Source organism: Dryas octopetala, chromosome 8, assembly GCF_963921425.1.
Source record: "Dryas octopetala chromosome 8, drDryOcto1.1, whole genome shotgun sequence".
Taxonomy (NCBI): Eukaryota; Viridiplantae; Streptophyta; class Magnoliopsida; order Rosales; family Rosaceae; genus Dryas; species Dryas octopetala.
In genome coordinates, this window is record NC_141373.1 from 5,059,607 (window position 1) to 5,195,785 (window position 136,179).

At 36.5% G+C, this 136,179-nt stretch overlaps 20 protein-coding genes, 1 non-coding gene and 1 pseudogene across 42 annotated transcripts in view; 14 read left to right on the plus strand and 8 right to left on the minus strand.

The window, feature by feature from the left end:
• The first annotated feature begins 5,257 nt into the window (after window positions 1–5,257).
• Window positions 5,258–13,600, plus strand: STY46 (ACT-like protein tyrosine kinase family protein). 3 transcript variants are annotated; one of them, XM_086253461.1, is made up of 16 exons: window positions 5,258–5,767; window positions 6,244–6,358; window positions 7,293–7,336; window positions 7,456–7,575; window positions 8,067–8,121; window positions 8,426–8,536; window positions 8,848–8,898; window positions 9,084–9,256; window positions 9,385–9,492; window positions 9,966–10,039; window positions 10,168–10,343; window positions 10,470–10,565; window positions 12,497–12,577; window positions 12,662–12,715; window positions 12,919–13,053; window positions 13,151–13,600. In XM_086253461.1, exons 1-16 carry the CDS (start codon window positions 5,568–5,570, stop codon window positions 13,223–13,225), a joined length of 1,668 nt encoding a protein of 555 aa, XP_086109587.1. In that variant the 5' UTR covers window positions 5,258–5,567; the 3' UTR covers window positions 13,226–13,600. The 3 variants fall into 3 exon arrangements, 2 of the variants coding, with proteins under 2 accessions (XP_086109587.1, XP_086109586.1); XM_086253460.1 differs by having other exon boundaries at window positions 5,259–5,767; window positions 7,239–7,336; XR_015123781.1 differs by lacking the exon at window positions 13,151–13,600 and having other exon boundaries at window positions 7,239–7,336; window positions 12,481–12,577; window positions 12,919–13,004.
• A 3,261-nt stretch (window positions 13,601–16,861) lies between these two features.
• Window positions 16,862–21,484, plus strand: LOC147276350 (mechanosensitive ion channel protein 6-like). The gene is made up of 5 exons (XM_086253849.1): window positions 16,862–19,061; window positions 19,591–19,714; window positions 20,092–20,385; window positions 20,475–20,677; window positions 20,771–21,484. The coding sequence occupies exons 1-5, from the start codon at window positions 17,155–17,157 to the stop codon at window positions 21,057–21,059; spliced, it is 2,817 nt and encodes a 938-aa protein (XP_086109975.1). The 5' UTR covers window positions 16,862–17,154; the 3' UTR covers window positions 21,060–21,484.
• Window positions 21,485–23,672: 2,188 nt separating this feature from the next.
• On the plus strand, window positions 23,673–37,044 carry ATR (Ataxia telangiectasia-mutated and RAD3-like protein). 3 transcript variants are annotated; one of them, XM_086253490.1, is made up of 16 exons: window positions 23,673–23,860; window positions 23,981–24,125; window positions 24,423–24,535; window positions 24,883–25,217; window positions 25,397–25,521; window positions 26,162–26,306; window positions 26,450–27,025; window positions 27,104–27,179; window positions 27,667–27,979; window positions 28,287–29,543; window positions 29,807–33,203; window positions 33,307–33,876; window positions 34,337–34,960; window positions 35,274–35,468; window positions 36,033–36,389; window positions 36,473–37,044. In XM_086253490.1, the coding sequence occupies exons 1-15, from the start codon at window positions 23,704–23,706 to the stop codon at window positions 36,198–36,200; spliced, it is 8,196 nt and encodes a 2,731-aa protein (XP_086109616.1). In that variant the 5' UTR covers window positions 23,673–23,703; the 3' UTR covers window positions 36,201–36,389; window positions 36,473–37,044. The 3 variants fall into 3 exon arrangements, with proteins under 3 accessions (XP_086109616.1, XP_086109617.1, XP_086109618.1); XM_086253491.1 differs by lacking the exon at window positions 24,423–24,535 and having other exon boundaries at window positions 23,719–23,860; XM_086253492.1 differs by lacking the exons at window positions 23,673–23,860; window positions 23,981–24,125; window positions 24,423–24,535; window positions 25,397–25,521 and having other exon boundaries at window positions 25,078–25,217.
• Window positions 37,045–37,182: 138 nt separating this feature from the next.
• Window positions 37,183–39,213, minus strand: LOC147276352 (pentatricopeptide (PPR) repeat-containing protein). Its single transcript, XM_086253493.1, has 2 exons — window positions 38,770–39,213; window positions 37,183–38,483 (listed from the first exon to the last, which is right to left on the minus strand). The coding sequence occupies exons 1-2, from the start codon at window positions 39,202–39,204 to the stop codon at window positions 37,422–37,424; spliced, it is 1,497 nt and encodes a 498-aa protein (XP_086109619.1). The 5' UTR covers window positions 39,205–39,213; the 3' UTR covers window positions 37,183–37,421.
• Window positions 39,214–39,936: 723 nt separating this feature from the next.
• Window positions 39,937–42,648, plus strand: MEF9 (mitochondrial editing factor 9). Its single transcript, XM_086255075.1, has one exon. The coding sequence runs from the start codon at window positions 39,937–39,939 to the stop codon at window positions 41,980–41,982; it is 2,046 nt and encodes a 681-aa protein (XP_086111201.1). The 3' UTR covers window positions 41,983–42,648.
• Window positions 42,649–46,188: 3,540 nt separating this feature from the next.
• LOC147276354 (Transducin/WD40 repeat-like superfamily protein) lies at window positions 46,189–50,562 on the plus strand. Of its 6 annotated transcripts, XM_086254083.1 has the most exons (7): window positions 46,189–46,498; window positions 47,136–47,387; window positions 47,832–47,975; window positions 48,380–49,132; window positions 49,817–49,903; window positions 49,940–50,041; window positions 50,214–50,562. In XM_086254083.1, the coding sequence occupies exons 1-7, from the start codon at window positions 46,385–46,387 to the stop codon at window positions 50,433–50,435; spliced, it is 1,674 nt and encodes a 557-aa protein (XP_086110209.1). In that variant the 5' UTR covers window positions 46,189–46,384; the 3' UTR covers window positions 50,436–50,562. The 6 variants fall into 6 exon arrangements, with proteins under 6 accessions (XP_086110209.1, XP_086110208.1, XP_086110210.1 ...); XM_086254082.1 differs by having other exon boundaries at window positions 49,817–50,041; XM_086254084.1 differs by having other exon boundaries at window positions 49,817–50,085; window positions 50,211–50,400.
• A 1,498-nt stretch (window positions 50,563–52,060) lies between these two features.
• On the plus strand, window positions 52,061–54,226 carry LOC147276355 (Zim17-type zinc finger protein). The gene is made up of 4 exons (XM_086253168.1): window positions 52,061–52,391; window positions 52,603–52,700; window positions 53,291–53,548; window positions 53,790–54,226. The coding sequence occupies exons 1-4, from the start codon at window positions 52,268–52,270 to the stop codon at window positions 53,952–53,954; spliced, it is 645 nt and encodes a 214-aa protein (XP_086109294.1). The 5' UTR covers window positions 52,061–52,267; the 3' UTR covers window positions 53,955–54,226.
• Window positions 54,227–54,882: 656 nt separating this feature from the next.
• Window positions 54,883–60,178, minus strand: LOC147276356 (uncharacterized). The gene is made up of 14 exons (XM_086253167.1): window positions 59,703–60,178; window positions 58,588–58,699; window positions 57,872–57,984; window positions 57,318–57,440; window positions 56,995–57,200; window positions 56,708–56,783; window positions 56,511–56,597; window positions 56,298–56,378; window positions 56,121–56,153; window positions 55,933–55,986; window positions 55,806–55,847; window positions 55,630–55,708; window positions 55,471–55,541; window positions 54,883–55,284 (listed from the first exon to the last, which is right to left on the minus strand). The coding sequence occupies exons 1-14, from the start codon at window positions 59,868–59,870 to the stop codon at window positions 55,210–55,212; spliced, it is 1,320 nt and encodes a 439-aa protein (XP_086109293.1). The 5' UTR covers window positions 59,871–60,178; the 3' UTR covers window positions 54,883–55,209.
• A 359-nt stretch (window positions 60,179–60,537) lies between these two features.
• TRNAA-UGC (transfer RNA alanine (anticodon UGC)) lies at window positions 60,538–60,610 on the plus strand. The gene has a single exon. It is a non-coding gene; the product is annotated as a tRNA-Ala (tRNA).
• Window positions 60,611–65,755: 5,145 nt separating this feature from the next.
• Window positions 65,756–66,542, plus strand: LOC147276358 (co-chaperone protein p23-1 pseudogene; annotated as a pseudogene).
• Window positions 66,543–74,651: 8,109 nt separating this feature from the next.
• Window positions 74,652–77,261, plus strand: LOC147276359 (Tetratricopeptide repeat (TPR)-like superfamily protein). The gene has a single exon (XM_086254978.1). It carries the CDS (start codon window positions 74,785–74,787, stop codon window positions 77,200–77,202), a length of 2,418 nt encoding a protein of 805 aa, XP_086111104.1. The 5' UTR covers window positions 74,652–74,784; the 3' UTR covers window positions 77,203–77,261.
• Window positions 77,262–78,957: 1,696 nt separating this feature from the next.
• Window positions 78,958–80,283, minus strand: LOC147276360 (uncharacterized). Its single transcript, XM_086255096.1, has one exon. It carries the CDS (start codon window positions 79,938–79,940, stop codon window positions 79,407–79,409), a length of 534 nt encoding a protein of 177 aa, XP_086111222.1. The 5' UTR covers window positions 79,941–80,283; the 3' UTR covers window positions 78,958–79,406.
• A 2,748-nt stretch (window positions 80,284–83,031) lies between these two features.
• On the plus strand, window positions 83,032–85,393 carry LOC147276361 (putative polyamine transporter At1g31830). Of its 2 annotated transcripts, none has more exons than XM_086254699.1 (2): window positions 83,032–83,154; window positions 83,945–85,393. In XM_086254699.1, exons 1-2 carry the CDS (start codon window positions 83,152–83,154, stop codon window positions 85,391–85,393), a joined length of 1,452 nt encoding a protein of 483 aa, XP_086110825.1. In that variant the 5' UTR covers window positions 83,032–83,151. The 2 variants fall into 2 exon arrangements, with proteins under 2 accessions (XP_086110825.1, XP_086110824.1); XM_086254698.1 differs by having other exon boundaries at window positions 83,033–83,154; window positions 83,931–85,393.
• A 1,170-nt stretch (window positions 85,394–86,563) lies between these two features.
• On the plus strand, window positions 86,564–88,742 carry LOC147276362 (serine/threonine protein phosphatase 2A 57 kDa regulatory subunit B' beta isoform-like). Its single transcript, XM_086254700.1, has 2 exons — window positions 86,564–87,654; window positions 88,159–88,742. The coding sequence occupies exons 1-2, from the start codon at window positions 86,581–86,583 to the stop codon at window positions 88,501–88,503; spliced, it is 1,419 nt and encodes a 472-aa protein (XP_086110826.1). The 5' UTR covers window positions 86,564–86,580; the 3' UTR covers window positions 88,504–88,742.
• Window positions 88,743–89,363: 621 nt separating this feature from the next.
• LOC147276363 (uncharacterized) lies at window positions 89,364–91,195 on the plus strand. The gene is made up of 6 exons (XM_086254933.1): window positions 89,364–89,463; window positions 90,000–90,037; window positions 90,141–90,244; window positions 90,334–90,482; window positions 90,632–90,713; window positions 90,874–91,195. Exons 2-6 carry the CDS (start codon window positions 90,001–90,003, stop codon window positions 90,985–90,987), a joined length of 486 nt encoding a protein of 161 aa, XP_086111059.1. The 5' UTR covers window positions 89,364–89,463; window position 90,000; the 3' UTR covers window positions 90,988–91,195.
• Window positions 91,196–92,014: 819 nt separating this feature from the next.
• Window positions 92,015–104,415, minus strand: LOC147276364 (transportin 1). 8 transcript variants are annotated; one of them, XM_086253570.1, is made up of 30 exons: window positions 104,093–104,415; window positions 103,319–103,606; window positions 103,136–103,225; window positions 102,854–102,931; window positions 102,679–102,759; window positions 102,024–102,074; window positions 101,721–101,806; window positions 101,193–101,259; window positions 101,041–101,097; window positions 100,917–100,946; window positions 100,758–100,817; window positions 100,480–100,593; window positions 99,701–99,814; window positions 98,959–99,057; window positions 98,250–98,375; window positions 98,089–98,169; window positions 97,865–97,936; window positions 97,612–97,722; window positions 96,993–97,076; window positions 95,926–96,033; window positions 95,399–95,500; window positions 95,132–95,194; window positions 94,984–95,058; window positions 94,300–94,371; window positions 94,096–94,220; window positions 93,256–93,307; window positions 93,096–93,164; window positions 92,947–93,006; window positions 92,627–92,732; window positions 92,015–92,481 (listed from the first exon to the last, which is right to left on the minus strand). In XM_086253570.1, exons 1-29 carry the CDS (start codon window positions 104,273–104,275, stop codon window positions 92,646–92,648), a joined length of 2,685 nt encoding a protein of 894 aa, XP_086109696.1. In that variant the 5' UTR covers window positions 104,276–104,415; the 3' UTR covers window positions 92,015–92,481; window positions 92,627–92,645. The 8 variants fall into 8 exon arrangements, with proteins under 8 accessions (XP_086109696.1, XP_086109694.1, XP_086109693.1 ...); XM_086253568.1 differs by having other exon boundaries at window positions 92,650–92,732; window positions 98,089–98,163; window positions 104,093–104,414; XM_086253567.1 differs by having other exon boundaries at window positions 92,650–92,729; window positions 104,093–104,414.
• A 6,781-nt stretch (window positions 104,416–111,196) lies between these two features.
• On the minus strand, window positions 111,197–113,917 carry LOC147276365 (DNAJ heat shock N-terminal domain-containing protein). 2 transcript variants are annotated; one of them, XM_086254576.1, is made up of 4 exons: window positions 113,738–113,917; window positions 112,204–112,883; window positions 111,926–112,108; window positions 111,197–111,447 (listed from the first exon to the last, which is right to left on the minus strand). In XM_086254576.1, the coding sequence occupies exons 2-4, from the start codon at window positions 112,873–112,875 to the stop codon at window positions 111,427–111,429; spliced, it is 876 nt and encodes a 291-aa protein (XP_086110702.1). In that variant the 5' UTR covers window positions 112,876–112,883; window positions 113,738–113,917; the 3' UTR covers window positions 111,197–111,426. The 2 variants fall into 2 exon arrangements, with proteins under 2 accessions (XP_086110702.1, XP_086110703.1); XM_086254577.1 differs by lacking the exon at window positions 111,197–111,447 and having other exon boundaries at window positions 111,936–112,124.
• A 159-nt stretch (window positions 113,918–114,076) lies between these two features.
• LOC147276366 (Sept9 (DUF616)) lies at window positions 114,077–117,980 on the plus strand. Of its 2 annotated transcripts, none has more exons than XM_086254543.1 (8): window positions 114,077–114,212; window positions 114,493–114,599; window positions 114,829–115,005; window positions 115,604–115,684; window positions 115,772–115,971; window positions 116,307–116,722; window positions 116,821–117,005; window positions 117,183–117,980. In XM_086254543.1, the coding sequence occupies exons 2-8, from the start codon at window positions 114,518–114,520 to the stop codon at window positions 117,602–117,604; spliced, it is 1,563 nt and encodes a 520-aa protein (XP_086110669.1). In that variant the 5' UTR covers window positions 114,077–114,212; window positions 114,493–114,517; the 3' UTR covers window positions 117,605–117,980. The 2 variants fall into 2 exon arrangements, with proteins under 2 accessions (XP_086110669.1, XP_086110670.1); XM_086254544.1 differs by having other exon boundaries at window positions 114,094–114,279.
• Window positions 117,981–118,646: 666 nt separating this feature from the next.
• On the minus strand, window positions 118,647–123,971 carry VAB2 (ATPase, V1 complex, subunit B protein). Of its 2 annotated transcripts, none has more exons than XM_086253468.1 (15): window positions 123,863–123,971; window positions 123,105–123,169; window positions 122,812–122,867; window positions 122,605–122,703; window positions 122,334–122,393; window positions 122,097–122,208; window positions 121,802–122,016; window positions 121,029–121,157; window positions 120,760–120,897; window positions 120,379–120,529; window positions 120,200–120,282; window positions 119,702–119,749; window positions 119,501–119,554; window positions 119,327–119,410; window positions 118,647–119,218 (listed from the first exon to the last, which is right to left on the minus strand). In XM_086253468.1, exons 2-15 carry the CDS (start codon window positions 123,160–123,162, stop codon window positions 119,033–119,035), a joined length of 1,473 nt encoding a protein of 490 aa, XP_086109594.1. In that variant the 5' UTR covers window positions 123,163–123,169; window positions 123,863–123,971; the 3' UTR covers window positions 118,647–119,032. The 2 variants fall into 2 exon arrangements, with proteins under 2 accessions (XP_086109594.1, XP_086109593.1); XM_086253467.1 differs by having other exon boundaries at window positions 123,842–123,966.
• An 811-nt stretch (window positions 123,972–124,782) lies between these two features.
• LOC147276368 (uncharacterized) lies at window positions 124,783–128,722 on the minus strand. Of its 2 annotated transcripts, none has more exons than XM_086254111.1 (13): window positions 128,394–128,722; window positions 128,230–128,296; window positions 127,983–128,089; window positions 127,813–127,881; window positions 127,669–127,723; window positions 127,399–127,446; window positions 127,146–127,300; window positions 126,693–126,931; window positions 126,291–126,381; window positions 125,872–126,000; window positions 125,617–125,770; window positions 125,264–125,358; window positions 124,783–125,174 (listed from the first exon to the last, which is right to left on the minus strand). In XM_086254111.1, the coding sequence occupies exons 1-13, from the start codon at window positions 128,622–128,624 to the stop codon at window positions 124,989–124,991; spliced, it is 1,626 nt and encodes a 541-aa protein (XP_086110237.1). In that variant the 5' UTR covers window positions 128,625–128,722; the 3' UTR covers window positions 124,783–124,988. The 2 variants fall into 2 exon arrangements, with proteins under 2 accessions (XP_086110237.1, XP_086110236.1); XM_086254110.1 differs by having other exon boundaries at window positions 124,783–125,177.
• A 1,143-nt stretch (window positions 128,723–129,865) lies between these two features.
• LOC147276369 (chaperone (DUF3353)) lies at window positions 129,866–131,985 on the plus strand. The gene is made up of 3 exons (XM_086254355.1): window positions 129,866–130,304; window positions 130,805–131,165; window positions 131,631–131,985. The coding sequence occupies exons 1-3, from the start codon at window positions 129,957–129,959 to the stop codon at window positions 131,804–131,806; spliced, it is 885 nt and encodes a 294-aa protein (XP_086110481.1). The 5' UTR covers window positions 129,866–129,956; the 3' UTR covers window positions 131,807–131,985.
• A 1,042-nt stretch (window positions 131,986–133,027) lies between these two features.
• Window positions 133,028–136,179, minus strand: part of LOC147276370 (protein ALTERED PHOSPHATE STARVATION RESPONSE 1-like) — a 3,434-nt gene continuing 282 nt past the window's right edge. The window contains exons 1-4 of the mRNA XM_086255314.1: window positions 135,588–136,179; window positions 134,356–134,582; window positions 133,961–134,184; window positions 133,028–133,868 (exon numbers count right to left, since the gene is read on the minus strand). The exon at window positions 135,588–136,179 is cut by the window's right edge and continues 282 nt beyond it. Coding sequence (XP_086111440.1) covers window positions 133,028–133,868; window positions 133,961–134,184; window positions 134,356–134,582; window positions 135,588–136,179 — 1,884 coding nt within the window. The remainder of the gene's footprint in view (window positions 133,869–133,960; window positions 134,185–134,355; window positions 134,583–135,587) is intronic.

Here is a 136,179-nt window from a genome sequence, read left to right on the forward strand (position 1 = left end):
CCCTTTAATTTTTGTAACTTTTTCATTAAGATTTAAGAAGCTCATTAACTAATCCGATATATGCTCTTTGTTTTGTTTTTTGTTTTTTCCTGGAGACAAGGCTTGGTGTTCGATATATACCATGATTATTTGGGAGATTATTTTGAAATGGAAACTAATTAATGTTCTTTTGATTATCGATTTATCGGAATGCAAGTACGTTGGCCATTAATCCACTAGAAAATTACTTCAAACAAAGTAAAATATCAGTCAAATGAAGAATATGAAGGACCCAAAACATATATTGAACACTACTAGTCTCACTCTCACTTTACTCCAAAATCAATGTATTATCACTTTTAAAACACTCACAAAAGAAGTGCAAAATGCCTATATATATCGAAGTGGGGGTAGAATTGCCCAAAACAAATTAATTCCCACTTGAAGCTTATAGGTACCAAGCATATATTTCCTCTCTTATTTTGTGGTATATATGTATATAGCTAATTCAAATACTTAATAATATGTAGTTGACCATCCTTGCATATAAAACATGCATCATGCATATATGGATGGTTGAGATGCACAATGAGTAGGATTGGCAAGATGCATGCATATCAACTGTCTCTTTATGTAATCTAATGACTAAAATTAAGTTATAAACATAAGTTTTCACTAGATGGTCTTGGCTTCAAGCACACGGGTTTAGAGACTTCTATTTATTTTATTATTTAAAATTGAACATTTAGCTCTATAGTATAAGACATGCAAAAAATATAAAAATGTAATTTCTAAATTGTGAAGGTTTTCGTGGTTGCAACCACAAAAGTATTAAACAAATTTAACCAATAAACATGACTAAACAGTCTTAGATTTTGTTGAATTTTTACAAAAACGATTCTTGTTGATAAATTGAAGAAATTAGAGTATCAAACAATCAATTAGTAATGTCCCTTATTTGTGGAGTAGAGATATGTATTGTATTTGGGCCTAACATGTGTATTACTTGCTTTGATATATATTATAATGAAATTAATTATAGTATTCAACTAAAAATTAATTGACAATAAGTATAAAATTCAAGACCTTATAATTAATTATGCAAGAGTTCACATTTTTTATATAAAATGCTCTCAACATAAAATGAATAGTTCAAATTATAGATTAAATTACAACAAAGGCGCCACAATGTTGTCATTACATTAGTTTCTTCAAATGAAGATATCCTCTTCTTAGAAGAATTATTCTCTATATGCATGTCAGCATGTCTATTATATATTATTCTCAAAAAATAAAAATAAATAAAAAAGTATGTCGATTATATAGTACTTGAATATGATGATTCAATGGAGTCAGGCTGTCAGGTTTGTATTCTAACTATTTTAATCTTATGATTCTTATCTCTCCACCTTGATATGTTTACATTAGACGCCTACTCCCCAAAGAAATTTTGGACCTACCCCAACATTAATTTGTATGCTGCCTGCCTTCTCAGTCCTGACTCAGGTTTAGCATTCATCATTCATGAACTAAGCCTTTCTCTCTCCCTCACCCACCATGACCCACCTCCACATCCGGACCCACAAACCAAATTTCCCATTTTGACCTTTTGATGATCAACTAATTTAATTAAGGGTTAAGTATTAAGCTTTAGACTTTTCAATTGAAGTAATTCCGGCAATTTATTGTTTAATGATTTATGAAAAAATCAAAGCCCTTTACCAAATTTGAACTGATGACTTACGCCTTACACGTTACTCTACCACTGAGTTAAAAGAACTTGTTTGATTCAATTCTTGAATAAAGCCACTATAAGTTCAGTATATATACTTATTATAATATATGTACATAGATATATCTCATAGGCATAATTGTTCATTCAAGAATGATAAATTTGATTTATCCATAAAATTAAATATAGGTTTAAGGTATACTAGTGAATATTAAGTAAAATAAAACGGTTTATTAATATTGGATTTGAAAAAGATTGATATAAGTAATATGCATGTGACTTTTATTTTTTCCTCAATAAGAACCCTTGATGATGGACATTTGACTCTGTATAAATGAAATTTTGGATAAAAAAGGAACAAATTGACGAAATTACCTAAATTGGTAAAATTAAAAAATCAAGTACCTTAATTTTTTAAATTAAAAATCTGATAAACAAACTAATATAATACAAGTGGAGGAAAAATTAATTATAGTCTTAATTAATTAATTAATAGACAAACACCAAACAGGATAATTAAAACCAGTAGAAAGTGCTCAGATTTGGATAAGATTTTATATTGTTTTCCTATAAACATGGGTTGGAGTGTTGGACTTTGGACTCGCTAGTCCCGCACAATTACTTGCTCACTCCTCCCTCTATTTCAGCGGCGACCACTCGCCGCTGAGCTGGCAGCGCCCGCTCAATGCTCATCCTTTCCATTCTTGCTGTGTGCCCCTTCATGTCTCCAAGGGTCACTTTGCCACCTCACCCAATCACCTCCCTCCACGTGGCTCCACGTCATCGTTTGAGATTAGCTTCCATGCCACCTATGGCGGTTTATTCCACTGTGGATGCGAATCCCCTGTTCGCTCCCCCAGGTCAACAGCTTCTTCTTGCCCCTCCCCGCGCGCCACGTGGTCGTACGAACGTTGCCGGGCTTCCTCATCCCGCCACGTGATTCTTAATTAATACAAATCTAATCTTCACTAGATCTTTTCTTAATCCTGATTGGGTAAGAATCGTAAGATAATGTTTTTAATTAACTATTTTCTTGTAACAGTTACTTAGAAAATGACTCTGAAATGATCAACATGATTGGTCTTTGAATAAGAGAAAAATAATCAAACACGTACGGACAACGAATTTTGTTGTTATTTATTGGAGTTGGTGTTTTATATTTCAAAACAAAGCCATGATTTGCATGATTTGCATGTTTAACTTATGGGCTGTGAATTATCAACTTGTATTATACAAGAACTAGGTTTTAAACTTTATCATCATGCATTCATGCTCTTTAACCTGGACGTACTTGTACTACAATGGCATTTTTGTCTTTTCATAAATAGTAGTACACTAAGCTTGAGCTAGCTGGTACTTTACATTCCTTTGGTTCACATTAATTAAAAAAAATTATTGTGTATGTTTGGTGCACTTCAACAGACTAGCTCTCACATTATCGTATATTGAACATATATATTGTTTAGGGTGAGTTTTACATATCACATGGTGAGAATTCAACGCAATAATATACAGCACACAAAATAGCTATATGTCCAAACTATATTGAGTTGGCTTTCACTTATATATGATAGTGTTTCACTTGTTAAAATCCAAGTGACATGCCTGCTAACATATCATTTCATGAGCAAATTTCATGAATCTAGCATCAATAATTATTTGGATAAATGATACTCCCATATACGAAGATGATCTGGTGGCCCATGTTAAGCCAAGTGGCAGAATGATCCCAAAAGCAATCATTGATGAGGGTGCCTCAGATTCTTACCATAAAGTATGTGATGCATGGTATCCAAGTATCCAAACATTATAAAAATCCCATCTAAGCTTCTTTACTTTTCATCTATAATCATATATGTAACAACAACAAATGACCCATAACTGAAGCGTCACAATTACCCTCTTATCACTCCTATACTTGTGTTCATTCTCCACCTCAAAAGCCTGCATCAACAACAAATGAGCAAACAAACAGAGAGATCTCTCAACTTCAAAGCCCCTTTTACCTTTATTCCTCTGCCCCTCACGTTTTTCTTATGAACCCAAACCAACTGCTTTCTCAGCAAAGCATCAAAATCGTCGCAATAAATCTTGCTACTTTTTTTTTTTCCTAGGTCATCAAGATACCCATTCAAGCAAAAATTACACTTATACCCTCACATGAATTGATGGTATGTGTCCGGTGGTCCACTCCTCCCAGCAATTAGGAGTCAAATGTTGGCCCTATCTTTGATGGGGTCGGAGGTCGGTGGTGGTGCCACATAGCTTGTAGATATGTAAGGGACCAACATGGAAATTAAATAATTGAAGGTGGGGTAGGATGGTCTTTTTGGTATGAGCTTATCCAAATCGGTGGGTGGCCAGAATATGCTACTTTGTGTCCGCTTTTGGTAATTGTGAGAATGTGAGTGGAGAGGGGATGAAATTCAGACGGTCTCATAAGCCAGGGGGAAGGTGCCTTTGGCGTCACGGATTCACAAGGATTTATTAACAAAAAAACATATGTTCCATAATTAATTAAGTGGATGTATTCAATTAGGATTTTTCATACAATTTATGGAAATTTAAGTGTATAGTTTTATGTTGTCTATAAATTATATTTGTAGAGGGTTGTGTATTTTTACCAAAGTTTGTTATTTTTATGAACCTTCTTATTAATGATTTCCGGCCTTACGTTTTATCTAAGCATTTTAAGTGTTATGTTTTTTATTTTTTTAAGAGTTCTAAGCGCTACGTTTTCCTTTTAAGGATTTCAAACATTATATTTCATTTTTAAGAGTTTAAAAGCGTTATGTGAGAAATCATTACATATTAAAACATTTGTCTCAAATATAAATTTTTAGATGTTTATTAGTGTAGATGCTTTAATTATATTACGAATATTATTTTATCAAATTATAATCACATAAGACTCAACATGAGATTAGATTAAAGGTATATCACTTAATTAGAGTCTTAGAGGTATTAAATGAGGGGCCAGCGCGAGCACAACACAGTCACAACACAATAGAAACATGTATGATATAGCACGAGCACGAAACATACAAGTAAACGACATGTAGGTCGGTCGGCTAGTTTAAGACATGGCATAAGCACGAATGGCATGTCGATAGTAGACCGGGCCTTGGTCTTAAATATATTGGCCGACATGAGCGCGACATAAAAACAAAATCATATTTGACACCTCTACACTTTTTTTTTTTTGGCGAGGACACCTCTACACTTAATTATGCAAAAGCATGCTACAAACTAACAAATTGTGTTTTATTTGTATAATACAATTATGACAAAGTATGTTTTTTTTTTGGTCTGATCAAAGTATGTTAATTGTGTTTTATTTCTATAAATAAAATAATAATTTATCACCAAAAGTAAAAGGGTGTGAAGGCTCCGCATAACCGATGGAGTGCCACAACACCGAATATGTCCTCATATCACAAAAAAAATAAAAAATAAAAAATAAAAAAAAGTGAAATTACAAGACTGGGACCAGCGTGGGTAGAGATGTAGAATCCACCTCGGCATGATTCAATGCCAATGGTGCGCACAACGCCGTTAAACATTCCGCGAACCCAGAGAATAGAGATTGAGCCTCTTCTCTTCTCTCACTGTCATATATAAAATTCTTATTTTCCCTTATTTTTTTTTTTTCCATTATTATATTTTTATTTTTCTCCAAGTTTGAACCCTCTGTCTCTCTCTCTCTCTCACTCTCCAATTCTCAAATCCACCGCGTCTCCATATAAACCCAGCTCTGCTCCTCGTTGTTTCACGTAAAAGCAAGACCACCAAACGATCCTCCTCACTTTCTCTCTCTCGCATTTTCTTTCTCCTCCGAACGTCGTCGTTTTCCTCAATGGTGATGGAGGACAACGAGAGCTGCGGGAGTAGGGTGCACGACATGTCGTCTACTCCGGCTCAGTCTCGGCAACAGCGGCAGAAGCTCGAGGTCTACAATGAGGTTCTTCGCCGCCTCAAGGATTCGAGCAACGACGAGTCTCTTCAACCTGGCTTCGACGATGAGCTCTGGTCTCACTTCAATCGCCTCCCCACTCGGTACCTTTACTTTTTTCATTTTTACTCGTTTTTTTTTTTTTTTTTTTTAATATATAGTGTATATATATGTGCATGTATGAGGTTTTGGTTGATCTTGAATCTGTTGTTTGAATATTAGTTTTTGAATCTATTGGATATGGAAATTCTTTTTTGTTTTCTTTGGATTTGTGCTTGTTGCGGTGTGTGTTTGTTTGGTAGTGATCTTGTGCTTCACGTTATGGCCGGCAGAATTAGTTTCTTTTGAGCCAAGCAGAGTAGAGTGGAGCAGATTTAACAATTCTCAAACACATTATTCTACTTTTATTTGAAATATAGAGTTCTAATTGGACTGGATCAGGTTTTTTGTGGCTCACTTTCTCACACAAGCAGACATGCACGCTTTAATTTTTTTATTGTTAAGTATTCGTGTTTATGTACTATTTTGTGGAATGATTTTCGATGAGTTGAGCCATTTTGTTGTCTGCGCGCATTTGCAGGTATGCATTGGATGTGAATGTGGAGAGGGCAGAAGATGTTCTTATGCACAAAAGATTACTGCATTTGGCTCACGATCCTGCTCATAGACCTGCAATTGAAGTCCGTCTTGTACAGGTTAGTTGATCTATTAGTTGATCTACTTCATATCGGACTAAGCGATGCTTCTGATATAGAAGATTTTTTGGTCATTACATTTTCTTGATGCATGTACTCTAGCTGTTTGCTCTTGTCATATTCTGTGGCTGGTGTATCGTTATTTTCACCGAGGATTTTGTGTAATCCTCTCTTGATTAAGTTTAGAAATTGGATTTAGATCAGGCCCCACATGCCATTACCTAACGTATTAGATCAAAATAGTTGCTCATCATGTCACATACAAAGATGTTAGAATTGTGTTAAGAACTCCTATGTGGTATAGCTTGTTCCATGACCTAATATATTTTAGTCAAAACCCATGAATCTTAGTTTCATAATTTGCCCTTGAATAAGATGAGATCTGTTAATCCTTTATGCCATTACAATCTGCATTGCACTCCCTTTAGCCCAATCATATTTTCAAGAGTCAAGACCGGTCAGATTAGCTATGCAAGTAGCTCCCATTTTCAACCAGGTTGGTGCTTGTGAAGTTTTTTTATATGAGCTCACAACTCTAGTAGCTCTATTTACCACACTGCACCCAGTAGGAGTTTCACCTTTTGTGATATGTGATCTTTTCATTTATCTTAGAATTACCTGCTTTCCTTACCTGGTGTGTGGAAAATTTGCCACCCCTGAAAGTATAGGATTTTAAGAATATGACCTCAGTGAATAGTTTTTAAGTCCCCATTTAAGTGAAGTCTTAAATCTCATCTTCTGCTGGACTTTTACCCTCATGAATTTTTCCCTTCTATTTAGTTCCTTGTATAATTAATTGTATAGTTTTTTACTCCCCATTTATCATTCCTAAACTTTGTCGCATGTCCTCATGCATCCTGGGAAACACAATATTATGTAGGTTCAGCCCATCTCAGATGGGAATTCAGCTGATTCTATCACTTCGGATTCTCAGGGTAAAGATGCTGCCCAAAGTTCAAACTTATCTAGCAGAAGAAGGTACTTTGATTTTGTTTCCTAAAATCTATCTAACTTTTCAAATACAACTGCCAAAGCGTCTGCGAACCAGGATTCTTGTTAAACATTACTCACAACTTTGGCTGGTTTTCAAATGTCAGTATACATCCACCTCCAGCATTTGGCTCATCTCCGAACCTTGAAGCCCTTGCACTTGAATCAAATAAAACTCATGATCAGGATGATGAACATTCTGTAAATGCCAGTACGCAGTTGACTTGGTAAATAGCTATTTCTATCTCTAGGAAATAGATTTTTACTGCATCTCTCTTTTTGAAAGAGTTTCAGTTTAGCTCATGGGTTTTGACTAAAATATTTAATCTATCCTATGTTTGAGTTAGTTTCAAGTGTATGAAAGGCTCTTGGAATGCATCTTAAGTTAAGTGTGATAATTATTGTGTATCCTTTATATCTGGTTGGCCATTTTGTTGTTGTCAGCCATGGACTTATTTTATATTGGGTTCCATAAATGAAGTTTTTGACATGCTTGATGTAGTGCATGATCACAAATCATCCAAATGCTAGCTCCGCTAAATTTACTTGTCTATGCTTAAAGCTTTAATTTTCATTTCTCAATAATTGAAACTTTAACTCAACCTAAACATTGGTAACTCAACTGTATATATATTGATGATTTCTAATGTCGTGAAGCAAAGTGACTACACTCGGAGATGAAATGTGATGTTTCTTAATTTGATTGACAATGATGTAGGCCCATGCATGAAATCACTTTCTCAACAGACGACAAGCCAAAACTACTCAGTCAGGTATTTGATTGGTCTTTATTTGAAAGCAAAACAATTAATCTTCATAAAATTATTTGCAATATGTGTATGTGTGGACAGATGTGTGCTAAGCTTCTGGCAGTAAAGACACTTTGAGTTTGCGAACTTTGCAAATTACTAATCTATACACATAAAATACTCAACTAATTTCATCTTGATGTCGCCTCTACATAAGATTAATAGTTAATACAAAATATACATAATTCATACGTAAAGATTATATATCTTTCATACATTACAGGTCTATGATCCTTCATGGTCATTTTTCTCATAATAAATTTTGCAGTTGACTTCCTTGCTTGCGGAGATTGGGCTGAACATTCAGGAAGCACATGCATTTTCCACGTTAGATGGTTACTCCTTGGATGTCTTTGTTGTTGAGGGCTGGCCTTACGAGGTACATAGATATGTTTTAGATTATTCAATTAAAATGACTGCTAAAAAGCCAACATCTTTTGTAAAGTGTGGAATTGAAAGAAAGCAAGCCACCTTCTCTGCTATTATTTTATATTTTTCAACTTGGCTTTCTTTCCTTTGCTTGGATTTTACCAAAACATTTGTTTGCTTAAGATGATAAACATGCTTTTGGTTCAATCCAGAGTTTTATTGAGGAAGTATTGTAACTTTGGGCTTTTCTAAACTGTCTACAAAAAGCACTTGTATTTATTTGCAACAAGAAACTGAGTGACAGACTTGGTGTTGAAGCAGGAAACAGAACAGCTTAAGACTGCATTGGAAAAGGAAGTTTTGAAGATTGAGGTGATTATCTGTTACTTTTCATTTTTTCTTTTCAGTTATTGAGTGGGGATGATAGTAAGCAATGTCCAATTTGTATAATGTTCTCCCCTCCCCCCCCCAAACAACCCACACACTTCATAACCTTTGCTTTGTTAAATTGAAAAGTTATGGGTCAATAGTCTTTGAAATTTGGGGTTTCTGTGCAGAGGCCATGGCCAAATCATCGATCATCATCTTCTGGTAGTGAGCCCGATCAAATAGGGATCAAATGTGAATCGAATTATCTGACAATACCCAATGATGGGACTGATGTATGGGAAATTGATCCTAGACAGTTGAAGTTTGGGAACAAAGTTGCATCTGGGTCCTGTGGAGATTTGTAAGTTGGAAGTATATAATACTCTTGTACTGCTTGGATCTATTTTGCTTTTTATTTTTTGTCACTCTCCTCCTGACTAAGCATGCACTGGTTGGGTGGCAGTTGACTGACATTTTGGATTTGATCAGATATAAAGGTACATACTGTACTCAAGAAGTGGCCATTAAAGTCCTCAAGCCTGAGTGTGTGAATTCAGATATGCAGAAAGATTTTGCCCAGGAAGTCTTTATTATGAGGTAATTGACCTCCATGCCCACTAATTTCATTTTGATTGACCTGGGCTATTGCCCTGGAAGTTAATAGCCGCAAGAGCAATCTAGGACTCAGTTTTGACTTGTTAGAGAGATATTAAACTCAAAATGATGCCAGAGTGAGTTTTCAAGAGCAATAATCTCTGTCGTTTCTTGTATGGCAGTTTCTAAAGAAAAACAAGTGAAGATAGTGTGGTTTAGGATGCAGTAGTGGAGGTCTCTACTTTTAGGAATCATGAGAAATGTACTCTCACTTAAAATATTAAAAAAACTTATAAGTTATTATATTTGATGCCTCTACTCAACATTCTTTTTTATGTTTGTGTTTGTTATGTTCCATAATGATTTTTAATTTGTCATACACTTCAAAGTTTTTCTTAATAAAAATCCATTGTAATTTCTTTCCAGAATACTATATTCCATCTCCTAGTTTAACGAGCTTTTTTTGAAACTTGTAGGAAAGTTCGACATAAGAATGTTGTACAATTCATTGGTGCATGTACCAAGCCTCCAAGCTTGTGTATTGTAACAGGTAAATTCCAATGATTTTATGATAATCTTTTGGTAATTTAAATAAATATCTTAGTTAATGCCTTGTTATATAAAATATTTACTTTTCCTTAGTATCCATTTTTAAGATTTATTTTTGTCTTACTACAGAATATATGTCTGGTGGAAGTGTGTATGACTACTTGCATAAACAAAAGGGTGTTTTTAAGCTCCCATCCTTGCTCAAGGTAGCCATTGATGTTTCCAAGGGAATGAACTACTTGCACCAGAATAACATAATCCACAGGGATTTGAAAGGTGCCAATCTCTTGATGGATGAAAATGAAGTAAGAGACTCCCTGATAGTTTTGTTATGTCAATAAAATAATTCTCTGTCTAATGTAGGTGCTAATACTTAGAGAAACCAATAATGTATCTTTCAAAACCTTCCTGATACATGCTTCACCTTACAGGTTGTTAAGGTTGCTGATTTTGGGGTTGCCAGAGTAAAATCTCAATCTGGAGTAATGACAGCAGAAACTGGGACATATCGTTGGATGGCTCCGGAGGTGTGTACTTCCAGCCTTAAAATTTGTCTGAAAATTATTTTCATGCATACCACCATTTAGTTTTATATTGCCTTTGTACTTGTATACATATACACATTATCTATAAGATAATGTTCTTTTACCATTTCTTATGCTGCTAGACTATTAATTAAGCCTGTCAAGCAGGTGGAATCATTTGAATGTTTGGTTCTGATCGACAGTCTAGCTACATAGCATGCTAGACTGTGTAGAAAGAGAACATTAGCACATGTGCGCGCGCGCAATATAGAGAGAGAGAGAGAGAGAGAGAGAGAGAGAGAGAGAGGCATATTATGATTTCTTAAATGTGATACAGTGATAGCTTCTTCATATTAACTTTTTGGATGCATGATATGTGCCTGATTCATCTGATTTATGATTGCTAACGTTGTTCTTTGCATCCCCAGATTGGCAGATTGTTTTCTTATAATTTATGTGTCATATGCGTAATGACAGAGCCATAATTGGCTTCTTGGAATGACATGACACTGACTTTCAAGGCTTTGACTTTTTACTTGTTTATACATAATTCAGTTTTCCTCTACTATAAAAATAATTAAATAAGTGCTCCACTGGCATCTGTGTTGGGTAAACCATCATCATCAATGAAATAATCAGCATTTAGTATATGACTGATTGATTATAGGCCTGGGAAATTTTCCCAATCCTGTTTGAGATTTGGTCTCTTCGTGCCTCATTTGCCTACTGCAAGTGGCAATGGGTCCCCAGATCAGCGAACTGTGCTGCAGATTTTGCGGCTTCACTTCCATGTAGGGAGAAGCACTGTTCTGTCTGGATTGATAGACCTCGTTCTTCCAAAGTTTTTGTGCTCTACAATGATGGTCTCCCTTGCCCTCCAGTTGGTGACTATTAATTTGGTTTTCAGACTCTCTCCTTCCTCGGAGCTTTTTCTCTGAGTTAGCTTGGTGGTGGTTCTGGAAGCTTCTGTGTACTGGTGGTTTTTATGCTTTTCCATCCTCTTGTCTAGTTTAATTTAGGCTCAATTACAAATACACCCACCAATTATAAAAGGTATTTCAGATTGGTCCATGAATAAAAAAATATTTCATATTAATACACTAACTAATAGAAATTTACAAAATAGCACATCTGTTACAAATTTTATTAATAAGTACGTTAAATGCCAGTGTAGATAGTGCTGATATGAATTTTTTGAATGATGTGGACACCTAATTTAAACCACATGGATTAATGATGTCATATTTAATTGTATTTTTAGAGGGTTTAAATTTTAAAAGTTTTGTTAGTTTTTATTTTTATTTTTTTAATCAATATGACATTATTAATCCATGTGAAGCAAATTTAGTGTCAACATCATTTAACTAATTTACGTCATTGTTGTCCAAAGTGGCATTTAACTATCTTTTTTGACGGAATTCATAATAGATGTGCTTTTTTGTAGCTTTCTATTAGTTAGTGGACCAATCTGAAACATTTTTTTGTTTATGGACCAATCTGAAATACTACCTATAGTTAATGGGTGTATTTTGTAATTGAGCCTTAATTTTATTTTGTTGTCTAGTCTGCTAGTTTTCCCTGCTCTCTTAGTTTGTCTTGGTTTGCCGTGCCTTTGGCTCTTTTTAATGAAGAGGTTTGACAAAAAAAAAAAAAATAATAGTATATGACTGATCTGGGTCATTTCGGATGTTAGAGGGTTTCCAAAGTCTACAGCTCTCTTTGTAGCTCCAAAAGACTTTTCCGTGTATGAATTTTTACTATAACATAACATTCTTGTTTCCTATTTTAAGAGATGTGATAGAAAGTGGCATATAAGAAATGAATTGTCAGCTACCTAATTTCCTGCCATGAATCTGTCTGTGTTTTCCTATCACATGAATACTGATAGGTTGCTTATCTTGTGATTTTCTTACAACAGTTCTTTTGCATTGAAGGTTATAGAACACAAGCCATATGATCATAAGGCTGATGTTTTTAGCTTTGGAGTTGTGTTATGGGAGTTACTGACCGGGAAGGTATTGCTTGTTGATGGCAATTATTTTATCATGGTTCTCTTATAAATAGCTCTTGCTTTAGATTGTATCTGTTTCAATTGGCAGCTTCCATATGAATACTTGACCCCATTGCAAGCGGCTGTTGGAGTTGTCCAAAAGGTACACATTCCACAGATTGTTAGTTACTGGCCAAAGACATATTCAACACGTGTTGAGTTAGAATTAGTTTTCTTGATAAATCCATTAATCATTGGGAGTTGAGCCACATATTCTACCTGCTGAGGGAGAAAAATGATGGATCATTGAAGTGGTACGTCTATAATGCAAATGATGAATTTCATACAAGTTACATGGTTTTCCAGGGCTTACGGCCGACCATCCCAAAGCACACTCATCCAAAGCTTGCTGAGCTACTTGGGAGGTGCTGGCAACAAGATCCTGCATTAAGACCTGACTTCTCGGAAATCATGGAGATGCTGCAGCCATTGGCCAAGGAGGTGAGTTCTGGTTGTGGTGACGTGGTATTGCAATCTTGTGTACTATTTGGCCATTGAGAAAACATGAGCAAAGGTAACACTAACGTGCGTTGAACAGGTTGGTGACGAAGGAGAAGAACGACGCAAATCATCAGGAGGATTTCTGTCCGTCCTTAGACGGGGTCATCACTAATCAAGGCACATAGATGTTTATAACATGAGCAAGGGAATTACCGTGTGGGGCATTCCCCATCTGTTTTTCTCATACCATGTACAGTATTACGTCCTCATGATCAACTCCTTCGTCTGATTTGCTAGGGCCCATTTTTTTTTACCGATCATTGCCTTTTTTTTATTTTTTTATTTTTTTTTTAGCGTTTTTATATGGTAGCACTTAACATGTAAAGGTGATGGTTTCGATGGCATATTTGTAACTTTGCAAATATCCTTCGGCTTTACAATGACAATGCTGTCAGTGAACTTTTCTTTGACCAATTTCCTGGCTTTGTACTTCGTTGGTTTCACTTTTTGATTACTTTTTGAGTGCTAAAAGGAAGAGTTTAAGTTATTCCATGATTTGTATTTTTGGACTGAATTGCATAATTTTTATAATGCTTCGTAAATTCTCAACTATGCTAAAGGTCTGTAAAGAACTGTCCATTGGCAAAGTATTCTCTGTGGAGTTGTAAAATGGGCTGGATCAAACTTGTAATGGGCCATGGTGCCCAACTCAGCCCAATTTACAGCTCAATCTCGAAGCAGCTCTCTCCCCTCCAATGTAATGGGGGTAAGTAATTAATTGGTAATTGGGCTTGCAAGACCGAAAGAGAAATTTTCTTAATTAAACATCTGAAAGAGACTTTTATATTTTTATTAAGTGCATGCTTTATATGAATACGTGACTAGTATAATCACACCTGCATTAAGATTAGTGGTGGAGTGGAAATTTTTGGCGTGTTTAGGTTGTCCATCTTGGTAACAACTCTTATGATACAAACTGTAACAACTCTAACAACTCTTAGACTCTTTAAAAATGTTCAATAAATTCACATACTGTATCATACAAATGAATCGACCATCATGCTGATGTCTATATGATACAAACGCATTTTTTTATTATTAAATCAATGAGTTTATTCTTTTCTATTATATAGATTTGTGAATTGTTTGATCTGTCTGCATTTTATACGGGCATTTACAAGTAACTAGTCCACTCTAATTTACTGATAAGTTGGAAATAATTCGTGGATGTAGTCATCCAGCCCATACGTGGTAACCTAAAGCACCATTGTGTCACATAAAGCATCATAAAGCTGTAGCTTGTAGATACGAGATAGATGAATCCTCTTCTCACTAAGATAGTGACACTCAACACTCAACAAACAAACAAACAAGTTCCGTTTCCTTTCTCCTCTTTTTGTGGGTTGACTTCAAATGATCACATCAATGCTTGCAAATTGCCAATGCACATCATACAGCATGCACACTGAGACAGTCCAATAACACGAGAAAACCCTTACCTCATTTCGCACATCAGTCAACATTCATTGTATCATATATTCTTCTGGCCCCTTGTTGTCCCTACTCATCTTAAATTTATTTTATCAAAATCCTATTTGTCTAGGAGTAGGGCGTGATGAAATATAGGCATCCATTTTAAAATTAATTGACAATAAAAAAAGTACCCCAATACCTTTATTAGCCTCTATAAAAAGTTATAATTTTTTAATGTGGAAGTGTGGAACAACATTCTACATTCTTACACATCTCCATACGTGTGACATTACTTAAGCCAAACACGTGAACAATTCATACCATCTACTCTGATACCATGAAGAAATTTAGGCATTCATCTCAAAACTAATTGACAATAAAAAACGTAGCCCAATATTCTTATAAACCACTAGATAAGGTTATACTTTAAAAATGTGTGACAATACTCCACATTTTCACAAGACTACCTAATTAATTGGTTGCATAATTGTTAATATAATTTTAGACTAATCAATCCGTATTCGTTTATAACTTATTTAGTTACAATTTAAGAATTAATTTTCAAATTTTGGGACTTGAATTCAAAAGCTAAATTAAGAATGTTAGTTCGTATTAGTAAGTCATGATCATATCATATCATTTTATTTATGGGATTCAAAAACTAATCAACTTTACCAACCTGTTTAATTAATCCCATTGAAAACAAAAAGAAGATCTACAACGGAGCCATTTTATAAAATGTGAACCTATTAGTTCTTTTTTTTTTTGTCGAAACCTATCAATGTGTTTTTTTGTGGTCAACCGAAATTTATTATTATATATTTGAAAAATTATTATATATAATCGATATATTGTCACATGATATAATTAACTTATATGTTATACTATAAGTAAATATTATTAATATTATACTTTACAAATATAAATATATCGTCTAATAATATTCTTATATATTAAATTTATTAGATTACATAACGGTATATCGGTTATATTTATAACAAATAATTTTTCAATATCTTCGATGTCACAATCATATCCTAGTTCAACTGCGTAGTTTAATAATAAGATCGATGGTCCAAACCATGACTTTCTCTCACATAGTCACACACGTAGCATGTACTAATAACGCCGTGATTATTGTAATGTTATTGCTCACTTGCTCTTGCACTGTGACATTCAGATGTTTGATTACAAAAGAACAGAGCCTCGGGTGCTTGCCACGTAGTGTTGTCGCGGCCCGTGTTGTGTTGTTGTGTGTATTTAATGCCTCACGGTGGGTAATCTGAACACTACTTTAAGTTCTTCTGGAACTTCAGTTGAAATGCGCCACGTAGTTTTCTCAAAAAGCACCGAGTTTGGCGCGCGAAGCTCGAGGCACTGCACCGCACATTCCCACCATACCCTTCTATTTAACTCCAAAATTTATTCCGTTGATTTTTGTTAGAAAAATGGTAACAAAATTACCGTTTCCTCCTAGTTCATTCATTTTTATGTAATTAAACTTCGATTTTAATTTTCTAATATTATAAATTTCATTTTTTAATTACCAACCAGCACACAACTATTATAATTATATTATCCCATTTTTATGGTGTAGAGAAAAAATTATAAAATTCTTATCTATCACGATTATATAAATATTACATATTTATCTTTCTTATCATATGCTAAATTATACCATATCACTATAAAAATGTAAAAACAATAAATATATACACTTGTTACATAAAATTTTTATAAAAGTACAAATACAAAAATTATATTCTCTTTCACCCAGCACTACTAACAACCATAACAATTCTAACAAAGTTTATGCACCAAGGAGAGTATTTTAACTTTAATAATTTTTTTTATCTAAGGATCAAATTAAATTAAAACAATTTCAAAAGAGAAAGAACTAATCAAAAAAATATAGATTTAAATTGAACTACTCTCACTTAAATTTATTTTCATCTTTGTAGATATTCAAAGTATTTTTAAGAAATAGGTCCGTCTAATAACGTTTTATAGAATGATTTTTGAAAAACATTTTTTCAAAATAAAAATTAGAAAACGAGAAATTGAACTTTGGCTTCTTCTCATCAACTATTTTATGGTTGATTAGTAATTTTTTTTTTTTTTTGGCCAATAGGGTTAATTAGTAACTTGATTATATTATAAGTATGGAAACAAATGGCCAAACGGTAATTAAACCAGAATCCGGGGCTCATATTCAGCGGGATTAAACAGTGCAAGTTTTAAAACATAAATCCCATGCAAAGCGGCCCAACCCATTTCTTTGCTTCACTATTTGCTGCCCATACGCCATACTCGCCGGCGCCGCACGTTCTCTCTCTCTCTCTCTCTCTCTCTGTGTCCGAAACTTCATTTTCTTTTTCATTTTTAGTTTTTTAATACCTTCCTAAGTACACGCGTCAACCTATTTTCCGCACAAATTTCCATTTTCCTCTGTGGAGATGAGACATTGAATTCAAAACCCGTCCTCGAATTTTCAAATAATTTGTTAGATTCCATTCCTGACGTTACGGTTGGCTGATTGGTTCCGTAAATATTAAAAAAAAATTAGGTAAATAGTATTTTATTCGCAGAAAATTGGGCTGAGCCTTGAGTGGTGTCCTCTCTCCGGTTATGGATTTCTCGCTAAGGAAATCGTTCACATCCCACGGCTCTAGCAAGCACTTGAGGAAGATCTCTGCTGGTCCACACGACAACGCCAGCCACGAAGAGCTCCCCATTCTCTTGGATCACGATCACACTCGTCATCACGATATGACCACCACCACCACCACCTCCGCCGTCGCCGCCGACGTTGATTTATCCGACCGCCGGGAGGTCATCGTCAAAATCGACGAGGGCGATTCGTCCTCCACTACCGGCGATGCAGTCCAACAATCCAGAAGACGCGGCGGGAGGATTTGGCGGGAATCGAGTATTGATTTCTGGGAAGGTGGGAATAACAATGCCAATGGCGGCGGCGAGGATTTCGATTTCGGGCAGCGCGGGCAGGCCGCGGCGCCGGAGGATCCTCCGTCGAGGCTGATTGGGCAGTTTTTGCACAAGCAGAGGGCCTCGGGCAACGCGTCGCTGGACATGGATTTGGAGATGGACGAGCTCCGCCTCGACCGGGACTTGCCGCCGGTGGCCGAGTCGCCGAGGGCGTCTCGTACGTCAAGGGAGATCAAGGTGTCGTTTCACTCGCCGTCGCCGGACTCCTCCGTCGAGTCTGTTCGGAGGCGGTACCGGGACTCGCCGGACGAGGAGCAACGACGTCGTAGCGGGCAGTTGGGTAACGGCGGAGCCGACGTGGTTAAGTGCACGTCAAACGCGTCGTTTCGGCGGGAGATTTCGTTTCAGAACAGGTCAGATTTGCTGAGGATAAAGACCAAGTCTAGGTTAATAGACCCGCCCGAGGAGCCGGATTTCCGGTCGGGTCGGATACCGAAGTCGGGTCCAATGAGGTCCGGGTTGTTGGGGAAGAGCGGTGGAGGCGGGGACGATGAGGACGAAGACCCGTTTTGGGAGGAGGATGTGCCTGATCATCTCAAGAGGGGCAAATTTAATTTTTGGGTTTTGCTTGAATGGTTGGGTCTGATTTTGATTGTTGGGGTCCTGATTTGCACGCTTACTACACCCAGTTTGAGGAAGGGGCATTTGTGGAAATTGAGTCTTTGGAAATGGGAGGTCTTGATTTTGGTTTTGATTTGTGGGAGGTTGGTGTCTGGTTGGGTGATAAGGATTTTGGTGTTCTTCTGTGAAAGGAATTTTCTTTTGCGGAAGAGGGTGTTGTATTTTGTTTATGGGGTGAGGAGGGCGGTTCAGAATTGCATTTGGCTCGGTCTTGTTCTCATTGCTTGGCATTCCATGTTTGATAAGAAGGTTGCTGAGGAAACCAATAACAGGGTACTTCTGAATGTGAGCAAGGTTTTGTTTTGTCTCTGGATTGCTGTTTTGCTTTGGTTGCTCAAGACCCTGGTTGTAAAAGTGCTTGCTTCGACTTTCCATCTTAGGTCCTACTTTGATCGGATTCAGGACTCGCTTTTTAATCAGTATGTGATTGAGACGCTTTCTGGACGGCCGTGGATAGAGATACTAAATGCAGAGGAGGAGGAGGAGAGGCTTACCGAGGAGGTTAGGAAGCTGCAGAACGCTGGGGCTACTATGCCTCCTGACCTCAAGGCAAGTGCATTTCCGTCCGCGAGAATTGGTAGGGTCATTGGGAGTGGTTCTATTAGAAGTGGGAGAGTGGAACGGTCTGGAGTGATAGGGAAGAGTAGCAAGTTTTCTCGGCCACTTTCCAAGAGGGTAGATGATGGGATCACAATTGATCACTTGCATATGCTCAATCATAAGAATATCTCTGCTTGGAATATGAAGAGGCTGATGAATATAGTTATAAATGGGCATCTTACTACACTCGACGAGCAGATTTTGGATTCCACTAATGAGGATGAGTCTGATAAACAGATCAAAAGTGAAGTTGAGGCAAAGGCTGCTGCTAAAAAGATATTTCAGAATGTGGCTAGGCATGGATCCAAGTAGGTTTCCATTGCTTCCCATTTTCATTATAATCTTGTCTGTGTGCGTTTATGGTCTGGACTCTTAACTTGGTTTAACTGTATTATGGTGTTTGTTTGGTTTGACTGTGTTTTGGTGTGTCTTCTAGTTATATCTTATAATATGATTGTTTCTCGTATTGAACCTTTTGTTCTAAACGTGAGTTGCTATTTGTGTATGCTGATTTCATGTATATATATCCATTGATCGCAATAATTGGTGAATGTGTGGGTTGAGTGGGATGTCTTTTGATTATGTGAGCAAATAGCGTATGGTAAACAGATTCATTGAGAATGGGAAAGGAGGAGATGCTCCTACTTTACGAGGAAAATAAGAGAGATAATAATAAACCAGGATACAACCAAGAGTGACAGAATAGTATATGCCAATGTTTTTTGCACTTTCTGTTTTGAAGTATACCAACAGAAACCCTTAAAAACATAAAGTATTCTTACTTTTCTTGAGCTTTTGTTTTCTTAATCAAATTCAATTTAAACATTTTTATGGCAGGTACATCTACCTGGAGGATTTGATGCGCTTCATGGAAGAAGACGAGGCTTTGAAGACCATGAGTCTCTTTGATGGGGCGTCTGAGACCAGGAAAATCAGCAAATCTTCCTTGAAAAATTGGGTGGTATGCTTCTGGTGCCAATGTGTTACTGGACTCACAAACAAATCCTGTTAGGTTTGGTTTTAGTTATTTTGGTTGCCTGGCTTACCAACATACAAGTTGAAATAATAAGACAAGAAAAAAGGAATACAATAAGTTGTTCAACCCATCATTGAGAAACCTGACAAGAATGTAATCTAGGCATTGAAAAATTTCATGTATGAACATTACTGCAAGTCTACATGGAAGAATTTCATGTTCTGATGTTCATAAACTCTATTTTCAAAACAAAGCCTAAACTCTTTTATGTGGATGGTTATAGTCCAGTTTTGACGTAGATATTCTTATTTTTACGCCTAGTGGTTATTAGCTTGATAATGTGATGTGCCTATTTGTTCCAGGTCAGTGCCTTCAGAGAACGAAGAGCACTTGCTTTGACACTGAATGACACCAAAACGGCTGTGAACACACTTCATCGTATGGTGAACATAATAGTTGGTATTGCTATAATAATAATATGGCTTCTTGTGCTGGGAATTATCAGCAACACAAAACTTGTGTTTGTGAGTTCTCAACTTGTGGTTGTGGCATTTGTTTTTGGCAACACATTGAAGACAATATTTGAAGCAGTCATATTTTTATTTGTGATGCACCCCTTTGACGTAGGAGATCGGTGTGAAATTGATGGAGTGCAGGTAACTTTCCATCCTTACATGTGACACATTGCATGCAATTTTGTTCATTTTTATGTCTGGGGCCTAATTTGTTTCTCAATGACTCTCAGATGGTTGTAGAAGAAATGAACATCTTGACTACGATTTTTCTAAGGTATGACAACACAAAATTGATGTTCCCAAACAGTGTCCTTGCAACTAAGCCCATCTTAAACTTCTATCGAAGTCCTGACACGGGAGATGCTGTTGAATTCTGTGTACATATATCTACTCCGACAGATAGGATTGCTTTAATGAGACAGAGAATAACAAGGTATGTGGAAAGATCTTTTGTTACATCCTACTTTATATTGGGATCTATTTTTAATGTCTGATTAATAATTATTTCCTGTGGTTTCGATTACAGTTATATTGAGAACAAGAAGGAGCACTGGTATCCTGCACCAATGATTATAATGAAGGACGTAGAAGAGTTAAATAGGATAAGGTTTGCAGTGTGGCCGCAACATAGATTGAACTACCAAAATATCGGAGAAAGGTGGGTAAGGAGAGGTGTTTTGGTTGAAGAGATGGCACGTATCTTCCAGGAGCTTGACATTCAGTACCGCCTACTGCCTATTGACATAAATGTCCGTGCCATGCCTCCCATGACCTCCGGTCTACCTCCCTCTAATTTCACAGCCACTACAAGTTGAACGAGGGAACAAGGGAACAAGGGAGTCCATGAACAACTAATCTGATCTCCCTGAGAAACATATATTATACCCTATTATACCCTTGGCAATTTGTAGAACCACAGGGTACTAAGTTCATACGGTAGGATCATGTAGAGAATTGAGAGGAGGATATCCGTCTGATATGGTTTGATGGGTTGATCTCAAGTTAGTACTTAGTAGCCTTCAATATTAAACTAGAGCATAATGGAGTAGATTGATTTCTTCTGTTTGATTTTGCAGATGGCAATGGCTTACTGTATCTTCATTTCTATATATCTGTATGCATATATGTAACTATATCTATTCATATGTTTAAACTTCTATCTCTACTCGGTGTTGTTTAGTTCAGTTGATTATGTGCATTGGATGTATATGTACGCATTGGATCTATCTCTACTTTTAATGACTGGTGAATGCTTTGTTGTCATGGTGGTTTTTGAAGAATTGAGAAGGTGATGAAAGATTTGCTCCTATTTCATTCTCTTAAGTTTACTACCATACTGTCTTTTCTTGACTGAAATGAGAGCTTTCTTAATCTTGTATGGTCTGGCTACTGAATATCAGCTGTGTAACCACTTTACCATATTACGAGCATGGAAGAAGCCATCTCAAACGTGCTTCAATAGTTATAGAACTAGAGGAACTAATTATTTTAACGTTTATGTGCTTCAGTCTTTTACTTGTTGTATGTTGTATATAACAAGTTCAGATTGAGCTTAAACATGAACAAAGGACCACACCGTTATATCCATTATTGAAGGGCATGCAAGTGTTGCCTATTTATGTTTGCTAGGGAATAGCTAACTTACTTTTTAGCATTCAAAAGTGGATGGTCCATACACACACTCACACATAAGGAGTGTTACCGTGTTACCTTTTAGCTGAATACCTTGTTTGGTACTTAAAAAATGACTTCACTTGCACACTCATTATAAGCAGCGTAGACAGTTGTTTTTAGAGTGTGAAAATAATATTTCCATCAAAAATACTAATATGTCAAATTTGGCACATACCATTTATAGTAAATTATTAAAATGTCTATTTTAGAATCTTTTGTACAAAAAAAATTATAGAAAATTAGAATTAAATACCAAATTCTAATAATTTTTTTGTATAGTATGAAGACCATATAATATTTCAATTGAACAACTAAATTTAAATGTAGTGTTTTAGATTAGGTCACAAACATGTTGGCCCCTTTGATTTGAGCATTTTTCATTTGACATTTTTGTCCTTTGGCCCACATATGATGGTTGTTAATTAAAATATATAAGGTTTTGACAAAACTGCCCTTGAGACTTTTATATTATCTTGAAAATTTACTAATGTAGTCTCAACTTCACATTTAGTTGTGACTGTACGACACTCACAACTTCAAGTTTAGTTATGACTGAACGACAATCACAACTTCAAGTTTAATTGTGACTGAACGACAGTTACATCTAAGTTGTGAGACAGTTACAGTTAAGTTGTGACTTAATTGAATTTTTTTTAGAAAAATTATACTACAATATAGTATAAATAAAGATCAAAATAATATATATTATAATGGTGTGAGTTGTCTTTTTCAATTTATCAAGATAGTTACAGTTAAGTTGTGACTGAATTGATATATTTTTTTAATACAATATAGTATAAATTAATGTAATATTTGTGATATAATATTATTTTTATTTTTTTATTATAATGACATATAATGTAATATTTGTAAATTTTAATACCTTTTACTTTATTATTTTGTTTAACTTTTCAACTAATACATAATCTAAAATACTATTTAATTTTGATACATAAACTAAAAAATTATTGAAATTTAATAATTAAAATTAATGGATCTAAAAAATTAATCAAAAAAGTTAAAATAATAAATAAGTTCATTTTGTACAAATAAAGTCCACATTTTGTACAAACAAATTTACCTTATATTTTTTTTCAAGCTTTTTATTTTATTTTTAAATTAAGCAAATTGCTATGTTGCACTGTTCGGCCACGTCGCCGGCAATGATTGCCCCGGTAGAGGCGGTCGTACTCGTGCATCAAGTTGTCCAAATCGTCGTCGTTGGTCACTGAGATCAAGGCATCGAGGTCCTCCCTGGGAAGCTGGTAGAACAACATTTTGTTTCCGTCGCAGAGGGACGAGAGCTTGGAGATGAGGGCGTCCTCTCCTGCAAGGCCTTGGCTTATCTCGAGGCGCTCAAGCTCAAATCCGGCAATCCCAACACTAGAGGATTGGCTTGGTACCAATTTTTTACACTCGGGCCGGGTTGTGCTGTGGGTTCTAGGTCTGGGTTTAAAAAAAAAAAAAAAAAACCAATTATGAAAAGATTAACATCAAAATTCGAGGATACATGCCGTCCTCCATTGGTACTGGTACATGCCCTTCTTGTGCCAAAATAAAACTAAAATAAAAAAAAAGAAAAGATAAGAAAGGCCGATTGTGAGCCCATATCCGAGTTAAATACGAACGTAGTGGGCCCAAGTACAAAGTGGGCCGAGCCCAATGGAGAGGGCGGCGGGTGACAGTGGCGCAGTGAGTCACAGTGTAGGTAATAGATTGTGAAGTTCACTTCGAAATTGGAGGGAAGAGAAAGAGAAAGGGAATGAGTTGAGTTGAGTTGAGGGAATGTCGAACCTGTCGAGCCTCGTGCACGAGCTCCGAGAACGCATAGCAGCTTCCTCATCCACTCCTCCTAACAATGCCAACGACGACGTTTTGGAGGTCCGATTCCGCGCCGTCCTTCCCAACCTCCTTCATGCCTACGTCGTCCCCTCTCCCTCTGGTACACTTCCCCTCTCTCTCTCTCTCTCTCTCTCTCTCTCTCTAAACCCATCTTTAAGCTAAACTTAGCAAGTGATCGAATTTCCTTATGAACATGAACGCAATTTTTCATTGTCTACAGCGAATGAGAGAGAAGTGATAGCTGTACTGAAGCTCATCGCTCACACTGCGAGGAATTTTCCCGGAGTCTTTTACCATGGAAAGGCCAGCGCGATTCTTCCTCTGCTTGGTCGCATATTGCCCTTCTTCGCAGAACCAGCGTTTCGGTGGGGGACTCAAAAAGTTAATCACTGTTAGGAAAATTATAAAACCTTGGAGAATTTCTTTGCTGGAATTTTATTTTATTTTCGATTCATATATGCACCGAACTTTGTAACTCCAAGAAATAAAAAGTATAAAGTAATAATTTTTTTCCCTCTTTTTACAACCCAATAAAACATGTTATATAATTGGCATCATTAGTGTCTGTAGGTGAAAACTGCTTTAAAATTATATAATGTGGTCATTGCTATTGTTTTTTTGTTATGATCGTATTTGCTCGAGCATAATGTATGCCATTTCAGTTCTGGGCATGGAGTAATCTTTGAAACTGTTGGATCACTTTTATCCTTACTTCGTACTGGAGCGCGGGATGCGTACTGTCAGTTTTTCATTGATTCTATGCTCGTTGTTGAAGGTAAGGACACAAAGTTCTTCAACAAGCTGAGTATGATCACCTGTTCAAATATTTACCAAGTTCATTTGTTTTTTCATACTGGTCCGTTTATGGGATAGTTTGGATTCACTTTTTTTTTTAACTATCTTTGTGTTGGATAGGCAAAGTTTGCTTTTTTTTTTTTTTTTAATAAATAATTTTCCCTTTTAACTTCTGGAGAAACTGTCCTCACCTACCAACCACAATACGAAGTAAATAATAGAAAGAAAAAGGAAACCTTTCCACTCTTTCATGATATTAATAGTAGCTTTGTCTCATTGAACTTTATAAGCATACCAGGAAGCTAATATGTCTCTATCTTCATTCAGATCTTTTACATGTGGCATCAGTCTGTGCAGACATTTCAAATATTACAGAATCAACTAAAGTGACTTTAAAGTGTTTTTGTGAATCCTTCAATGCAATTTTTGATGATCCTGCTCATCTTGGAGATCTCCCGGCAAGTAATAAACCTATCAATGGCACTGGGATCTTGATTAACCTTACGGGCAAAGCAAGGTGGCAACCTTTTGCAACTTGGATGATTAAACTTCTTGATAAATTCTTAACTGAAGCAACTCTGTATGTGGAAGGACTCATTAATGTGTCATTTGTCATGGCTGCATGTTCCCTCTTATGTTATGGGGATGCTGATTTGCATATGGTGAGTAGGAATTGCTTTATGTTGGCATTATTAGTATATAATTCAAATTGTATGCACGTCGATGCAACTTGAAAGAAATATATCAAAGCTGATGATGCTTTCAACTACTTCAGATTGATATAGTTTATGTTTAAGTAGTTTTGTTATACAAATTTCTAACTATTTGAATTTTATGTTAGGCATGTTTTGAATTTGCACGCATCGTTGGATCAGCGATAAATTTTGACATCATTCCTCATCAGAATATAATCCAGTCAATATCAACTATATTAAGTGAGGACAAAGAGGGGCTTCCTGTCTTTAGGTCTGTCTTTGCATGCTCAAAACTTGGTGTTCTTTGTTGTTAAAATTTTTATTTAAGAATGCGAAGTGAAAATCACCCACTTGGAATGAACATTTGAAGCAACTCTTTTCTTCCTGTAACATTTATAATGCTATTTTGGTGTTTAAATTTTATGCTTTATTATGTAGTTTTATCAGTGTCTTGTGGAGTTTCAGTGGAACTTTTTTCGTCACAAATTCACTGAGTGAAATGGACTTGTCTCAGAGATCGGTTTATACAAAATTTTGATGGATAGGTAGTGTGCGTGCTGCAGTGTTCAGAAGGTTTTTAAGTTCATGATTTGCATGAGACTGAACAGAAATGAATTAGGGCCATATAGATCTATGTTCGATTTAGAATTGTAATTGATGGTAATGTGCATGGTGTGCTTTGATAGATATCAAATATAGATAGGTCATGACGTTGCAAACTTGCAGGACATTTTTGTTGTCTGTTGGACTGTTTCTAAAAGTCATTGATGTTTTAGGCTTTGTGGCATTATACATTTTCTTTTCAGGGCATTTTATTTTGTTGTCTTTGGGGAATTTCAAATGAAATTCCTACATCAAGTATTGTTTGCAAATTATTACCTTGGTATGCTAACACTGGGCTTACACTGCAGAAACATGGTTTATGATTCGTCCATGGGTGGTTGCCTTGATGCGTTACACTCTTGTTGCCCTGAAGATGTTGTCAAGCTAACAGCTGCACATTTAGTCAATGTATTTCCTCATTCAATGAGGAGAACCAAAAGCCAGGAGCTTAAGGTTAGTATTAGTGTCCCATCTGTTGTCATTGAGCAAACTAAGTTTTTTCTTGTGAGCATTCCTGCCCTCTGGATTGCTATTTGAAGGATTGATTTGTCCTAGGGACCCAAAAATATATATATATATTATATTTTTTTTTTCAGGTTGCATTGTGTAATGCATACATACGGATTGCAAAAATGTGCCCCCCTCATATCTGGAGGCCAGAATCTCTCGTTTATGTACTTTCTTGTCCAGAACCCTGCTTCTCTTTGATAGATTGCTTACAAGAAGCTCTCTCTATACTTGGTCCTGATCTTGTTGGACAGAGAATTATAAATAATACTCATCAAAGTTTTTCAACATTAAGTGATAAATCAACTGAGAACTCGAGGGTTGGAGAAAAAAGGCCTATTCAGGATGTGGATACTTTCAAGATTAAACGCCAAAAGGTAGATGAAGAAATCAGGAGTTCTGATTCTAATTTTCAGGTGGAACACAAGCGTACTCATATAGTTGCTTGTGAAAGAGAAGACTCTGCAAATTATATGCATAAATCACTTCTTTCTTTTGTTGAGTTTTTAAAATCTCCTGGTGTCAATCCTGATTCTTTAAGACCAGATGTCGCATTAACAGCTCTTAGCATCCTTTGCATTGCCTTCTGTAGATATCCAGAGACCAATCTGTCATTAAGCATCTTTCATGAGATGTATGCATGGATACCCTGGATATGTCAGCAGGTATGTTGGCTAATATTGGTGAACTTATCATCAGCATACTCATTTTCACCTACTGCTAAATGAGAGTATATTATGTAGGCAAAACAAGGAAGTTCACTTGCACTTGATATTTCCGTCTACCTGGAAGGAATACACAGAATGTTGCTTCTACAAAGTAAGGAGATGGACCTAACTTCATTTAGAATTTTGAAAAATCTTGCTTTTGCAATTTTGATATGTTATCTTGGTTTTGGTTCTTAAATTTTATCAAGAAGATTGATAATCTTTCATGACGGTTTCAATGCTTATCCCAAATGAAGGAAATTCTTTTTTTTTTTTTTTTTTTTAATAAGTATGTTGGTGTCTGGTTCTATGCTCCTCTCTCCCTCCCTAGTCCGGCCCCACACACACACACCCCCCCACACACACACAAACATCTTCCCTTGTTAAAAAAGTGCGAGATGAAGTATCATTACTTAGATTTTCTTCCTGTAGGGTTCTGGAGAGTGGTATGCTATTTATTGCAGTAGATTTTCTTGAGTCTGCTCTTTCTTTTATTAATAGTTCATTCTCTGGAGGTTTGGTTATTGAGTATTGGAGTTCTGTGCATATGCTGCTATTCCATCAATACCAATGTAAAATAATTTTATATTCTTATTCAGGTCCCTTAATCATGGAGATGCAGTTTGAAAATAAATATGTTGATCCAGACCTTATACATGTCCTTCTAAAGCTTCCCTGGACTGATTCTCTTGTAGTTACTGACCCTCATCAGCTGTGGAAAACAAAATGTATCTCTGTCCAAGTTGCATGTAAACTTGGTCATAGCACAAGAACTGAAACACAGCTTGAAGTCTTGGATTTGAGCCTTAATGATGAACTCGAAGAAGTTATTATTGAAGCTATAATTTCGATGCCTGTGATCGTGATGTGGTCTGGTCTCAGTGTGCTATCACATATGTTCAGAAGGCTTAAGTAAGAGAACACTTCAAGTTATTTATTCTTTGTTATTCTAAGTAATATATGTGATTAGAAAAAGAGATCTTATAATGAAATATTACCATTTGGAGGCTTCATTAACTAAATAATAGAAAATTATGAAACTTCTGTTATTGCTTGAAGAATTGTATCACACAAATCCAAAAGAGTTATCATGGATGGCCACATGCAGGGAATCTTGCGTTTCTTATTGTCTTGCATAAATTGCATTTATAGATTGCACTTACAGATGAAATCATCAAAGCTTTAATCATTCAGTTACGTTTTTCTCTCATACTTGCAGATTCTTGGGGGGAGAGAGACATGAGAAGGTTAAGAATGTTATTCCCTTTTCTCTTGGTTTTTTGGCATGTCTTTATGGATCTTGTGATGATGGCGATGACATAAATAGAAGTCATTGTAAATTATTTTTAAATATGAGAAATGAGAAACATAGTCAAACAGTGGATTATTTACTGCAAGGATTCTGGTGTTCAAAGTGTGACAGAAGTGTTGAACACAATACTGAGTTATATCCAAAAATCATACATCCGCCTGATATGCACTGCAGAGAAATTAGTTTAGATTGTAATTTTGTGCATCTACAGTCTCTATTTTTTGAACTTCTTTACGATGAATCATCAGAAGAGATTCAAGTTGCTTGTGTGACAAATATTCGCCGTATACTTGTGCATGGGGGCGTAGAGTGTCTGATTGAGTCAAGATTTGAATGGATTAAGTGTGTTGAATATTTGCTCCTTAATGGTAAGAAGGCCATAAGAGATGCATTCTGCACTCAGATTGGTTCATTCCTTGACGATTCTATTTTGAGTTGCTTATTTCTCGATGAGGACATGTCAAATAAAAGTAAAGAACAAGAGTTTTTGAACATAATCAAGCATGCCTTGTCAGGAACTAAAGATCCCCAAATCTTTGAGACTCTTTTGGAATCTACAGCAGAAATAATGACTGTAGTTGACATTCAGAGTCAACTATTCTTGTTTTCTCTTCTTTTGTTGATTGATCAGCTTGATAATCCACACATGACAGTGAGAATGAATGCATCAAGGTTGATACAAAAATCTTGCTACTTTCATCTTAAAGGGGGATTTGAACTAATCCTTTCGAAAGTTGTTCATGTTCGAAATGAACTATTTGATTATCTGTCTGCAAGGCTCTCTAGTCGTCCAACTATGGTCAGAGAGTTTACAGAATCCGTTCTTGGTATTGAAACTGAAGAACTTGTCAAGAAAATGATTCCTGTTGTTCTTCCGAAGCTTGTAGTGTCTCAGCAGAATAATGATCAAGCAGTTGACACCTTGTACGAACTGGCTAAGTGTTTAAACACTGACTTGGTGCCTCTTATAGTTAATTGGCTGCCAAAAGTTTTAGCTTTTGCTCTCTATCGAGCAGATGCTCAAGAGTTCGTCGCTGCTTTGCAATTTTACCATACACAGACTGGTTCTGACAAACAAGAAATTTTCGCAGCTGCATTACCTGCACTTTTAGAGGAACTCATATGCTTTTTGGATGGAGGTGATTCAGATGAGATAAGCAGAAGGTATGAAGCTCTACTTTCCACCTGGGTTTGTGATACAGGTTTTTCATATGTTCCAGCTGCTTGCCTCTGTGGGTTATAATGTTCTTTTCACTCAGCTATTGCCTGCACAATTATTTTTGGTACTTATCTGTTTTGATTGCTTCAGGCCACTGACTAGTGAGATTATGAATATCTGTAGCTGGGATATTATGCATACAATTTTATTGTTCTACAACAGATACAAGAATTCTGCCAAGGTATTAACATTTTACATCTGCTGACAGGTTAGCAAGAGTACCTGAAATGATAAAAGAGGTTGCAAGAGTTCTGACCGGTGGTGAAGATCTTCCAAGCTTTTTGAGGAATCATTTTGTTGGCCTTCTTAACAGTATTGACAGAAAGATGCTCCATGCAGAAGACTTTTCACTTCAGAAACAAGCCTTGCAACGTATTGAGATGCTAATTAAAATGATGGGTTCTCACCTTAGTACTTATGTGCCTAAACTAATGGTTCTTCTCATGCATGTTATTGGTAAGGATCCTCTCCAGAGAGAGGGTCTCGCTGTATTGCATTTTTTCATTGTGCAGCTGGTGAAAGTATCACCAGCTAGCACTGAACATGTAATTTCTCAAGTTTTTGCTGCTCTTATTCCCTTTTTAGAGAGAGATGAAGAAAGTCCCATACATCTAGATAGAGTGGCAAAAATATTGGAAGAACTAGTGCTAAATAACAGGGTAATTCTAAAGCAGCATATTCGTGAATTCCCTCCATTGCCCAGTATTCCAGCTTTAATAGAAGTGAACAAAGCTATACAGGAAGCCCGAGGGTCAATGACATTGAAGGATCGGTTGCGAGATGTCGTTGATGGTTTGAATCATGAGAGCTTAAATGTGAGATATATGGTAGTGTGTGAGTTGAGGAAGCTGCTGAACCTGAAGCGGGAAGAGGTTACAGCTCTGATAACTGCTGAAGGTGGTACAGATATGGATATATTGAGTTCTTTAATCACATCTTTACTAAGAGGATGTGCAGAAGAATCAAGGACTGCAGTTGGACAGCGACTGAAGTTGGTCTGTGCTGATTGCCTTGGGGCTCTGGGGGCGGTTGACCCTGCCAAAGTGAAGGGATTTTCATGCCAACGCTTTAAAATTGAATGCTCTGATGATGACCTTATCTATGAGTTAATCCACAAGCACCTTGCAAGGGCTTTTAGAGCTGCACCTGACACAATAATTCAAGACTCAGCTGCATTGGCCATACAGGAACTGCTAAAGATTGCAGGTTGTGAGGCCTCGTTAGATGAGAATGCTGCTGCTTCTACGTTAGAGACTCCAAAGGACAAAAAGCCTATGAAGTTTGCTGCATCTGGGATTATGAGTACTGATGGTAGCAGTGAGATGAATAGAAGGGGTCAGAGATTATGGGACCGGTTCTCCAATTATGTTAAAGAGATAATTGCACCTTGCTTAACTTCTAGATTTCAACTTCCAACTGTTGCTGATTCTGCATTTTTTGGCCCAATTTATCGGCCATCTATGTCATTCAGAAGATGGATATTCTACTGGATAAAAAAGCTGACTGCACATGCTACTGGTTCTCGTGCGAGCATTTTCAATGCATGTCGAGGTATAGTGCGTCATGATATGCAAACAGCAATATATCTGCTGCCATATTTAGTTCTTAATGCTGTCTGTCATGGAACAGAGGAGGCACGCCATGGCATAACAGAAGAAATCCTATATGTTCTTGATGTTGCAGCATCTGATAACAGTGGGGATGCAGTTCATGGAGTTAATGGTGGGAAAAATGAAGTTTGCATTCAAGCCGTGTTCACTCTCCTTGATAATCTTGGTCAATGGGTGGATGACGTTAAACAAGAATTAGCTCTTTCCCAATCTTTTCAATCCTTGGCTTCTAAGCAACATGCATCCAAGACAAGGGATCAAACTCATAATTTTTTGACAGATCCGGACCAACTCCTTGTACAGTGTAAATATGTCTCAGAACTGTTGTCTGCAATTCCAAAGGTGACCCTTGCCAGGGCTTCCTTCAGATGTCAGGCTTATGCAAGGTCTTTAATGTACTTTGAGTCATACGTAAGGGGAAAGTCAGGTTCTTTCAACCCTGCATCTGAGAGAAGTGGCATCTTTGACGATGAAGATGTTTCATATCTAATGGAAATATACAGCTGCCTGGATGAGCCTGATGGTCTTCCTGGCTTCGCATGTTTACGTAAATCTTTGAGATTACAAGATCAGCTCTTAATAAACAAAAAAGCAGGAAACTGGGCAGAGGTTTTAACTTCTTGTGAACAAGCTTTGCAGATGGAACCAAAATCAGTTCAAAGGCATTCTGATGTACTTAACTGTTTATTAAACATGTGTCACCTTCAGGCCATGGTTACTCATGTGGATGGTTTAATTTCTAGGAATCCCAAATACAAGAAAACGTGGTGCATGCAAGGTGTCCAGGCAGCATGGAGGCTTGGCAGATGGGACTTGATGGATGAGTACCTTAGTGGAGCTGATGAAGAAGGTTTACTTTGTAGCAGTTCTGAAAGTAATGCCTTATTTGATATGAATGTTGCAAAGATTCTCCAGGCAATGATGAAGAAGGATCAGTTCTCAGTTTCTGAAAAAATTGCTCTCTCCAAGCAAGCTCTAATTGCTCCTCTCGCTGCTGCAGGCATGGATTCCTATGTGCGAGCTTACCCATTTATTGTAAAACTTCACCTGCTACGAGAGCTTGAGGACTTTCACACACTTCTTGTTGATGATTCTTTCTTGGAGAAATCATTTCAATTGGGCGATCATGGATTCTCCCAAGTGATGGAGAACTGGGAAAACCGTCTCAGGTTTACACAGCCATCACTTTGGGCAAGAGAGCCACTTTTGTCTTTCCGAAGACTGGTTTTTGCTGCCAGTGGTCTAGGTGCTCAAGTTGGGAACTGCTGGCTTCAGTATGCAAAGCTCTGTCGGATGGCTGGTCACTATGAGACAGCAAACCAGGCAATTCTAGAAGCCCAAGCTACAGCTGCACCCAATGTTCACATGGAGAAGGCTAAACTTCTGTGGAGCACCAGGCGATCTGATGGTGCCATTGCACAGTTGCAACAGTCTCTCCTGAACATGCCTGTAGAGATTGTAGGCTCCTCTGCAATTTCGTCAATTACTAGTCTTTCACTGGTTCCACTGAACCCGCAGCCTTTAGTTTGTGATACTCAAGCTTTGAATGAGAACCGAGATATTGCAAAGACCCTTCTCCTCTATTCTAGATGGATCCATTACACCGGGCAGAAGCAGAAAGAAGATGTAATAAATCTATATTCCAGGGTGAGGGAACTGCAGCCCAAGTGGGAGAAAGGATATTTCTATATGGCTAAGTATTGTGATGAAGTGCTTGCTGATGCAAGGAAACGTCAGGAAGAAAATTTTGAACTGGGTCCCAGGAAAATGCCACCAGATAGTGCTATTATTGGTTCTTCAAATTTAAAGACTGAGAAGTGTTGGTGGTCGTATGTGCCTGATGTACTGTTATTCTATGCAAAGGGGCTTCATAGGGGCCACAGGAATCTCTTTCAAGCACTTCCAAGGTTGCTAACCCTATGGTTTGACTTTGGGAGTATGTATCAAACTAGTGGCAGCTCATCCAATAAAGATTTAATAAGTGTTCATTCTAGGGTAACCTTCACAAGTCAAAAATGAACTTTATTTGTTTTAACTACATTTAACCTCTACTTTCTCCATTTTTATTCCATTGTGTGTTCCCTTCTTATTTTGGCAGGTAATGAGTATAATGCGAGGATGTTTGAAGGATTTGCCAACATATCAGTGGTTAACAGTACTGCCACAGTTGGTTTCCAGAATTTGCCACCAGAATGAGGAAGTTGTTCGCTTGGTCAAAAACATCATCACATCAGTTCTCCGGCAATACCCACAACAAGCCCTGTGGATTATGGCAGCAGTTTCAAAATCCACTGTTCCTTCAAGGCGGGAGGCAGCTGCAGAAATCCTACAGGCTGCACGGAAAGGGTTGCGCCAAGGAAATACTGGCAGCAATCTGTTTGTTCAGTTTGCTAACCTGATTGATCACTTAATTAAGTTGTGCTTCCATGCTGGTCAGCCAAGGGCAAAAGCAATTAATATCTCAACTGAATTTAGTGCCTTAAAGAGGATGATGCCACTGGGAATTATCATGCCAATTCAACAGTCTCTAACTGTTAGCCTGCCAACATACGATGGGAATCTCACCGACTCACTTAGATCTGATATCTTTTCTGCAACCGATCTTCCTACAATATCAGGAATAGGTGATGAGGCTGAGATTCTTTCATCCCTTCAGCGGCCTAAGAAAGTGAGTTCTTTTACTGGATTTGGAAAATGATTTCACATTTTTCTGAATTTATATCCTATCCTATCCTATCCTTTTTTTTTTAATGTGGTATGCCCCATAACAGGGTACATATGGAAAGGGGATCATATTACCAAATTACATATGTTGGTTTTTCCTCCTAAATGGTATGGAGTGAATGTTAAAGTCATGAGCTAGTGGGATTAAACCCCCCGTGTTTTGCAATTATCACTAAATCATTACCCAGAAATCATTTCTAAGTATATGTGACGGGTCTGTTATTTACTCGATAGATTTCCAAGAATAACTTTGGGCAAGGCAGGAAGTTTGGAGAATATTTTGAGGGAGTTATATGAGTGACTGCTGGCGTCTCTTGTACATGTCCTGTTATCTATATGATTAGCTATGGCTACATTGCACATCATCTTTGTAATATTTAATCCTTTCCTCTTTGGCATTCCAGATTGTTCTATTGGGAAGTGACGGCATTGAACGTCCATTCCTCTGCAAACCCAAGGATGATCTTAGGAAAGATGCTCGCATGATGGAGTTCACTGCGATGATAAACCGTTTGTTGTCTAAATACCCAGAAAGCCGTCGGAGGAAGCTATACATTCGCACCTTTGCAGTTATTCCTTTGACAGAGGACTGTGGCATGATAGAATGGGTGCCCCACACTCGTGGACTTCGGCAGATACTTCAAGACATATATATAAGCTGTGGAAAATTTGATAGGCAAAAGACAAATCCTCAGATCAAACGGATTTATGATCAATGCCTAGGTAAAATACCAGAAGATGAGATGCTGAAGGACAAGATTCTTCCAGTGTTCCCTCCAGTTTTCCATAAATGGTTCTTGACCACTTTTTCTGAGCCAGCTGCTTGGTTTAGGGCACGGATTGCCTATGCACACACTACTGCAGTTTGGTGCATGGTTGGGCATATAGTGGGGCTGGGTGACCGACACGGTGAAAATATTCTTTTTGATTCTACAACAGGTGACTGTGTTCATGTTGATTTCAGTTGCTTATTTGACAAAGGCTTGCAGTTGGAGAAGCCTGAGCTGGTGCCTTTTAGGTTGACTCAGGTGAGAGAAGCACATGGTTACATGTGGTTTCCAATTTGTGACACGTTTTCTTTACTTATTGAGAACCTTAAAATATGTTTTTTTTTTTGGAGAAAAATAAAGCATAACTAGATTATAGATATATAGAGAACAGATTATATGTGGATTTTCAAAATTATATAACATGCATGTCTTTTTAAGGGCTAGAGTATTCTAGTGTGAGTCCAATTAATACTTCATGATCTACTAATGATGGTTATAAAATATACCCAATTCAAAGTGTTTCTTACTACTTGGGATTTTATTTTCATGGAGACTGTTCTGAAACCTGCAGAATATAATTGATGGCTTGGGCATCACTGGTTATGAGGGAATCTTTTTGAGGGTCTGTGAAATCACACTTTCAGTACTGAGGATGCATAGGGAGACTTTGATGAGTGTTCTTGAAACTTTCATCCACGATCCTCTTGTGGAATGGACAAAATCTCAAAGGTCCAGTGGAGGAGAAGTTCAGAATCCACATGCGCAGGTTTGGATCTTTGGCTATCTCCTTTATCATTGTTGTGACAGGTTTACCTTTAGTATTGTTTTTTGACAGTAAAGGTAGTAATGACACTGGTTTATCACTTCATAATTGAACCAAGTAGAAATATCTTCAGGCCTACCATGTCGAACTTTTGCAACTTGACTAAAAAGCATTTCTTAGAGTAAATTGTCCCCTGAAAACAGAATATCTACATCATTATTGCATTGATATTCTAGTCCATTGTAGTATTTCTTGATCGTTCAAAAATTAAATTGCATGCATCTTTTGTGCGTAATATCCACCTGATAGAATAAGGTGTGTTGGGAGCAAGGGTTTCTTAGTTAGAAATTAGAACTTAGAAGTAGTGATGATGTTGCATTTTAACTTACTTATCTTGATAAGTTTTAATGGCCATTAATTTTGAGCTATGATCTCCAACTCCCTAGATGTAGTATAGGAAGGTTTTTGTAAGATTTCTCATTCTTCTGCAAAATGTAAACATGTTAAATGAGGTAAGGTTTTTGTTATGAATTAATCACTAAATTGGGTTCTACATGAAATTTGCAGCGAGCCATCAGTAATATTGAGGCAAGGTTGCAGGGAGTAGTTGTTGGTGTCAGAGCGGCACCATCTTTGCCTCTGGCTGTAGAAGGTCAGGCTCGCCGATTAATAGCTGAAGCAGTCTCCCACAAGAATCTCGGAAAGATGTATATCTGGTGGATGCCATGGTTTTGAAGTTAAATTGATCTAGGGTTTCTCCTGTTCTAGAGTTGAATCAACACAATATTCGCCTCTATCTATGGAGGGTCAGGCTCATCAAGTATTTTCTGAAGCGGCCTCACAAAAAATCTTAGGAACAACTATATTATGGTGGTTGGCTTTGTGGGTTCATTGTAAGTGAATCCTGTATTGAATTTTGTTCAGGTATGCTCTTTTATTTCTTCGTCTGTTATTATGGCATTTTTGCTATGATGACATTTTATAATGGGAATTAAGTTATTATATAGGATATTGAGGGACGGAACAGGCTTAAGGTGACAACCCTTGACTGATTCTGCGAGGTTGAGAGAGCTGTGCTGGGGAAATAAGCTTTGACATCCATTCTGCCGTGATGAAATTTCGTGATGAGAAATGTCATTCTGGTTCAAAAGAGGCCTCGAGTTGTCCACTTTTTCCTTCTACATCAGCAGCTGAATGCTCTTTGGATCACTCCCTCAATGTGACGGTGTGTGCTCAATAACCATTTTGGGTGATACTGGGGGTTAGGATTCAAAGAAATATAGGGCTCTCTGCATAAGTGATGTCTCTTTGGAGATATCAATGCTAATTTTGTATGCTTGTAACATATTCCATTGTACATTTACTTCAACATGACACTAGACCCTGTAGTACCACACCTCCTTAATGTTATTCTTGGATGAAGCTGGAAACCAGTTATCCAATTTTTGTAGCTGCAAATCATTGTAATTTCCACACATATTTCCTTTGCAATAGGGTTGAATTTATTACTACACCTGGAGAAAAATAGTGTCATTATATTTTCAAAAATGAAGCCACTATTTTTGGAATCATGAAAGAAATGCCATGGTAATTCCCATAATCATTCAATAGCCGAGTCAAATTTCACATTCTAAAGTTGAGAGATGATTTCTATACCCTGGATTTCGTCACCCGCTTATTAACAACATCCAAGCAACCCAAGTTCAGAGAAGATGTATATCACTGACTGATTATTTTAATCATAACTAAACTGCAATACATTGTTCAAGCTCAGGCAAAGATTTGATGTGGTGATGATCATCACATACTCATAAGCTTAGCAGCCATTTGTTCAAGCACAGGCAGACTTGATGTGGTGTCATCGCATAGTCCATAGGCTTAGCAGTCATTAGGGAAGCACATTTGGCTGATTTTCCCCAACAGATTGCATCACAGGAAGGCAGTCTCCTTCCTCAATCAACATAACCAGTCCTTCACAGTTCTCCCCTTGGCAACAAAACAACCAATGTTCTTCCTGTCGATTCTCATTGGACTTCCCATTCGAAGCATCATCTCTTTAACCAGACCTTTAACTGGGGACTCCCCTCTAACACTGCTATGCTTTCCCAACCCGCAAACGATGACAACCTCCGCTGGGATCACGTGTTTCCCACATTCGAACCTGCATTGCATTGCCTCAAACCACTCTAACATTATCAAGTAGGCGGAACCCAAATGCATGCCATGTAAATCCAACTTAGCCTCCAAAGAATCCCACGCCATCACCTCTTCCAAAACTGTTGATCCAACCAACTCTTTAACCAACAAACCCTCATCACCATCCAAAATCCCATTCAGCTCTTTAATCGAACACGGAACACCACTAGATTCTTGCAGCATTGCCATGATCGAAGGGCACGAATTCAAGACCGAATTGTAAGTCCTAATGGAGAAAGGAATGCTTGAGTTTTTCATTTTCCGAAGCCACACAACCATTGCAGCAAGCTCATTATGAGCTCCATATGTTGAAAGGACCATATTGGAACAAATCGTATCGATAGCAAACCCTTGGTTCTCCATTTGGTGCACAATTTTCAGCATATCTTCAAAAAGTCCTAATCTTCCATAGCTATAAACCACAGACCTGAACTCGAAAACTGATGGCTTGAGTCCTTTAACTTTCATCACCTCAATCAAATTGTCTGCTTCATGAGGTCGATCCATTGCGCATAAACCGCTAACCATTGACTCAAAGGCTCGGCGTTTTACATAAACAGAGGAAGAATTATGAAGAAGCTGACTAAGGTAAGCGTAGGAACTATCAAATCCATGCTTTGAGCTTAGCTTAGAGTGTGATTCAACCAATTGGCAATGGAAAAGGGCAAGCTCTCGTTCTCGGGAACCTAATTTAGAAATGGTTTCGGAGATTAGAGCTTGTGATTGGTCGTGTAGTCCTTGTTTATCTAGAAGGGCAACAAGAGCTGCTACCAACTTGGGGTTCCATTCAAACCAAGACGCTTCTGTGATTTTTGAATATAACTGCAAAAACCCGACTCAATCAATCACTTAGTTCAATTGAAGTAAATGTTCGCTTGATATCACCAAAAGAAAAAAAAAAAGTAATGTAAATGTTTGGTTGGTTGGTGAGAAAATGGTGGGAAAAAGCGAGAAAACGGAACTGGGACTAGAAAAAACCAAAAAAATACCCAAATGGGTGTCATTGAATTTTGTTGTAAAACCAAATTAAGACGTAGCATAATAATCCGAATTTTACTTGTCAATTTTCTTAGCAACCAAACATATACAGAGAGAGAGGTGTACTTACAGGGAGGGCGAGAGAAGAGAGGTGGTGGGGGTGGGTGGTGTGAGGGGAGAGAAGATAGGAGAGAGTGCTGAGAGCAATGGACTTGGGAGATTGTGTTAGGAACTTGGCAATCAACTTGTTCGTGATGGAGGGGTCTCTGCCATTGACTGCAAGCTTGGTGAGAAAGCGTTGGCCTTGCTTGGTCAGTGCGCATTGGATTGACGAAGCTAATAGTGGTGCTTGTGGTGGTGGTGGTTGGTGGCTCCATGGCAAGGCCAGTGAGAAAGGTAGTGATCCACTGCCAATGCCTCCCATTTGCCTACTGCAGATGCAGTCGCTGCCTAACACTGCAATTGATGTGAATTGGGGTAGAGGATCATTTGGGCTTGGCATTATACAATGGGCTTGACATGGGCTACTTCGGCTCATATATTCCAAGTTGTGAATTTTCAACATATTTTGGCATAAGATTCAAATACAGAAAGTGTGAGAGCATTCCAAAGCTCATCAGCATTGGGCATTCAAACACTCTCTCACATCTCGTATTAGTACCGCATTTTCCATCCCACATTAGATTAGAATTTTTGAATGCATCACAATTGTTTTATCAAGGTTCCACATACTTAATTGTATTAATTTTGTTTCTGTAGTTACCTAACTGTTATAATTCGAGACACATTCTCAATTATGTCCGTTTGTTCAACGAAATAGCGAGTGATGCTTGTATGTTTAAGATTTTTTGATGATTTAGCTTCATTATCACTATCTAAAATGTCTTTAGTCTTGCATATTACATTATTACATACTATTTTTTGTATGCATAAACATTTGTGTAACAAAAAAAAAGGTACTGTAATTTTGCAGTTCATGGGTAGTTCATGGGTACTATAGTATAGTAGGAAGCGCCGTTGAATTTGCCTCACTACACCCAAATTTCATTCCCCCTCCCCTGAATAAAAAAGAAATGTGCTGTAATTGTAGCTAAAGTTGATCCAAATTACAAGGAGCATAAACACAATTTGACCATATTTTCTAAGCACGCCTCATTTTCCATGTTGCATGGAATAGTTTGAAAAAATGTGGGATGGGAAAGAAACGTAAAATGAAAGCTTCCACCAATTTTCCAGTCCAAATGCCAAGCAATAGTTCACCTATGACTATCACTTTTGAAAGCTTCAGTGTCCGTCAATGACCAACTTTGTCATTTGCAGAATGATTCTGGGCAATGCAAATGGAGTCGTATTCAGACTCATTCGCTTTCGTCAAGGTCATCTTTGTCTTCGTTCTGTCACCATTCCTACTCCCACTCATGCGTCCGTACAGTCCTCTCGTTTCGCCTCAACTTCAAAACCCAAGAGTTTTAGTCCGGCTCGAGATGCAGACTTGTATTCGCTTAACAAAGAGATCTCCCATTTGATCCGAACTGGCCGGATAGCCCAGGCGAAGGAAGCGTTTGATAAGATGAAGCAGCGAAATGTGGTTACCTGGAATTCATTGATAACTGGGTATGTGAAAAATAGAGAGATGGCGAAGGCGCGTAAATTGTTCGATGAAATGCCCGAGAGAGATGTGGTTTCGTGGAATTTGATGATATCAGGCTATGTATCTTGTCGCGGAAATAGGTACATTGAGGAGGGGAGGAGTTTGTTTGATCAAATGCCAGAGAGGGATTGTGTTTCTTGGAACACAATGATCAGTGGGTATGCCAAGAATGGCAGGATGGGTGAGGCATTACAGCTTTTTAATAGTATGCCTGAGAGGAGTGTTGTTTCTTGGAATGCAATGATTACCGGGTTTTTACAGAACGGTGATGTTGCGCATGCAATTGAGTTCTTTGAGAGAATGCCACAACGGGATGGGGCTTCTCTTAGTGCGCTTGTGTCGGGGCTTATTCAGAATGGTGAATTGGATGAAGCTGAGAAGATTCTTCTTCAATTTGGGAGTAGGGATGGTGGAAGAGAAGATATGGTGCATGCTTATAATACATTAATTGCGGGTTATGGTCAGAGAGGAAGGGTTGAAGAAGCTCGGCACCTATTTGATCAAATCCCATTTTCTCATGAGAAGGGAAATGAGGGCAGTAGGAGGTTTGAGAGAAATTTGGTATCATGGAATTCCATGATTATGTGCTATGTGAAAACTGGAAATATTGCTTCTGCCAGGGAACTCTTTGACCAAATGATAGAACGAGATACTTTTTCTTGGAATACCATGATCAGTGGCTATGTTCATATGTCAAATATGGAAGAGGCCTCCAACCTCTTTTGTAAAATGCCAAATCCTGATACACTGTCGTGGAATACAATGATCTCGGGGTATGGCCAGGTTGGCTGTTTAGAACTGGCTCGTGATTTTTTCGAGAGGATGCCCGAAAAGAACCTGGTCTCTTGGAACTCCATGATAGAAGGGTATGAAAAAAATGAGGACTTTCTAGGAGCAGTTAAGCTCTTTTCTCAGATGCAACTTGAAGGAGAGAAACCTGATAGACACACTTTATCTTCAGTTCTTAGTGTGTGTACTGGGTTGGTGGATCTGCATCTTGGCATGCAGATTCATCAGCTGGTCACAAAGACAGTTATTGCAGATGTTCCAATAAACAACTCCCTTATAACCATGTATTCACGATGTGGTGCGATAAAAGAGGCAGAAACAATTTTTGATGAGATGAAACTGCATAAAGATGTAATCTCCTGGAATGCAATGATTGGAGGCTATGCATCTCACGGTTTTGCGGCAGAGGCTTTAGAACTTTTCACTTTGATGAAGAGGTTAAAGGTGTGGCCTACTTATATAACTTTTATTGCAGTGTTGAACGCATGTGCTCATGCAGGATTAGTTGAAGAGGGCCGGAGTCAATTTAAATCCATGATTAGTGAATTTGACATTGAGCCACGTGTTGAACACTATGCCTCCCTTGTGGACATCATCGGCCGGCATGGGCAGCTTGAGGAGGCCATGGCTTTGATCAATAGCATGCCCTTCGAACCAGATAAGGCTGTGTGGGGAGCATTATTAGGTGCTTGTAGAGTGCATCACAATGTAGACTTGGCCCGAGTTGCAGCTGAAGCATTAACGAGACTTGAACCCGAAAGCTCTGCTCCATATGTATTGTTATACAATATGTATGCTGATGTTGGACAATGGGATGATGCAACAGATGTGAGATTGATGATGGATAGAAATAATATAAGAAAGCAAGCAGGCTATAGTAGGGTAGATTCTTCACGTGGCTGAGGATATTTATGTGCTCATTGTATGAAGTAAGTGATTCAGTGCATTTAATTGGATATTCTTGCCTGTATTACCATGGAAAAGGACAAAGACACAATCGAGGAGAAAATGCAATGATTTAGACACTTAGGGAAAACGGTATATGCCCAGGACTGGGACAGCTGTGGGTACGCTGAGTGTAAACTGGGTTCTACAGACACGGTGTCAAGATAAGCTTCAATGAACAGTATGAACACTTTTTCAAGTGTCAATCTGGTGGAATGAGTCACACATGCTTCTGTTGGCATACTTAACTAGCCTGGAGACCTTGCATTTGTCCTTCTATTTGGTGCACCAGTCACAATAACTGATGAATATTAAGTTGGGTAATGCCAACAGACAGGTAAGTTGTTAATTTGACCTCTGGCCAAGCCCTGAGTTTTTAACTACTACCCAATAGGATAAATCTGCTTTGCTGCCTACAATTATTAGCTTGAGAAATTTTCGTGACCATGCACATTTGAACTCTTTTATATATACTTCTAGTGAAGGCTTGAATCACCAGGCATAATACTAGAATGACAGAAAGAGTGTGAAACCAGTCCATGTATGTATTAGAACTTCTAGACATTATTTGTATGTTTACAAATTGACTAACTATTTTATTAAATCTTGAATGTCTTTATTGTATACCTGCCTTTCCTATTTTATTTTGAAAACGATTCTATGTGTTCCCTCACCTCATCTATTTTCTCTCAAAACACTAAATACATTTTTAGATAGTTTTTAGTTTTGATTCTATTTATTTTCCCTCAATTTTTCCTTTCACCTCTCTCATCTCTTAGTCTCTCTCATTTCTCTCCTATGACCTATCTCTCTTTAGTTTATAAAAAGAACAGAAAAAAAAAAATCCTTATCAACTGGCCCCTAAGCTAGTCTAAAATCTCAATGATATGTTGTCTATCTACTCTACAACTTTGAAACTTGACAACTTGTACTTTCTAATCCTAATTTCTTCACATTCTAGTGAGATTACACTTCCAGTACTTTAGAATTAAGAAGTGTAGGAAAGTCATCGTTGAATATCAATGACAGATGTTTCATTTTTATTCTCTTTATTGCCCTCATTTCTACAATTCTGTCTCTGATTTTGATGAAGAATTCATGAGTGAACTTGCAGAGTGTTATAGTGGGCTCATTGCAAGAGGAAATACATTTCTTTCTTCCTCCCTTCTAATAGTATCTGAGAACTCATGAAAGAGCCTAAGTATGTCCAAGGATGTTCTTGGAAGTTGGAACTACCGTGCGAGATAGACAAGTCTCACAGTTCTATGGGGGATATTCTTTGGAATTTCCATGACAGGTGCAGAATTTTGTCACTTTCACATTGTTGAGACTAGTCTGGCTTTACAGTTGACTAGTCTGTTCATCAATTCATGACTAGATCAAATTAGTCTATGAATTGAATTATTTATTTGATCTGAACAATGAATCTTTGAGTTAAATAAGCAATCTAATGTTTTCACTGGTCAAAACAGCTGTGAATTTGCATTGTTTTGTCTTTCCAATGACATGTTACTTACATTTTGGAGGTGTTGAATGCAATCACCAATTTGTTTTGCATGAAATATGATATTAAGTTTCATTTGGCGTGGGAGAAAATTAGACCTTCAAAATGGCATCAGAAAAAACCTATTGATATTTGGATGCTTACTAGTGTCTAATTTAAGATGATCTAGACTTGCTCCTAGAACCTAGGTAGGAAAATCCAAGAAGAAACTACTGATATTCATTTGTATAAGCCAAGAACAAACCGTCGATATTCTAGGTACCAGAATTGGCATGTTGTGAATATTTATCTTTTGGTCCAAGCATGTTGTGAATCATAAGTGAATATCAAAGCTCCTGAAATACAGGCTATGTTTCTGAAGATCCTAGGTATCCATTTTCTAATGCATATGAGAGTGATAAGGTTTTGTCCTTTCACTATTGTCCATCTTGTGGATCATTATGAAATTCAACCTTGAACCATTACTTTAATCATGATTCATGAATCATTATGTGTATTTTAAAAAAAAGGATTTAACTATTTAAGTGGGTATTCTTTGAATTGAAACATTCCTTGCATAGATTGAACAGTCATGAAAAGACTTGCCCACTAAAGAAGTAGCCATCTGGATGGTTAATTGCTAAATTATGATAAACTTCCGTAGATGGTTCATAATCGTTGGATTATTAATGGTTGCAAGAAGAAAAAGACAAAATATGGTATTCAACTTGTGATTTATAGGGTAACGTGACTGTATGTTTAGTATAATATCAAATGACTTAAGGCATCTTCTACAAAAAAAAATGACCGGCCAAAAAAAATAACCCCTTCCGTTAAAAAAATTCAAATTAACATTATTTTTGCACACTAACGAAAATACTATTTTTTTTAAGGGTTGGGGGTCTTATGTTTGACAAAACATAGTATGGGGGTTAACTGTAAAAAATATTAGTTTGGGAGGCAAAGTGCGAACCCCCAATGCTTTTAGTTGAATATAGAATTATTACCCCATGTCTATTCTATATTTTCTCCCCATTGATGATAGTGGGCACAATTCAAATAATCTATGCAGTTTTAACATCTCCTGATCAACGAAATTTTAAAAAAAGAATATTCCTCTGTATCTCATATGAATTTTATAATTATAGGAATTAGTTCTATAAGCAATACAGGACTTAATGGAGCCGTTTTACAAATAAGTTCTCACAAATTTATTGGCGATGCACTAGTTTACGAGGACAAATTGTAATTAACCTTTTTAAAAGTTTTGATTGAAAGGTTATTTTAAGCAATCCGAATATTGATAAACCATTAGATAACTGCTATTTGAACACCTTTCCTTGTAACGCCCCCAATATAACTTTTCACATTTTATAATATCTCATTAAACACCCCCAACATTCTAAAATACCCTTATCTACACAAAAATAAGGGTGAGATTTTGAACTAAAAAAACGACCAAAATTATGTATGGTTTACGGTTTGCTCATGACAATAACTTTACACATTCGGAAGTTGAAGGAGATGCTCTTGATGTTATACTTGCAGTGAGGTGGGATGAAGAAGATCGTAGTCTGAAGGGTAAATTAATTGAAGAGGTGAAGAGGTGAAGAGGTGAAGAGGTGAAGAGGTGAAGGCTTTGTTAACATCTTTTGTTTCTGTGATGTGCAACTTCGTTCCTAAAGTTTGTAATTTGTTTGCTCATAGGCTAGCTAGGCATGTCATTTCTCTAGATGTTGTTATATATTATTGAATAAAACTTGCCTGCACCCCCTATTACACCAGCTGGCATCCCCATCCCTCTCTCTCTCTCTATCTCTCTCCTCTCTCTCTCTTTCTCTCTCTCTCTCTCTGTTTTTTTTCTCTCTTGTGACACCATCTGTCCCCCTAACACGGGGGCAGGCAAGTTCTTCTCTATATTATTTTATAGAGGAAGGTCCTTCATGGTTGGACCCATTACTTGTTGTTATATATTATTTTCATCACTTTCTAAGAATAACCTTTTTTACCCACAGCCACGCTACTATTCTATCGAACATTTTGAAGTTTTTTAAGAATAATCAAAGGATTACACTTGTAGAAGAATAATAAAACACAAGCTGGTGAGAGAATTAGTTGTGCGTGTTTTGCTCTCATAAGTCATAACAACCATTTAGGTCGCATATATACATTATTATTTGGTTCTTATATTTTTTTTAATTTTAGCTGCCCTACTTTTTAGTTTCCTCCAACATTTCTTATCATTTAACAATACAACCAAAACCATTAGCACGAACAAACATATTTTTACAAAATTGTTAGCATGTTGTGTCACATATATAAAGAGAACTTACATATGTATTGCATTTGTTTCGACACCAGGTGAGTGTGGCCTACAAAGTGACATGCTATATTGCTATATACATTCACAAGAAAAATGAAGAAGTTGTGAAAATGAGATAGTTTGATGTTGGACATAATTGCAAAGCTTCATGTGTTTTGTTTTTTAAAAATCAGCTACATGTGTCACCATGTTGTATGTTCCAATAGACTAAAGAGTTACGTGGTATTTTGTGGAGCCTTCTCACATCTTTGGCGTACGTGGAGCTTCTCCAATAGTCGTTTGAAGTGACAGAAAGTGAGACAAGAGGAGGTGCGGGCGTCTTTGTCCCATAAAACCAGGGACAGTGTGAGTTTGTTAATCACATTCCCAGCAAAACAAACTGCTTCCAATCAAATGCGATTAGCGATTAATCTCTCGTCCCAGATTGACTGAGTGCCGCCACCGCGACCCACCTCGTCGATTCCATAACCGAACTCGATCTTCAATCAACTGCTTGCTCCATCATCATCGATTTGATCAAAGTGATTTGGTTGCTGCTGTTCTGAGTTCTGAGGATGATGAATAAGAGGCCGCGAACAAGCACCGACAAGGCTGTGGTCAATGTCTGGCAGCGGGAGGTCGGCGAGCTCTCCACCAGGAATTTCGCTCACCGGCTCGCTGGCTCTGAGGTCTTATCCTGAGTAACCTTAACCCGGGCCAATTTCTTTTCGTTTTTTCATTATGATTTTTGGATAAAATTTTGGTTGAATGATTTCTCATTGTGTAACTGGGATAATAAGCTAATTCCTGTATTGGGTTTTGGAGCATTTGTGAAATTCATTCAGGTCATATTTCTGTGTTGCTAGATTAAAGTTCGATGCTTTTCTTTGTTCCTGGAGGTATTGTTTGTTCATCAATCAATAGGGAATTAATTAGTTTGTTCTGTTTGGTTCCCGCGAAAGTGACGGTAAGGAAGAGAAAAAATTTTGGAAAGTGGCTTCCTTTCTTCAGTGTCTTATGGAATATGCTTCCTGTCGTTCTAGCAACTTAACTGATGAATAGTGAAATGTGGCTGAGATACCTTGTTGGGAAACTCACTGAGAGTGCCAATAAAGAGTCCTATTGGGGGTTGGCGTATTGCGGTTTTAAGATTTTGAAAATTATATGATTGACTCTTGAGTAATGCTCATTTGGGAATGAATTTCATGCTCAAATTTCTCAGGAGAAGGTTTGGATGGGTGTGTTATATGTAGTTTGAAGTGGTACTTTTCCCATATTGTACAAAGCTCTAATTAAATATTTGTGTCTCCCTTTTCTTTGTTCCAGGATCTCGTGCTCCGACTTGATATCCATAGGAAGCTTGAAAAGCATAGAGGATGTGTGAATACTGTAAGCTTCAATGCAGATGGTGATATTCTGGTTTCAGGCTCTGATGACAAGCGGGTTATACTATGGAATTGGGAAACTGGTCAAGTTAGGCTTAGCTACCATTCAGGTCATAGTAACAATGTTTTTCAAGCAAAGATCATGCCTTATTCAGATGATCGAAGTATTGTCACCTGTGCTGCTGATGGGCAGGTACTTCCTTTGTTTAAAAGCAGTGGCAGCATTTCTTGAAATACCCCTCTTTGTCATTAAATTGACAATTAAAATCCCCTTTTTCATTAAAATGCCATACCAGCCTTGTGATGATAGTTTAAGATGCACAAGCCTCTTATTTTATTAACGGAGCAATCTTCATCAACCACAACTTCCTCCTATGTTTCTATTTATATTTTAAAGAGTGTCATGAATTGAAGAGGGGGACACGGGCCATTGGTTCACTAAACTATTGCACTAACAGGTCTTTTATGACAAGCTGCATTAACAACTGCTACTGTTATCTTATTTTCCACCTTCTTCAACTGTTCTTCCATTCAAAAATGTTTTTACCTGCTGATATTTTGATCAAAAGTCTGTCTATTTTGTTTTGTAGCATAAAGAATTTTTTTATTTCTAATGAGTACATTTGATCAATTTTAGGTGAGACATGGTCAAATTTCTGAACAAGGACAAGTGAGAACTTCATTTCTGGCCAAACATCAGGGACGCGCACATAAGTTGGCTATTGAGCCTGGGAGCCCTCATATTTTTTATACGTGTGGTGAAGATGGATTGGTGCAACATGTGAGTTCCCATTTCCCTTGCTATTGTAATCATTAATACTGTATTTTTTTTTCTGAGAAGTTGTGTACGCTTGGAGATGCTTAAAAATAGTCAATGTTCTTGAAAGTTGAAGATCCCTCCATCTAATGAACTTGCTTGGAGGCTTTACAGATTGAGATGTGAATCTTTGATCTGTTAATCCTTTCCTTGATTTTTCATGTTTTTGCATTGACCCCAAAATTTCCAAATCTAAACGCTGGTTGATTCTCAGCCTGGAGATGCCAATGGGCAATTGTAAATAGTAAGACCATGCAATTCTTAATGCATGTTGCTGTCGCCGGTCCTTTCCTTTCAAGGTTGATGTTTGGCTTTGTTTCTTGTACTGCTGGGTTGTACAGCCCTTTGACTTGGTTATTTCTTTACAGTTTGATCTGAGAACTGAGGCTGCTACAAAACTTTTCACATGTCAACCGCTTGGTGGTAGAAGGAATAACATGCGAGTCATCTATCTGAATGCAATTGCAATTGACCCAAGAAACTCAAATCTCTTTGCAGTAGCAGGTGCTGATGAGTATACTCGACTTTTTGATATCCGCAAGTATAAGTGGGGCGGATCATCTGATTTTGGTCAACCCGCAAACTTCTTTTGCCCACCACACTTGATTGGTGATGAGCAAGTTGGAATTACAGGCTTGGCCTTCTCAGAACAGAGTGAACTTCTTGTCTCATACAACAATGAGTACATCTATCTTTTTACACGAGATATGGGATTGGGACCTAATCCAATTCCAACCTCTCCGGTGTCCATGGGCAGTGATGCAAGTGAAATGGGTGGTGATCTTCAGTCTGAAGGATCTCCATCAACTATGGATACTGATGAAAAAGTTGCTCCGCAAGTTTACAAGGGCCACAGTAACTGTGAGACAGTAAAAGGTGTGAGCTTCTTTGGTCCTAAATGTGAGTATGTTGTGAGTGGATCTGACTGTGGGCGGATATTTATTTGGAAGAAAAAGGGTGGGGAGCTGATTCGTGTTATGGAAGCAGATAACCAGGTGGTAAACTGTATTGAGTCTCATCCTCACACCACGATGCTTGCAAGCAGCGGAATTGATAAGGACATCAAGATATGGACCCCAAAGTCCCTTGTGAGAGCTACTTTGCCCCAGATCATTGAACAGGTATGCTTTGTTATCATGAGCTATTTATTTATTTCAAAAATCTATGAGGTTCTAAATTTCGCGTCATGGACCCATGTGCATGACTTGGAAAAGGTTAATTTTGCTCATGCTTCTTTCCCATGGTGCCTACATCGCCCATTCCATTTGAGTTTTGGATGGTGATGCAAGGCACTGAAGATTAGGTCCCTTCTCTTCAGGGACAAGTGGAAAGAAAAAGTGGTGGGATGGGATGGGAGTGGAGTTGGGTGTTGTCAGGACAACTTTCTCACTTATGCCAAACGTTGACATGTTGGGTACTGTTGTGGTCCTAAATATTTTTGTGTCTGCTCTAAAGGCAGAAATTACATTTTAGATTGCTCATTAGTGCTTCAATGGTTTACTTTATGCATTGGCGACAACTCATTGATCCTCTCCATTCTTTCTAAAACCCCAACATTGCATAGAGATTCAGTTGGTTCTGGGACTTTGCAGGATGGAATAGAAAGCTGATTTGGTGCAGCTTGACTGGGTCGCTAACCCATCTAGGTAGTCCTAGAAGTGCCTGTATGTATGTCAATGTTAGTACTATGATGTTAATATATAAATGATTTAGATATGGATAGGGCTATAATAGTATAATACCAATGCCAGAAGCTATATGACAGCAGAGGAACTAATTTCTCTGCTGTGACTTGTTTGGTAAAGGTCTTGATACCTGGCCGAAGAGTTTGGTATGCTAGTGCTGATGATGATGATGATGATGAGGAGGATGAGGATGAGGATGAGGATGAGGATGAGGATGAGGATGAGGATGATGATGATGATGATGATGATGATGATGATGATGATGATGATGATGACTACGACAACAATGACGAGGACGACAATGATGATGAAGACGATGATGGTGGTGATAACAATGACATGAAGGTGGCAGCGAGTGAAGATGATGTTGATGATAACAATGATGATAGGTTTTTTTATGGTTATGATGATGCCATTGATGATTATGATGATGATGCTATTGATGATTATGATGATGATGCTATTGATGATTATGATGCTGTTGATGATTATGATTTTACACCTGTGTGTCCAGCAGAAACCCAAGGCTAGGGGCTGGATGTACCGCGTATCCTCTCCCCAGGAATTGATGTTGCAACTTTTTTCGCTACAAAGGCGAAGGGCAAGCCCAGAGCGCACGGGGGAAAACTCATCTGCTGGTCGGGAACTTCTAGAGCTGATAATGACCTTTGATGCTAACAGTGATGATGATTCTGAAGGTGGAGGAGACACCTCCAGTCAGGAGGATTTGTTTAGTTGAGTGTCACTGGAGCACTTCTGTTGATAGTAATTGTACATAACATACGATTAAGTTCCAACTTTTTCGAGGGAGACACTGCGAATTTTCATGTCTACTGGTTATCTTCTATTTCATGTTATTTGACTCATCTCCTCTTCATTCGTGGTATTCTTATTTCCTTTTTCACTTTGTGCATATATGATGGGGTTATTTTAAATTCGGGGGTATTTATGTGAAAAGAGAGGAAACATTGCAGCATGATGAAAAGATTCATGTGTTTTGTACAATCTGACATTATATTATCAAAGAGAAATGTGGCAGTGTTATCAAAAGTTTGAAATAGCTATTAACATGCAAGTCTGTGATAAGAGCAGTACTCATAAATTCGTAACAGAACATCAGACACTTCTAAGTTGGTCACTACTCAAAAAGGAAAAAAGAAAGAAAAATCATGTGTTATTGTTACACTATAACAATAAACAAAGGATGGAGAGAGGTTGGGGAAATGAGTTAAGATCGAGGGATTATTCTCAACCATATTTCTTTTTGCTGATTTTAAATGCATGGACGTACTTCATTTTATCTTTTGCTCACTCTTGGATTTATAATACACGAATAAGGTTAAAAAATAGAGGAAAAACAAGTAGCGGATCCAGAACTAGGATTGAGATAAGAGTTTTTTTTTAAAATAACCATGGAGATAAGAGTTTGACTTTGACCCCTTTCAATGTGACCAAAACAAAATAAGGGCAATGTTTTTGACTTTTTTCTTTGTGTGCTATTATTTGCACACTTTTTTTTTCTTTTTGCACACCTCTTTTACATTTTTTTTCTCATTTCACACCCCTACACTCCTCCCACTATTGAAATTTCTCATATACACACTCCTCCCAATTACCTAAATATCTCAATTTATTAATCTTAACAAATTTCTCTTACACACCCCACCCAATTCATTCAAACAATACACACTCACCATCTCTTTTTTCTCCCGTACACACCCTCTCCCCTTTTTTTTTCCTTCTTCTTCCCCCTACCCGAGGCACCACCACCACGGCACCACCAAAACAGCCACCACCACCCTCATTTCCTCTCTCCTCTCGCCCAAGTTGACAGCAAAAAAAAAAATTGGGTGCAGGTGGTTTGGTGGACCAGTGCCGAACCACTTGCGCCCAATTTTGTTGTTGTTGTTGTCTGCTTGGGCGAGAAAAGAGAGAGAGAGAGAGAGAGAGAGAGAGAGAGAGAGAGAGAGAGAGAGAGAGAGAGAGAGAGAGAGAGAGAGAGAGAGGAAAGTTGAAGGTGGTGGTGATGGCTGTTATGGTGGTGCCGTGGAGGTGGTGCATGCAGAGAGAGAGAGAAGGAAGAAAGTGGTGGCTTGGGTAAGGGGAAGAAGAAGAAAAAAAAAAGGGAGGGGGTGTGAACGAGAGAAAAAGAACAAGAGAGAAAGAGGGGAGGGGTTGTGTGGTCTTTTTTCTTGGATTTTTTTTTTTAAATAGGGATGTGCAAAAAAGAAAAAAAAAAAAAAGGTGTGCAAAATAGCAGCACTTTTTCCTTTTTTGTCTCATATAAAGTTATAGACATCTAATTTAAAAGACAACCAGACAGAGAAAAAAAATCCTAAAAGACAACGAAGGCCAGTTCGGCCTGGAAGCCCAAAAGATCCAATTCTAAGAGGATCAGCCCGACCCAAACCAATTTTGGTCCAGGAGGAGCTAATCCTCCAATTCACGGCACCTCCCGCGATATTTTTCTCGACTACTTTTATCAGGCTGACTGTGACTCACTGAGTCATCTCATCTCATTCACTTCCTTCCTTCCTTCCTTCCTTCCTCGCATCGATTCAGTTGCACGCCATGGAAACCCTAATGATGAGCTCGTCTTCTGCTACGATCATGTCGTCCTCTTCGCCCTTCTCGATCTTCTCTCCCAGAAGAACTCTCTCTCTCCGGCCTTTTCACCTCCCACAAGCCTCCAAAGGTAATCAACTTCTTTTCGTGTCCCTCTTTTGCTCCGTTCGGTTGCCAATCAAACATTACAATTTTCAAAAGTTTTGAAATTTGATGAAAGCGTGGGTCGAGGTTTGGAAGATTCCGATTTTTCCTAGCAGCCAAACAGAGCATTGTGTTTCGTTTTTGTTTTCATATTTTGTGGATTCTTTATCTGATGGGAGTGTAAATTTTGAATTCAGGAAATGAGAATGACTCCAATCGTCAATCGGATTCCAAAGACATCAATAGCCTTCCAATTCTCAGTAATCGCCACCTCTCTCTCTCCCCACTCTCCAAGGTTCTCTCTCCTTGCACTTTTCTTCCTAACCTTTGTTTGGTAACTTAGAAATTAAGCCAAAGATCAGAAACTAGAAATATTGAGTCAGATGTTTGATGCTGTTTTTTTTTTTTTCCAGAATTAAAAAAGATGCACAAAAGTTACTTAAGGAATCTAATGCTGCGTTTGGATTTTGAGATGTCAAAGTTAATAGATTTTGGTTAATCTTTATAGTTAAATTACTTGGATAAAATTTTAACAACTCAAATATTGGATTTATATATAAAGAAGGAGAAGAAAGATAATATTTTTTTCTCTATCAAATCCATTGATACATGGATTGCAAATGATAATATCCTTGGTGGTTTTTCTTATTGAAATCGAAATCCTTTCTCTTAAATCCTTGCATGCAGATGCAACCTAATTTTTATAAATTTACCTCATTTGCATAACATTTTTCAGCAACCTTACTGAATATAGCAATTTGCCAATAGATATGCTTTTGTTACAAAATTATGTATGTTCGTGTTAGGATTGGGCGGCCATGAACTGTTATTGTGTAACCTTTGATTGTGTTAATGAAATTTTATTCATTAAAAACATTATGTTAGGACACAGCAATGGGACTGGTGCTGAGTGCGGCCACAGGAAGAGGGTGGACTACAGGTTCTGGGATGGAAGGGCCTCCTGCTCCTGCTGGCATTCACACCCAATCTAGCACAGAAAATGTCTCCACTTTTCCCTGGTCTCTCTTCACAAAATCACCTCGACGGAGGATGCGCGTAGCTTTCACTTGTAACATTTGTGGGCAGCGGACAACCCGGGCAATTAACCCCCATGCATACACTGATGGCACTGTCTTTGTGCAGGTACATAGGATTTAATCTCAGGCCAAAAATAAAAGAACTTAGGATTTAATCATGGAGCTCAATATTGACTGCTATTCTTATTTTGGGTAGTTATCTGATTTCAAATGGGGAAAAGTTAAGCATGAAAATATGAGAAAAAGATAAATAATATTGTTATTAATATAAGCTTTGACTGCACTAAGAAAAAGATACAGTTGACAATTTCCTAACGATTATGCTTGTTTTATTTATGGTTCTGTAGTGTTGTGGATGCAATGCATTTCATAAGCTCGTGGATAATTTGAACCTGTTTCATGAGATGAAGTGCTATGTGAGCCCAAGTTTTAATTACAGAGGTAATGGATGGGATGATGTTGACTTCAAATATCTCGACGATGGCAATGATGACATATTTCCCATCCAATGAGGTGGATGGAGACTCACTTATGGAGAATGTATATTCTGCACTGGAGTATTGGAACCTTAACCTAGTTTTCATGTATATGTCACTATCTAGGTTTATCCATATGGTCGCTTATTCAAAATTCAGCATTGGATTGTCTGGATTGTTGTTTACAGCTTAGTAAGAGATGTTTGAATGGCAAAAAGCGGATTACAGATAAATATTATTTGGAGGTAATGTATAGTAATTGTTCTAACAATGTGCACATATGAATGCAATGCCTGAATTTTGAAGCTTGTTCGACATATTCAATGACTCTTCTTAAGCTGTTGAATGAGTTTTTATGTGTTCATTCGACATCTACTTCTGTGAAGGGGACAGATTTTTCTTGGTTGAGATTGCAGCGCTGAGGAATTTTTCAATAAATATAACAGATGGTCCTTTAAAAGCTTCTTCGTTGCTTCTTCCATTTGCAGGCTTTTCCTTTCTTTTCATCTCCTCTTCAGTCTCTTTTTTCACCATTACCATCTTGACCTCTCCCTTGCAATATGATTTCACTCATCGGTTACAACTTTTTTTTCCAAAGTTTTTTATTTTACCAATGAAAACAATAATAAAAAACTAAAACAATTAAAAAATGAAAAAAGAAAAGCAAGAGGCTGATATGGTGACATAGTTATTAACAACTCACACATCATTTCCTAAAATTAAACTTACAAAACCAATCCCCGGCCAAAAAAAAACTTACACAACCAACAACAGGAAATGAAGGCCATATTCTGGAAATGTTTGTCAAATACAAATTTTGTTTACATGCTATTCGACATGCTGGAAATGGAAAATGAAATTGTGAACGATACAAATGGAACTTTCAATGCTTGATGTGTTTATACTTTGGACTAAGCTGAACTGGAGCATATGTATGATTCCTCATAGGCTCGAAGATGATATATGAAACCCAAATTGTATTACTGTATGTTATACATAATTATGATGTAGCATTACAAATAGAAAAGGTATATACCAGAAGAGTGTATATATGATTCTTAGTAAACTAACCCATATGATTGCATTACTCTCATTTACATTGTATAGTTAAGGATCAAACCCACTATCATGGGACCTAGCTAGCTGGTTTTAACAGCTAAATAGCAACTCTGAATAGCTCTTGTTTTTAGGTCTTTTCTGTGAATTAGAGGGCTCCATAAGATCAAACTTTAGGCTGGAGAGAAGTATTGCTTTGTGTTAGAATAGACAATTTCAATTCTCACTATGAAGATTAGACACAGATGTTGCTGGTTTTGTGAATAGGAGGAAAAGGCCTTATCATTGTACTCTGAACGAAGGCAATCATCTGCACACAAAACGTGTCATATGTCAAGTAAAACATCTGATACATCAGAATATATAGGTCATGTTTTACTTTTACATATATTGTTCATGCTGTGTGGACTGCAAATCTTCAGTGTGTTTTATAATGTTAATCTTAAGAATAACACTCTAATCCATGCTATTAGTTGATAAAAGTACAAATTCTTACCGTTGCAAGCCCAATGCACATAATACTGAAGCCAGGGAAATAAAATGGTGCTCCTTCAGATAGGAATAAAGCTGGATAATAGGACAACTGGTTAGATTGGATTTCATTTATCGACTCAAAAGAAGAAAGAAGAAGAATAAAGATCCACATATGACATACCTGTCAAGGGACTAAAAATTAATGGAGAAATAATGTTGGCAAAGGAACTTAAGCCTGAAATGCATCCTTGAGCCTTTCCCTGATATGAGTTTCACTTGTTAAATAAGTTGTCAAAGAGTAGTCTAAATGTGGAGAACACTGAGCATAAAACGAAGGACCCTATTTGGTAGAACTACCTGTTCATTGGGTCCAACTTGTTTTGATGTAATGCTGCGTATCTGTGTCAGTCAGAAAATATCATTGTCATAGTTCTTCAACCAACAGCACATAGATTTGACCAAGATTAAAGTTAAAAAAACTTACACTTGGCTGCACTAAAACAACAAAAGCAGAAAACAGAGTAGCAGCATAAGGAACCTGCAGCAATATTTGAAAATGTCTTTTAACAACTTCATAAAGCAAAAGGTACTTAATATACATATTGAAGAAACATGTAATGAGACAGAGGTGTATAATATTTGATGCTAGTGGATTAGCCAGAGATGGATTACCCAAACTGACCAGGATATGCTGTAAAGAAATATCTGCATAAAATCAGAAAAGGGTCAGTCAACAATGTTTTTAAATGAATATGCTATGATCTCACCATCATCATTCAGATCATTCATTGACACAAGCAATCACAGGGTCATATGGAAAATATGGAAGAGTTGGAGCAAGGGGCGTACCTGCATAAAGGCCACAAAGAGCCCAATTGAAAGTAACTTTTCCTCTCCTATTACAGGTGCCAACATAGGCATGAAAAGCAGCTGCAGCATTCATAAATAGCAAAGGAGTACACTTAAAAGATGTGAAAAGGGGAAAAGGACATTAGGAATATGTGTGTGTGTGTGTGTGTGTGTATGCAGTAGAGTGTAACAGCACAAGGTTAGGTAGCTAGCCTGTGATATGGTCCCTGCTATCCCCACAATCAGCATTAGATCAGCAAACTGAGTTTTGTTGAAGTGAAAAAGAGCCTTAAAGAAGTACTGCATGGTATGGAAATTTCCCAAGTCAATATTAATAAGAGATTTCAAATGACATGTTTAACTGCACAAAAATGCACAAGGGCAGTGAAACATGTGAGTGTAAAATGTACCATTAATGAAGCTTGCATACCACCCTCTGCGAGACTCTGAAAGAAGGAAACAATTGCTGCTTGTGACAAGGTCTTACTGCAACACAGGGGTTTACAAGCTATAGTGTTAAATCAAGTCTATAAGACAATGAATATAATTTGTGGAAAAGAAAATGGCTCATTATCAGAAAATGGTCCAAATTTTGAAAAATGGTACTTGAACAAAGAATTCATCCAAACTTAACAGAACAGCTTAAACTTTTGGGACTAGTAATGGTAAAACTAATAATATCAATACAAACTCTTACCTACTCCTCAGTAAGCAAAACAAATCCCCTGCAGATGGAATCTTCCTAAATACTAGTGCCTTCTTCTCTGAGTAGTCATTATCTTCAATAACATCTTGTCCTCCCTTCAAGATTGGCTGTCTCAAACTATGATCCCCATCTGGCATGCTTTCCTTGAGAAAAATTCTCATGTAGATAACTGCCACCATTGATGCCAAGGCAGCAACCTAAATTAACCATACATGGATTAGAATCACAATTGGGTAGCCAAATTCGGAAGATCTAATTATAACTCTAATTAAAAGATTAATTCAAAGAAAGGCATTGCTAGAGGGTATGAAAACCTGAAATGTTGAAGCAGTGGAGAGGAAACGAGCTACTAAGGTTCCACATACAAATGAGGCAGATGCAAACCCAGAGAGAATTCCAAATGCAGATACTCGTTGCCTCTCTGATATGTTGTCAGCCTGAAACCATTTAAGGAAGTTGAATACATAGTTGATTTCAGCATGCAATTATATAAGAGCTCAAATTTCCCATTTCCAACTCCTCAAGTGTCACAACTAATGAAAAGTACACATCCAGAAAGATCACCATTTTTTTTTTTTGGCCAAGAAAGATCACCATTTGAACATTAATGTCAGGGGGAAAAAGGGTCATCATATATGGAAATTGGAAAGAAATTAAAAACTGAACCAAATTAAGTTACAATATATTTAAGATGCAAACACTAATTAATATTGCATTAGATCGACTAACTTGAAACATTTATAATATAAAAAATATAGTACATCTAGTATTACTTTTACCCGTACTAATATATACATATATAGACACTAATACTATCAAGTGGAAAGTGATATGGGTGGTGTGGGGCATGCATGCATGCACTACTTACCACATAAGCAAGAGCAAGGCAGTTGATGCTGCCTTCGGATACCATGGCAGTTATGGTCCTCAGCACGTAGTACGCATAAAAGAAGTTGGTCGCTTGGCTATACCCCAATATTACTATAAAATTAGAAAACAAATTAAGGCAGAAGATTAATTATTGCCACCCTTTTTCATCAAAATTAAAAAAAAAAAAAATCGAGGACAAAAAATGATAGACCACTTCACATCGATGTCAAATTGAAGTTCTTGCACACCCTTTTGTCACCACTAAACAGAACAATTCAAAAAGTAGCGGAATTAAAGTCTTTGATGTTAACATTTGACCAGTATTGCACGAAATATTGGGAAAGAAAAAACTACATGGGTCCGAAATCTCATAGACATTAGCTTTGGCAGAGGTGGAATCTGCTGAAATAGTGCCACGCTCTAAAAAGCTTAAATGGACATTGACGTATGGAAAGACGCATGCAGAAGAGCACTAAGGAAACACCAATCATTAAGTAAAAGGAATTTAATTAGAGGACGCAAAAGCACTACCACTGCAATACTCCAATATATGCCAACTGGGCATTTTGTGTAAAAAAAATTTAATAGATGTGAAACTCGTTTATGTGAATTTTGTATTTTATAAGTTGATTTCACCTCTATTAAACCCAGAAATTAAATAAAGATCATTTAAGATGTACAAAAATAATTATATTCATATTTCATACCCATTACCTAGTGGTATAATAGATAGTGTCATTGGCAGTGTGAGCAGAGACTTCCTCCCATACACGTCCGATAGATTCCCAATTAATGGGGTCATCACCAGCGTTCCCAATCCTATGATCTGCACCACACATCACATCATATATATATATATATATATAATGCATGGAAGAGACACCAATTAAAAGTTAATATTCCAATTAATTATTTGATACTTTGAAAAAGACTATCAGGGAAAGTGAAGTACTGAATTATTTTCTTAATTTAGACGAGAGATATTTAGTAGAGTTTGACATTTATATAAGCATGCATGGTGCCAGTAAGAAACTTCCCAATGAGGCCAACGAATGGAAAAAAACAAATAAATTAAATGGGTGTACACGTACAGTACATACGTGGAAAGAAACTGGCCATAATTCCAAGATGCAGGGCCTACCTTGTTAATTTGAACAAACTTTGAGAGTTTTGTTTGGTTGCTAGGAATGTGCAGGAAAATAAATTTGTTATTTTAAATGGATATAGAAGTAAGTTATTGAATGAACTGAAATGGGTAAGTGTCGTCCGAATGATAATATAAGCTTGAAGAGTTGAAGGTGTGGTTATGAATACCCAATTTGGTAGTTATGAAGACCATGAATACCCAATTTGGTAGTTATGAAGACCATGAATACCCAATTTGGTAGGTATGAAGTTTAGGTTTGGGAATGTATTCAGGGTTTGCAAGCTTCGATTTACGTACACACGTTTAATTAGGAGCTAGATGTTAGACGTACGTACTCAGTTAAGATAAAATCTAGCTAAGCTAGCAATCACAAAAATATACATATATATTACATTAACCCAAAAAAAGCAATAGAGTGGTAATTAAAATTAAGAACAAGTTATAACATATTCAGAAAATTAGTTTTTTTAATGATTTAGCAACATACCCAGAAAAAGTAATGAAGAAGTTCATATCACCGACATGCACATATGCATGTATGAAGGAGGGAAAGAGATAATATGTTCAAATGAATGTTATACATACTAAAATCAAATGTTAATTGGAGGGTCTTTTATACTTTTTAATAAAATCAAATGTTAATAAAATAAATAAATAAATAAATATTTTAATTTATGCATACCGCCTGTTGAAATCCAGAGAGGTAAATGGCCAGAGAGCACTGGTCTTGACCAGGGCAGAGTGCTGACATGGTGATATCGGTTATGGCCGGAATGACCATGAAGCTTGCAAACCCAGATAGGAACACTGTCACAAACAGATGCCTTAGTCCTCCAATACTCTCCTCCATCTCGATCACTACTCTTGCTCTTCAACCAACTGATCGATGCTATAACTAGCTAGCTACCTCTAGCTTTTAATCGATAATATATTAGTCAAACAAACATTTAAATTAAAGCTGGTTACGCTCAACTCGCTAGAGAAAGAAAAGGATGAGAGAGAGAGAGAGAGAGAGAGAGAGAGAGAGAGAGAGAGTAGTGGTAATGGTAGTGGTAATGGGAGTGTGGGCCGGGGTTACATGATGCAGGTGAAGGTGGAGATGTTTTTAACCGACCAATGACTAACAAAAGCCAAACTAAAGTGTGACAGGATACGTTGCTTCTAAATATGCTCTTCGATCTAAATTAAGATATAAAAATTGATCACTCAACTCATGAATTTATCAGAGTGCACTTTCTTCTTTTCTTTTTCTTACACTGAAAGAGATCGAATAGATGATTAACTTATTTTTTTTTAATATATGAGCTAAATTTAAATATTTCAATTCACTCATGTTAGACATAATTAAGCTTTGATTGGCCAAAGATCAGCCACTTCGAAAAAAATGGTATGTGGCATCAGAATTAAAGGTTTGGTAAGGCATCACAATTTCACAATTCAAAATTCAAGTGAGGTTATTATTCTAATGAATTTTTTTCAGTTAAAAATAAGAGATTAGAGAATGCATTGACAGCTGTGGGGATGTAGCTCAAATGGTAGAGCGCTCGCTTTGCATGCGAGAGGTACAGGGTTCGATCCCCTGCATCTCCACTCAAGTTGTTTTCTTATTTTGTTTCCAAGTCCGTTTTTAACTTTTTATAGAAATGAATATATTGACCATTCAACTAATGCGTCCCGTTTGAAGTCTGGGCAGACAAACAACACTACGGGCCGGCCTACTATACTGCTCCTAACGTGTAAACATTTGATTGAGAAGAAGAAGTCAAGAAACTCAACTGTTTAATCATTTTCGGGGATGCATATATGTTGATGTGACCACTTCCTTTACTCTTGTTTAATTTGATTTTTACTTTTAGTGTAGTTTCATGATTAGAATTGTTATTTTTATAAAAAAATTAATTAAATAAAAAATTATTTGATATTGTTGAGATAAATTTCATATTGAAAATGTGAGAGTCTTGCTAGTGGCTTATAAGGATTTAGACTATTTCTCTTATTGCCAATTAGTTTTAGGATGAATGTCTAGATTTCTTCATGGTATCAGAGCAGATTATCCACGTGATGCGCCTAATGGCCACACGTGCTTCCATGTCACCCAATATAAATTGTCCACGTGTTAGGCTTAAATGACCCCACACGTGCGGGGGTGTGTTGAGAGAAATCTCACATTGAAGATGTGAGGGTCTTGCTAGTGGCTTCTAAGAATTTGGGCTACTTCTCCCATTACCAATTGGTTTTAGGATGGATGACTAGATTCCTTCAGATCACTACAACAAATTTGACTTTTCATGACATTTAATTTATGGCGTTTTAAAAATCAATGTCATGAAAAGGCATTATTATGACGTTTTAAAATAAAACGCCATGGAATACAACATATAAGCTGTTAATCATGACAATCAAGCAAAAATGTCATTGAATAATGAAACAATGACATAAATATTGTGCCATAAAAATTAAAAAATGAGATGGCGTTTCTTCAACGTCATGGATACTTTGACTAAACCATGACAATGGAGAAATGTCATAAACTTGAATTCTAGGGCACTCTTTCAACGCCATGAAAAATCTGGTGAATTAAAAAAATTTTAGTCCAAAATATTTGCCTCCAACGGGCGGGATAAAAAATTTTCGCGGAAAAACGAGCCTCACCTACCACCAGACTCAGCCACACACTAAACCTCCACTCTCTCTGTCTGGGTTATCATTTCTATCTAAATCTTCACCCAGCATCGATCATTTCTGCGAGCTTGCTTCAGCCCCCCCCTCGGCTCTCTCCCCTCAACCCAGCCCCTCCCCGCCCCTCACCCAGCCCCTGCTCGCTTGTTGTCACACATGTTGAAGAAAGGGTTGGAACCCTATAGAGAATGAAGAGGAGCCAAGGTGTTTCTCAGACGATTTCATCTTCACTGTTTCTCTGAAACTCTCACAGTAAGCTCCCAAAACTTTGAATTGTGAATGGTGTTGGAATCCCTAAATTTGGGGTTTTTTTTTTTCTTGAACGTGTTTGATTTCTGAATGTTTTATGATTTCTGATTTCTAAATGTTTTCTGATTTCTGATTGTAAAACAATACCGTCATCGAAGCATTTCCTGATATTGCGTCCAGAAGTAGTGCAAGACGATCTACGACGACCTCGTTTAAGTCAAGGTTGGTTTGTTTGGTTGAGTTTTTGGCTTTATTTTTCTCTGGTCTTTGAGTTGTATTGGTTTTGGGAATCTAGGTTTTTGTTGTGATAAACCTTTTTGAAGGTTTTGATGATTTATGGGTTTTAATTGGGTTGGTGTATTAGGTGCCAAATCTCAATTTTAGTGCCCCATTTAGGTTCAGTTTCATCTTGAAGCTCTGGTTCTCATTATTGGCGAACCTCTGAGTGTAAAATAAGCTGTAAGTTATTTGAGTTAATGCTAATGCGTCTGCGGTTATACATTTCTCTTACAACTCTAATTTATTTCACAACAACAATGTTCTTTGCTTTGTGTTTGTCTTTCAATGCCGAGCAAGTAGATTAGCAGTCTATTGTTTGTCAAATTGTATATTCTTTGGACTAAAGAACTTGAGACAATTTGTTCTGCTATTGTGCTAAATATATATATACAAAGTTGTTGTACAAATTCATGTGTGTGATTGGAGGTTGTCTTATATCAATGTGTTATAATGGTTGGAATTACAGTCTATTCTAGGAGAAGATATATAAAGCAATAGCATTGATGAGAATTGTTATTGAGAGAAATGGGACTTAATATTCTGGATATTCATTTGTTAGCATAGGAGGGATACAAATTTCAATATTATAGGTTTGGTTTTAATTGTGATTGTCCAATAGGCAAGGCTTCCTTATTTTTCTGAAAAACATCATTCTGCAGCGAGTCTTACGTAAGTTTGGTATTTTATTTTTTCTCTTCCACCACCTTATTTTTCTGTAGAACATCTGAAGATTGGATGCCAACATGAAGCATTGAGACTTGTAGCACTCTATTGTCTCAGGAAATACAATATTTACAAGAATGCAATCATGGACAATTATTAGCAGTACATAAATCCAAGTAAGAGAATCTGTTGGCAATGTTTTAAATATTACACATGACTGAGATATGAATTTTAAACTATGACTCAGTTGAGCCGTCCTACATTAATCACCTGGAAAAATAGTTGATGGAGGAAAGAATGTAATAATTGTGGTAGGTTTAAATAGGAAACCCTTGGTTATAAATAGTAGGTGATCTCATTTGTTGATTTGGAGGCACTGCCCATTATTTTGGGTTAATTATATGTAAGTGTCCTGGAGGACTGGGAGAAGGGTGTGGGTAATTTTGGGGGACGGGGGATGCAAGGGGTTTCAACTAACATAAACATTGCAACTCATATAAGCCATTGATTAAATTGTTTCTTTTATTTTTGGATCATCTAATTGGTAGGGGACACCCAAGCATATGATATTGCACTCATTGGACAGTCATAAAAACTTTTCGATCTTCAACAAGAGCAAGGATATATTAGTTGGTGATGATTTATTTCTTAGATCTTTTTTTTTTTTATGTTTTTTCTTTTTGGTTTTTGTTTCTATTTCTTCATTTAGAACTCCTTTCTGGGAAAACAATGTTTGCATGTCTTCACAAGGTTATTGATGAACCATATTGTTATTAGACTTTTAAGTTTAGATTTAAAGTATTTATAAAGAATCCATAGCTTTGGGTACATACATGACAGGGAGAACTATCACCTGATATATAGTTGATGACCTAATATCAGTTGATGAGACCAATTTATTATTAGACCATCAATTTAGATATAAAGGCATGTTAGAGAATCAATAGGTTTAGGTTTAGGTGCATACAGCACCATTTGCATAATAAGCAGTGGTAACAAGGAGTTTCATTTTGGCCTCTTACACTAAATGATTTTCTGAAACCTAAAAGAGAAGGCATTTTACTTGCATGCAAAAAGTTAATAAGTGGATCATAAGTGTATTTCTTATTAGTGTGTGTATATATAATATGAATAAATATGAGTGTTGTCCTGTGCTGCAATTGAGGAATTTTATGTTATGGATTTAAGATTGCTGAAGCTTTCCATTATGTTTCTAGGTACAAATCCAAGTCTGTTGCTATAAAAATTATACAGCCAACCAGAACATCAGCTGTTTATCCTGAACGTAAGAAAAAATTTCAGAGGGAGGTTACATTGCTGTCAAAGGTGAAACATGAAAACGTCGTGAAGGTATGAAACTTATTTTATTAGATCATAGTTGTGGTAAATAGATGTGAGATGGATTGCTTCTGAATATGTTCTGCCCTGGCTGTAGTCAAGGTCTGGAACTTTAATTTGTGTAAATCATATGTTCTTAGTTTAAAAAAGCTTATTAAGGATGGATAAGAGTTGGACAACTTTTCCCAGGTTTCTCAAAATATCTAACTCCATAGATAGTTTAGGGACTTATTTAGAGTGGATAGTAATATATGTGTTTTTTCTTTCTTTGTAGGATTAGTCGGGAGTACCAAGAATTACAGAAATTTCAAGATTATTGAATTTTGGTTTGTATTAAATTAGAATTGCAATGCAAACATGTGGGTTATATTTTTCTTTATTGTTTCTTTCATTTTCGAAATGTAAACGCATTGACTGAGATTCACACTTTAGAAAGCATATAATAGTGAAATTTAACTTGCATCTACAGATCCGCAACACTTATATATACATCATGTTGCCTTGGACCAGATTGCTATAAAGTTTGGGTGCAAGACATTGTAGTTCCTCAAGTGCCATTGCTCATGAGTTCACGTGAATTTTTCATACTTGATGATGCTTTGGGAAGCATTGTTGCTTGGCCACACAAGTATTTTATAATGGACTGATGTTTGAGGTAATATCCAAAGACTTTGGTCCAGTTATGGCTTTCTATATTGTCAATCTTTAATTTTCTTGTTGTTAAGGTACAATATGAACGATGTGATTGTAGATCTAGAAGTAATTGCTAAGGACACTAACTAGTGGAAAAGGTTTAAGGGTGTGGTCATCAACTTTCTATAAAATTCAGCTTCCTGTTTCAAAATACAAAGAGATAAAGTTTATCTTTTTGGAAGATTATATAGTGATTCTTTCAATTGATATTGTACTATTTGTGAACATATTTGGAGAAAATTCCTTTGTCAAATTATATAGTAAAAAGGAAGAAAACAAAAAACAAAAGGAGAGGACACAAGTCTCTGCTTTTTGTGACTGTGAGGCAACTGCAGCCATGTGAGGTAGCTGCAGGCTGCTCTCTTTATATTATTAAATAAAACCTCTATTTTTTTGGTGAGGTTATTTAATTTTCAGTCATTTAGAATGTCTCACATACTCTGAAAATAAACCCAACTAGAAAATATATATCCCTGTTATGACAAAACATTAATTGAATGATATCTTGTCTAGATTGGAGAAATAGAATGGCCATAAGAGTTTAAGATCATCCTGGGACTTTCTGATCAGGAAAACCATGCATCTTGATCTTGACCAAATATTTAATTTTGTACAAGGTGCTAGGGAAGCATATATATTCATGTAGACATTTACTGCAGAGAAAAAAAAATATGTCTATAAATGTACGTATGTTATTGGATTTCCTCAATTTCTTAACAATTCTTCTTGCTTGGAAAAAATAACAAATTAATAGACATTTATTACATGAATACCTTAAGTTTGGTGATTCCCTATGCATCAAAATATAGGGTACCTATGAACTAAACGCTGTGTCTCTCTGATAATCAATTACACGCCAAGATGAGCCGACATCCAAATGTGAAATGGGCCCAGAGGTCTGATATAGTCTACATAACTATTGACTTGCTGGATGCTCAGGATGTGAAGCTTAAGCTGGAGCCTGAAGGAAAGTTTTTGTTCTCTGCTACCACTGGAACAGAGAAGACACCTTATGAAATTGACCTTGATCTCTATGACAAGGTTGATGTAAATGAGAGCAATGCTAGTGTTGGCTTGAGAAAAATTGTTTAACTAGTGAAAAAATCTGAGAATAAATGGTGGAGCAGATTGATAAAACAACAGGGAAAAGCTCCTGTGTTTCTGAAAGTTGATTGGGATAAATGGGTTGATGAAGATGAGGAGGAGGAGGTGCCAGAAGAGAAAGGAGGAGCTGGACCTGATATGGACTTTGGTGGCTTTGATTTCTCTAAGCTGAACATAGGTGGTGGCGGTGGCTTGAATCCTGATGCTCTTGGAAAGTTTGATGCAGAAGATGATGATAGTAGTAACACTGAAGATGAAATTATTGAACAAGCACCACCTGCTGCTGGGGAATCTGATGCCAAACCTCCTGTGGCTGCTGAACATAATTCAAAAGCCTCTGCCTGATGCAAAAGCTTTGAAGTGGCGGGTGCAATGCAAAGGTTGAAGGTTGAAGCCTTTCTTACAGCGTCTTAAGATGTTAAGGTATCCATGTTTTGACATGCAGTTGAATCTGGTTTACTGCCTGACATACAAACTTTGTTAATGCTTTGTTTCACCTTCACAAAAGTATTATTTTTGTTTCAAAAAAAAATATAGGGTACCTATTAAAAAACTCAATTAAGCTTAGGATTTCCTTTACAAGTCAAATAAAGCCTAAGAGTAACTGAAAATATTTGTTAGAAATACATTCTGATTGTCCATTTTTGAACATTTGAGTTATGAAAACGAAACAGAACTCAAATTAGAAATCAGAATTGTGGTGTTTGAATCAATAGCTGAACAATTTACGGCTTTTTTTGGTATGTCTATTTTCAAATGAATTAAGGATTGAAAGAGACTATTAATTTCTGACCAATACAAGTTTTATTATTTGAGATGGGTATGGTACTTTGGTTTGGTTTTGCTCAAATCAGAATTATGCACATTCCCCACACACACACTAGTCATTACTGTTTTTAGGGAAAAAATTGTAATGTTTAGTAGGACTTGGACTACTTTGGTGTTCATCTCCAAGTTTGCCCATCACCAGTGTATTAGCTGCAAAAGGGCTGAGCCTTAAGTCCCAAATTTATATGTGCTTGAGAATTGAGAATAGAAAGTAGGCCTGGAAAATCCCAAATTTATTTGTTTTGCTGGAAGACTTCAAACTCATAATTTATATCCTCTGCAACATCCTTGTATAATTTACTAGCTTTGATTAATTAAAGCTTTGCCTTGAGTTTAATCAGAGTTTATATCAACTGGGGATTTAGTTTTTCATACATTCATATGGCTAGTGACTTCATGAGCTTCATTTTTTTCATCCAAAAGCCTATTTGCTCACACTTGTTGTTATCATTGTCACTGCAGATCAAGAAGCAAAGAGTGGAATTATGTGCTCACACCTTCACAAGTAGTGCTACTTTTTGGACAGAATCATCCTCACTCAAATTACCACTAATAGGTTGCCTTTTGAGGTTATATATATGTGCTTTTTGGGTGTATGTACTAGCTAGAAACAATGTCTATTTTATTAAATGACATTTCATTATATGTATTAGGATTTCATTACTATATAATTATCCTTTTATTGTAATGGTAGAAAACCTTGAACAATTTGGTTGCCTTTAATGTGAATTCTAATTTGGTGTTATCATTCTTATTGGTTTATCTTTAGATTGCCATAATACATGCATTTGAAAAAAATTGATTAGTATTATTATTATTTTTTACAAATACACCCAATATTCCATGGCATCCATGTAAAGTCACCAAAAGCAATGACATTTCAAACATGGCAGAATTAGATGATCTAGGTCATCTAATGTTAAACTTTTTCATTGGCAATGTAAACAATGCCATAGAAAATCTTTTCATGACGTTTAAACCACGTCATTGAAACATTTTAACATGACATTTTTCAAGTGTCATTGTAGGCCCAATCTTTTCAATGGCGTTTAAATCATGCCATGTAAACGAAATTAGATGATAGCTACTGAAAGTCATCTAAAGTTAGCCATTTTAAATGACATTGGAATAACGCCATGGAAATGTTTTGCATGATATTGATCAAACGCCATATAATTGTACCCTTTCAATGGCGTTGAAGCCATGCCATGTAAATTCTTTAGATGACATATACTGAAAGTCGTCTTAAGTTAACCATTTTCAATGACAATTCATTAACGTCATGGAAAGTTTTTACATGACACGAATCAAATGCCATAGAAAGTGTGGAAGGATGACAATTTTTCAACGTCATGGAAACTGTTTAAGATGGCGTTTTCTGGGTGCCGTAGTAGGGTCACCCTTTCCATGGCACCGGTATCTAGGACGTGGCTTGCGGCGCCTGAAAAACGCCATGAAAACCCTTCCATGACGTTTTTCAAACGTCATGGAAAGGGTTTTTTGTTGTAGTGGATATAAGTTATATTTATTATCTAAAAAATAAATAATTTTGATTATAAAACTACGTTGCAAAATAAAAATATTAAAAAAAAAATTGAAGGTGAAGGTGAAAGTGAAGGTGAAGAAAAAAAGAGAAAAATAGCTGGCTATCATTCCTCAAAACAAAAGGATATGGTAATTAATGCTAGCTCTGCTCATATCATATGGTAAGGAGTCCCTCTTAATTCAGGTAGGAATTGCTCATTAAGGAGAAAAAAAAGAGTTAAGATATGTCAAATGATTAATTAGCTAGTAAATACGCATGGATTTTTTCTTGCATGTAAGGAAACCATTAAACATTTTTCTTTAAACTTGACGTGACAATCGGCCACAAACTCTTTGTTGATCTTTTAATATGGTAGTGCTTATATCCAAAATTATATTTTTTCATTTTTCATTTAACTATATATTTTAATATAATTATATAACCTTTAAAATGATATATAAAATTTTAATCTAAAACACTTACTCCTTAATCCAAAATTCTATATGTTTTTTTTTTTGTTCTCTCCATTTGTCTACCTCTCTATGTGTGGCATGGGACTAGCAAACTGCATGGGAGGATCGAAGAGTGTAAGCTTGAGGAGTGGCGAATTGAAGTGGAGAAGTACATGTGCTCCTCCTCTAGGTGTTAATTCCAATAGTTATATATTGAGTTAGAGTTCATGCGCAATTACAACAAAATATATGTATATATATGCTCATTCAAGTAAGGATGTCCTTACTTTAAGAAAAGTAAGAACATATTCTCTGTGTAATACCTGCCAATGCAGTTTAATGATCGGAACCGTTCATTTTTTAAGTTCCTTTTTAAGGGTTATCCCTGTAAAAAATCAGTTAAATCGTTGATTGTTTGATCATGCATCTAAACTGTGCAGACAAATACAATCCGTCAGATAAAATTAAAATAATGTTTGCTATAATAAACTGGTTAAATAATTTTTTATCTAGCTAATTTTTTTCAATGATGACTTTTAAATAATGTTCCAAAATATAGACGATTTCGAACATTAAATTTTTAGTTTAAAGAGGATATTATTACTTTTCTTAAAATAAGGACATTTTTAGTTTTTTACTCACTTGAAAATTTCCATACTTATATATATATAATTGTTGGTTGAGAATTTGAGATAAACTAATGATTAGAAATACAGACTATACACACGTACAGCTCACAGAACAGTAGCTTTGACATTCGATCTGCAGTTGAAGCAACCTTATATGAAAACTAAGCTAGCTATATATCTAGCTATATGCTACGTTGAAAACTGCTCACCAACTGTCTTTTTTTTTTGGCCAGGCTGCTCACCAACTTATTATATATACTGATATACATATATAGATTAATTCTCTTCATGAATAATATTAAATGATATGCGCACCTGTTTAATTACACACCATATTAATTTAATTCCAAGCAAGCAATTAGCTAACTCTCAGCCTCATCTTCAGCTCATATATACAAGAGCTTACTGTATAGATCGACCTCCCTTTAACGTGTGTACGCGTCCTTTTCATTCTCTCCAGCGCTACTATAGGCTTTGCATGTGACCTGTCACTGTCAACTTTCTCCGTACAAATAAATAAATTAATCAAGAATATAATGCATATATAAATTAATTAACGTATAGAATCTCACTCAAATTGCAAATAAACAAGTTGTTTTGTATGAAAAGTGAACCTCGATCGTTTATTAATCCAGGCTTGGTTAGAGACATTTGGGTCCCTGTTGACTTCAAAAATCACATCCAAAACCATTAGAAAATCTAGCTGGCCATGGGCAAAAACGTACTTTCCTACCAAAGTCAAATGCCGCCATATATTTTATTTAAAATTAAAACTTTCAGTTACAACCCCAGATGGCAGAAGCTACAAACCGAAATATAAAGCTCGAAGAAAAATGCATTTTCATTACCACAGAGGTTTAGAGTTGAAACCCACAAAAAAACAAACGCACAGATTTGGAAAGATGGAGATGATGAAGTCTGCATGGCCAAAGAGAGTGTTGAGGCACTGCAGGGCTCGGATTCACCAAAAGAAGAACATGACAAATATCAGAAGCAATGTGATAATGGTGGAGGCCATTGCAAGAGCAAACGGTGGTCATGATCATCATCATGAGGGTTTTAATGTTTCTCAGTCGACGACGACGATGACTACTCAGGAAAATGGGGTTGTGAGAATGAAGATTTTGGTAAGAAAGCAAGACGTGAAGCAAGTTCTGGAGCTGATGAACCCCAAGCTGGATGCTAAATATGAAGCATCTTCGTCGACTGTGGAACAGCGCATAAATCTTTTGCGGAAAAAGCAACTTATAAGAGCAAATTTAGCGAGGCAGAGCTGTCGCCAGAGTACTTCTTGGAGTCCTGCTCTGCAGAGCATCCCTGAATGAATTTAATTGGGATTCAATGCATGCAATGCATATATCCATATATATATATATATATATATATATATATTGCATGAACTATTTTATTTTCCAGTGTTAATTCGACTATGTTTAACGTGGCTTAATTACTGATTTATCAACTAAAACTGTAAATCATTCTCACGTTGTCATCTGAAAGTTTTTTTGTCTCAGATTACCACCTGTAATTTACATTTGTGTCCCATTTTATCTTGTTTCGTCAACAATTTTGTTAAAAATGCTTATCTGGCCGTTAATGCTAACATGGCGCGCTGGATGTGCACCATGTGTCACATCTTTTCTTGTATTTTTTGATTTTTTGATTTTTCTATTTTTATAAACTTTGAAAAATTAATTAAAAATAATTCCAAACTCAGAAAAATACATGGAAAATTCCTACAAACTCATCTTGACAAGTACTAATTTGCTATGGGGTCAAAATACCAATTTTCCCTCTAAAAATTTCCAGAAGGTTTGGGATATCCAAATTTATTTCTAGAAAATTAAAATACTCTAGACTCTTTAAAAATTTATAGAATAATCTCCCGAACTCCAAAAAATATAAGGTCTACACCGTTAGTCTTCTAAAAACTAACAATACATTTCTCGTGAACACTTGCTACCCAAAAGACCTCTTGGTATTAGACGAAAATAAATTTTCCTCTATAAAATAAATTCTAGAATTTCTATAAAGTCTCAAAATAATTCTCTAAAACAAGCTTTTGGTAATTTCCAAAATATTTTTGAGAATTCGTCCGAGATTTTAAGAAAATTCTAGAATTTATTTAATAGAGGGAAATTTATTTTAATTTTTTAGAAATAACTTTAGACTTTCCAATTTTTAGAGGGCAAATTGGTAATTTAACCCATAGTAAATTAGTGCTAATCAAGACGAGTCCGTAGGAATTTTTTGTGTATTTTTCTAAGTTCAGAGTTATTTTTAATTAATTTTCAAAGTTTATAAAAATAGGAAAAAAAAATCTAAAAATAAAAGCAAAAGATGTGACACGTGGCACACATCCAGCGAGCCCCATCAGCTTTTTTAACGAAGTTGTTGACGGAATAATATAAAATAGGATATGGATATAAGTTATAGGTAATAATCTGAGACAAAAAATCTTTCAGATGACAATGTGGGAATGAGTTACAGTTTTTAATAGTAAATCAATAATTAAGCTGTTTAACATTGATGTCACAGCACGTAAATTTTTTGCCCATACATATTAATTGTTGGAAATAATAAAACTCTCCTATTTTTGTTTGGTCAAAGAGGTGCATGAAACTATCCTTTTTCGTTCTATTTATAGTAGAGCACTAGATCGAGCTTGCTACAATATGCATATATAGCTTAACTCTTTTTTGGTGCCTGCATATGCTCAACTTTAATTGAGCAACAATTTACAAACGACCAATTGCTTAGCTAGCCAGTATCACTATAGTGATATTTTTCTTTTCAATATTAAAAGATGCATGTCTTAAGTTTGAATATTCTCTTCCTTATATCAATAAAGAAAACGTGAGTGACAATTTAACCAAAAAAAAAAAGGACAATAACCAATTTTGTCTTGTAGTTTAGCCTTTATTTCACTCGGGCCGGGTCTCCATAGTTTCAATTATTTCAATCATGCAAGTTCTCATAGTTTATATTTTTTTCAACCAAAATTCTCGTTGCATGTTTTGTCAATGCGCGGGAGTGTAATTGTTAGAATTCTATGAACGTTTTCCCCGTAAACCGGGGGGGGGGGGGGGGGGGGGCGGGGGGACGGGACTTACCTCATCTCGTTCTCATCTCATGATTTGAGTTCGAAATCGGTATGAGACGGGATAAGATGGAGGTTTTGGGATTATGGTATCATCTCATCCCGTACCAAACTGGTTTGGTACTATCCCGATCCCATACTAAAAAATAATAAAAATTGAATAATTAAATTTTTATTCAAGGTTCATCTTCAAATAATAATCTGTAAACATAATCTATTTTTATTCAACTATACAAACGGAACAAGAATTCAAGTAATAACTTGTTTTTATTCAAGATTGAAAATTCATCTTCAAGACTTCAACAATTCAATTATTCAACAATTCAATTATTCAACAATTCAAAATTCAAATAAACAACAATACAACATAAACTTCAACAATTCAAATATTCAAAGTTTCAAAGTTCAAACATAAACTCATAAATCAGTAAATCACAATTAAGCCTCATGGCTTATTTACCAAATCCAAACTAAAAAACATAATTAAGCTTTATAACTTATTACATCCCAAACTAAAAAAAAAAAAACTGAAAAACATAATTAAGCATATGGCTTATTACATCACAAACACAACAAACATAATTAAGCCTTATGACTTATTACATCTCAAACTCAGAAATTAGAATTAAGCCTTATGACTTATTACATCTCAAACTCATAAGTAATTGAAATCCAAAATACTTTCCCTTTGCTTTTGGATTTGAACTCTTCAAACTACAAGTGGCATCAATGGTAGTACTTGCATATTCTATACAAAATAATTTATAGCAATTAGTAACTTAGTCCATGAAACTTACAAAACAAATACAAGCTTACAAAGCAAACCAAGTAAAGTTTAAGATAATAAACAAAACATTACATGCTTCAACACTTTTATAAAATTTAAGTTCTTCAAGACAATGTTCATCTTCTAAATCCAAGTTAAAAAATGAATTGGGCTTAGTGATATTTGGGCCCATTAAATTAAATAATTAAATTTTAATTAATCGGTATGGGATGGGACCATCCCAGTATTGAACCTTCATGACCGATCATATCCCGTTTGAGATTGGTACGGTACGGTACGAGATCGGTATGAGATTGGAAAAAAAAAAAAAAACGGGATGAGACCAAACGATACGGAATGGCACAGAACGGAATGATTTCGGTATTTTCGGTCTTAATGCCCACCCCTACCGTAAACTTACAAAAGCTAATGTTGCACGTGGTTTCTATGTGCAAATTCCACCTAAAGTTTGAGTGGATTTTAATTTTGAACTTAATTGTAACAAAATATAAACAATGATGACATATAATTGAAAAAATTGAAACAGTAGGGACCTAAGTGAATAAGTACCAAACTACAGGTTGGTCATTTTCCCAATAAAGAAACAAACAAAAAGGGAGATAGGGCTGGCTTAGTAAGGCACCGTAAGTCACCAAAAATTGTATGCATTAATATTGTTATAGATATCTCAGTTAAATGAGCGGGTAAGAGAGGTTCGATTTATGGACCTCTTCTAATAATTTGGAGAGAAATAGTATTACAATAATAATTAGTTGGTATAGCTGTTTTTTTTTTTTTTTTTTTTTCAAATTAGTTGGTATTGTTAGATAATGCTTTGATAAGGTATTTAATTCAACAATTGAAGCCATCCAACCATTAAAATAGTTTAGGCGAGCATCCTCGTGATTAACTAGTATATACACAAGTTTATAGCCCAGCCTTCCACTTGAGTTGCTCTCTGAACTCTAAAATTTAATAAGCATTAAAATTAATCGGGCCTTTCGACCAAAAAACAATTAACCAGGCCCAACAATTTTGGGCCAACTCAACCCGTTACCGTTTATTAAAATTTATATGAATAATATTAAGGATTATATCATTAACCACATTTATATTATAGTACCATATGATATGATGCGACTTTCTAAAAAAAAAAAAAAAGAGAGAGAGAGAGAGAGAGAGAGAGAGAGAGAGAGAGGGTGTCTAGGAAGCCAACGTATGTGCTAATGTGCTATCATAAATGTACTACAAGTCTACAAGCACACTAGCATTTTCCAATTTATATATTTTAACAACGATGAAACGCAATTTAAACGTCATCAGCTATAACGGCTACTCTTCAATACCCGCGAAGAAGAGAAAGAGAGGGAGAAAGAGCAATCGAGAAGTCCCTTTTTCCATGACTAATGAATTGTAACGGCTATTTTTCCAGCGTCTAAATCCTCAAAACCATCCAAAAATGGCTGCAACTCTCGCTCACAACTATTACCTCTGCAACTCCACCCCCGCACCACCCAACCTTCTGCGGAAACGACGAGTCGCTGAGCCCAAAGCAAACCAAAGCCCCGACCCTCCAAGAACTCCCAAATCGGTTCGTAGCATTAGAAAACTAGTAAAGAATTCAAACACCTTGGTTGAACCCCACAACAGTTTACTCAAACAGGCTCTTCATGAGCACGTTGAATCTGGGTACATGGAGGATGCACTCTGGGTATTTGAAAAAATGAACCATTTAGATGCGTATTACTGGAATGTGATTATTAGAGGTCTCACGGGTAATGGGTTGTTCCGAGAGGCGATTGATTTTTATCGTAGAATGGAATGCGAAGGTGTCCGGGCTGATAATTATACGTACCCATTTGTAATCAAGGCGTGTGGTGGGTTGTTATCGTGGGATGAAGGACAAAAGATTCATGGGAAGTTGTTTAAAGTTGGGTTGGATTCGGATGTTTACGTGTGTAACTCACTTTGCGCTGCGTATGCGAAACTTGGCTGCATAGAGTGTGCAGAGAGAGTGTTTGAAGAAATGCCTGTGAAAGACTTGGTTTCTTGGAATTCTATGATTAGTGGGTATGTTGCTGTTGGGGATGGTTGGAGCTCGATGGTTTGTTTTCGAGAGATGCTGGTGCTTCGGATAAAGCCTGATAGATTCAGCATTATTGGTGCTCTTAATGCTTGTGCTTTTGAGCGTTTTCTCCAAACTGGGAAGGAAATCCATTGCCAAGTGCTTAAATGTATGCTTGAATTGGATGTCATGGTTCAGACCTCGCTTATTGATATGTACCACAAATGTGGTAGAGTGGACTATGCAGAGAGGTGGTTTGATAAGATTTCTCCCAAGAATGTTGTGGTTTGGAATGCAATGATTCAAGGATATGCCCTAAATTCTCATCCCATGGAGTCACTTTCTTGCTTGAAAAAGATGCAGGAGACTGATAACTTGAATCCTGATGCTATCACAATGATTAATGTGCTCCCCTCTTGCACACAAGTAGGAGCCCTATTGGAGGGTAAATCTGTCCATGGCTATGCCATTAGACAAGGATTTCTCCCCCATATCGTCTTGGAAACTGCTCTGATCGATTTGTACGGTGCCTGTGGTAGGATAAAATTGGCAGAATGTATATTTGGTCGACTGGCTGAAAAGAATTTGATAACTTGGAATACCATGATTTCTGCATATGTACAAAATGGACAGAACAGGGAAGCCTTGGAACTATTTCGGGACCTTTTAAGTAAACATATGGAACCAGATGCTATTACAATTTCAAGCATCCTACCTGCCTATTCTGAAGTAGCATCAGTAGGTGAGCGGAAGCAAATTCATGGTTATTTCTCAAAATTGGAGCACCATTCAAATACCTTTGTCTTGAATTCAACTGTTTACATGTATGCGAAATGTGGGGATCTAGGGATCGCACAACACATTTTTGATAGGATGACATTCAGGGATGTCAGTTCTTGGAACACTATAATTATGGCTTATGCCATTCATGGTTTTGGGAGAATATCCATTGAATTGTTCTCCAAAATGAGAGACAATGACATTCAACCCAATGAGAGCAGCTTTGTTTCCCTGTTAACAGCTTGTAGCATTTCTGGCATGGTCGACGAGGGTTGGAAATACTTTACCTCGATGAAAAGGGACTATGGTATTGATCCTGGAATAGAGCACTATGGTTGTATGCTTGATCTTCTTGGTCGATCAGGAAGTCTTGACCGAGCCAAGATATTTATTGAGGAAATGCCATTGGTTCCCACAGCCCGAATTTGGGGATCATTACTGACTGCAAGTAGAAACAACGGAAACATAGAACTAGCTGAACTTGCTGCTGAGCACATTTTATCCTTGGAACATGACAATACAGGGTGTTATGTCTTGCTTTCTAATATGTATGCTGAAGCCGGGAGGTGGGAAGATGTAGAACGGATTAAATCCCGTATGAGGCAAATAGGACTGGAGAAAACTGTTGGATGCAGCTTTGTTGAGACCAAATGTAGGCCTTACAGATTCATCAATCACGACACGTCCCACGTTGAAACTAACATGATATATGCTGCTTTAGATATAATGTTGAGGAAGATGGGAGAAGACAAATACGTTCATAGCATCACCAAGTTCAGACCGTTGGATTTGAAGAGAAAGAGAGCAAATTCTGCAGAGATTCACAGTGTAAGATTGGCAATTTGTTTTGGGTTGATCTCCACGAAGATCAGAAACCCTGTTGTTGTTAGGAAGAACACGAGAACATGTGAAGATTGCCATAGTGCTGCAAAGAAGATTTCACAGATTACCAAGAGAGAGATAATTGTGGGGGATTCTAAGGTCTTTCATCACTTCAGAGACGGGAAGTGCTCATGTGGTGATTATTGGTGACTAGTTATTTTGTAGAAACTTGGTGTATATAGAGTTATAGACAACATATTGTAAATCAGCTGCAATTCCACATTGAATATGTATTCTATAAACTAGTTTATAAGAAAGAGATGTTTAGACTGAAATGAAGTGGAAACGGTTTACACACTGAATCTTTTGATATGGTGAAGGGATGCTGGGTAGGTCACCATAAAGTGTCAAAATTGTCTCTGAGATTGTGGTCATGGCACATCACCACTTCTATTAACCATTTAATGAAAGTTTGATTTAGGTCTTTCAGACAAAAAATAATAATTTAAGGATAAAATTAGAACAAATTAGAGTTTAAGTAGTAAACTGTGCCTTAGATATAATGTTGACATACTCATTCAGGTGCGGATGTTCGCATCTGAAGCTGAGCGCTCGGTAGTGCAAAATTTTGTAGATAGCGCTCGGTGTTAGTTCAACAGCGTTTATGTTATAGTTTAGCTCCGGAATTTTAGGGAGTGTTATGTTGAATTTTGGAAAGCTAAATCCTAACATAACGCATCTACCAAGCCTATTCTATATCTTATAAGAGAATGAGGTGAAAAGATGAGGGTTTACTCTCAAAACTCGACGGAGGAAACAATATTCGTCTGTTTTAAAATAATTTTGTTAAGCATTCGGTAACAAGTGCGTATGTTCGTTGATATGCACCTGATGAGTTCTCTAATATTGAAACACTTTATTTTAACTATGTTCAAAAGTAAAAAGACCAATTAGACATTGGTCCTTTTTCCTTTACCTAAACTAAAAGTGGGAATTCAAACTAAATACCTCAAATTTCAAAAAAACAAAAATAAAAATACTGAACTATGAATGGGAAATTCTATTCATACCCCCCCTTTTTTTTTTTTTTTTTTCCAATTGGGGTAACATACTAACATCCTATGGTGACTCAGCTGAAAGAAAACATCCCTCGATTCCCTTGTGAGAAATTCCCTGTGAAAAGCCTAGTCATGATACTAAAGTAATGAGTGCGCAACCAAAATTAAAATGTCATGGTCATGGTCCCAATGATGAGTTGGCAGTGGAATATATTAATTCGGAACATGTGATTACGTACCCACCAGTCTCCGTGCATACCATTCAGATGTTGAAACTTGAAATTTTGCTACCACAACATTTATTTTCTTTGTGGATTGACCTCCAAATCTGACTAGGATTCCACATGCATGCATATTTCACATTCCACCACTACCCAAATTTACAGTATAAAAACTATAAATCGCAGGCAATGCAACATTTGGACTTGCAAAGAGAGAAACTAAATCGATCAGACCAAAAAAAGAGAAGGAGAGAAACTAAAGATTTGATGACTTGTCCCTTTAGTGATGTGATAATTTTCATATTTAAAAGATAAAAAAATTAATACTATATAGTCTACATGTCATGTTGTCATATCAACGTAGTGTTGTAAATTCACTCAAATTGTATCATGTACTGAACTAATTAACCTAAAACTTTTTAATTCAAATTTAAGCTTAGACCAAATTGAACTCACGATTCACACGAATAAATAACTTTTTAAAACTAGAATTGAGCTCAAATTGCACAAACACCATCTCATACGTTACTAATTCACATGTAATGCAGTAGGTGGACTATGTGTTTATAAATTTAGAATTTAGATTTTTGGTATTAATAATTGTACATGTGTTATAACCGTCGTATAATATTACAATCACATACTTCAATCACGAGATATTAACTATGTGTTATCAAAATGAAATATGACAATTTTCCCGATCTCAATTTATTATTTTATCATGCTTCTTTACGAATTCTATTTGAGAATTCTGGCGAGCTTGAGTTGAACTCAAACAAACCATATATCTTTAATTCAAGCTCAACTAGAATGGGGTTGAAGCAATGAAGCTGTCCAAGTTGCACCTCATTAAACAAAAACTAATGATAAATCGACAGGAAAATTACTCGGAAACAAATTTTTTCTTGAAAAAAACAAACTAAATTCTATTCCACGAATCATGTGTTCGGTGATTAATAAGTCGAACACATTCACAATCACGTTCTGTCCCTATTTACAATTCAACTACCCACAAACCGAAAAAAGAAACAAAAGTTCTATATACAAAATTACAAATTCTATCCCTGTATCGAATCTACCAGTCAAACTGGAATTTCCAAAAATGCCCCTGCACACTGTACTCTCTCTTTCACAGTCAGTCAACTTTCACGTACTCATCGTCGTCTTCATCATCATCGTCCTCATCCCCATTCTCAAACCAATTGCTGTCCCGAGCGCCCCCAAACGCGTCTCTCACCGTCCTCGAAACGACGTCGCCGAGCCACGCAAAGCAGCCGAACCCGCCGCCGCACTTGTCCTTGATCCTCCGGAAGAATCCCTTGTCCCCGACCTCCGGCGGCGTCGACATCGGCTGGAGGTACGCGAGAGCCGCGTGCTTGACGAGCGGGTTCTTGATGGGAATATTCTCGTGCCAGCTGGAGTAGTGCGTCGTCAGCGACATGATTGCCGGCGGAGACGCCGGCAGCAGGTCCTTGAGGCTGGTGTAGCCGACGGACTGCATCGCGACCATCTCGATGTCGGAGATCTCGATCCCTTGCGGCGACGGCGACGGCGAGGAGGCGGCGACGAAGCCGTTGAGAAAAGTCGGAGAATGTGAATGAGAGTCGGAGGAGAGGTTCGACTTGATTGCGAAATTGAGACTAGGGTTTTTAATTGCGGACGCCTCCATGGAATCTCCGAGATCGATTCGAAGACGGAGAGAGAGAGTGTGTGTTGGTGTTTGAGTTATGGTAGTGTTTGGATTCTCGGAGAGTTTGTGAGGCGGGAGGGGAGGTGATTTTTAGGCTTGTAAGGATTCTAAGGACAACCCACGCGCTTAGGAGACGCGTGTGTTTTGCAGCCAATCGTTTTGATTGCTGGGTGCATGTTGGAGCTGCCACATGTCTAATTGCTATTGGATTGAACCTTAAGTATATGCATGGACTCTTTTCATGTTATAATTCTTTTGGGAGGAGATGTGTATTGTATTACGGTCAACTACTCTCCAGAGTCCATACAAGGTTTGCCACCTTCTCTTGTGATGTGTAGTTACAATAAAATTATGGAGCACCGTCGATTCATATTTTTATAAAAGGAAAATACCAATTCTAATGAGACCTCACTATTTTAATTCATGTCTTTAAAAATTAATATATGTTTGACAAATTTTAGGCTGTGAAAGATGATTTTTTGTGTGTAAGCTAGATGATCTTCTTAACGTTACTCAATCAATAAACAAGATTTACATTATAACTAATTAATCCTTAAATAATTAATGTGGAAAGGTCATAACTATTTCTAACCAATAAGATGTCCTAATTCATAATGGAATTGGTAGATGACCCAAATCTAAAGATGTTTTGATGGCTCGAGTTAGAAATTATTGCTATACAAACAATGAAAATAACGAGAAAATGTATTGAGAGAAAGATCCGATCTCACGTTAAAGATATGAGGCCTTGCATAGTGACTTATAAGAGAGGTCCATTGACTTTAGGTACCAAATTATAATGTTTTTTCATTTCAACTACTAAAACATTTATGTCATTTCACTTTAGGTACTAAATTTCAGTTTAGGTATCAACTTTAAAAAACATGATTATATCGAACTGTGACTGTCTAACAGTCATAACTTTTTTATTGATTTATTGTTTTTTCAATATTTGCAAGGCTTAAACTTTAATATTTAGTCTTTGGGTTATAGGACTTCATCCCCCAAACATAAATCAAAAGTATGAAACTCTTAAAAATTTTGATTTTTTATAAATTTTAAATAGTCACAACTGTGATTGTTCGACAATTACAACTGTAACTGTTCGACAGTCACAACTGTATAACAAATTGATTTGTGACCTAATCCAAAATGTTTTACTCTAGGTTAGTACCTAAACTAAAAAAAATTAGTGTCTTACTGCTTTATTAAAAAACTATTAATATTTGGTATTTAATCCTAATTTTCTATTATAAGAGTTTGAGTTATTTCTCCCATTGTCAATTAATTTTGGGATGAATGCCTAATTTTTTTATGGTATCAGAGCAAACTATCCACGTGTTGTGTCAAACAGCCACACATGCTCCTACGTCACCCAATATAAATTGTCCACGTGTTAGGCTTGACTGAAAGATCCCACATTTGAAAATGTGAGGCATTGTATAGTAACTTATAAAGGTTTGAGCTATTTCTCTTATTTTCAATTGGTTTTGAGATGGATGCCTAGATTTCTTTAAAAGGTCATAACTATTCTTAATTAATAAGTGGGTTAATTTTTTTAAATTCCAGTTCAGAAATTAGGCTGATAACACAGTCCACTTGCTATAGGAAATCACAGCTCAGTTCACTTTAATGAGAAGTGCGCGACATAGAAGTCACCGAGAGCTCGACAATTGCTATTGTCAGCCAATGGCAATCATTGCCACTGTGCGACAGTAGCTAGTTGAATTCCAAAAACACTCGTGTTATAATTTTAATAATTGTCACTGTCGCACAGTGACAATTTGCCTAGTTCAAAAAAAAAACAAAAAAAAAAACTCACCGAGCGCTTGGTGCCAAAAACACATAACAAACATAATGTGAGATTTATTTGTACAAAGTGGGTCTATTTATTATTACAACTTTTTATGTGAGTTTGTTTATCATTAAGAGCTGTAAAATAAACTTTAGAGTAATTTACTGTTAATAATATGCTCCGATTCATAACGAAAGTAGTAGAGATTCCACATCCAAAGATGTATACCAACAATGAAATTAATCCTTAATTAATTAACGTGAAAATATCATAAGTATTCGTAATTAATAAGATGCCCCGATTCATAATGAGATTAGTAAAGAATCCAATCCAATTCCAAATATGTTTTGATGGCTCGTGTTAGAAATATTATTGCTATACCAATAATGAAATTAATCCTTAATTAATTAACATGAAAAGGTTATAACCATTCCTAATTAATAAGATGCCCGACTCATAATGAGTGTTAGTAAAGGATCCAAATCCGAAGATGTTTTGATGGCTCCTGTTAGAAATATTATTGCTATACCAATCTTTTTTTTTTTTTTTTATTAATTAACTCGCGTTCATGAGTTTTTAACTCATGATCTATTCCGATAAAGAAAAATCAAGTGTTATCCACTAGACTAAATAGTTATTGATCTATATTAATTCATATTATTGCATACTCATTCTCTAGTAGTAAATTGATTATCTATGTTTACTAAAAGATAGTGAAATCAATCTATTTATGGGATTAGTAAAAGTGTTTGGTAAGTCAGAATGTTAGATTTGCACCAATACAAGGTAGTTCTGGTGCATCATAATTAAAAAAGATGAATTTGATTTTTAACCATAGAATATTAACCAGATCCCCGGTGAATACACAATTCTTCTCCTTTTCCTTTTTATATTTCCTCTTTTCTATCACAAATGCACAATCGTAATCCTTCTCTAGTATGTTGATTGGATCTTAATTCTCTATTACTCTTATTTTACTTATTTTAATCATAATTTTATAATACAAATTGAAGGATTGTAATAGCATGAAAGAGAAGGGCCATTGCCACTGTCACTTCCTCGCACTCAACCGAATAAGAATTTTTGTGTCTTTTTTTTGTTTTGGCATGTAATTTAGTCTGATAATAATCTAGTGTGACTTAATGTAATATTTTATAAAGTATAATTACATAAACCTAAAACGACGTAGTTTTAGAAATACTAAGTTGATTTATAACACGTTTTAAATTTCATTTGGTTTCATAAAGTGAGTTGGCGATGCAACACAACACAGAGCCTTGTGGGTGGACACTGAGACAGACGCGTGGTGGACAATCAGATGATCGCTCCCTAACATTTTGACGCATCACTAGCACCGTAGCTCTTCGACCTTCGCTCAGCTCTCTCCCCCTTTTCATGGTTAGCTTTCTTCTTCTTCATCTTCTTCATTGCTTGCTATTTTTGCATTTACATTTCTGATGTACGGCGCCGTTTTCGTTTCTTGTTGCTTTTACTGAGTTGTTATCCTTGAAATCGATTACGGATTGTCAAGCCATATAAAAGGTAGTTTTTGGCTTTCATCAAATTGATTCACTAACTGTGTCAATTCGGAGCGGGATTTTCTTTATGGGGTTGTTTTGAGCGAACCCAGATTGCTATTTTTGTTTCTCTGATCAATTTGATGTGCTAGTTGTAATGGATATTTGTGTTTATGTTTCTTATGGCTATAAATTCATTGTTATGAAATGATGGAATTTGTTTGTGATTTGCATAAAGAAGTTTGGTTTAGCTACATGAAAAGATTTAACATGCAATTGCAAATGGGACTTTTAAATGGTAAAAACTTATCCTTTTTGTACAATTTTCTTAAACTTGTTGAGAACAGTTCAATTAAATGCTTCCTTTTAGGGTGAAGAATATTTTGAGCTTTAGTTTTTGCTCTCGTTGGCAAGTTTTGATTGGGAAATATCCAACGTTGAATTGAATTTTTAAACTTGACAATTAAATAGCTTTAGGTATGATGATAATGAGGAACAAAGGAAGCTTCTGATTATATGTTGTGATTAGTGAACTGAATGTACTCAGTTTACTCTTTGATAGGTACCCTTATGCTGTAATTCTCTGTTTCTTTTCGTTTATGCCTTCTTGTATCACTTAAACTTTCCAATTTGAGAAAACCGTGTTTTGTATAACAGTATGTTACATGCAGAAACATAGAAATTCACATACTAGCCAAAGTTATGCTCAAATGCTGGACAACAATATAGCTGAGTATGTTGGTTTGGGGGGAGGGTCTTCTCACAACTTACAGAGGTATCAAAAGGTTTCAATTATACCTCTTGTATTCTTGATCTTCTATGAGGTCTCGGGGGGCCCATTTGGTATCGAAGACAGTGTCCGGGCAGCTGGTCCCCTTTTAGCCCTTCTTGGTTTTCTGGTTTTTGCCATCATATGGAGTGTTCCAGAGGCCTTGATAACTGCAGAAATGGGTACTATGTTTCCTGAGAATGGGGGATATGTTGTTTGGGTTTCATCAGCTTTGGGTCCATTCTGGGGATTTCAGCAAGGTTGGGTAAAATGGCTTAGTGGGGTGATTGATAATGCTCTATACCCTGTTCTATTTCTGGACTATCTGAAATCAGCAATTCCGGCTTTAGAAAGTGGTTTCCCAAGGACAATTGCGGTGCTGGTTTTGACTGTGGCACTCACTTACATGAACTACAGGGGTTTAACGATAGTGGGCTGGGTTGCTATATTACTAGGAGTGTTTTCACTTCTTCCTTTCATATTCATGGGATTTGTAGCAATCCCCAAACTAGAGCCTTCGAGGTGGTTTTTGGTAAATCTGGATACTGTCAATTGGAGTTTGTACTTGAATACTCTGTTCTGGAATCTTAATTACTGGGATTCAATTAGTACTCTTTCTGGGGAGGTGGAAAACCCTAGGACCACTCTTCCCAAAGCTCTCTTTTATGCTCTTATCTTGGTTCTGTTTGGATACATTTTCCCTCTTCTGATTGGTACTGGAGCTGTTCCAGTTGATCGTGCATTGTGGTCTGATGGTTATTTCTCAGATATTGCTAAAATGCTTGGAGGTGTATGGTTAAGAACCTGGGTCCTAGCGGCAGCTGCTTTGTCAAACATGGGTATGTTTGTGGCTGAAATGAGCAGTGACTCCTTTCAACTTCTGGGTATGGCAGACCGAGGGATGCTTCCTTCATGCTTTGGCAAAAGATCTCATTATGGCACCCCTCTTATTGGAATTTTATTCTCTGCATCCGGCGTAATTTTGCTCTCTTGGTTGAGCTTCCAAGAGATCATAGCTGCAGAGAACTACTTGTACTGTTTCGGAATGATTATGGAATTCATTGCATTTGTGAAGTTAAGAATAGAACATCCAGCTGTACCGCGGCCTTTTAAAATACCTCTTGGTACAACCGGAGCAATTATGATGTGTATTCCTCCAACACTGTTAATTTTAGTAGTTTTAGCTCTTGCTTCTGTAAAGGTCATGGCTGTAAGCATCTCTGCTGTGATAATTGGGCTTGTTTTGCAGCCTTGTGTTGAGTACACAAAAAAGAAGAGATGGTTTAATTTCTCCATGAATTCTGACCTTCCAGATTTCCATAACGCATATCGTCAGTGTAACGAACCATGATTCCATGAATGGTATTTGGTGTTTGACATTATTGGTTGTCTCTGAAATGTGGATGCTAGTTTTTGCCTTTTACTTGGCCCTTGAAATCTGTCTCATTCATGCAGCATGCGTGTAAAACATCTTCTTTTTAAACAATGTGGTGAAATGAAAATAGGTAGAAGTATCATTGGTGTGAAATGTATAAAAAACGTGTCGGTAAAATTTTTGATGAAGAGGTTTCTCTTTGATGTGACATCCAAACAAACCTAATGCTTTTCGTTCTCGTAATCATTCTCAGGAAGAACACCATAGATAATTACAGATTACCCCATTGCTTAGTAATGTCTCTTAAGACTAAGACTAATGGGGCTGTGCATATTCAATGATTCATAATGAGGATGTAGAACTGAGAGACGGATAGAATATCCTTTCAAGGTTGAGTACCAAGTTAGATGTTCTGTTCCTTTTCTCTAATGAAATGCCAACCCAATGAGCAGCTATGGCCAAAAGGTTCTAGTAGTAAAACGGGTTGGGTTGGGTCAGTGGCCGGTTTAGGTCGGGTTAGGTCGGTTTTTCGATAAGGTTGCCCACCCTAGGCTCTAGATCAGAGTAGGCTCTGTTTGGATAGTCTCTGATAATTGATTGCCCCCAGCATACAATGTGTTACTTGTACCTGCCAAACAATCCCTTGGAAGGTCTACCAAGTGATATTTCTATTTTACTAGGTGGACCCCTCACTCAAGATGTCGAGGCCGATGGGTTGGTGAGGCACATGGATGCTGAACCTGACCAAAATTTATGAGGATGTTGTCCTGTTGCTAACATCCTCTTATGAGTTGCCACAAGCTGTTATGTCTGCAACTTAATACAATAACCAGTAAAATCCACGTGGGACTCACACAGATGAGGAACAAGAACAACAAAGAAGATCTATTGGCTCAACCTTACCTCACCAGCTAGTTGGGTTTCTGTTAAAATTATAAAGTCTCGGTTATAGAGAACGGATATCACAACACTTTCTTGTCTATATAACATCGCTGTCTTTTTGGCCTTTATGTTAGAATAGAAAATATGTTCTATCTTTCAGCAGTTTGTGAAAGTTATGACCAATTAAGCACTTTCACAAACAATATGAGAGTGAGATAGTAGTATACACAGAGTGACAGAGGCAAAGGTTGGAAAAAAAAAAAAAGAGAGGGAGAGAGAAAATGGGTGTCCAAAACAACACCCCAAAAGCTTCACCTAGAGCTTCACCCCAAAACAACAGCCTAAGGAGAAAATCAACCACCCTCCAACATCTCTTTGATCTTGATTCCAATGGGGATAGGATTGCCAGCATCAATATTGGGAGTTCTTCTTCTGCTTCCAATTTGGAAAATGAAGAAATTCTTTCTACAATCTCCTACTGCACTTTCATCTTCACCTTCACTGATCCATATGAATGCTCTTCACAGCAAGAGCTCAAGAGGCACAAGCTCTTGCAGCTACTTTCCCTTGTGAAGTCCTCTAAAAAGCCTCTACATGTTCAAGTTCTGTCACCTCTCATTTCCATGATAGCAGCCAACCTTTTCAGGCCTCTCCCTCCTCCTTCCAATCCCTCCATCACTGTAGACTTCCCGGATGATGAAGACCCCATATCGGCTTTTTCCCCAGTATGGTCACACCTACAGTTAGTTTATGACATCCTCATAAGGCTGGTGATCAACAATGATCCCAAGTTGCTTAAAGATCATGTTGATCAACAATTCATTGTCAATCTCCTTGCCCTTTTCCCATCCGAGGACCCAAGGGAACGCGAAAGCTTGAAGAATGTCTACCACCGGATATATACCCGGTTCACATTCTATCGTTCGTTCATGAGGAAATCAATGAATGATGTGTTCTTGCACTATGTGTTTGAGACAGAAAGGCATTGTGGCATCAGAGAGTTGCTTGAGATATGGGGGAGCATCATCAATGGCTTCACTGTCCCACTCAAGGAAGAGCACAAGCTGTTCTTGATGAGGGTGCTTATTCCTTTTCACAAGACCAAGGGGATGCAGGGCTACCATAGGCAGCTGGCTTATTGTGTGTCTCAGTTTGTGCAGAAGGAGCCTGTGCTTGGTGGGATTGTTGTTAGAGGGATTCTGAGGTATTGGCCTGTGACTAATTGCCAGAAGGAGGTTTTGCTGATTGGGGAATTGGAGGAACTGGTGGAGAATATTGACCCTGATCAGTATAGGAAGTTAGCCCTGCCTTTGTGTAGCCAGATAACAAGATGCTTGAACAGTTGGAACTCACAGGTACATACATGGTTTTTCTTTTCCTATGCTTTCTTAGCAAACAAACAAAAAATCATTTAATCATTAAAAATTAGTAGCCCCTTGTTTTTCAATGCTTGAAGTAGGCTGCTACTTTCTTGAGAATTTCTTAAGGATGAAAATTTTCCCTGCAAAATCTTCTTGAAATCAAGGCCGGCCATGAGATTTTGGGGACCTGAGGCGAACCATAAAAATGGGGTTATTGACCTTTAATGTACATTATTTGAGTTTAACTTATCATATAAGTATATAAATCTATAAAATTTGGGAGCCCTCAACATTTACAGGTCTAAGGCAGTTGCCTACTTCGCCTACCCTCAGGGCCGGCTCTGCTTGAAATCCTATTATGCTTTAAACCTATTACTAAGCTTTACATATAGATCTTTAGCTTTAGGGTCTTGCACTTAAAGTATTATACTGTCTTCAATTTTCAAAATGTCATTGTTACCACCATGTTCTTAATAAGTGCTATATTTTGGTTTTTAGGTAGCAGAGCGTGCTCTCTATGTTTGGAACAATGAGCATTTTGTAAAGATGATATCAGTGGCAATGGAGGAAGTGTTCCCAGTTGTAGTTGAAGGAATGGAGAAGAACTTGAAGTGGCATTGGAGCAAGAGTGTCCGGCAATTGACCGAAAACGTGAAGGTGATGCTTGAAGAAATGGATCCAATCTTGTACTCCAAATGCCTTGAAGAAATTGAGCTCAGAGAGTCCTTGGCTCACCAAGCAGAAATAAAGAGGAAGGAGAAATGGGACAGAATAGAAATGGCAGCAGCTGAGCATCAGCATCAGTTCTTCCAACCACCACATTATATATGTGTTTCTCACTAAAACAACAATTGATGTATACAAAGTCTGTGCTGGCTTTTGGTTTTGGTTTCACGTTCCATTATAGAAGGATAAAAGTATAACTAGCTGCTAGTCTTCCTATTTATTATATGCTTAATGAGGACATTTGGAAACAGATACAACTGTTCCCCATATGAAACCAACCGAGCATAAAATGCCAGCCAGACAAGATATATACATATATGCACGTACATGTATAACATATTAGAAACTTCTTTTATCAACTCGAATTTACTCGTGTCAAACTATTTATTATATTACGTTGGTTAGACTGTTAATCAAAATCGTTGATTATGATCTAATTAACAATTTAATGTCTGACAGTTTGATGAGAGAATTGATATCACTTTCTCAACTAAAAAGGTTGGTTGGATTTATATAATTTTAATGTGGTCTTTGAGAGGATAGTGAAGAATGTGATGACAAAGAAAGGCCAAATTATAGCTATTAACTAATTCTTTATTAAGTGCTCCGGAGGAGGGTCCATTTTTTTGTAGAGAATTATAAGGAAGAGAAATTTCATTAAATATACCTTTTTAGTACTAGAATATATTAGAAAAACACTTCCTTCTCATTTTTATTTTTTATAACTTTTTGACCCATTTTGGAATAAAAATGCCCCTGATATACACGTCTCTTCTCTCTCCCCAAATTTTCAGAATTATCTCACTCCCACCCACATCCTCTTCTTCTCCACAGATTTCCCTTAATAATTGAGATAATAGTCTTTTGGTCAAATCACACATGAACATTCCCCAATAACTAGTTTCCAAAACGGTGCGTTGCAGCCAAAGGCAAAACGGGTGCGTTTTAGTATAAGGCCAAACAAAAAGGGTACAGTTCTGTTCTCGTTGCCTCGTTGGCCTTCTCATTTCGTCCCTCTCTCAGTGGGTGAGTGAGTGTGTCCGCGCGCGCGCAAACAAGAGCGACCAGGTGAAGCAGGTAAGCACCACCACCTCTTCTAGTCTTCTTCCTCACTTGTGTAGGATGAGACGGTGCGTTTTGAATGTCTTTTCAATGGGTTAACTCACAGAACGATTCGCTTCTTCAAGGGTTCGCTTAGTAGGAAGTTCTTAGTTTTATATTTACATTATAGGGTTGGGGCGGCTAAGAATTGTTGATAAAAATATTTTTGACAAAAAAAAAAAAGATAACCCAAATTTTGGTTAGGTTTTTAACCTCAAGAGTAAGGAGCTAAAAGCATTGGCTCCTAGCTTTGCTCTGTTTGCTTTTGTAAGTTTATGTAGCTGAACCCAACTCACTGGCTTCCTTTATTTATTTGTTTTGGGTTGGGGGTTGTTTTTGTATATATGTTGTGGTTCATGGTTGCTTTTAGAACTAAAATTTCCTGATTGTTTGAAACAGCTGAACTATAGAGATCATAGGGGCTTGTGCATATTACTCTTTAAGCACTGCACTCCTTGGTGTGTATGTACATGTGTGTGTATTTCTCAAACGGATTTTCATTTTTGACCTAGGATGGCGGCTGTTTCGCAGTCTGTGCCAAACTGTTCAGGTTACTATCCCCCGAGTCTCTCTTGGACATTACTTTATTGGAATTTTACCGCATATACATTTTTCATGTTGTGATACTCCATTTTTTTCTTCCCCCATTGCAGGTTTGATTCATCATCCTGGTCATGCTAAACTACCATTTGGAAACAAGCGATATAATGGTGCCAAAATCAATAATTACAATGCCATTTCAGTAATATCTAGAAGGGTAATTTTATCTTCTTTTTAGAATCTAAATTTTGTGTCCAATTATCTCGTAAATGCTCACTTATTGAGGATTGGGCTTTTTTATTGCAGATTCTTAGAGGAGGGATTCAATATTTGTCTACACGTCGTTTTGGCCCCATATATGCTGCGCCTGTGGGAAGGGATCATCGACAATCAAACTTTGATGACGATTTACCTCAGGAGCCCTTCTTTGTGAGTCTTGTCAAAGAAGCAGTCTGGTAATTCTCCCTCTCAAATCATAGAATTTGTTAATAGGCCTTTGATAAATCAACACTCCAGTTGGTGGACTTGCATAATTATAACAGTTATATAATCAGACAAAAGTTTCAATCATCATTCATTGGAGGTTTTTTCTTTTACTTTTCAGGGCTTTGAGGTCGTTATTTGTTTTTCTAGTTGAGCAGCCTAGTCAGCTGAAGTACATAGAATGGCCAGGTTTCCTTAGCACGGTATGTATAAAAACGTGTATGCACTTAAAAGATGTGGAAGTGTGAATATTGTGTCGTGTTTTTGTCAACCGATGGCAGTGGTTACTTATTTAGCCATATTTTATTGTGATTACCATTTGAGGCAGTTAAAATCTGAGGTTGTTTTATTGGTTTCATGCAGCTGAAGACTGCTACTCTCACTCTTGTTCTTGTGGCAATGCTCATTGTAGCACTTTCATCAACTGACTCTGCCCTCAGCTATTTGTTGGCCTTGGTTCTCAGGAGAACGCCCTAATCAAATATTGATACCAGAAGTATGTTCCAGCTCATCTGTTAGGGATGCTAAATATTTCATTCCCCTGTTAGTCCTGCATGTAGAATTAGAAATTTCTGCCTCCTTTGGACTGCAGAACCTTGACTACTTTGTGTACTTGCTATCCAAACAACCACCTAAACACAAGGTAATGAAGTTGAAAAGATTTGATGAGAGAGAGCATCTTAAATTTGGGTTTTGTTGGGGATCTCTGTTAACAATGTATGTGGGAGCGGGGTTGGCTTGTACGGGGGGGAGTCCCTCATAGTTAAGATTCTACAAAGGGATATTGTTCAAGAGATTGTCACTGGTGTTGCTATTTCTATTCTCATCTATCCACCTTTATATTACCAAAAAACAAAACAAGTTCCAATAATTCGTCTTCGGTTCTTTTAGCAACTAGGGATATTTATTGCACAAGATGGGAGGAGCGTTGGCATGTTTACTTCGTTGATATCTGGTACTGCTCAGTCATGTGTGTGATGTAGAGTCGAACTGGGTTAAAAATGTTTAGTTAATTCTTGCATATAACAAGTGTATACACCTCTTGTCATATTCATTTCCAAAGCTCGCACTTGAAAATTCTTGCATATAACAAGTGTCGTCTTCATTTCCAGAGTTACTGCAGTTCATCCCATCCACCGAAACAAGTTTGACCAAGATGACAATTCTAGAACCATCTAACTCGCAATTCAAAATATAAAAATTGCTCTCATTTGTGCCTCAGCACCAATTTGGTAATGGTAAAACTATATCCCACATTCTTCTCCTGGATACACGTTTTTGAAACTCAATACAATAAAAAAAAAAAAAAAAAAAACCCAGTCCTAAAGTACACATGAACCTTCATAACAGGCAATGCGAGTTTTACATAACCTTGAGCCTAAGGACAGTTGAGAGATAAAATGGAGGTGAATACTACAAGAAAATTATCGGAGAATCATGAAGTCGAGATTCCTTGTTAATTTCGAAACAGAAATCGATTTTAATCAATTCATGAAACAAAACCTTACAGAAAAAATTATTGTTCTCACAACTCAAATACCACAGCTGCTTGAGACAGCAATAATAAATGTACTCCATCCTCAAAGGTTACAGTTTTCGAACATATGAAACAATGGAAAACTTTAATGGGAAATTCTCATAATAAAATGTCAAAACCCCCTTGTACAAAATCTGTGGGAATCACAGACACAAACCCTAAGAACTGAAATTGTTGAATTCTGGAAAGCTCTAAATCTAAAATGAAAAATCATTAATCTAAGACTTGAACGAGATACTTCTTGCCTCTCTCTAAATACAAGACAACAAGAACAAACACGCCCTCAAGGCTTGGAAAGCTACACCCCTGTACACCACATTCTTATCCCAAACCTGAGCTCCTTCATTTGTCAAGTCATGCTTCATTTCTCAAGTCCCGCGGACCAATTTCAAGCTAGCTTCAAGCTTCACTTGGAGTCAACAACGAAGCTTTCACTGAAAAATTAGGGACCAAAAATCGGTCTTTACTTGTAACAATCACGACCACAATGTAATGGGTGATGCACAAAATCAACAGTTTCAACGCAAATACACAGCTCTGATGAGCACAATAGGAGAAGAGAAACAGCGGGTACAATACATGAGCTATGAGTACAATATTACACTTGGTATTTTGACAGCTTGTCCTTCACTGGTGGTTCCAAAGCAGACATACACTGGTCCCATGCTCCATTCACAAGCATCTGCTAGATAATATATTTGAACAAGTAAATCAATGTGTTGTCTTATTTAAATCATATATATCTAGATTAAAATATTCACCCCCACCCCGATTAGCATATCAAAAAAATATTGTTTGTCCAAAAGAGTGATCAAAATAATTTCATAATCTCAAGGTTTATACATACAAAAAATTACAAGAACTCTCGAGGGATGTTATGGAATAAAAGTGATGCTAACCTGCTTATAACCATGCAACACCTGACAAACTTCATTATGAAGCTCTTCACTCCTTATTTCCTATAAAACATATCAAATCACAACTTTGAGTTCGTACAAAAAATGCAAACACTTGTAACATCTAAAGATGAGCGTATTGAAATTCTTACATGCCAACTTGCAATAGCATTGCACATATATATGAGTGAACTCAATGCTCCAGATGGATTGGTTCTCACCTGAAAATTTTGAGAAAATTCAAGAAAAAATGTAAATAGGATTCCACTTATGATTTTTCTTTTTCTTTTTTTAAGGAAAGGAGATGTATACCAATGCACATAGACCTCGGAAGGCATCCTCCTTTTCTATATCATCACGTATCCTGCGAAAAAAATTTGCATGTCAGAAAGAGTATTGTAGTGAGAACGTAATAGTTTCAAGTCTCTGTTCTTAAAGCAAAGTGGACAGCATACTTGCTCAAGCATTGGGCAGTTACCAATCTGCCATAAGAATTAAATTCTGATAGCATTTCACCTATTTAACATATAAAAAATATTCGAAGCCTACAATGCCAACAGTTCATCATTAAGGCCAATCTTCTCAGTACAAGATTATGCCCTCTTGATGGAATCTAGTTCTTCAATTGTTAGTTGCCTTGTGCCAAATTCAGACAGCAACTCACCTAATTGCTAGGTTAAGACCATGTGTAGTGCAAGGGAAATTCCACATCTAGCAAGAGATGGTGCAAATTCTCCCTGTCCATGATACTGTCATTTATGTTCTAAGGATAAAACTGCAATCAATTTTTTTGAGGTCTTATTCAACCTTTTTTTTTGGTCATATGGAAGAAATGAATCCAAAATATTGATCAACACCACTCTAAACTGCTATTGATAACAAATTAACAAAAGTAATGTTGTCCATATGTGCTTTTATTCCCCAGCAGTTATTATTCTGTCCTCTGCTAATTTTCAGGTACATGGCACCTTGCATGAAACTTTATTTCGTTTCACCAATCATCCTTTTAAAAAGAAGACAAGAAATCAACCAACAATCTCTGCTAATTTTTCAGGGATACGGCACCTTGCATGTTTTAAACTTACTTTATTTTGTTTCAGCAATAATCTTTTTCTACAACTATTTTTTCATATGTAGAGGTTTAAAACTTACATTGACAAAGCAATGCACCATGATTGCATGAAATGCTCCATATGCGGAGCCACAAGCTCTGGACAAACCCATGCAAGCCTCCCAAGTGTGATAGCACTGTTTTCAATTAGTGACTTGTTGAGCTCCTGCTCAGCATCAAGCTAAATTAAAAGATGACACATCCTCCATAGTACATGTAACAATGATAATGGAATGAGAAATCACCTCTGCATGTTGAAGGATGGGAACTAAGCAAGAGATAACCGTCATAACAATTGAAGAAATTTCTTGACGAACCTGAAATTCAAAGTTACTTTTGTGATAACATCGTCAAGCAATTCAAGTAGAATAGTAAGTTCACGCATTGTAACAGACAATAGAAAAACATAAGAAACCAACACGATGCACAAATCCATACACATAAAAACAGATGTACGCATGCTTATGTGTGTGATAAACTTATAAGACCGTTTTCTCACAACATCAAAACTGCATGTGTTTGCATACCAGATCAGCTTGCATTTATTTAAAAAAAGAATAGGGAATCAATTTGATTCCCTAACATTTATCAGCACACCTAGAAAATACACAAAGCCGAATAAGCTCTATCTCTGCCAATTAAGGATATGAAAATGATGGTTACTAGCACAAGCCATGACCTCTAATAGATGAGATAACATTATGAGCTTGTACTAATTAACTAAATGAAGCCCCTGATAAATAAGAACCTGAACCCACAAAGACTTTTATTATTCCAACCTGTCCCTTACACAATATCAACAAGAAAATGCAGAGAGTTCCCGTGGAAGCCTACAATCTAAATCTTACATAGCTAACTTCATGGCATGACTGTGAACCAGGCTGCTTAATTTAGTATGGGGATATTGTGGCATGAAGAGGAAAGTGTACCTTAACTGCTAATTCTCCAATGGCCCAACATGCATTATTTGCAACTGAAACAGTTTCCTTCAGCTTAGGAGTATTCTGTACAACAAGAAATCACATAAACCATGACCTCCAAAAGCACCAGTAAGAATCACAGATAAGTTTTACATACCAGTTGCTTGGCTGCAACATCAAGAAACTCTGGCAAACGAGGTTGCAAATGAATGGGGCATACCTACTCAAAACAACCCAAAGACAATGGATAGGCATTAAAAATAAATTCACAGAACAAATGACATCTCCCAGTAGCTAGCCTTCTGGCCTTGTGCTACCTATTAGGGGAGTTAGGTCTAAGTTCTCAAATATTGCTGGCAGATCAATGATATAACCCAATTTGAGGGGTCAAAATGACATTTTGGTAGATATTTTCTCAACTTACTCTTGCAAGATCACCAAGTAGCGCAAAGCCACTCTGTCGGACATCCGAAGCATCATCCATGCAACATTGCAAAAGCAGGTCCCTCAAATTGCTTTGTGAAACCTGGAGAAGTTAAAATAAGAAAACAACATATCAATGTGCAGTCTATATAGTCATTTGAAAATGAGGAAGGCAAAAACATGGAAAGGGATATTAATATAGGGTAATGAATTATGAGTTGGGGGGGGGGGGTCCAAACAAGATGCTGCATTATTTTGGATACACTAGCAGAGAGGCCAGCCAACACTCGGACTCTGGGAAATTGAGCTGAAATCAAAATATACAATCAAGCATGCAATTTACATGGAGTTTCTAACAGTATCATAATATAAAATAATCAACATTTGCATTATTACATAGCAAGGAAAAACTTTTAGTAAATAGCTTTCTAGGAACAAAATACATAAAATTCTGGAAAGAAACAACTAGGCAGAAAACATTTATCTCATAGCTTTTCTCGATAAAGAAATTTGGAAAAAAGAGCATACCAAACTCTCTATCCCACTTCCAAGACCTTCTGCAAGTCCAGAGAGCAGATCAAGAGAGCATACTACAAATTCTTTATCATACTGGACACCGGAAGAAACAGGATCAACCTGCAAATGAAGTTCACAGCAATATAAATATCTTTTCACGAAACAAACATTTCACGTAGGAGTATATTAAAAGCGCCCAGATGGGTCATATACAGAGTTCTAAAACTTGTAAGACAGGTAGGAATATATTAAAGGCAGCTTTTTAGTGATAACCCCTTTAGTGTAATTCATCTTGATCAGGGAATGTATTGAGTTGATTTGATACTTATTAAGCTTTAGTAGTTGTTTAATAAAGGATATTCAAAGGTGGCCATATAAAATGCAAAGAGAAACTTCAGAACATTTGAGGTTTTTCTAGATTCCAGAAACTGAACATATTGAGAAAATCCCAATGGGCACCACCTTTGCAGGGTTAGAAAAGATAACTTCAAGAATTTGAAATACATTCTTGCAGCAGTTTACATACAAATTGATACAGGTTACTCTGACTACTCAAATAAAGTTATAAAACACAACATAAAATATTATGAATTATGATGGTCACATATGCATGACAAAGCTACCTGGGCGTCAATAACACAGATTTCTTCATTTTTAAGTTATACGAAAAAAAGCTATGACTTGAAATCAAGAAACCTATTATTTCAATCTTTGAGAACTTGAACAGGAAGTGAACATATATGTAATAATAAAAATTATTACGCTCTATATATGAAATTATGCACTTTATAAGGCATTTCATTTAGCAATCATTCTCCCATTGAGTGATAGAGTCAGGTGCTGGCTTAGACATCTCAAACTGAGAAAGGATCACAAATATATCAATATACAACAGGAGATAATTTTAAAAAGGAAGGCACATGGTAGTCTTGGTAGAGATTGATATAATAACTTCAAACAATTAACAAGCAACAGAAAGTCAGAAATCATCTACAGAAGAAAAGGGTCAATTTTTTTTAATAATAAAAGAGTTAAATCTCATCAAATAATCCATGTACAATCAAAAATCATGACTGAACCTTTGCTAGTTGTTGGGACTGGATGATGTTTATGCACCTCTGAAATACAGGCTCAGCAAATTGAGAGAATCCAGCACCCAATGCCTGAAAATAAATAAACAAATTAAACTGTTGTACCACTTGCAACTAACACTTGTTATTCTTTTCCAAATTAATGTTATTTCAGGCTGTTAACTGTATGAAGTAGAGCTCATTATACAACAAAATATATACCCGAGAACAAAGGAAAAAACACATACAGGACTGCAAATAAATGTGGTGACAGAAGTATAATATCACACAAGCAAAGTCATGAAAATAAGTTCTTTCCAAATTAACCATTACAGGTGCAAAGAAGGGATAATAACAAGAACAGCAATAAAACGTACTTTTGTTTCACTCCAAGAAGAAAATATTCCCAGAACCAAGAGACTTCTTATTCACAGTACTGACATTTCATACAAAACCCCTAACCACATTATATTTCAAAACCTCTTGATTTCGTCTACTAACCACTAATAACTGAGTGTTACAGTATACTTGCCTTCCCATATGCCTAACAACTACCATATACGCATTTAGTGGTTTAAATTATACACACACACACACAAAGGTCACCAAAAAGAATAAGGCAATGTACCTGTGATATAGATGTAAAGCACTCCAACAATGGAAACAGATCTTTATCTGAATTTGAAAGTTGTTGCCACTTTGCAATTAATGGCGGCATGAGAATTTCAAGATAAGTGGGCTGCAAAGCAACACTACAGTCAATTGGCACATATTGTTTCACCACAATTTCTGCATCTGATAAACTTTATAACTCGTCACTTTATAGATATTTTATTAAAAAAATTTGAGAGAAAAGAGAGATGAGTGGCAGGGAAAAACACCTGGTTCAACTCCCCACCAACAGCATCTGCTAGAGTTCCAATAGCATCATATACAATTCTGAGGTTCCGCCTCTGAACAAACAATACAGAAACATTAATTCAAATAAACCAAATAATGGGACCAATATGACATCACACATGAGACTGGTTCATAAGTTATCAGTGTGCATCTCATCATGGTCACATTCAGAGGAGCTCAGTTTATGCAAAGGCCAGAAAGAAACCTGATACTTCCCAAAAGCACACATAAGGTGCTTTAAAATCATTTCCAAGCGTGGTGCCAACTCTTCTGCTGCCTCCTGCAGCTTATAAATAAACATTACTTAAAACCAGATATATTTAACCCACAATTAACGAAAAAAGTGGACTGCATTTGTATAAGAACCTCTTCAAGTGTCGCAAAAGCTGAGCAAGCAGCCTCTTGTACCCGCTTGTTATTATCTAATATTCTTCTTAAAAGACCCACAAGAACCTTGTCAAATTGCTCATAACCTTTTTGATGTCCGGCACCCTGAGATAGAAGAAAAGGTAAGCATCGAACATAAGACCCTTTACATCACCAAAGAATGATGCAGGCGAGTCTAGATATAATACAAAGCTAGGTAGTAATATAAAAGGAAAAAATTTCCAATTATCCAAAAGTGATATGATTTGCAAGGATTTTATAAAGATTAAAATTTCATGAAGTTTCATTAAATTCAACTATGAATTAGTGGAATCAAATTTTAATGCATGAAAACATGAAAGCACTGTAAAGGAAAAACATGTGGTCTCCAGATTTCTTTTCCACTTTGTGATCATCTGTGACCAAATAAAAAACTAACAGTTTTCTAGACAGAGCAAGAATTGATGCCTACGATGGAATTAGACCTTACAGACCCATTGCTACCACTTCTCTAGCCTGATGATGACACAAGTGAATACATGAGTATGTATACTTTGTATATGTATGTGCAGACTAATACCCTGGAATCATTCATAATCTATGCAAATAATCCAAGAGATTCCTTAATCAGCCTAAGCAAGGTATAAACAGCACACATAAAGATCATTCTTCAAGACAAGAAACAAAAGACATACGAATGTAACTATACCTGAACAATGAACTTGCTGAAACGAGAAAGTGTCCAACAAGAAATACTCCTTATGAGTGGAAACTTATCGTCTAAAAGAGGGATTAGAAACGCAACAATCTGCAATGTAAATCATCAATTGGTAGTTGAATAATTCAGCATTCTGGATCAAGAAAGCGTACAAAAAGAGCAATCAAATAGGATAAACGTTTTTAGTTTTCTGCTTATTTGGGTAACTGCCGTAGGATTTGTTAATATATACATACAGGGAAATGTTCTCTTGCAGACTTTTAATCTAGAACATTGATCATATTCATGGTCTGTATCTTGTTTGAAAATGTGGTTTAGATTCAGTTGGCAACATAACATACCACATACCTAACATATATGGCAAAAGAACATTACCCTAAATATAATTATATAAATAAATCCACTCTGTCAACATGTACTGAAATTCCAAATCATCGTTAACAGGAAAGCAAACAAATAAACAGGTATATAACAATATCCAAAAACAATAATAATAAATAAAGATCAGAAAGCTAAGACTATAGTTATGCTTCTCCAAGAAAAGTGATACATAGAAGCCAAGGGACCAGAAAGCTCACAAATGAAGAAAATATCAAAAGCAATGTCAGAAACATGAACAAAAACAAACTATTTAGAAGCATCAGTCTACAAGTCATATTTGCATCCACTATTCTACAAGTCATAGCATTCGCTTCAAAACTTAGCTAATCAAAATCATGTGACAAGGGATTACCTCAGTCAAATGAGGATAAAGACCAGTTATGCAACCTTCAGCTATGGCACCAAGAGACAAAACAGCAGCTTCCCTTTCTTTCCAGGTTTCATCATCACTGGTGGACAACTTGGCCTGCAGTTATTTGAGAAGTGAAAACATGAAACTAAAACAGGAAAACTCATTTGCAGAGTAAAACTCGTCTGTTACAGGATACACTTTTAGCCAGCTCTTGTCCAATAACTAACCAGGAAAAAGAATCCCAGAATTAGCATTGACTTATATCAAATTACACAATTCTAACAACTAATTAATTCTGCTACTTCATTTTCTTTTCAAATAAAAGCAGTCCACATAGTCCTATTCTATACATGTCCATTCTAGAACATTATTACTACTCGGAAAAATCAACCCATCAGGACAATGGAGCAGCGGTGCAACTATAATTCAACCTCTTGCAGCAGGTTTTTAAACTAATTCTCGAAGAGATAACCAAGTATGAATAAACTTCATGAACATGTATAGTAGGTGTGTAGCCTCCAAAACGAAATTATCAAAACCAGCATCCAACATGTAAGTTTCTAAAGGGAACCATGTAACATTCTACTTTATGTAATCCTCAGATAGGAATAAAAGAAGAAAATCTTCACTTCATCCATATAATTGTCCACATCAGCCAGTTCTCTAAGAAACATTGGGTGGAAGAAATAGAATATAAACTTTTTTGATAAAATAAAAAAACAAATAAATCTTCACTTCATAGCCATATCTTTTACTTTAATGCCAAATAAATCCATAACCTGAACAAAGGGCATCAGCGTTGGGAGAATCTCATCCCCAAATACATTTGACAGGATATCGAGAGCTGCAGCACTGCATTTGCGTAAATTCCACACATTAACAATATCATCGTCCTGTCATTATTCCAAATCATGTCATTTTCAAAGATATTCTACACATAGCCCTCATACTTAAATCCTACATAAAGCAGAAAAGAACTTAATAATATTTAATAGTAAGAATAATCAGCCAAACAACTTAAATAAGAAATTGGGGAAATAATGATTTGGAAAATTACATCTTCTTCCACACCATCAGATCCATGAAACCGTGATGAATGAAAACGAGGTTTGATATCCTGCAGTGCAAAATCAGTTAATAACTAAGATTATAATTTAAGGTACCAAAAAAACATAGAATACCAAACAATTAACAATGAGAAACAATCAGTTCGAACCTGATCACGATCTGGGACAGACCCATCCTCCTGCAACAATGAATTGATGCCAAATAAATAACAAACTACAACAAATTTCAATTCAGAATCACTGAAAAACACAAATTGACCCAGTAAAGATAACCTCAGCATCAACAAGGGATTCATCATCATCAGCATAAACCATGTTTGACAACAAAACCTACAGAAGTTTTAGTGGATGTGTTAAAAAAAAATTCCAAAGACTCCATAATAAATACCACAGAAAGAAGAAGTTCTCCAAACAATCACACATACCGGAATTAGACGTGGCAAAAACTCTCTTAAGTTCTCAGGCGGTAATTGAGCATCACAATATGCAGACCTGTGTCAAAATACAGAATCTCAACAGAAAATAATATACAAGACAGAGGTTGAGTTGAAAGCATATCAAAACCCAAGGAGAAAGCCTCCAAGTAATAAGCACAATATAGAAGCAAGAAAATATATCACCAGATTTTATGAAAAGTGGAAAATAAGAGCAGCTATGCCATCCAGCATTTTGATAGGTGTGGGAAACAAATTTTGTTAAAAATAGTCATAGGATGTTCCTCTAATGCAAACTCTATAGTAAAGATTTCAGCACGTCGTACAAACCAAACATGTAATTATAACTCTCTTTTTGGATAACATATGAGGCATTAAATAGCTTTAGTACATAAATTAAGGCTAGACAGAAAGCTAAAGAGAAGACATCAGTGATTAAACCAAATTCATTATCTACCTCATGAATAATAAGCTAATGGTGAAGACATTCAACTAAAATATGTAGTTGTTGAAGGATACCAGAATTCACAGGCTTCAAGAGCAACTTCTTCATCGGTGTCCTTGTTGACTTGCAGCATGTATTCAATTACATTCCTCAAGTGTGGCTGCAGTGCAGGGTTAAAGTCACTTAAAAGTATGACAAGGGCAGGAGGTAGCAATAAAGAAACAATAGGCAGAAAAATTAAGATTGTTCATATATATATAGCAAGAAGCAAGATGTCTGATGGAATACAGGAACATAACTAATTCAATTTTCTCCTAGATATGTTGACAAACAAAATGCAGGCAGCATGTAGACATAATTGAAACAAAAACACCCACCTCCAAGAATGATGGACGGACTTCAATTAGCTGAACAAATGCTGCACTAACCTGTTAAAAAAAAAAGAAGCAGATGAGAACAAAGCCAAAATTATGAAACCTAATAACATTCTATGTCCATCATATATGAGCTTCCTTTGTCGATTGTAAGACTGAATATCAGGGACATCCTGTCCATATTTCTTGCAAATTTTCTTTGTATATAATAAAAGCTTGTGTATCTTCACAAAAAAGAAAAAGCAAAACAAAACAAAACTACCTTCCCCACCCATACCAGAGCTCATCATCATCCAGTTATGATTCAAATATTATCTTTCTAAACCAATGCAAAGACACAAAAGAAAGTACCAATGCAATCCATTTACAAACTTCATAGGTCATGGTATGAATCTTATGATAGTACATATCATAATTACAAAAACCCAAGGCAATGCAAGTGTTCAGGAAAAAAATTTCTATGACACTGAATTCCATTTTCTAAAACAAATTGTTAATAATGAGGATTTTAAGCATGCAAAATAAACCAAAAATGGGATTTTGGATTTTCAGAGGAAATCTTTTGAGCCAAAATTTGGAATCTCCAATTCAACTTCCACTCAATAACTTTAGCTTCAGAAAAAACCCAGATAAGATAAAAAAATAATTAAGTACTCACCAATTTCCTCACTTCTGAAGATGAGTCATTAGCAAGGACAAACAAACCTTGAAGATATTGATCCATGGATGCATATAAAGCCTGCAATCAAATATCATATAATATCACTACCACCCCAATCATCAGAATAAGGTCTAATGGGTACTGAAAGAACAGGCTGTTCAGGTATACTTACAGCTGGCATCAGCATAATGTATTGATTCACAGAACCCAGGGAAAGCTTTCTTAGTGATGAATGTGGTGACCGGAAAAACTGTATAAAGGGAATGAGAAAATCAGGCCAAAATGAAAAAAGGAGCAGCAGCATAAGTTCAGAGTTCTGTTAGGATTGTAAGTGCATAAAAGGGGGAACAATTATTTAAACAAAAATATAAACTTGAATACCACTTACATTTTTTTTATAAGATTACATATAAAACCATGAAATTCTAACACAAAATAGGTATCTTATTTATACCTTAAACAGTCTAGGAAGGAATATGTTGATGGGACGTTCAGGCAACCCAGGTACATCAGAATCAAGCATTTGAGGTATATCCTCACAAATCTGTGTCACATCACAACATTGATGTGTCAAAAAATAAGCTTCTGATCCATGTCATTGGTATTAAGAGACACAATTAGGAAACATTGTGTTTACCTTGGATAATGCGTCCATAGCACCTTCCATATGATTTAGGTCATTACTGTCTAAACAATTTACAAGAGCTTGCAATAATTCAGGCCATCCCGAAACTCCCCCTAGTTGAACAACAACACTTAAAATAGTCCCAACTGTAGACCTGATGTGTCTATCCGCTGCTCCTAAGCAAGGCAACAATTCCGATTTTATGTATTGCTGGTATGCAGGAGCCAGGGACTTGTATGCATTTCTAAGGTTATTTTTCAAAAGCAATCCCGCCGCTTGTCGAACTTCCACTGATTTACCCTGTCCAAAAAGTTACCAAAAGTCGAAGTTCCATCAACACAGACAAACTAAAACTGCTCATGCTATGTTTACCAACAACCACAAACAAGAAATTACTTTCTTCACGATACATGCTTCGACACTGCAGACTCGAGTCTGGTGTATCAAAAGCAAGAAAAATTTTAGCAATGACATGTGTAAAGAATTTCATCTCTGACCCGCTAATAACCATTCTCAAATTCAAGAGAACAGAACCCAAATACAATAGAGCAATCAGACTTATAAAACAAAGCATATAACCCCCCCACTTCATTAGCAACCATATCTTCCACCAGACCCAAACCCATAATCCATGGCACAAGCAAAACCCCATTAACTCGAAAAACAAAATTAATAAATACACAATCCAATCAGACCCATTATCCATCCAAACCAAATTAAAAAGAGAAACCCTACTGATTCAAATTATAGATGAAAAAGAGAATTGGGATGGTGGACTGAGTGTACCTCGGCACGCGCGAGAATGAAAGCGAGGTAGTTATTGAAATCAGGGAACTGAGAATAGTGCTGGAGCTGCTGCCAAATCTGAGACTTGTCAGCGGAAGAAGAGTGGGAAATCTGCTGCTCCAGCAAGCCGCAGATCTCTGCGAAGCCTTCTTCTTTGGGCTGCCACGGGGCACTCGCCGCCATTGATTCTGCTACAGAATTCTGAAGTGCCAGTTTGGGGTTTTGAGCAGAGAGAAAAAGATTCAGGACAGCTTCGAGAGGTTTTGGTGGGCGGAGAAGAGGCAAAGAATGCGATCTCTGTTTAAATATTAGACCAAAATTATCATAATTATTTATCTAATAACATAGACTAATTTTATGGTTTTGGGCTTAGTTTATGATTATAAATTTATACATATATTTTTTATTTTAAATATGTTATAATTAGACAGAATTATAATTTTCTCAAAAAAAAAAAAAAGAGGCGGCTGATTTGTTTTTACAAGTTAGGAGTGCTGAACGTCTTTATTGAGCGTTGGAGTTTGGACAAATTTTGTTTTTACATATTGTTATTGTTGATAATAATTCATCGCATATCTTCGTGCATATTATCTACTCAACAGAACGGCAAGTCACACACATGTGAAGACACATTGTGCGGGTTTGAATGACATGTCGTATTACCCAAACAACTTTCCACTTCAATGCTCAACAACTTATGCTTGGACTCCTAGTTTATGCTTGCACTCACGACTTACACTCGGAGTCCTGACTCATGCTAGACTCTTGGTCTATGATAGGAGTCCTGACTCATGTTTGAACTCCCAGTCTATAATTGAAGTCCTGACTTGTGCTCGAACTCCCAACTCATGATCGGACTCCTAACTCATGGTTGGACTCCCGACCAATGCTCGGACCCTCGACACTAGCCAATACTCGAAGTCCTGACTTGTGCTCGAACTCCCAACTCATGATCGGACTCCTAACTTATGGTTGGACTCCTGACCAATGCTCGGACCCTCGACACTAGCCAATACTCGAACTCTCGACACTAGCCAATGCTCGGACTCCTAACCAATGCTCAAACTCTTGACACTAGCCAATGCTCAACACTCCCCCTTGCTCGCCTATAGTCAACCACATCATACCTATAGTGGAATTTCTCCATGTGTACGGGTTGCATGGAAGGAGGTTGCACCTGCCGAGTGCACATCTAAGGTGACACTTAGCGCTTTCTCATGTAAAGATTGTTATAGGGAACAAGTGTCATCACTAGATTGGTTTTATTTCTCCAAAGAAAATGACGTCAACATATACAATATTATAAAAGGCGCCTTCCGCCATTCACACAAGGTACGAGAACACTCACTATTATTGTTACTCTGCTCAAACTTCTACCCAACACTAACTTGAGCGTTAGAGGCCAGTACCACAGGGGTGCCATTCTCACTCACTTATTGCGTTTGTTTGTTCAAGGTGATCAATAGTGGACGTGTCATTTGGACATTAGGGGTTCAACTAGTTCCTTTGATTGACCACACTTCAATGTGTCATTCCAGCATTAGAGGGTTAGACAATTCCTCTTGTTTGATGCCGTGTTGATTGCTTAACATTTAGGCATCAATAACATAAAATTTATACTTATAGATATAACTATGTGAAATAGTGTTCACTCGTTTTTAGCCAAGGTTGGCCAAAAGCAACACTTTGGTCCGTTTTCGTGTAAGTGCGGGGCGTGCCACCGTCAAGCCAAGTTTTGGCTCAATCGGAATGTGATAGTGATTGGGTTGAGTAACTGCGCCTAAATTGATTCTTATCAAGCGATTGATCGGCCAAGCTAGGAACCACTCTTGGCCTAGGTTCTTTTCTAGCCTCGGGGACAAGGCTCTTAAAGGCTTAGTCGGAATCGGAATCCGACCCACTAGTTGGCCTCCTTAAAATTACGTGATCGAACTCGTGCACAAAGTGGTGCAAGTGCCCAAGCAAAACAAAGAAACTATGGATAACAAAAATATAATGAAACTCAATATGATCTTGACCAACCAAGTTAACTTCAAGATTCAAAGAAACAATGAAAATAGCAGGCATTAGATTGAGGGCGAATGAAAGAAAAATTGCATTAAATTTGAAATCAAGACAAACAAAGTTGCATGAAAAGTAAAGAACAAAACTAAATCGATACCACAAGCCTTTGGGAAAGATGATGGCAGAGCTACAAACCTAGTGAACTAGAACTATTGAAAACCTAAAAACGCCTTGAACGGTAGCAACTAAGTAAAATTGAAATCAAAAGAACTTTGAGAAATTCTTGAAAGCTTGAGAAATTTGTGAGTTGATTGCTGTGTGTTCAATGTCTCTTTCTCTCTTCTGAATGCGTCTATATATAAGGGTTAGGATAGCAATGGGCCATTACTTGGCCCGGAATTCCACTTAGACTCCTTGTACAGATGAGATTTGAACTCTCTTGAAATTAGGATTCGACCGGATTCTTCTTTGATAATCACGTGATGTTGAGCATTGATGGTCAATGAGAATCCTTTCCAAATTTGAACTCTTTACTTGGACGGAATTCTAGCTTAAGTAGAACTTCTTGGTGGATGAGAAATCCTTATGTGACTTGGGCAGAGCCATTATTGGCTAAGAAATTTCATCAAGAAGCTTTCGGGCTCGATCAAACTCTTTGAGGTTTTAAGCTTAATAAAAATTCGGCCCAAATACTGAGACCCAAACTTTAATTAAAAAAATTAAAATAAAATGAAACGACCCAGCCTCAAAACTAGGCTGGAACCACCTCTTTTTGTTTTTATACCCAATAATAAAACTGCCCAGCCCATTTTTATCTTCGATTGGACCGATTTCGTTATTTTAAATACATAACCTGGCCTCAAACTAGGCCAAAATTATTCTTCTTTGCTTAAAATTATACATGGCCTAGCAAATTGCATTTAGTTGGGCCAACTCATCTTAAAAACATGAGAAAGAGATGACCCGGCCTCTCAATAGGCCGGAATTACTCTCTTATTTGATACGACATAATGGATTGAGCCACTCAATAAAATATTTTGGCCTTTCACCCACACAAGTCGAGCCACTTTCATGATCCATCGCCAAAATCCGGCCTCTTCTAGGCCTTTGAAGCTACTTCACAAAATATTTTCGCCCAGCCTCTTGTAGGCATTTTCTCCCGGCCTCCTATAGTGGACGAACAACACTTTTGAAACCAAGGGCGAGGTAGCCCGAGTAGATTTTAATTGATCACTTTCATCATGCTCACAAGGTTGGGTGATCAACATAGTTGATATTTGGGCGAAATAATCAAGAAAAGAGATTGGGTGATCAAATCATAAAAAATAGGGAAATAAAGTTACCCGGGCTATGTAGAAGGTATTTGGGTGTGAAAAATGATAGAGTAATTGGGTGGATAGAAATAATGGGAAAAAAACAATCCAGGCTAATCATAGGATATTTTGTGGGTAGAAGTAGCCTGGATAGCCTAGAAGAAATTTTAGTAGAAAAAGAGAGGAGAGAGGCTCGACAAAATAGGGAGAAGGAGGCCGGACAAAACAAGAAAAATAAGGCTGGACAAAACAAGAAGAATGAGGCTGGACAGAATATTTAGAGGCTTTGGGTGGCCAACTTCCATGTCTCTTTTTCAAAAATAATTTGGGCCCACTTAAAAATAAAACCACTTTTTGGTCTTTAAAAATATGTATTTGGCTAGGCATATATAAATATACATATATTTATTTTTAAGCCAAATATCTAATAAAATAATATATATATGGATATATATATATATTAGGCCATGCCACTTACTGTAGGTTTTCAATTGCATGTATATATATATACACATATATATATATACCCATACACTTATGCAATTAACGCCACTTACTGCCATCTCTTTCACTGCCATCTCTTTCAATTGCATGTGTATACTAGCTAATATATATATGGCCAACTAGACATGTATGATATCTACTTTACTTTGTATATATATATATATAATATATATATATTAGTACAAAAGGCCACACCACTTTTACTGCCATCTTTCTTTTGCATTGTACATACACATATATATATATGTATATATATATGTGCATTCAACACACACGGGTAGCCTTTTCCGATTGGCTTTGGCACTTACCAGGTTAACCATTCCTCCCTCTCTCCTCAATTCATGAAGTACCACGTACTGCAGCCATTCTTTCCTTTACTTCACGCAGGTATCACTGCATCAAATCAACAACAAAGCCCATCTCTCCACTAAAGCCACTTGATTAACCAAATATATATATATATTATTTGCTGGCCTTGGATATATTGAGACAAACTCAGCCATAAAAACTCATCATATTATCTCATTTATGCCAAACAAACCAACCACCTACATGTTCTTTATGCAGCAGCTCATGCTTTAGTCATTTTTGCTCACATCCCCCTAACAACACAATCATGCTAGAAACATATTTTCTCTATTGAAACTTTGATTTTGGGACCCCATAACAGCCCCTTTGAGCTTTCTTAGTTCAAAGACAACAACGCCCGCTAAGTGTTTGATTTTATTCCTCATCTAGGCCCCTTGCCGAAAACTCAATTAAAAGATGTAGGCCGGCTTCTCTATTTTACTCATTCTCTTTTCCGATCATCTTGCCATGGTAAATGCCAATTTATGGCCCAAACAAATAGTAATAAACAAACATAACAACAAAAATGGATAATTTTAGCAAAAATATTATAACTATATCCTTTGTTGCAGAGAATATGACGCATTCAGTTTGTTGTAATTAAATATTTTAAACTTTTTGTTTGACTCAATCAAGAGTTTTCAGTCAAAAATATCAATTTTGAGGAGGAAAAACATTTTTTTTAGTTAAAAAGTAATTATAAAAAATTGTTACAAAATAAAATGATTATAAAAAATTATTAAAGAATAAAAATAATCATAAAAAAAATTAAAAAAATCCACAAACCCTCCCACACCCCACAACCCCCCCCCAACCTTCCTCACCTTCCTCATCTAAGCTTTTTAGTCCCCAGTCAGACTGTGAACTTTTTCCCATGTCTGTCAAATCATGAAGCCATCATGGGATCCCTATACTCTATGCTTACTTTACAATGCATGCGGAAACAGAGGATTAACAGTGAAATAAATGAAAAACCAAGTGAATCATTAATTGATTGTAATTTTGCACAAGACTTGTAACTAATATCTGTTAAAGAGGCTCTAAATGTATCCCTCAGTACAATTTATAATGGCCACCATAAATAATTGTCCTAACATTGAAAATGTAACATGTTAATATATAACACAAACATCAATGCTAACAACACCAAGTAACACTTGTTCTGCTGCACAACCTTTAAGACTTGAGAGACTACCCACCAGTTCCCTGTATACCCAAAAAATTAAAGTACATCAGCCAGGCATGTAAGATTCCCTTTTTTTACATTTTCACAAAAGCATGGATTTTGGTTAGAGAAATGCAAATCCCAAAAGGCTAAAATCCTTGCAAAAGCACATGGTTGTAAATTTCTCTTTACATGCGGTCCATGGATCACAGCTTTGGCAAAAAGTATATTGCTCCTGTAACTGGCAAAAAGGTATTTGAAAAGCGCTTCTATGTTCAGAAAATGAAGCAACAAGGATACAAACTGGTATGGAACTCGAACGGCAAAAATGAGATGATAAAAGAGTATACAGAGAGATCATGAAAACTTATAAAAAAGGGGAGAGACATGAATACACAGGATTCTATATTTGGGAAGCCCAAAATATAACTCTTTAATTCTAACCAATATTTCAAAATATTTGTCAATTTACCTCAATAGTGTATAAAGTCAATTTAAGTAATATAAAATTAGGTCCATTGATTTTAACTACTAAATTTCAATAACTTTTTAGTTTAGGTACCAAAATTAAATAGCCTTTTAGATTAGGTACTAGTTGAAAAGTCAAATAAATTAATAAAGTAAAAGGTATTAGAATTTATAAATATTACATCACATGTCACTACAATAAAAAAATAAAAAAAATATTATATCACAAATATTACATTAATTTATACTATATTGTATTTTAAAAAAAATCAATACAGTCACAGTTAAGTCTTGGTAAATTGAAAGAGATAACTCACACCACTATACTATATATTATTTTGAGTAAAAGTATTATTTTAACCTCTATTTATACTATATTGTAGTATAATTTATCTAAAAAAAATTCAATTAAGTCACAACTTAGATGTGACTGTCGTTCAGTCACAACTAAATTTGAAGTTGTGAATGTCGTACAGTCACAACTAAATGTGAAGTTGAGACTACATTAGCAAATTTTCAAGATAATATAAAAGTCTCAAAGGCAATTTTGTCAAAACTTTATAAATTTTAACTAACACTCATCATATGTGGGCTAAAGGATAAAAATGTCAAATGAAAAAGGCTCAAATAAAAGGGGCTAACATATTTGGGACCTAATCTAAAAAACTACATTTAAATTTGGTAGTTCAATTGAAATATTATATGGTCTTCATGCTATACCAAAAAATTATTGAGATTTGGTATTTAATCATAATTTTCTATATAAAATTGTTAAATTGTGTTACAATATACATATCTTAAATCTTTATATAATTAGTATAAATGATATCACATATTCTTCCAATTTCAGATGACACTACACTTAAAAATAAATGACACCACTTAAAAATATATTCATAAGAATTTTGTAAAATCGTCTATAAATCTACAATTGTTTATTTATTATAGGCATGTTAAAAATAATTATTGTTCAGACAAATTATTGTTAGAATATTAAGTTTTACAATTTACACATTTGTTATACTAATCACCATCACCAATTGCCTTTGATCCTTTGTGTACAGTTCTTAAATATTGATTTTTTTGACTTAATTGTATACTTAATTATTTTTTCTAACTAATGTTTAATTATTCATGAATTAATTGTATTACATTAGTATTTAGGTTAAAGAGTGTTTTTAACTAAGAATTGGGATTTGAAGAGGTCTAGTTTTTTGCTAATGTAAATGTGGATAAAAAATTACATAAAGAAAATTGGATCAAGAATAAGATACAAAATAATTGGGTTCAAATAACCTACTCTCAACAAGAAAACAATAGCAAGATTAATCAATTAAATACAAAAAAAAAAAAATTGTATTACCCATAGTCATAAAGATCAAATGTCAGACATGCACAACACATTTGGTATGCTACAATTTATATTGATTTTTTTTTTTTTGAAAAGTTTGCAGGGCCATGGCCCTTAGTCCCTTCTATGTTTCGCCCCTGCTTATAGTGCTTTTGGGATCATCATGATTCATGCTTCTGAATTATTTTTGCTTCTGCGCAGCCTACAGTAGAAAAACCAAACAAAGAATCAGCACTGATGTAATTAAAAGTGAACAATAAATAGAAACAGTTTTGCCATTCATTGAGACCAGTATCAAAATTTAAATTTGATATCCACTGGTCTTTAATAAAATTTAAAGACCAGCATACAACTTTATTACCTTAAACTACCAAATCCCTTTTTTTCTTCAAAAAGAGAAACTACAAAATTCTTTCAAAGCTGATAAAACTATAATATCAAACAAGAAACAATTATACAAAAATACAACAGTAACAGCACAATAAAACAAATGGAGGCAACTTATTCTATAATAAGTTAAGAAAAGACCCCACTGAAGCTTTCAGGTACGCAAAGTGTTAATGTCACATTATACTGTCAAGTGACTTAAATTTACGAAGTCTCGACTTAAATTTACGAAGCCTCATCATGATAATTGCATACAAAAGGTGCAACAAAGAATGGTTGAACCAAAGTCAAACCTTTTGGAGTTTCTTCAAAACAGCATCTTCAAATGACAGGTAGCCAGCCCCAACCAAATTATTAAGCCGATCAGGTTCATCAGACTTCGGAGCCGTTGGAGCCACTGTTGCTGAAACTGGTTGAAGAGGTAAGACCAGCAATGGGTTAGAAAGATCACCAGACACAGTTCCGGTTGCCGCAACCTACAATTAGTAACACCTATGATAAATAACTACAGCATTAGGAAAAAAGAAGTCAAACTGAGAAAGTATAAACATGATAGTCGTAGCATACTCACAGCTGCATCTTTAGTCGCCATCACAACAAGGGCCGAACCTCTCTTCTTAGAATCCTTGATGACAACATCTTCCACCTCACCAAACTTGGAGAACAAGTCTCTCAACCTCTCTGCTGTGTAACCTTCACCAACCTTTTCCCACGAAACTTTAAGTACCTTCTCCTTATCCAACCCCAGCTTAGCACCACCCATACTCTCCTTCCCAACTCCCGCAGTCTCTCTCTTTGGAACTGAAGCAGTTGCCGCCCCTTTATTTGCATGCATTGCACGTATTCTCGCAATCTCTTCTTTTAGCTTCCTAGCAATTCTCTCCTCTTCTTCTCTTTCTTTGGCAGCAGGGTCTGGAGCAAAGGCAGCTCGTTCTCTCGCTTCAAGATCAGAGACCATTTTCTGTCGCTTGGCGTCACGTTCCAAATGGCGGCGTTGATGCTCTCTCTTAATTCTTAATAAATCATCAAACAATTTCCGGGCCTTTTCATCCTTGAGTATCTCGTAGGATGACTTGAGCCTTTGAAAATTGTCATGGGCATTGGGATCGTCTGGCCTCTTGTCAGGGTGCAACTCCAAAGCCTTTGCTCTGTATGCTTTTGAAATCTCTTTCTCTGAAAGCTTAGCGCCTTCCTCGCCAGACGGTAAACCAAGAACCTTATAATGATCCACATCGATATCCATATCTGATGCTACAAATTTCAAGATTATGTCAAAAACAAAAATTGGAATCAGTAAATATGTCTAAAACTTCATTAAAAAAATTACTGCCAATTTAAATTTGCACAAGATGAGTTCAAGGATTAAGGAAACCAAGAGAAACTCTAGAATCTGAATTCTCAGAAAAAAAAAATATGATGCATAAAAACTGTCTATTACAACCTAGCTTACTACAAAATACTAAATCTTGGAAACCCTAGTAGATGCTCCAGCATCAGACAGATTACCTTATGTTGGTTTCAAAACTAGGCCATTCGAATCAAAACAACATTACAAATTATAAACCTAAGGAATAAGTATGAAAAACCCAAATAACATGCAATGCTTGAAAACATACCAATACAGAAATTCATCACAACAAAACAACCATATAGTACGAATAACATCAACAAAGTGTAAGCAATCAGTAAATATATAATTCTCTGTTTGTTGCCTTTGGAGCTTAATAAATTAATCGAAGGCAAATTTGGTTTTCATCATTTTATGTACTATCATTAATAGGATTACCCAAACAGAAAAGTTGCAAAAAACATAGCATATTGCACCTCACCTTAACCCCACCAATCTAGCACAGGAAATTGCAGCTTAACAACCGTACACAATTTACCCAACGATCAGTACAAAATTTGCAGCTTCAAATTTCTTTCATAGTTTTTGAGCATTCAACGAATAATTTCAAGGCCTATGAACTCCAAATTCTTAAAAGAAAACAAATCCTAAAAAACCCAATACCAAAACCCTAAAAACCCAAAATCAAAACCTCAAAAAACCCAAGTAATGCAGAATCTTGGAATAAGCAAATAAGCAAAAAAAAAAAAACCCTAACCTGAAGAAGCCTCCACCAAAATCCGGTTTTTCTGACGCTTGAAGCGTTCACTCCCACTGTTTCGCAAAACCCTACGCCAAAATCTGGACTTTCTGAAGGAGAGAACGGCTTAGGAGAGAGAATGGGGTCGCGGGAGTTGAACGCCGAGCACAACAGCTTTTGCTTGAGAGGGAAGGGAACAGAATCCCAACGGTGTCGGTTTAGAGGCTTACAAACCAAAAAAGTAAAAAGTGGGTGCACTGGAGCCGCACGATGTTGTTCTCGCCCACGTGTCATTAGATGCTTACAAGATTTGGGACATTAGATATAGTTTGGGTGAAATGTGTGATTAACGTTTGACACTAAAACTGAAACTGTTTATAACAGTCGGGGACGTTTTATTTACCGGCCAGGCCACACTGAGCTTCTCCTTGTTCTTTACAAATCCACAAATTCCAAACTCTGCAGAGAGGCCCCAACACACCATCTCTGATCTGTAAGTCTCACTTTTCACAAACCCATTTCCTCGTTTTCAAATACAGCCAATAAATTTGCTCAATTTGGTGAGTAACTCAGATCTGGGATTCGATTTGTTTCCCCCTTTGCCGCTCAGTTTCTTTTCTACATGTTCATTGAAATTTAAATCTCTGTGCTTGTACATGTTTTGAGCTTTTCTGGAAGTTATAATACAATGGTGGTGCATATGGGAATAGAGTTGTATTGTGGTTCTTATTATTGTGAACTTTGTATAAATGTATGTTTGTATTGTGCTGCAGTGATGAGAAGTTTTAGTGGTTGATTATGGATAAAGATAGTCCACGGTTCGTATCTTTTCGCACAAACCGTAGAGGCGAACGGAGTAATCAGAACCCACATATTAAAGGTAAGCAAAGCCTACATTTTTGCCATTCCTTAGTAGTATTAATAATGGATTGTAAATTGTATCATATGTTACATAGCTGAAGATATTGAGTGTTGAAGAAATTAAAAAGACTATCTTGTTATGTTCTTTTTAAGGGTTTTGGGTGTAGCATTGGTTTTTGTATTAAAACAAAGTAGGTATTTTGGTTTGGCACAAGAACTGTGAGTAATTTGTGGTGTTGATGCTACAGATGTTGAAGGGGGAGTTTTTCCGGGAAGGTTACCCCAGGATTATCCCATAAAGATTGTTTGGAAAAAGGGCTTTATTCGATTGGTTCTTGTAGGTGGCATCTTGTGGATGCTACTTATTCTCCTCGCATCGTTGTTTCATGTTTGGTCCTGCCAGTCTTCCATCTCATTCCTATCAGGTATCTTTCTTAAATTTTATTTGATGGAACTATGCATTAAGTTCTTTGGGCCCTTTTTTGAGTTTATGCTTCTTCGGTATTCCAATATATAAATGGAAGAATAGTCATACAAATGGATTTTTACATTTTGCTTTTGGTGTTGTTTGCTCAGCCCCAAAGCCCAATACTTGAATTAGGCTTAGTTGATTGGTGCACCTTTGCTCCCAAAACTGAAAAGTCTTTCTTCAAAGTCATTGTCTTTTGTATTCATACATGTCTTAATGAAACCAAATGGTGTATATTTAGGCATTCTTTGCAGAGCATAGATGACAAAGCTAGATGTCTAATGTATTTACTATGATTTTATTTTTTCAACTGAAACTTAATAATAAGAGTCAGGGTGACCATTTCAAATTCAGGGAACCGATTGAAAGCCTGTAAGAGCTAGGGATTTGGCTAGAAATACATGAACCAATTTTGAAAATATTTCAAATTTTTTTATGTTAGTCATTACTACAGTGCTTGGTGAAAGGTTCTGTTATTTAATTTCACCCCCGAAACAGATATATGTGTTCCCAGTGGTTTGAAATAATATCACGGTTTTCTGCTTGACTTGCAGCTATTTGTAACAAAGATAGCAAGGTATTCTCCATATTAGACACTATGGGATTTGTTCAAAAAGCACAACAAAACCAACACCGTAAGATCATCAAAACATTTGTTTCATTGAATTATCAATCACTTTTTGGTTTTCTTAAATGATATTGAATCTGCTCATATCAAATAGGTTGTCCAATTCCCGTTGTCAATGACCCTGATAAGATAGTTATTCCAAAGGGAAGAACTCCTGATAAAATTGTCAAAAACTTAACCTATGTTATGGAGGATGAGATTTTGCATGACGGAATTCAATCATCCCCACTATTTGGAGGGCATCAAAGCTGGTCACAGAGAGAGGAGACTTTTAGACTAAAATCAAACATGAAGGTAGAAGGAAATACTTCAATATTGTGCTAGCTTTACTTCTTTATTCATTTTTGATAAAAGCATGTGCTTTAATATCTTGTTCTGATGTTAAGAGTAAAAGAATAATAGGTTCTCAACTACCATAGCATGCTCTTATTATCTAAACTTTAAATCATCTTTTAGAGTATTTTTAAAATGGATAATAGGGACATTGGGAAACTTGTCAACTTAATCTAGTCTTCCCCTTTCCTATTTATTGAAAACTGAAATTTTTTTCTTTTCTTGGGGTGTTACTTAACTTCTCTTCATTAATTTTAATGAGCTGGTTAGTGTTTATTCTGTGTTCTATCTTTCAGGTGCACTGTGGTTTTATTCGAAATGGTGGTGCTGAAATGGGTCCTGCAGATGTCAAATATGCCAAGAAATGTAGATTTGTGGTTGCATCAGGCATTTTTGATGGTTATGATGTACCCCATCAACCTTCAAATTTAAGTCTTCGTTCTAAGAAGCTCTTCTGTTTTCTCATGGCGGTGGATGAGACATCTCTTAAATTTATAAAGGAAAATGTCACTGTTAGAGAGGATAATGATGGGGGAAAATGGGTTGGTATATGGCGTCTTGTTTTGCTGAAGCATCCGCCTTATGATGAGCCAAGAAGGAATGGGAAGGTTCCCAAGATATTAACCCACCGCTTGTTCCCTAAGGCACAGTACAGCATTTGGATTGATGGAAAAATGGAGCTTATAGTTGATCCATTGCTAATTCTAGAAAGGTATCAAATTGACTTTATCTTTTACATATACATGCATGTGAGTGTGTACAACACACATATATAGAGCTATAATCAAGGGAACTAAATTTGTTTTGCAGATATTTATGGCGTGGGAAGCACACATTTGCCATTTCTCAGCACAAGCATCATCGTAGTATATACGAGGAGGCTGATGCAAACAAACGGAGGAAGCGATATGCTCGACCTCTTATTGATCTACACATGAAAATTTACCGTTATGAGGGCATGGAGTCATGGAGTCCAGAGAAGAAAACCATTAGTGGTAAGAAGGAAGACAGTATAATTTTGAGTTATGAATTTGTTGGTTTTGTTTATTTGTTTCTTTTCCCCCAGTAAGTTACAGGCATATGGCAACAAGGTTAATGCCTAAGGTTATGTGAAATATATACTATAACACTCCTTTTATTTTATAGTATTGATGGAAAGTTATTAAATGCAGATGTGCCAGAAGGAGCCATTATCATACGAGAACATACTGCAATGAGTAATTTATTTAGCTGCTTGTGGTTTAATGAGGTCAACCTCTTCACGCCAAGAGACCAACTGAGTTTTGGTTATGTTTTGTACAGATTAGGGGATTCGTTTAGGTTCTTTATGTTTCCAAATTGTGAGTACAATTCAATTTTTGTGTTGCATCCACACATAAGGGAGCATTCTTCTCGTATAGAGTGGGTAACAAGTTGGGATCAGCTTAAGGGGAACGGAACAATTTCAAATAAGGGTAAAGATTGGGACCAAGCTAATGCACATAATGGCAATTTGATAGAGAGTAGGGGAGGCTTAGGCTTGTGGACTCCTTATCCTGCGAATCTTGATTCGGTTGTCCTCCCCCCTGTAGCAAGAACATCAAAAGCTGGCTGAGGTTCAATGGGATCCATCTGGTCATTCTTCTGAACTTTTCAGGAGGAATTTTTCATGGTTCCATTTTTTTTATCTCATTCATCCCAGAAGAGGTTCACACGGTATATAAAAAGAAGAGGAAGAAGAAGAATAGAGGTGTTGGTCTTTTAAATTTTTGGGACATTAAAGAGATGATCAACAAGGATTTGACAGCAACCTTTTCAATGTCCCCAAAACCGAAACTGGAAGCAAAATGTGTACTAATTTAGATAAATTTGTTTAGCATCTGATTCTGTTTCTATGGCAAAAAGAGAGAATGAAATAAATATTGGAATAATATATGTATTGTCTTTATTCAGTAATCAGTATGAGAAAAAGAAAATGCAAGATTGATTTATTGTTGTGTATCCGAAGTGAGTCTGTTTATTGTTGTGTACAGATTTTAGTATTTACGAAAAGAAATCGATTTTGAAAAATTAATTTCAAGTCACTGCATTCTCTATCTCAGAGCTACGACCTTGAAAGATACTTCTCTCACAGAAAGATCATGTGATTGATGACCTTGTATTGAAGATGCTGCCAAATGAATCAGTGATTTAGTTTTTATTCATGACGAAGTTTCTCATGTCTTACAATTTTTTGCCTTTTCCTTTTGTTTTAACTCTGTCTTGCCTATTCAACCTTGAAGCTGCTGTACATATGCGTTGGTTTGGCTAAAATTATGAGTATTGGACGCACCATTTCTTATTCAAATTGTAGATTTTATAATTTGGTAATGCAAAAGAAAATCTACCAAAATAATTCCTGAATCCCATAGTAACTTGGCAAAACTTTCACAGAATAAGAATCTGGATCAGTCTAATTTCAAGGATGACTTGACTATTCTTCTTGTGGGGGACCACAAACCTTGTATTAATTTGGTGTGATCGTAAAAGTGATTTAATGTTACCAATAATATACTCATTTTATTTCAAATTATAACTTCAACAATAAACTCTCAAATGTATTCGATCATGTTCGCATGTCAAAATACAAAACAAGACGGACATCATTGGTGCATAACTGTCTGAAAATAAGATAAGATAAATAAAACCAAAAATGCCAGATTACAAAACAAACAAGGTCTTAAAACAAGCAAATATATACTGCAGGGGCTTTTAAGATCCTAGATGGCCCGACTGTTCTTGAAGCATAACCAACCACAACAACTGGGTGACAAACTAACAAATGAGAAACGAAAATACAGAAACTACAACATCTAAATGTCCTCATTGCAACAATATTTGGACTAGCCAAGACCTTTTAGGGACTCAAACAGAGCACAGCCTTTATTATATGTGCCGGGATAGAAGAGGTGCAACTTAGGCAGAAAATCAATAAACAAATTGCAGAGCTCATTGATAGCTAGTTAGGCTGAAGAACTTTGAAGAACAGGATAAATGGACTCCATCAATTAGCTGCATCTCGGCTGTAGAACAGGTCAAGGGTCTTTGCAGGTATACGGTGGAGAAGCTCACGAGGGAAAATGCGCAGCAATGTCCATGCCAAATCAAGCGACTGGAAGATATTGCGGGTGTCATAGGCTCCTTGGCTCACAAACTTCTTCTCAAATTTGTCCAAGAACTCCAGATATAGCTGTGTTTCATTCAAAAGAAAATCAAAAACTCATCAATTTTCTTCCACAGGCTGATTACTCCATAATAAACAAAATGCTCTTAATAGGAGAACAGAGAGGTAAGAGACCAGGTCCTCAGAAGAAAGTGCTTCTTCTCCAACCACAGCTTTCATTGCCTGGACATCCTTCCCAATTGCATAATTTGCATACAGCTGAAAGTTAAACAATGAATAAAAGGAAGATTAGAGAGTGTTAAGTGAAGACAGACTTAAAAATATACTACCTTAGAAACCCAAACAAACCTGGTTAGATACATCAGAATGATCCCTGCGAGTCATCCCTTCACCAATAGCACTCTGCAATTATAACCAACTACATTATTTAGTGGAAGCCCCATTTCTGTAGTAAGGATTTTTTTCTTTTTTCCTTGAAGAGAAACATATTTGTAGAAAGATGTGAATCTTCCCCCTATACTGAGTTTAAACAAATCAAAGTATCATTACCTTCATCAGACGAGATAGCGATGGGAGGACATTGATTGGTGGGTATATCTGCAGTTACAAAGAGACGATGTTTAGTTTCAAACCATGTATAATCTCCGCATAGCTGATTGTTACCATTCCTAGGCTTATCTGCCAGTTGTTCAAAGATAGAAAACCCAATTTTCTAAATGCACAAAAATTTCCTTTATTTGGTATCAAGCTAAACAAGAGAGAATTTTTATGTATTATGGACTGATATAGTGATCAACAATTTCAACAAATGAAACCTTGCCTAGACAACTTCAAATCCCAGTCACTTCAGAAAATACACCAAGGCTATGGGAAGATAGGGAAGGTACAATACATTTTGGTGACAAAAATGACATAACCATGGTAACTTCCTTGAAAAAAACCATGGTGCATGTTGTATTGTGTATCACATTTGAATGATGTAATATATCCTATCCTTACACCAGAACACTGAATGATGTAATGAAACATGCTAAAATTTGTAGTGACCTGTCTGTTTTGGAGCTGCCTGTCAACGTATATTTGTCCCTCGGTAATATATCCCGTAAGATCCGGAGTGGGGTGTGTAATATCTGGTCAGATAAAGATATAAAAGCTCAGGCAATGCATTCACTCTAGTAAGAATGCATGATATATGAAGTGGTCAATGTGTAATGGCAATGCATTACCATCATTTGGCATAGTTAAAATTGGAATTTGTGTAATGGAGCCTTTTCGCCCTTCAATACGTCCAGCACGCTCATAGATTTGTGCCAAATCAGTATACATGTACCCAGGATATCCACGCCTTCCGGGCACTTCCTCTCGAGCAGCAGATACCTGCAACAATCAGTAGTTTGTTTTACAACAATTAAGATTGGAAGTCCCTTGACCAAAAAAAAATAAAAATTGGAAGTCCCAAAAAGCTTCTGCACATATCTTAGATATCTTTGAGTAATCAGAACCAGAAAGAAGATGAACATGAGGCATGCAATGTATGAATTCATGCATTTTACCATTTTCAAAAACTGAATTAAGGTACAATGACAGTTGAAAGGTTTTCACATTACCTCACGAAGAGCATCAGCATAAGAACTCATATCTGTAAGTATGACAAGGACATGCTTCCCACATTCGTATGCCAAATATTCTGCCGTAGTAAGAGCAATACGAGGAGTAATAATACGTTCAATTGTAGGGTCGTTTGCCTGTAGAAGAATATGGCAGAAAACATATTTTAGGCACAAAAGCATACACACAAAATATGAGAACAATCTCAATTAACTAAAAAAATCTTAAATATATCAGAAAAGGCTTCATATGTTCATTTCAAATATACCAGATTCAGAAAAAGGGTCACCCTCTCCATTGAACCATTTTCCTCAAAATCACGTTTGAAGAACTGTGCAGTCTCCATATTTACACCCATAGCTGCAAACACAATGGCAAAGTTGTCGTCTTCCACATCCTGTAAACCAAGCACCAATCCATGTACAAATAGTCCATTAATTTCAAAGGCAAAAAGAACACAGGGTGGTTTTGATAATGAGCAATAACATAAGAGACAACTTTTATTGAAGCAGCTGAAACTCTAGTCAAAATGAGTCATTTCAATTTGTTTGAGCTAAATCTGTATTACTCTAATTTTCTCAGTATTGTTTTGTTTTGTTTGCAATTACTATCTTAATAATAAATGTCTACAAGAAAATATGAAATTAGATATGAGATACTTAAAAAAGTATTTAGAATTTCCAACTAAATATCAAGAGACCTAATTTAGAATTTCCACCCAAGCACCACCTAATTTAGAATTTAGAATTTAGAACCTGATTTATCTTGTCTGGTACTTATTCATGTAACTAGGAATTCCAATCTACTAGTATCAGTTAACATTACTGTCTTATCAAATGACCAAATGAATTTCATTTTTAAGTCAGAAATGTGTTGCCTGGACATTTTGGCTTCATATGCAAATTAATGTACTGCATGCATTTAAGCATTCCTGACATATGGGGCTGCTATGACTGTCCTATTACTAGCAGTTATCTAACCCGGCAAGAATTTCTAACATGTAATCTCTACTGGCCAACAAATATTAGTGAAAAAGTATACCCCGGCTTCAAGAAGATTGTCAGATTTCTCCAACCGCTTGACCAAACCGGCCTGGCGACATATCTGAGCAGCTATTTCATTATGAGGAAGACCAGCAGCAGAAAAAAGTGGGATTTTTTGTCCTCTAGCAATGGAATTCATAACATCAATTGTAGAAATTCCTGTCTGTATCATCTCTTCAGGATATGTTCTCTCACTAGGATTGATAGAACTCCCTGGAGACATATTGATTGACAGACATGTTAAATACAGTAAATTAGAACAATTCTTGTTATAGTCAAATCCAATAACTCACCAGATATGTCTAGGTAAGCCTCGGGCAAAATAGGGGGTCCATTATCAATGGGTGTCCCAGAACCATTAAAGATGCGCCCAAGCATGTCCAGTGAGACTGGAGTTTTCAACACCTGCAAAACACGGTAAGGGGGAGGGTCAAAATAGCATGATTGGTTCTCTGAATTCATGTCAGAAACTATTTATTAATCTTATTTTGACAATACAATAAGGAAGAATATGAATAAAGGTTTAATACCTCTCCTGTAAATTGCACAGTGGTATACTTGTTGTCAATTCCAGATGTTCCTTCAAAAACCTGGGCAGCAGAAGACACTGGTTATGTAAACCGTAGAGATAATAAGCAAATTCAAGAAAAGCTAATGATGCTATCATCCAGTATATGTTAAGGCAAAATTATTAAAAGTTTCAAAATGTACAAAAGACTGAAAGTTCATAAAATATGCAAGAATGTATAATAAGGGACACAATCGTGAGAAACTAAATAAACAATGCTAAACAGAAGTCACCTGCACAATAGCTTTCTCTCCATCAACTTCTAAGACTTGACCACGTCGAGTTGTTCCGTCTCCCAAACGAATATTAACAATCTCCTGAAACTTAGGTCCCTGACACAGTTTAAAAAAATGTATTAGTTATTGGGTTTTGAGAAGGAGAAAGGTCCTCACTGAGAAAGCTTATTCTAAGAGAGAGAGAAAGAGAGAGGAATCACCCACCTTAACTTTTTCAAGGATAACCAGAGGTCCAGCCACACCAGAAACGGTTCTGTAATCTGTAAAGCCAAGGCAGGGAAAAAAAGGTCAAATTTGACACCATTTATGTACCAATCTATAATAAACTCGAGGCCATGTTAACACTTTTTAGCCGAACAAATTTGACGAGTTCAACATTGATTCATAGAAGTTTCCATTACGACTGATGACCCAAAATCGAATCCCCACTATTAATGACCAAATGAGTTCACCCTCATGCATAAAAATACACAGTAAGTAAACCAGTCCAGACTTACCGATGCCGACCTCTAGCGTTCCCTCCTCCATATCTTGATTGTTTTGTGAGACAGCCATTTACAAGCTTCACAGAACAAAAATGAACACTTATTAATAAGAACCAGCAGATGCAATCCAAAGAAACAGCAAATTCTGAAACCAAATTTATAAGATGACAATCAACATCACTTCCTTAAGGTAAATATCAAATTAGTCCAATCAAGTGAGTGAAGATTTAGATCCTAGGCTTCATAGCAATAAAATTATGCTCAATTAAAACTAACTTCATATGAATTTCACAAATCAATGGATATAGTAAATCGTCCAAAATTCAAACTTTTCAAAGTATTCGCTCCGATTAACATTAGAAAAAATGGAAAACAGTTGTCTAATTACTGAAAATAGTCTCCGTTAAGTGGAACCAAAATGACAATAATTCTAATAATTCAAATTTCGGCCATCTTCTTATTTTCCTTCATTCTCAGCAACCAACAACAAGCTTCAAAATTTGCTCGAAATATCAAAATTTTAGGAAATCAACAACGAAACAAAAGCAAAGTCCATTGCTGATTGCAACACTTCGCTAAAATTGAATTCAATTTAGAAATAAAAGAGAAAACAACCAACTTTGGATCAATGACAAAGATTGAATGAACACGAACTTCAATCAGGTGCGATCGAGCACTTTCGAATTGATAATCAGACAGTCACAATCAAATTGAATCGAAGAATTTACGATCAAGTGGCTGAGAATTACGTGTGGATCTGAAAAGCGCACCTTCTTTTCGATTTGCAGCGGAGCGAAGCGAAGCGGAAGAGAGAGACGAGCAAAGAGGACGAATTAAAATGACTGAGATCTGATGGACTACAAAAATAAATTGATTAATAATTTTGTCACAAAAATAATGTAATAATAATAACAATGAAATTATTTAACGGTATATTTTTCTTTTTTGGTAAGTGATAATAATGGTAATAATGTGGAAGACAACAAAAACTGTAGAGTACACTTCTGTGCAGTATAAATGTCCAATAAAAAAGAATTAGTGGTGACGTGGAGGCATCTGGTTGGACTGTCAGGAAAGTCCATCGACTTTTCAGTGGTGATGCGTATAGAGTAGTGAGGCCTGTTCACTTGTTGCGATTGGTGGAAATGGGAACAAGTCGATTGGACAGCTGGTTGGGGTCCACTGCAGCTTCAGAATTTGGATAGGTAGTTGAATATATATAATTATTTGTCGCATGCAATGCATGTACAAGATCACGAGAGTTGAAAATTAAAAAATAAAAATAAAAATAAAAAAGTTTATAAATGACAAGGGTTTAGAGTAGACATGTAAGTGGATCCGAGGATCGAAATTATAATCTGATGATAGCATCCATAGGCATGATTAAGGTTTTATTAAGAATGCTGGTTGTCTTTTCTTTTATACTTCTCGTCATGTCTTTTTTCTTTTACTATTTATTCTTCCCTAATATGGTTTCATAATTCAAACTACTTTTTTTTAAATCACAAGATTATCTTTACAACAAATTAAACAGTTTATTTATTTAATAATAATTAGATAATTAAAAAAATTTTACCTTTTTTTTTTTAATAAAGATTATCTTTAAAAGGTGATATAGAATATAAACCGTTTTAATCATAAGATTAAGACTATAATGTAGAAGAAATATAATAAAAGAAAAGACATGTAATAAGGAGAAAACAACAATCGTCTTATTAGTTATATACAAACTCTCCATCTCATAATATTCATGTGAGAGTCTGAATTGAACAATCAATTCAAAACTTGAGTCATTAAGTGACAAGGTCCAATATTAAGAATTGGATAAGATTTCTTTATTTAATAGTAAGAAAAGATACATGGGCTAAAATGCAGCAAATAATCAAACAGACAAGTTCATTGGAGGAAATAACTAGACAATGGAAATTGGGCTCTGATCTCATTAAAGCTTCTGTTCAGGCTACGAAGTGCTTCAATGTGAGGTTCATCTTCCTCCACAGGTATTATTTTAGCAAAGCTTCCTTCTTCAAGATGATCTACTAAGAGGTTGGCAGCTTCAAGACCAGTGACATAAGATTTCTCCTGCTAAGCAAATTCAGCAGAGCAGATCTTCAGTTTGTCTAAATTAACTTAATCCATGAAGATAAGAATCATGTTTGTTTGAATCTAACCTGTGACCATGATCCGTGTCGGGTTATAATCCAGTCTCCGGCCATGAACAAGTTTGGAAAAGATGTAGACCCGCGCATCATGTGCTTGTATGAACCTATTAAGAGAGGAGATCGACAACAGAAAAAAAAATGCATCTCAATGATCATGACAAAAATGATGTTCTGAACAAAAAATAGCTGCAATTCGCTCCAATTCGAATAATCATCTAAATATCTTTAATTTTTCCAATTGAATTCTCATATAGTTTGCAAAAAGTAGACTCTATTGCAATTCACTTATAAATAATAAGATTATTTCTTTTGAGTCCTTCTGACAACAGGAATGTGAGCATGCCATAAGAACTCTTAAATACCAGGAAAGAAGTGAGTCAAGGATTTTGGAAATCTGTCAATCTCTGTATTTGTCACGGTAGCATTCTCGAAGTCCTTGATGCACTTTGACAGGTAAGACATCACCTTGGCAACTATTTGCTCATCCTTCAGTGGCAACAACTCATTCGCACGATACTGGTTAAGAGATATTTGGGATAGAAAAAATATAGATTTTACTTCTGAACTGAATTGTGTGAATAATCACAAAATCAGAAAAGAGGAATATTGATACTCACAAAATCAGCTTGTAACACTGTTACTGAACTATCTTTGTTGTCATCATGAATTGCATTCAAATCAAAGAAAGCCCACCCAAATGAATCATCAAATCCAGAGCAAGCATTGCATGCATTTGGAATGTTAACCTGGTTATGTGTGGAGTTTACAACAAAGAATCAGCTCTGTCCAATCATGACTGGAAAAATACCCTTTATATAAAATAAGATGCTTGTTTTATAGAGAACTATCAGGTAGATACTAGATTCTATATTTAAACTAAAACATAGGAGAAATCAAAGCTCAGAAATGAGCAACAGGCTGAGTTTGGGTTAGCTCACAAAATTTTTAGCCTATTATAAGAAGAAAAATTAAATAAATGCAGAAGAAGCAATTTAGACAAGAACGTGATTTAAAATTGGACTTCCTCTGCACTCACCCTCCTATTGAGCCAGAGCTTAACAGAGAGTACATCAATGCTAGCCAAGTTCAAGACCTTGAGAAACTCCTCCCTTGAACACAACACTGCACTATACAGAACTCAAGTACTGCCAATTAAGGGAGAATAGCAGGAATAGGGTTAATTGAAGCTCTAACATGCACTTTCGCTGTTTTAAACAGGAATCTATCAGAACAAAATTATTATCTAGGCTGTTATGTGGATGATAGTGTGGATGATAGTCAGAATGAATCTAGTTTAACTCTAATTGTAACATTATTTATCAACCCTAATTGTAGTGCAATACTAATTCCTTTCAATTGAAAGAATACAGTTCAAATAAGCATTGGATAGAAGAGAAAATAAATTTAACATTCTGAAATTCAGAAGCAAAATACATACCTATCTTCAATGAGTTTTTGAAGTGTGGAGATTCCAACAGCTAAGACAACTGCATCAGCATTATACGTTTCTCTGTCGCAAACTACCTCTGAAATACAACCTGTTTCCTCATTGACCAAGAAATCTGTTACTCTTATACCCTTCTCGAATTTGCACCCTTTAGTCGTAAGACACTCCATCCATGGCTTGAAAATCTTTTCTCTAGTTGTTGCACGACACCATACTAGATCGAAATCTTTCTATATCCATCAACAAAGAATATAATTATAATTTGACAAGGATAAACGACAGAAACAAAGATATTGCTGAACAATGACAAATGAATAGACTTCTAAAGTTATGGCTTCTAGTCAGCCTCAGCTCATATAATATATGGTTGAACTTTCTAAATGGGTTATGAATACTTGTGCAAAACTCCCTCTTACTCTAGAAAAGTAACTCAACCAATCAAACCTGGTGAGCAAGGATGTAGTATAGCAAGCCCAGAGTCGCTGCAGCACTACATTGTTCTGCTGGAGCAAACAGACCCACTTGAAGCAATGGTGCAAAGACATTCTGATAAAGCCTTTCTGAACAGCCAAATTGCTTAAAAAGTTCCCTTGCAGTAACTACCAGTTAAACCTCTTAATAAGACTTATCTTTGAGTTAATTTAGTATATGTGATAAATAATCATCAAATGCTGGAACTCATGATAGAGATCCTTACTTGAATCATATTTTCTCCAGGCTGCATCTGTGTTATCAAAGTCAATTACTGCAAAGAAAAGGCACATATGAGTTGAGAATTGCAAGAATGTGATGGAATGCCAATTTTTTCCAACATCCACTACATGCAATTGTCTGCGCGATCTATTTTTGATTTTACAAACAAAGAAACAATGGGAATAATTGATCGACAGAATTCACTAAGATTTCCTACAAGCTCATTAAGTATAAAAAAAATCTAAACTTCATATTTTAGTAGAGACGATTTTACCTGCAGCTGTTAAAGGAAGTGAAGTTAATCTATCAACCAAAGGCAGCTGAATGAACTGCAAACAATGTAATTTACATTAACACAAGGGACTTAACTTTTTCACTGGAATAAGAAATGAGACATAAGGGTACAAGCAAATCATACCTGTGTATAGTATAAGGTCCCCAATGGAGTTGGCAATTGAGGAAGGTCTTGAAATACTGGAAATTCAACCTGCAGAATGTTCCTATCTCCGTTAACACATTCGAAAGCCTCTAGTTCAATCTCAATGAGATTGTTAACAAGAACTGACACTGAGAACAAGAACTGATTACCTCCAATCCCTCCGCTGAATATTGTGCAAATTTTGTCCAGTTAGTGAAGGGTTTGATGTCCAGCTCATCAACAAGGCTAAAAATATTCTTGTTGGGATACCAATAACCTACAAACAAAGCAGAATTAAATGCTAGAAACCATCAAATGGGTTTTGTAAAACCAGTTTTAGTAAACCAGATATGATTAAAAAATAACATAATCAGCAAACCCAATTTCCAAAATCCAAAAAAGACATTGCTTTATTACCACGGATACCAACTTCGTCAAGTCCACCAAAGTCATTACCACTTTCAAGGACCGTGACATCAAAACCCTGAAAAAGGAGTTCACCCATTTAAAGATTAAGCAAAAAGAGACAGATTTCGTCAAGAAGATAGAGAGAGAGAGAGAGAGAGAGAGAGAGAGAAGACCTGGTTGCAGAGGTGATGAGCAGCGCCAAGGCCAGCCCAGCCAGAGCCAACAACGACCACCTTCTTCTTCTTCTTCTTGTCTGGCTCTGGCTCTCCTCCATTGACACTACCATGGCGTGCATGGTCTTGCAGAGCAGAAGCTCTGCAACGAAACCCACTTCGGCATCTGCGAGAGAAACACGGTGTGGTTGGTGGGAGTGTCTGAGTGAATCTCCAACAAGCCAACGACATCGTTTCCCGCTTCACTTCAGCAGTTATTGAGCTCCCAGCTTTCAGGAAGCAATCAACATTTTTTTTTTTTTTTTTTTTCTGGGGATGTTGCTGGCAAGTGACGTCTATGGCTAGTGGGGTGTGCGGAGTTCATCGACGGTTATCCAGGAAGGATGTGTGGTACCAAGGCCCGCCAAGTTGGATAGGACCCACAAGGCAGTAAAAATAAGAAGAATAATAATATTATAGGGTATTAAAAGCTAAATATGTTATTTATGAATTATTTACTTAGAGATAATTACAGATTTAGTTCATTTATTTTATACCTAGTTTAATTTTGGTTCACGATCTTTTTTAAGTTATATTTTGATCCACTAATTGTTTCACTTATTTAATAAAGGTCCAGATTTGTTTTCTCAAATTTGTCTCGCTTTTTACCCTATCAAATATCAGCCAAATTCAGCAAACATATACTTGTTTTAAAGCTATGCATCTCTTCTTTACAACTATATAAATATCATTCAAATTAGATTTCTAAAACTCAAGATAATTAGCCCCAAAATAGGGTACCCAAAACAATTTTTCTTAAAATTTTTTCAGATTTTTCAAACTTCACCAAACTTCAATTTTCTTTAATGCTAATACTCCAAATTGGTTCTTATGACTAAAAAATAATGAAATATTACTTATACTTTAATTATAATTGAAGAAAACACAACCAAAATGATTTAAAATCATAACTTAAAAAAAATAGTAGACTAAAATTGAACTAACTATAAAATAAGTTGATCAAAATTGAACTTAAAAAAAATCGTGAATCAAAATTAAATTAAGTATAAAATAAGTTGACCAAATTTGTAATTTCCTCGTTTGCTTATATATGGTTCTATTTATTTTATTTTTTTATTTATAATATAATGTCAACTTCATTTATTTTATTTTAATTTGTTTGAGCTAGTTACAAATAAATTATTAAATATTTTTCATATTTACAAATTACTTAATCTATTTTTTAAAATTTCATTTTAGTCACTATTAATCAAAATAAAAAAAGAGAAATTATACATACATTACCGTACATATTATTACATAATAAAACAACTTAAAGTTAGATCTCAGATTTTAAAATTTTAATTCTAAACCCTAAACCAAATTAAGTGGAACAAAATTATATCTCACGTTTATAAGTAATGAAAAAACGAAATGAGCAAATTAGTATTTATAACGCACCAATATACACATGATATAAAAGTCTCAACGAAACCGTTTTATGAGAAGTCACTGACACTCCCCCATATCGCCACGCACGCTTTTACAGAAAAATTCAGCCTCACATTTCCTCCCAAAAAAAAAATGGCAGCAGCCACTCTCTCCCAAGTCCGGCCCAACCGCTTCTCCGCTTCCGGTTCGTCCTTTCCTCGTCTCCCGGTCCGAAGACCCGGCCCGGCCCGATTCCGAAAACCCGCCAAGCAATTCGAACCCTGGAGAGGCTCAATCGTACCCCCGCGGCGCAAATTAGCCCGGATTGCCACGCTGGTCCAAGCTGGCTCGAGAGCCGACGACTCGGCGCCGTTCGAGATGTCGGTGGAGAACGCCCTCAAGCTCCTCGGAGTCTCCGACGGCGCGTCGTTCGAGGAAATACTTCGCGCCAAGAACTCGATCGTCGCCGCTTGTAAGGATGACCAGGAGGCGATTGCACAGGTTATTATTACATCCCTTCATTTTCGGTTCAACTTAATTTTTGCAAAATTGGAGAAATTTTCAAGCATTCAATGGCACTTTTTCTTTTTTTTTAAATGTGAATTTTACTGGGTAAATTTTTAAGTTTAACCACTACAGCTCTGGATTTTGGTACGCAAATTATAGCCCAAGTTATATTGCTCAATTTCACATAATGTAGAGCATTTTAATAAGCAAGTTACTTGTTAATTTGTTTTATCAAATGTTTATCATTTGTGCAGTGAATAATGGGTTCATTTATTTTATTCGATTATTTAATGCAGTTTTGATTATATCCAATATCCATTGTGCCGTTTGGACAATAAATTTGCAAAAGGATTCAATTTAACGGTTGCAAACAAGCTATGGATGATGGGTTTTAGTAATTACTTATCACAAGCATTTATTATGGTGGTCACTTGTTGGTTTGACATTTTGTAGACTAATTATGATTTCCTTATCGATAATATTGATTGCTTAAGGTTGAGGCTGCATACGACATGTTGCTCATGAGAAGCTTGACTCAGCGACGAGCGGGGAAAGTTGTGAGTAGTAGTGTTCGTTATGCTGATGTCAAGCCGGTGAGTGCTCCTGGGATGGCAGCAATGCCTCAGTGGCTGCAGTCTACTGTGAAAAATCCACCCATTGCAGTTGAAACACCCTCGACAGGGGATCTGGGCGTACAGGCTGGTGTATACGGAGCTTTGATGGTCTTAACTTTTGTCAATGGAGTTTCCTCTTCCTCTGTGGGGCCATATGGAGGGGCTGATGTTCCTGGACTGATCCTGGCTGGTAGCTTTGGAGCTTCCTTGTACTTCATGACCAAAAAGAATATTAAGTTGGGTACGGAGTTTTCTTGCTTACAAACTTCTCTTTATATTGCTTGTTACATGTCCTTAAGGATTTGGAGAATACTTACAAGTTTCTATGTGAAAACCTCCTTATATTCACTTTTTCTTATTGTCATGCATGGTTTTGTCAATCATGGAAGTCATGGATTTGTTGAGTTAGGTTGGTTATCTACCTCCAACTTTGATAATGATGATTGATGGATCCAATGTGTCCCCAACTATTGGATAAGAAAGTGGTTTGAAAGTATCGATTTTTTAATATAAGGGTCTTTCTTACCTGCTACTTTCCACATTTGAGCTGGATAAGTGCATTTTTAATACCGTAAAGTGAACCTTAAGAACATGATTGTATTGGGTTATAAAAAATGAAAGAGAAGGACATGCATTGTCTATTTGTTTTTCTAATCTGAGCTTAGGTATTAAGTACTTTGGAGTGATTTTCTGTTCATCTGTGCAGGGAAGGCGATTATCATAACCATAGGAGGGCTTGTTGCTGGTGCAGTGGTAGGTTCAGCAGTAGAGAATTGGCTGCAGGTAGACATTGTTCCATTTCTTGGCATACACTCTCCTGCTGCTGTAGTAAGCGAATTTATTCTTATCTTGCAATTATTGGTCTCCCTATATTTGAGGTAGGGCTAAGAGAAGATTGTAATTGTGACTTAAATGGTGAAGTCTGTAATTATTCATTGGCATGATCATACCCGAGTATTTTTTTTCTAGGATGTGTATCATTGCATGTTGTACAGAGCTAACAATAAAAGTAAAGGAGCTTAATTATTTTGAAAGCTATGCAAAGCTTCCACATTTGAAGTGATGGGCGCTCGATCACTCACTCACTCACTCACTCACTCACTCACTTTCCATCCCTATTTTTAATTCATCAATTTCCTCTTTTTTATTGGGATTTGGGAATTGTTTAAACTTAAGACTTCCAACCTCTTGGGGTTTAAGAAATGTATTTTCCTTGATATGATGTATCCTTAAGGTTGGGGTTAAGAGTAAAAGCTCTGAATATAGTTTCCCAACTTGGATTCACAAACCATGCTGTGAGAGCAGATTCTGCTTCAAATTCTGTGGCCAAGCACTTCTTGTTTACTTTTGGGTTTGGTCTAATTTCTGTATGATCAGAATGCTAATTGCACTCGGTAGACGTTGCTTCTACTCTTGTTAAAGTCATTTGTCTCCTAATGTGAGCTGAAAATAATCGGGATGGTGATAGAAGCCTAGTGTGTTGATTGCTTGGTAGATCTTTGAGCTTTATGTCTTTGTTCAGTAGAGAAACTCGTGGCTGAACCAAAGCCAAAGAATGTAGCCCGTGGACCCGGAGTGGAGTATAACGGTAGGACTGGGACAGTTCTTGATCGAGTTGATCACTTAATATTTGGGTTTAATGATGAAAGGGCCCAACATAAAAATGCTGCTCATTTGGAGCCCAAGATGTCTACCATTCTGGCACTTCTACTCTTGGGCTTTCTGAGCAATCTACAAAGTGAATCAACCAAGAAGTGTTGTGTACCATGAGATTCTCCCAGAGTTTGTCTGCGAATCTATATTGATTCCCTAGTATGAAAAAGTAAATCCCTCAAAATTCAAAAATTAAAACAGGTTCTTAAGAATCTTTTCAAAAAAGATAGTAAAAAAGTCACGGCCTCTTGTAACAACACAACAATGTTTGCGGGCAACCAACCATAACAACAAATTTTAGTAACAATTACCAATTCATTGCAACAACACCACCCTGAAACTTAAATAATTGTGTCTCAGCGAGCTGCTTCGACACAATTATATATACATATACAATACACAATCTACTATTCCAAATTCAAATAATCAAACCCCATATTCAGGTCTCTGTCACCTGCTGCTATTTTCTTCACCCTTGGTGCCCTCTATATACGATGGGTTACCAACTTTTTCACCATTTTCATTGTAAGTCACGAGATCATTGTACATTTTTTGAGAAGCCTTGGAGAACTCTGCTAAGGATTCGAAAACTGCACAAAACCCAGTTTGAAATCCATTTAATGTGATCCTTTGAGTTTCTTGCATGTAGTTGTGGTGTTTTTCCCTCTCTACATCCAGCTTTCTTCTGAACATGTCTAGCTGATTCTTCTTCTCTGTCAAGAACTCGCTCTGGTGCTCCATATCTGACTCGGATTTCTGTTCCGTTAGCTTTGGCTCATGAAACCTGTTCTCCGTCTTCTGGAATGCCAGAATTCTTCGGTCGAGCTCTTTTGCTAGGCTGTCAACTTTCCTTTTTTGTTGCTGTTCTTCCCCTTGCTGAGCCCACAGAGCCTTCACATCCTTTGCAAAACTCTTGAACGCAATGGTGACCGCCCTCTCTGGTAATTTCTCCATGGAAGCTAACCAGTCATGGCAGATCACAAGCAATGGGGGGCCAGTGACCCCATATGGCACAGCTGAACTCCTTCCCCTAGAGTAGAATTCCTCTTCGGGGGCCATGAACTTGGTTAGCCAACCATGGAGAGCTTCAACATATGCCTTTTGTGCTGCAACATACTCCGTAAAGCATGTATGCCAATTCTGAAGCTCAGCCTGAAGCTGAAGTGTTGCAAGCTGGTGAAAGTTGTTGCTGAACTTTCCATATGTGGAGCTGGCAAAAGATTTGACCTCAAAAAGAATCTTGTTTTGGGTTTCATGACATTCCAACATAATTTTCCAGGTGCGCATTAAGCTGCACAAGATACAAGGGAAATGAAAACCGATGAAACCCACAGTGAAACTAATTTGGGGAACTGCTTAAGTTCTAGCTGTTAACTTCCATACCCTTTCAACAATTCAACAATTTGGGGCAGCAGTTCTTCATCTCTCAGTATCTGGATTCTCTTGGAGATTGACTCAGCACTCTGAATTGCAACCAAGATCCTAGCATACAAATCTTTCACTGCAGCTCGAGTTTTGTCCATGTTCAGTTCATCGTCTCCTCTGACATCATGGTGTTTAAGTCGCGAGCATTTTCTCTCATAGAGTTTCCGAGTCATGTCTCCTGCCTAAAGACAATGTAAATGTCAAATATTCAGGCCACATTAGTATAGCAAAAAAAATAGTTTTAGGTTTTTGCATTGTCCGTTCCTTGCAATTCAAACTTATAGCTTCGTCAAAAAGGCACATGTGCTGGGTTCTCTCTTTTGGGGAGACTGTTTTTAGCAAAAATAACTTACCTTAACTTCTTCATAGAGCTTCTTTTCCCAAGCATACAGCCTTCCTAGCGTAAGCGAATGACTTCCTGAATCCATTCCTCCATAATCATCAAAAAGATCATTCTTAAATTCTGTCCATGTTGCAGAACTTTTGGAGCTGGATGTCACGAGACTCTTACACGACGAAGGCTTAGATGATGAAGAGGAGTGACGCCATGTTATTGCTTGAATTAGCTTTGTTGAGTTCTCTGATTTAAGATAAGATCAGTGAAGAATTATTACTGTTATGGATATGAAAACAGAGTAAGAGACCCAAACATTTCACAGCAGATAAAGCACATGAAAGAAAAGAGCAATACATCATACATGGACCCATTTTTGCTACAGAACAAGTGATTATCAGACCCCAGATATGAAAAAGAAGAGGATGTACATTCGAACAAATATTCCAACTTTTGGGAAGAGAAATGATGCTGAGGTCCACTAAACCAAACTCTTCATTAGTCTGCCACAATTTGCAGTTTGGTCTTGGATTTTAAGTGAAAACCGAATCATGAGAAAAGTTTACACTGAAACTCTTATTAAACAAACATACAAAAGCTAAATGAGCCCCACCAGTTGATCTTTTCAGAAGATGAGAGAAAAAGGACTCACAATAGTGGAATAACTGAAAGGACAATTAAAATCTAAAAGTAAATGGAAATTCTTTTAGGTAAACTTTTTTCAATAAAGTTGAAAGAACAGAGAATGTAGGTAGTTAGTCTATGCAGGTACATACAGATCAACAATGTGAATGCATAATGAAGAACATTCAGACAAAAATTAAAGGAAAAATGTCAAATTTTTGAACAAACACCTTTGGATGCTTGCTTCTATCAAACGGTAAGTGAAAGTTGAGTAGCAAAGAGTAAAACCAACTCTCAAACTCAAAGGAAAACTGAAACCAAGATTCATGCATAACCAGCACAACAAGTATCTTCGTTTCCTGAAATCAAAGTTGCAGATTAACTTGGCAACTGGAATGTGACTAAAAACAGGACACATGAAAACACAGAAGGGTCAAGATCCAGAACAACATATTGACTATGACACCTAATATTTACACCAAACCCTTAGCAGATCAGCTTAGAAATTGTGCTGCAACAGACACATGCAGAGCTAATAAAAACAAGGAAATTCATAATAAAAACAAAACAAAAAGGAAAAAAAAATGTTAGAATTTCCAGTTTTGAAAGAAGAAAATAAACACCCACCTTTTATTTCCTCCAAACCAGACTGCATTTGCACTTTATTAGCCTCTAGCATCCTAGACACATCCTTTGCAGAATCACAAGCCCTAGAAAAATGGTCAATAATATCCTTCAATGCCTCCAATAGTTCCCTTCCTTCAAGTGGTGTATCAATAACAGCAAGTCCTTTTGGCTCCTCCTGGTTCACATTAACTTCATCAACTACCTTTACCATTTCAGCTCCACTTTCATGCTCTGCACCTCCATTTTCTTCTACCACCATTACCTTGTTTTCTTGCTCTCCTCTTTCCCCTTCCTCTTCCAGCTCAGGTATCCCTTCCTCTTCTCTCACCACCCTCAAATCATCATCGGAGCTCCGCCTGTACCCGCTTATAATCTCCGGCCTCACGCCGTCAAAAGGATTAAAGAAGTCCCACCCAAAATCTCTCTGTGGTGATGGCATTGGTGGTGGCATTTGCATATAAAAGTACCCACAAGCCTGCTCTTCTCTCTCTCCTACTTTTTCTTCTTCCACTTCTTGTCTCTCTTCCTCAGAGTAGTCTGAGGATGTTGAAGATGCACATGAGGCACAGGTAATGGCTTCATGGGTAGACTC

What these genes read in the sequence shown, in the direction of transcription:
- STY46 (XM_086253460.1), top strand. Translation starts at nt 5,568, where the DNA reads ATGGTGATGGAGGACAACGAGAGCTGCGGGAGTAGGGTGCACGACATG. An exon ending in TTGAGGGCTGGCCTTACGAG is followed by an intron (nt 8,537 to 8,847) that starts GTACATAGATAT and finishes GTGTTGAAGCAG; the next exon opens with GAAACAGAACAGCTTAAGAC. An exon ending in TGCAGCCATTGGCCAAGGAG is followed by an intron (nt 13,054 to 13,150) that starts GTGAGTTCTGGT and finishes TGCGTTGAACAG; the next exon opens with GTTGGTGACGAAGGAGAAGA.
- LOC147276350 (XM_086253849.1), top strand. Translation starts at nt 17,155, where the DNA reads ATGGATTTCTCGCTAAGGAAATCGTTCACATCCCACGGCTCTAGCAAG. An exon ending in GTGGCTAGGCATGGATCCAA is followed by an intron (nt 19,062 to 19,590) that starts GTAGGTTTCCAT and finishes TTTTTATGGCAG; the next exon opens with GTACATCTACCTGGAGGATT. An exon ending in ATGAGACAGAGAATAACAAG is followed by an intron (nt 20,678 to 20,770) that starts GTATGTGGAAAG and finishes TTTCGATTACAG; the next exon opens with TTATATTGAGAACAAGAAGG.
- ATR (XM_086253490.1), top strand. Translation starts at nt 23,704, where the DNA reads ATGTCGAACCTGTCGAGCCTCGTGCACGAGCTCCGAGAACGCATAGCA. An exon ending in TACCCTGGATATGTCAGCAG is followed by an intron (nt 27,026 to 27,103) that starts GTATGTTGGCTA and finishes TATATTATGTAG; the next exon opens with GCAAAACAAGGAAGTTCACT. An exon ending in CATATGTTCAGAAGGCTTAA is followed by an intron (nt 27,980 to 28,286) that starts GTAAGAGAACAC and finishes TCATACTTGCAG; the next exon opens with ATTCTTGGGGGGAGAGAGAC.
- LOC147276352 (XM_086253493.1), bottom strand. Translation starts at nt 39,204, where the DNA reads ATGTTGAAAATTCACAACTTGGAATATATGAGCCGAAGTAGCCCATGT. An exon ending in TCTCTTCTCTCGCCCTCCCT is followed by an intron (nt 38,484 to 38,769) that starts GTAAGTACACCT and finishes GGGTTTTTGCAG; the next exon opens with TTATATTCAAAAATCACAGA.
- MEF9 (XM_086255075.1), top strand. Translation starts at nt 39,937, where the DNA reads ATGACCAACTTTGTCATTTGCAGAATGATTCTGGGCAATGCAAATGGA.
- LOC147276354 (XM_086254082.1), top strand. Translation starts at nt 46,385, where the DNA reads ATGATGAATAAGAGGCCGCGAACAAGCACCGACAAGGCTGTGGTCAAT. An exon ending in ACCGGCTCGCTGGCTCTGAG is followed by an intron (nt 46,499 to 47,135) that starts GTCTTATCCTGA and finishes TCTTTGTTCCAG; the next exon opens with GATCTCGTGCTCCGACTTGA. An exon ending in TGCCCCAGATCATTGAACAG is followed by an intron (nt 49,133 to 49,816) that starts GTATGCTTTGTT and finishes TGTTTGGTAAAG; the next exon opens with GTCTTGATACCTGGCCGAAG.
- LOC147276355 (XM_086253168.1), top strand. Translation starts at nt 52,268, where the DNA reads ATGGAAACCCTAATGATGAGCTCGTCTTCTGCTACGATCATGTCGTCC. An exon ending in CTCTCTCCCCACTCTCCAAG is followed by an intron (nt 52,701 to 53,290) that starts GTTCTCTCTCCT and finishes ACATTATGTTAG; the next exon opens with GACACAGCAATGGGACTGGT. An exon ending in ATGGCACTGTCTTTGTGCAG is followed by an intron (nt 53,549 to 53,789) that starts GTACATAGGATT and finishes ATGGTTCTGTAG; the next exon opens with TGTTGTGGATGCAATGCATT.
- LOC147276356 (XM_086253167.1), bottom strand. Translation starts at nt 59,870, where the DNA reads ATGGAGGAGAGTATTGGAGGACTAAGGCATCTGTTTGTGACAGTGTTC. An exon ending in TCTCTGGATTTCAACAGGCG is followed by an intron (nt 58,700 to 59,702) that starts GTATGCATAAAT and finishes TGTGTGGTGCAG; the next exon opens with ATCATAGGATTGGGAACGCT. An exon ending in TCTTTGTGGCCTTTATGCAG is followed by an intron (nt 56,154 to 56,297) that starts GTACGCCCCTTG and finishes GATTTTATGCAG; the next exon opens with ATATTTCTTTACAGCATATC.
- LOC147276359 (XM_086254978.1), top strand. Translation starts at nt 74,785, where the DNA reads ATGGCTGCAACTCTCGCTCACAACTATTACCTCTGCAACTCCACCCCC.
- LOC147276360 (XM_086255096.1), bottom strand. Translation starts at nt 79,940, where the DNA reads ATGGAGGCGTCCGCAATTAAAAACCCTAGTCTCAATTTCGCAATCAAG.
- LOC147276361 (XM_086254698.1), top strand. Translation starts at nt 83,939, where the DNA reads ATGCAGAAACATAGAAATTCACATACTAGCCAAAGTTATGCTCAAATG.
- LOC147276362 (XM_086254700.1), top strand. Translation starts at nt 86,581, where the DNA reads ATGGGTGTCCAAAACAACACCCCAAAAGCTTCACCTAGAGCTTCACCC. An exon ending in TGAACAGTTGGAACTCACAG is followed by an intron (nt 87,655 to 88,158) that starts GTACATACATGG and finishes TTTGGTTTTTAG; the next exon opens with GTAGCAGAGCGTGCTCTCTA.
- LOC147276363 (XM_086254933.1), top strand. Translation starts at nt 90,001, where the DNA reads ATGGCGGCTGTTTCGCAGTCTGTGCCAAACTGTTCAG. An exon ending in GTCTGTGCCAAACTGTTCAG is followed by an intron (nt 90,038 to 90,140) that starts GTTACTATCCCC and finishes CCCCCATTGCAG; the next exon opens with GTTTGATTCATCATCCTGGT. An exon ending in TTTCAGTAATATCTAGAAGG is followed by an intron (nt 90,245 to 90,333) that starts GTAATTTTATCT and finishes TTTTTATTGCAG; the next exon opens with ATTCTTAGAGGAGGGATTCA.
- LOC147276364 (XM_086253566.1), bottom strand. Translation starts at nt 104,275, where the DNA reads ATGGCGGCGAGTGCCCCGTGGCAGCCCAAAGAAGAAGGCTTCGCAGAG. An exon ending in TCCTTCCTAGACTGTTTAAG is followed by an intron (nt 102,932 to 103,135) that starts GTATAAATAAGA and finishes CCCTTTATACAG; the next exon opens with TTTTTCCGGTCACCACATTC. An exon ending in TCCGAGGTCTATGTGCATTG is followed by an intron (nt 93,165 to 93,255) that starts GTATACATCTCC and finishes CAAAATTTTCAG; the next exon opens with GTGAGAACCAATCCATCTGG.
- LOC147276365 (XM_086254576.1), bottom strand. Translation starts at nt 112,875, where the DNA reads ATGGATATCGATGTGGATCATTATAAGGTTCTTGGTTTACCGTCTGGC. An exon ending in TGGCGACTAAAGATGCAGCT is followed by an intron (nt 112,109 to 112,203) that starts GTGAGTATGCTA and finishes TACTAATTGTAG; the next exon opens with GTTGCGGCAACCGGAACTGT. An exon ending in TTTTGAAGAAACTCCAAAAG is followed by an intron (nt 111,448 to 111,925) that starts GTTTGACTTTGG and finishes TTTCTACTGTAG; the next exon opens with GCTGCGCAGAAGCAAAAATA.
- LOC147276366 (XM_086254543.1), top strand. Translation starts at nt 114,518, where the DNA reads ATGGATAAAGATAGTCCACGGTTCGTATCTTTTCGCACAAACCGTAGA. An exon ending in TCAGAACCCACATATTAAAG is followed by an intron (nt 114,600 to 114,828) that starts GTAAGCAAAGCC and finishes TTGATGCTACAG; the next exon opens with ATGTTGAAGGGGGAGTTTTT. An exon ending in CCATTGCTAATTCTAGAAAG is followed by an intron (nt 116,723 to 116,820) that starts GTATCAAATTGA and finishes TTTGTTTTGCAG; the next exon opens with ATATTTATGGCGTGGGAAGC.
- VAB2 (XM_086253468.1), bottom strand. Translation starts at nt 123,162, where the DNA reads ATGGCTGTCTCACAAAACAATCAAGATATGGAGGAGGGAACGCTAGAG. An exon ending in GAGAGAAAGCTATTGTGCAG is followed by an intron (nt 122,394 to 122,604) that starts GTGACTTCTGTT and finishes TCTGCTGCCCAG; the next exon opens with GTTTTTGAAGGAACATCTGG. An exon ending in GGCAGCTCCAAAACAGACAG is followed by an intron (nt 119,750 to 120,199) that starts GTCACTACAAAT and finishes TTGTAACTGCAG; the next exon opens with ATATACCCACCAATCAATGT.
- LOC147276368 (XM_086254110.1), bottom strand. Translation starts at nt 128,624, where the DNA reads ATGTCGTTGGCTTGTTGGAGATTCACTCAGACACTCCCACCAACCACA. An exon ending in CTCATCACCTCTGCAACCAG is followed by an intron (nt 128,297 to 128,393) that starts GTCTTCTCTCTC and finishes CTCCTTTTTCAG; the next exon opens with GGTTTTGATGTCACGGTCCT. An exon ending in CTGGAGAAAATATGATTCAA is followed by an intron (nt 127,301 to 127,398) that starts GTAAGGATCTCT and finishes TTTAACTGGTAG; the next exon opens with TTACTGCAAGGGAACTTTTT.
- LOC147276369 (XM_086254355.1), top strand. Translation starts at nt 129,957, where the DNA reads ATGGCAGCAGCCACTCTCTCCCAAGTCCGGCCCAACCGCTTCTCCGCT. An exon ending in ACCAGGAGGCGATTGCACAG is followed by an intron (nt 130,305 to 130,804) that starts GTTATTATTACA and finishes TGATTGCTTAAG; the next exon opens with GTTGAGGCTGCATACGACAT. An exon ending in CAAAAAGAATATTAAGTTGG is followed by an intron (nt 131,166 to 131,630) that starts GTACGGAGTTTT and finishes TCATCTGTGCAG; the next exon opens with GGAAGGCGATTATCATAACC.